At 43.0% G+C, this 144,179-nt stretch overlaps 3 protein-coding genes across 12 annotated transcripts in view; 1 reads left to right on the forward strand and 2 right to left on the reverse strand.

The window, feature by feature from the left end:
• Positions 1-6,729, forward strand: part of LOC144607700 (protein TANC2-like) — a 458,126-nt gene extending 451,397 nt beyond the window's left edge. For all 10 annotated transcript variants that reach the window (XM_078424723.1, XM_078424716.1, XM_078424717.1 and 7 more), the window contains one exon: positions 1-6,729. This exon is cut by the window's left edge and continues 330 nt beyond it. In XM_078424723.1, coding sequence (XP_078280849.1) covers positions 1-1,672 — 1,672 coding nt within the window. In that variant the 3' untranslated portion in view covers positions 1,673-6,729.
• A 10,780-nt stretch (positions 6,730-17,509) lies between these two features.
• On the reverse strand, positions 17,510-28,996 carry LOC144607693 (nuclear factor 7, brain-like). Its single transcript, XM_078424703.1, has 6 exons — positions 28,490-28,996; positions 26,224-26,319; positions 21,781-22,014; positions 21,332-21,354; positions 21,123-21,244; positions 17,510-18,030 (listed from the first exon to the last, which is right to left on the reverse strand). The coding sequence occupies exons 1-6, from the start codon at positions 28,994-28,996 to the stop codon at positions 17,510-17,512; spliced, it is 1,503 nt and encodes a 500-aa protein (XP_078280829.1).
• Positions 28,997-45,108: 16,112 nt separating this feature from the next.
• LOC144607576 (vasoactive intestinal polypeptide receptor-like) lies at positions 45,109-112,823 on the reverse strand. The gene is made up of 13 exons (XM_078424487.1): positions 112,355-112,823; positions 83,659-83,761; positions 82,075-82,182; positions 73,562-73,665; positions 71,896-71,993; positions 58,563-58,692; positions 56,562-56,712; positions 56,243-56,303; positions 55,614-55,680; positions 54,302-54,393; positions 51,295-51,424; positions 49,887-49,928; positions 45,109-46,306 (listed from the first exon to the last, which is right to left on the reverse strand). The coding sequence occupies exons 1-13, from the start codon at positions 112,409-112,411 to the stop codon at positions 46,106-46,108; spliced, it is 1,344 nt and encodes a 447-aa protein (XP_078280613.1). The 5' UTR covers positions 112,412-112,823; the 3' UTR covers positions 45,109-46,105.
• Positions 112,824-144,179: the final 31,356 nt, after the last annotated feature.

The raw sequence follows: 144,179 nt of genomic DNA on the forward strand, positions 1-144,179 counted from the left end.
GAGTCCGCCACCTTCCCCGGCCCACCGTGAGCCCACCTACAGATCCAGCTCGCCTCTCAACTCCCACCAGGTTTTTGACTACAGACCAAACCCTTCCATCTCCTCCCCCACTCGGCAGGGGTACCAATCCACATCACCATCAATTTCTCCTACTCACCAGAATTCTCATTATCGGCCTAGCCCTCCGCCAACCTCCCCTGCTCATCAGGCCTCTTCGTACCGCTTTAGCCCGCCTCCTGTAAGTGGCCCAAACAAAGATTATCAGTCAAGTCCCCCTCCTTCTCCACTGCGTAGGGCCCCGCAGTACAGAGCGAGTCCTCCTGCAGATAGTATGAGTGTATATAGGTCTCAGTCTGGCTCCCCAGTCCGATATCAGCAAGAAACCTCAATAGGCCAGCTTCCTGGTAGGCCAAAGTCTCCTTTGTCCAAAATGGCCCAAAGACCCTATCAATTATCTCAACCTCCATCCGGTCTACCCCAACAAGGGCTTAGGTTACAACCAGCCAAAGCTCAAATTGTTCGCACCAACCAGCCCAGCTCTGCGGTACACTCTAGTGTTGTTATTCTTGGTGGGTCCTATAACCAGGGACCTCACTCCATGAGCACCAAACATCAGTCTTCAATTGATATGGCTCCCACTCAAAGTCGCTTGGTATATCAGCCTGTAATGGGTGGAGTGGTAGCTGACAGCAGACCTGTCCAGCATGTGCAGGCCAGTCTGAGTGCAGGTGCAATCAGCAATGTTTGTCAACATCCTGGATCAGTGATGACCAAAGAGGATCACAGCCAAAGACCTTCTTCAGCCTTTCGAGGAGTGAGGTATGGCCAAACCCCTCAGATTGGTCGCAGTCAGTCTGCGTCATATTATCCTGTATCCCATTCCAAGCATGAATTGGAAAGATCTGTTCCATCTAGCCAGATTTCATCTCCAGATGTATCTCACATGATCAGGAGGGCACTCACTGTGAATCCTCCAGAGATCAAACCTCACCCACCAACTCCTCGACCACTGCTCCATTCACAAAGCACTGGCCTTCGTTTCTCCCCCTCTAACAATAGCCTTTCTTCTAGCTCTAATGTTGTGTCATCATTTCGACCTTTTGCTTCCATCCAACAGATGGAGATTCCAATCAAACCCTCCTATGAAAGCCGATCCAATGAAGAACAGTCTCCCATCTCTCCAACACAGGGTTACCCTGGAGACTCTGGTCGTTCAAGGACCACACCTTTCATGGGGATCATAGATAAAACAGCTCGGACACAGCAATACACCCACATGCACCAGCAGAGCCGAACGTGGGCTGTGTCCTCTGTTGACACTGTCGTCACCAGCCCCACCTCCTCTGGAGGAATGTCCCCTCAATCCGCCTCCTACAGCCCACCCCCAGTTAGTAATATTGCTTTTTTCAATAAGACTAACAATGCCCAAAATGGTCACCTGCCTGAGGAGGACATGTGTATCCCCCATGGGAAGATGACCAATGGATCCCGGGCAGAAATTTTGGAGAGAGTTAGTCAAACTCCCTCGTATCCAGATGTAAAAGTGGCCAGAACGCTGCCTGTTGCACAGGCATATCAGGACAGCATATATCGGCAGCTTTCCAGAGACTCACGACAAGGGCCAACATCACCTTTAAAACCAAAGAGACCATTCGTAGAGTCAAATGTATAAAGGCAATCCTCTAGATTCTAAATCCCATGTTGTGAGCCACTGCAGAAGTATAATAGCAGATCTGCTATTATACCTCTTGCACATGTAGCCACACGGTGCACTGTACAATGAAGCTGCTTCCACTTGCATTTGAAATAAGCCAGAGGAAAAGAAACTGTAGTGGGTTTAGTTTTATTTCGTTACTGAATTCTTTGTAGTTTCTAACTTTTCTAACAAATGTACAGAAGTTTAAATGTTGGGGAAAGAGACATGAAATCAAACTCAAAGTATGAATGGTTAAGTGACGAATGCTAGACTAATCCATTATCAGGTCAGCTCACCTTTTTACTTTACATAGGTATAGTTAAAATGTACAATGAGCAATTTTAATTGGACTTTTTAAGGAAGTCTGACACATAAATTACAATACGGTGCAGATAATGACATTTATTTTCAAAGACAATGCTGTGATTTGTACAACTTGTAATCAATTTATTATAATTTATACATAATGGGCGCATTACACAGAACTGTCGGTATGTTTCCAAAACCTCAAGCACTAATCTGCATAAAAATCAATTCTCAGCACCAGCATGGGATTAGAATTATTCTACCTTCAGAGATAAACAGTGTTTGTTTTAGCTGCAAGGTTATTCTGTTTAATACTGTAAATGTTGTATGAAGTTTGGCTCTCTACAGACCTGTAGTTATTAATATTTAAGAATATTTTAAGTTAAGTCAACTTGTATAGGGTAACATTTTTCTAAACTTTATTTTAAACCAGGTGCAACAATTGCTGAATTGATGTGAATACAAGGGGACATTCCCAAACTGTAGAGCTGATTATCCCTGGCATTCTCCTGCTCCTTCACTATTTCTTGGGCAGAAAGGCTGTGGGAACCCAGAAAACCCAGATAAAGGGAATAGACACCATTTTTCTGGTGTTACCAGGGCTATTCGCTTCTACTGTTAGCAACTACACCTGCTGTGATGCTTTTCATGTTTTATTCGCCAACCTCTCCACCTCTTTCATTGTGCTGTCCCATCTCACCGACAAAGAAATCTGTTAGGTTGCCAGCAATGAACACTTTCAGAACGGACACTTGTTCCCTCTCCACCAACAACTGTAAAAAGTTCCTTCATGTAGAAACAAGGAACTGCAGATGCTGGTTACCAAGGTTCCTTTGTATTCTACACAAAAAATTGCTAAAGTGAATTTAACAATTCTTGACAGTAGAGATTCCCAATAAAAGATAGAATTCTGTTGTAAGTTCGGATGGTGCTAAAATGCACCATCCTCAAAGAAGTAATTCGAAAATGCACAGAAGTCTGAGCAGAATTACTCAGATATCCAACTGTATGGTTTTAATATGCCATTACATATATTCAGCAGTAACCCTCAATTAGATTCAATTGTATGAAAGCTGCCCACTTACACACTACTCGTTTCCTGCTCCATGTTAGTTTCAATTGTGTACTTTAGGTTTTATATTTAGAGTTCTGTTATAAAATCCCACTGCACTGCCGTTTTGGGTTGGAAAAATGTTCTATGCAGAACCAGTCCTGATGTCCATCGCTCTTGTTATTTAAGATGATAAAAGTTTAACATTAGGGGTATCTATAACACATTGTACATATATTTAAGTTGGATTATTTGTCCCAATTAACATTCCTGAATTTTTTTCCCAGCCTTATTCCTATTTTGTTTTCCAATAATGCTCCACCTATTGGTTTTCAAATCATTCGCGATAAACAGAGATTGAGTTGTACATATCCTGAGTTGAAATTAGAACCACAATTGTCATGAAATGAACTGATATCAAGTTCATAACTTGGTTTCCTTGTTTCTCCTAATATTCCCTGTGGGAAGTGTTTGTCTTGTGCAAAGCATTATCTCCTCTCCACCTCCTCAAATCTGGAAGTCACTGCTGTTGTGCTGCTTCATTTCTCTCTATTACCAATAAGAATCTTTTGTTCCTACCTTTATCATTACTTTTAATTAATTTCCAACTGTATGAATTAGCATGTTGCTCAATTTTGTTTACAAGATAGCATGCTTTTGCTTTTGGAGTCATCTCTACTTCACTGCCAATTAATTCTAGTAATATTTGGAAATGTCCCTCAGATGCACTTCAGATAAATTAAGTTATATGAAGATATATGATGTCATTTCGCATTAAAATACAAAAAGATAGGCAAAAAACACATCAATCATAGTGTGCCGCTCCTTAATTACACCATCACATAGTTCAAGAAATTATACTGAAAGTTTGCCATCCATATTTCCTGTATATGAGTGCACTTTATTGTTGATCTTTATATACTGGATAGATAATTGTGATTAGTGTTCTCATTAGGAGATGAACAGTTGTGATCCTTGATGTATTTCACAGGAAAAAAAAACAAAATCCTAAATTTGTAGCACAAAAGGGTTGCTGTAAATAAATGCCACATTTGGCACTAATCCAGCATTCCACAAATGCACTTCCTTGGAAACTCCAACAGCGCATAACTTAACTCTCACTTTCACCGTGTATATAATGAAAATAGAGAAGGTACATATTGCCTGGAAATGCACATAAATCATTTTCTCATGTGCCTATAATATTTTTGTAGTACAGAAATCAGTTGTAGAAACTCACCATTACATTGATGAGAGAGGGCCTGCGATGTATGATGGCTTCACCTCACATTTGCTTATAAATCTAGATTGGAACAGCACAACTAAGAATGAATACATGGATTTTCTGCTTGTCAATTATTTTGGACTGTACACTAGGCAAAAACAATTTATTTGCAAGAGTTAATAAGGAGAAGAGAAACTACCTAAAACTGCTAGGAAAATGGATGCATTGGATGGGTCATTTTCATAAAGTATGTGGGCCATAGCATTAATTGACTAACCAGTTCACAAAAAGAGTTGAAGTAGTATCACCAGTTAGAAAGATCACTATGGAGTTACTGGAAGGCTTAGAGTGGAAAAATACAATTTCTTAATTCTGGCCTAAGTAAAATGCACAATCAGGGCCACTCATTGGGTTATATTCTGAATAAATCTTGAGCATGCCTATTTATATCAATCTGGTCCTCAAAATCTATTTGAAGCCTTTTGTTATTGATAGATCAAGCAGCAGTCATGTAATTTGGAGTTAAGTTGTGTTGGCTGAATGTTTCCTTGAGCCTGCAACTTTTAAGATCACAGGAACTTGCTAACTTTCATTGTCACAGCAACTCTATATTCTTGTTGCCCATATCTCTAACTAGCTTAAAGTTAAGATATCAATGTGATTCCTGTGACTGAAGCACAGATCATCTTGCTGGGTCTTGTGGTTTATGCTGAACAGATAGTTGTTGTTTTTTGCTGGACTACGTTGACTGGGTTTCTATTATTGTCCAATTGCATAACTTGCTGACAGAATGATCAATGCAATGCCACTGCCAACAGAACAATTGAAATAACCTTTCAACAGGAAACTGAAACAGCTTTATAGGACTAAAATTTGATCCAATTATACTCTCTGGCCTATTTGCAGAATGTTCAATACTGTGTGATTTTATCATTTACTTTTCAATCTATGATGTTTGATATTAAAGTTATTGATTGCTCCTGATGTAAACAGTAACACCAACCCTCAACAACCTCATAGTATAAAGAGCATCTTATTCTAGTGATGTTTTGAAGCACTCTTTAAATGTGGCAAATTATGAAATATTAATGCTTTATCATCTTCGATTTCAAAGATGCAAGTATACCCAAATTAAATTAAGCACACATGCTGTATATTTATTGGCCATTCAGTAGCTTGGTGCATGGATAAGCGAGGGTCATAAAATCAACGCTGTGTAAACCAACAAAAGTTGTCTTAAATATGGTGGTGAATCATCATGGAGACACTGGTTAAATCATGTATTGTGTAGCATTAAAGCTGCATAAAACATTCAGGAATCTACTATTTTAAAAGTGCCATGATTTAAAAATGTAATTTAGTGATTACATATCTACATATATCTTACTTACTGTTGCTTCTGTCTCTAGTGATTCCAAAGTACAGTGTCTAAACTGGCTTAGTTTCCCACATGTATCATATTGTTAAGGGAGGAAATTAAAATATTGGGGCAAGGTGCAATATATAATTCTGTAACATCAATTGTCAGGCCTTCACCAGAAATATCACATTGAAAATAGCCCTGAGCATTTTCAAAACATTGTTTATCATAATGTACATTTAAGCTTATATTCTGACTTTAAGTGAACCTGTGTATATTTGCAGTTAAAATGATCGAGCTTAATGGTAATGACGCTCCAGAAGATAAACACACTTATGACTCAGAACTGTCTGATCTTTATATAATTAGCTCAAAACTGCAACGTGTAACAGGAAGTAATGTTCCTTCCAAATGAGGAGTGCAATGTTATTTTTTATTAATGTTGAATAAATAAGATGCAGAATCAGCTGCGGCAGGGATGCATGTAGGTACATTTCTTCTTTCCTTGAAATTTTTTTTGACAAAATACTAACCATTTGAATGTAATTGCAGAAAATTATATTGCACCATGTGTTATTTCTGCGTTAATTCATGGGTTCCTTTATTTTTGCTGTACTTTTAATAATACACTAGGAAGGCATTTTTACACAGTGAGGCACCATCTGAGGAGCTGTGTAAAAAAAAAAAATTGGACTTCTCTCTCATCCCTCCCTCTCTGTCCATGACACCCTCATTTTCTCTCCCTCTCTCTTTCAATGTAAAGAAGTTTTCTCTGTATATTATCAACTGCATGTTTTGTTCCAGTTACTGATTAATAATTACAAAAGGTTGTGATATTGTATCCAGGTCGTCCTGGGCTACGGCCCTTTCCATATTTTGGATGGAGATTTCTCTTTGCTGTGTTGCTTGCTGAGCAGAGTAATATTGTCTGTACATGTGGGCTGTGAGTTAGTGCAAAAACAAAACAAAAAAAAATAAACGAATGCTTCTGTTTTTATTTTTCATTTACAGATTATGATCTGTGCAATTTACTGTATGAAAATACTGTACATATTTATAAATGGTTAACACTTCAAATTAAATTAAACACCACAGCCCAACTTTCACTAATGTTATTTTTGAAATTCCTGTATATGAAATACCTGCTGTTCCGTCAAAGAAGTATTGAAACATAGAGCAACTTTGATAGAATGTGCGTGATGAATATTTAGTCAAGTGATAGCAAACTGCTACAAAGTCATCCTTCTTGCAGGCTCATTATCTACTGATGCATCTTATTAAGAATTTTCTACTTTGGAAAGATCTTCATTCATGGGATCTTAGAGTAGAAACAAAAAACTATAGATGCTGGTTAATACACAAAAGGACACAAATTGCTTAAATAATTCAGCTGATCAGGCAGCGTCTGTTGAGAACGGATAGGTGACATTTCGGATTAAGACCCTTCAGACCAATCAGTCCGAAAAAGGTTCTTTACTGAAACATCACATATCGATGTTCACCAGTGATTCTGCCTGACCTGCTGAGTTACTCAGCAGTTTCTTTCATGAGATCTTACCTTGAACTAAAGTGCTGCTCATACCAATCCTCAGTTCTTTCCTGCAAACTCAAAAGCCAGGGCCCTACACAATGTACCTACCAGACAAAACAAAATAAGCACGGTTAATTCTGAAGTAATAACATTGACACATCACAGAAAGTATTTCCCCCTTACTATCACATAATTCTTGCAATGCCAAAGAAATCCCATTGCACATTGCTCCATTAGGAAAATCTCAGCCTCAAATATTAAGATATTAAATATCAAATGTTGTTGGCAGTATTAAGTCGAGACAAATATTTTTTTGTTGAGCTGTACATGATGGTGGCAAAGACAGTTATATTTTGTAGAGTGGCAAGAGAAACACATGCCAGAGTTTTGAGTACTTGGCCTTCATCAGTCAGAGTATTGAGTATAGAAGTTGGGAAGTCATTTTGCAGTTGTATAAGATGTTGGTGAGACTGCATCTAAAATATTGTGTTCAGTTCTGGGCACCATGTTAGAGGAAAGATATTGCCAAGCTTGAAAGGGTTCATGAAAGATTTACGAAGATGTTGCCAGGACTAGAGGGTGTGAGCTAGAGGGAGAGGTTGAGTAGGCTGGGTCTCTATTCCATGGTGCGTAGGAGGGTGAGGGGTGATCTTATAGAGCTGCACAAAATCATGAGAGGAATAGATCGAGTAGATGCACAGTCTCTTGCCCAAAGTAGGGGAATCGAGGACCAGAGGGCATAGGTTCAAGGTGAGGGGGAAAAGATTTAATAGGAATCCGAGGGGTAACTTTTTCACATAAAGGATGGTGGATGCATGTGACAAGCTGCCAGAGGAGGTAGTTGAGGCTGGGACTATCCCATCGTTTAAGAAACAGGTGCAGGCAAGTGGGACTAGTGTAGCTGGGACATTGTTGGCCGGTGTGGGCGAGTTGGACCGAAGGGCCTGTTTCCACACTGTATCTCCCTATGACTCTACTATCTGGTCAATAGCACGGCCACAGAGATGGCGCAAGAGGAAGGTATTGCTTTGGTGTTGGAGATAGTCACGATGTAGGGAGGGATGATGCCAAGGAAGGATTTTGCACGCGAGACATGTCTGATTCTTATTTAACTTCACTTGAGGCTTTAGGGTTTTAAGAGTTCTGAAATTTGATGAGGAGTGTAACAAAATTGGGCAGAAAACAATGAAATAAAAGCAGAAAAGGCTGGAAACACTAGGACCCGGTGAATGTTTCCAATATTTTGCTTTTAATTTCAGATTTCCAGCATCTGCCGGGTTTTTTTCTGAAGAAAATGTGATAGCTTAAGGATTAGTCAATATGCGGCACAGTGCCATAGCAGTAGAATTGCTGCCTTACAGCGCCAGAGAACCGGGTTCTGTCTGCATGGAGTTTGTATATTCTCCCTTTGACCACGTAGATTTTCCAAGGGTGCTCCGGTTTCCTTCCACATTCCAAAGATGTGCAGGTTTGTTGGCTTCTATAAATTATCCGTAGTGTGTAGGATAAAGCTAGTGTATGCGTGATTGTTGGTCAGCACGGCCACTGGACCGAAGGGTCTGTTTCCACACCATATCTCCAAACTAAAAAAGATAGCAAAACTATAAACACGTGGAGGCCGCTGTACTATTGGCTGCCATCAAAATGACTCTAAACGGCTGAAAATTGTGGCATGGGTGAAACCATTTTTCAGTTGTAGCTCTTTAGAAACTATTAGTGAGAAACTAGCACGTTTATATTTTCCAGATACCGAGGAAATACAATGCCTTTCAACTTTAAGTGCTAGTTAGAAAATTGGCAATGGAGTGTGAAAGTTAATCTGCTCGTCAGGAAGTTCACAGAGGTGTTTCGTGATGACCAAGATGAGGACCAGCGTTAAAACTTGAACTGGGAAGTTTATCTATTGAAAGCTGATAAAATCCAGGAAAATGAAAGTAAATAAAAAAGACTATTGAAGTAAAATAGCACAAAGAGTTTTATACCAAAAACATTCATTCTCTTTTTCAACTCCCCCTTCCCAGTTCTTCCACTGTCTTCCTGTCTCCACCTATATCCTTTCTTTGTCCCGCCCCCCTGACATCAGTCTGAAGAAGGGTCTCGACCCGAAACGTCACCCATTCCCTCTCTCCTAGATGCTTCCTGACCTGCTGAGTTACTCCAGCATTTTGTGATACCTTCTGCTTGACCATTTCCAGCATATTATATTCTTTCAAGTACAGAAGCATAATATTTAACTGTCAGAATGGGTAGTAGATAAATGAACTTTAATTTGATCTCCATGAGTGGTATATTTTTGTGGGAAGAAGAGTCTCAAAATGGTTGAAAAATAGTAAACAACAGAAATCTGGAGCAGTGAACACAAATCATTACAAGTGTCAACACAAATTAAAAGGCTGTGGAATTGTCCGAGGAGAAAATATAGTGGGATGGAGCATGCTGTGAGCCAGAAGTAGTGACTAGTCAATGACCAATGCACAGAATGTAGTCTTCTCAGATTGTGAAGTAGCAAGTCTTAATATACAGATTTAAGCTGTTGACGGAAAGCACGCACTCAGATTATTAACCTGAAACATTAATTATTTTTCTCTTTCCAAAGATGATGCCCAAGCTGCTGAGTATTTCCAATATTTTCAGACTTTTTTATTGCAGATTTCCAGCATCTATGTTTTCTTTTGTTATTTTCATGGCACACAAGTACCAGGCAATGTCCAACTCTACTGACAGTCAAACCACATCCTTAGGTCCTGTATGAGGCACATCAACAAATCAGCATTATCATTAATAATATCTATTATAGTTGAGTGAATGAGAATGAATAAGAACTGATTATTGTGCAAAACATGTGGGAGGTGCACTCATTGACCTTTGCAGTGCAAGATTCTACAAATGAGGCAGCACATGACTGACCTGGGGCTTTCAAACTGGGTCAGAACCAACTCATTCAGTTTAGTGCAGCTCATTTTCCTATTTGTTATAAAATACAGAAAAAGCTGGAAGCTTTAAGCAGGTCAGGCATACGCTCATAAGGTATAGGAGCAGAATTAGATCATTCGGCCCATCAAGTCTACTCCATTCAATCATAGCTGATCTATCTTTCCCTCTCAACCCCATTATCCTGCCTTCTCCCCATAACCCGGCAGTCAATATGTGTGGAAGAGAAAGAGTCAATGTTTCTGGCCTTCCAACTGAGAAAGATATTTATTAACAATAAATAATCTTGGTAAAGTTCCAAGTGGTTTTTTTTTGGTTTGTTTTCATCCTTTTTTTACTCTTATGGAGTTTTACTGCCTAATCTCCTCTAGCCTGCAATGTGAAGCACTGGCCACTGGGTGTCAGCATTAGCTGTGCCTGAGCTGTGGAAGTCAGACTCTGCTGAAGAAAGAGGAAGGATTAAGCTGGTGGTTCGATGGTGGTCTAGAAGTGCACAAGACTGCCAGGAGATATGAATGATGCCCAGCAGGTGGAGAATGGTCACTCCTCTCACCTTAACATTTATACCACAGCGCTCCCACTCATTTTCTCATCCACCTTGTCCCACTGGTTTATTCTTTCCTGGTCTGATCCCTTGCTCTCCCCTCTCTCACACCCTCAATCTGTCTCATTGGCTTTCCTCTCCCCCCACCTATTTCTTATAACATTTACTCTGCAAGGGTAGATCCCAAACAATGAACCTCAGGCATCACAGCTCAATCTATTCCCACCAGCCCACAAACACAGGTCACCGGAAGGCCACAAAATGCAAGAATCCGGTCATTTGGCCCATACAATACAATATACAATATCTCATTGTACAGGGGTACAACGAGATTGGAAATGCGCCTCCCATACGATGCAGTAATTTAATTAGCTAGTCAGTATTAATTTAAACAACAACAGCGGTAGAGTTGCTGCTTTACAGCGAATGCAGCGCCGGAGACTCAGGTTCGATCCTGACTATGGGTGCTGCACTGTAAGGAGTTTGTACGTTCTCCCCGTGACCTGCATGGGTTTTCTCCGAGATCTTCGGTTTCCTCCCACACTCCAAAGACGTACAGGTATGTAGGTTAATTGGCTGGGTAAATGTAAAAATTGTCCCTAGTGTGTGTAGGATAGTGCTAATGTACGGGGATCGCTGGGCGGCACGGACTTGGTGGGCCGAAAAGGCCTGTTTCCGGCTGTATATATATGATATGAAAACGGATTGTAACAGTTTTAAGACAGAATAAAGTGCAAGTAGATCTGTGCCGGATCACTGTGCGTTTTGACGTTCCGGCTCAGCAGGACCGGTTCATAGCAGCTATGGCCCTGGGGATGAAGCTGTTCCTGAGTCTGGAGGTGCGGGCGTAGAAGGCCTTGTATTGTCTGCCCAATGGAAGGAGTTCGAACAGACTGTTGCAGGGGTGTGAAGAGTCTTTGTGGATGCTGGTGGCTTTTCTGAGGCATCGTGTGTTGTAGATGCCCTCCAAGGCTGGTAGCTGTGTTCCGATGGTCCTCTGAGCTCTATGGACTACCCGCTGAAGAGCTTTCCTTTCTGCCTCCGTGCAGCTGAGGTACCACACGGATGCCATGCGTTAGGATGCTCTCTATAGTGCAGCGGTAGAATGTCGTCAGCAGCTGTTGGGGTAGACCAGACTTCTTCAGTGTTCTTAGGTGGAACTGTCGTTGCTGTGCCTTCTTGACCAACGCAGCAGTGTTATTGGACCATGTTAGGTCCTCCGAAATGTGAGTGCCCAGAAACCTGAAGCTGGACACTCTCTCCACACTGTCCCCGTTGATAAAGATCGGGGCGTATTCCCCGTTATGTGACCTACGGAAGTTGATGATCAGCTCCTTGGTCTTGGTGGTATTTAGGGACAGGTTGTTATCAGAGCACCAGTCCGCCAGGTTCTGCACCTCCGCTCTGTAGTTTGTTTCATCACCGTTGGTGATCAGCCCCATCACCGTTATGTCATCTGCAAACTTGACAATGGTGTTGGTGTTGAATGCAGGAACACAGTCGTGTGTGAAGAGGGAGTAGAGCATGGGGCTCAAAACACAGCCCTGTGGTGTGCCGGTACTCAGGGTGATAGTGGAGGACAGGTGCGGGCCCATTCTCACTGCCTGCGGTCGCTCCAGCAGGAAGTCCAGGATCCAGTCGCATAATGACGAGCTGAGGCCTAGCTGGTGGGGTTTGGTGATGAGCTTGGTGGTGATGACCGTGTTGAAGGCAGAGCTATAGTCTATGAATAGCATCCTCACATACCTGTCTCTCCAGGTGAGTCAGGACAGTGTGAAGAGCCAGAGAGATGGCGTCCTCTGTGGATCTATTTGCCCTGTATGCAAATTGATGTGGGTCAAGTGAGTCAGGGATGCTGGATTTGATGTGTGAGAGGACCAGTCTTTCAAAGCACTTCATGACTATAGGAGTTAGGGGAACCGGGCGGTAGTCGTTCAGGTTGGAGATCTTTGCTTTTTTCGGCACTAGCACTATGGTAGCCGACTTCAGGCACTTGGGGACCGTAGCCAGAGATAGTGACAGGTTAAAGATCCTGGTGAATACCTCGGCCAACTGTTCAGCACAGTCCTTAAGTACCTTTCCTTGACCTCCATCCGGGCCTGCAGCCTTGCGTGGGTTGACCCTTTGCGGAGCGCGTTGTACTTCCTGTGTGCTCAGTTGCAAGACCAGTCCCTCCGCCTCGGCTGGGGTTCTTCCACTCAAGGTGGTGTTGCCAGTTTCGAAGCGGGCAAAAAAGGTGTTTAGCTAGTTGGTTAGTGTCATATCGCTGTGGGGGCAGGCAGGGTTGCTCTTGTAGCCAGTGATGTCCCTGACACCCTGCCACATGCTTCTGGTGTCCGTGGTGTTGAAGTGGTCTTCCACCCGTTGCCTGTGGGTGTCTTTGGCCTTTTTAATACCTCTGTTCAGGTTTGATCCATTCTACTCTGCCATTCAATCATGGTTGATCTACACTGATGAGCCAAAACATTATGACCACCTGCCTAATATGCTGTTGCTCCTCGCCAAAACAGCGCCGACCCGCCGAGGCATGGACTCTACAAGACCCCTGAAGGTGGCCTGTGGTATCTGGCACCAAAACATTAGCAGCAGATCCTTCATGTCCTGTAAGTTGCAAGGTGGAGCCTCCGTGGATCAGACTAGTCGATCCAGCACATCCCACAGATGCTCAATCGGATTTGAGATCTGGAGAATTTGGAGGCCAAGGCAACACCGTGAACACTTCATCATGTTCCTCAAGCCATTCCCGAACAATGTGTGCAGTGTGGCAGGGCGCATTATCCTGTTGAAAGAGGCCCCTGCCATCAGGGAATACCATTGCCATGAAGGGGTGCACCTGGTCTGCAACAATGTTTAGATAGGTGACATGTGGCACGGTAGCGCAGCGGTAGAGTTGCTGCTTTACAGCGAATGAAGCGCCGGAGACTCAGGTTCGATCCTGACTACGGGTGCTGCACTGTAAGGAGTTTGTACGTTCTCCCCGTGATCTGCGTGGGTTTTCTCCGAGATCTTCGGTTTCCTCCCACACTCCAAAGACGTACAGGTATGTAGGTTAATTGGCTGGGTAAATGTAAAAATTGTCCCTAGTGGGTGTAGGAAAGTGTTAATGTACGGGGATCGTTGGGCGGCACGGACTTGGTGGGTCGAAAAGGCCTGTTTCCGGCTGTATATATATGATATGATATGATGTGCCAGATTGATGTACACATGAATGGCCGGACCCAGGGTTTCCCAGCAGAGCATTGCCCAGAGCATCACACTCCCTCCACTGGCTTATCTTCTTCCCACAATGCATCCTGGAGCCATCACTTCCCCAGGTAAATGGTGCACACGTACACGGCCATCCATGTGATCTAAAATAAAACGGGATTCATCGGACCAGGCTGCTCCAAGGTCCAGTTCCGATGCTTGCGTGCCCAATGTAGGCGCTTTCGATGGTGGACAGGAGTTTTCATGGGCACTCTGACTGGTCTGTGGCTACACAGCCCCATACGCAGCAGGGTGCGATGCACTATGTATTGTGACACATTCCTCCCGTGACGACCATTAAAATGTTCTGTGACGTGCCACTGTAGACCTCCTGTCTGTTCAGACCAGATGGGATAGCCTTCATTGCCCACGCGCACTGGTTTGTGGTTTGTCCCTCCTCGGGCCGCTGTCGGTAGGTACTCACCACTGCTGACCGGGAGCACCCCACAAGCCTTGCCGTTACAGAGGTGCTCTGACCTAGTAGTCTGGCCTTAACAATTTGGCCCTTGTCAAAATCGCTCAGGTCTTTACTCCTGCCCATTTCTCCTGCATCCAACACATCAACTTCAAGCACTGACTGTTCACTTGCTGCCTAATATATCCCACCTCTTGACAGGTGCCATTGTAACAAGATAATCAATGTTTTTCACTTCACCTGTCAGTGGTCATAATGTTTTCGCTCATCAGTGTATATTTCCCTCTCAACTTCATTCTTTTGCCTTCTTCCCATAACCTTGATGTTAGTGTTGTTGTCTGATAGGTCCAAGGACCAACATTGATCTCAAATGCTATTCTGTGGCATTTGCTCATTCTCCCCATGTCCATGTAATGTTCGTCTGGGTGGTCTGGCTTCATCCCATGACCCTAAATAAGGGGAAATCTCCAAAAATGCTGTTGTAAGCAAAACACACACACACACATCTGTTTATTACCTCTTAATCAGGGGTATAAGACACGAGAGGGGGAATGTGATTAGTCCCCTGAGGGCCAGCATGGAGACAGTGGGCTGAATGGCCTTTTCTATCATTAAAAGAGTGGAAATATTTTAATATGGTTGTTTCATAATGGTTCTTTGCTTTGAAGAATCACTTATTTCAGAATAGAGAGGACAGAAAGTTGTATGAAATGTTCATCACCTGCAGTGTCTCTATAACGAAAATAATGTGCCAGCACTTATTCATTTCCATTTTGTTTTGTTTATACCACCAGGGGGCGCCGCACGATGGCTGCCTCGCCTACAGTCTGTCTGTCCTTTTCAAACTCTTTTGTTATTTTTGGTAAGTTTTAAAAGTTTGTGTAAATGTACTCTGGTTTGTTTTATGTGGGGGGTGGGAGAGGGGGTCGGGGGAAACATTTTTCAATCTCTTACCTTGTTGGAGATGCGATTGTTTTCCGGATCGTATCTCTGGTCGCTCTGCGGCCTAACATCACGGAGCTGGAGGTCTTGCCTGGGACTGACCATGAGTCCCCGCGGGGGCGTGGACTTATCATCTGAGCCTGCGATCCCTTGCCTGGGATCGACGCTCCAATGCAGCCTGCGGACTTTAACATCAGAGCTCAGTCTCGGGTTGAGACCGGTCGGGAGCTCCAAAAGCTGCACGAGGTTCGACTGGTCCCAACCCGGGGTAGATCGCCGGCGCGGGGAGCTGAGACCCCCCCACCCCCGATGAAGGAGCTTGATCACCCCGACGAGGAAGGCTCGCCGCCGGCTACGGGAGTCAAGATCATCCCGTCAACGGAAGGTTAGAGCCCCCGACTGCTGGAGGACAAAGAAGGGAGAGATTGAACTGTTTTTCACCTTCTATCACAGTGAGGAATGTGGAGGAGTCACTCTGGTGGATGTTCATGTTAAAATGTATTTTGTGTGTCATGACTGTATGGCAAATGAAGTTCCTCGTATGTTGTAAAACATACTTGGCTAATAAAGTTTTATTGTGATTGTGTGATTGAAAGCTCTTGATTTAACAAGACACCATGGATCTTGAATGCGTCTGGTTCTGACAGCAGCTGATATTTTGCCTTTGACGGGAGAAACAGAAAGAGATTACTAATCCTGATTTAGTTCTGGATTGCTGGACTGTCCCTTCCTTCTCTGTTGTTTTATAGTATGTGTTAAATGTATGTTTCAGCGTTCTTTAGCTGGGTTTATGTGGGGGGGTTGGGGTAAACTTTTTTTAAATCTCTTACCTCGACGGAGATGCGATGTTTTTCCGTATCGTATCTCCGTCCGCACTGCAGCCTAACATCGTGGAGTTGGCGGCCTCTGCTGGAGACCGACCTCGGGAGCTACAACCGCGGGAGCCTGCGGACTTTAACATTGTGGAGCTCACGGTCTCTGGTTAGAGGCCGACTTCGGGAGCTCCAGGCCGGTTGCGGGAGCTTCGATCGCCCCGACGGCTGGTTCGACTACCCAGAGCGTGGGAGAAAAATGAGGTAAGATTAGACTTTATTGCCTTCCATCAAAGTGAGGAATGTGGGAGAATCCGCAATGGTGGATGTTTATGTAAACTTTTATGTAGTTGTGTGACTCGTTGCTTATTTTTTAGTATGACTGTATGGTAACACGAATATCACTGTACCTTAATTGGTGCACGTGACAATAAAAGATCTTTGAAACCTTTGACATTCAAGAAACAAGGGTACAAGTGCAGAATGAGAGAGCAACAGGTTCAAATGCAGAATAAACGATCAGGCTCAAACATGCAAAACATAGCCACACGCATACTCACACGCACGAGCAAGCACACATGCACACACATAAACAGGCTCAAACATGGAAAACAGCCACACACACACACACACATGCACAGGCACATGCACATTAACAGGTACAAGTATTCAAACAGGCACACACACACACAAGCACAGGTGCACATACACAAACAAAACATGCATATGCATGGTTGGTTTATTGAGTAAAGGCTTATTAAAGTGTTATTTCCTCATCAGTGTCACACTGAGGTACCACAGTTCAATTAACACAATCCCCTGAGTAACAAGCCATCAAAGGTTTGTTTATTACACAATAGCAATGAACTTCTTGTCGATAAGTTCATTGTAATTTGGTCTGCATCATTCTCTGAAAGGCACATCGCGCGCGGCCTTCCTAACAGGAGCTGTGGGAGTCCCTGGGACATTAAGAGAGATGGTGTTGTGAGGAACAATCTGTACAGGTACCGAATAAATGGGAGGTGCTCAGAAATTGTATATGATTCTTTATTCAGTGATTTCTTGAACTCAGTGAAGATGTCAGGAAGGACAACACGAAGGATGGACACCTCCTTATGGTGCGGAAAGAAACCTGGTGGAGCCATTCCAGGTGGCTCTTTCACAGCTCGCAGGGGGGCTAGTCACAGAGAGCCATTGCCAACAGCCTGGAAGTAGAACACCTTCTTGCTGTCTGGGTCAGAGGTATAAATGTCATGTGTGGGACGCAAGGATAGAAAGAGAGAGATAAAACAAAATAATTTCTAACAGATTTACGAGAAATTTGAATGTATTTGCAATTGAGTTGTATGCTGCTATGAGCCAGCTGTTTTTAGGTAGGCACAAGTTATATCTTCAATAGGTTCACAGGCAGCTTCAAATGTTATTACATTTACTTTACAACACTACTCTTTCAAGGATTTACATGGATTATTCTCAGTGGTGAGAAATTAAAACCTGGGCTAAACAAGGGGTACATTGTCTCTGTGAACGTGTCTCTGAAGGTGTATATACGGTTCATGTGGTCAGCATTGTAAAAGGACACATGTCCTCTGTCGTAATCAAGATAAACTCCAATTCGATGCGACCGTAACCCTGAAAAGATGACCACCCGGGGCTCATCGTTTGCCACGTAGTGCTTGCTTCTTCTCTCCAAAGTCCACAAGCCTTCTTGAGGTGTCAGCGAAATTGGTGACTTGCGTTCCACAGACTCTTTAGTCACCCCTAAGATCCAGTCAGTCTTGCATCCCACAAAGACTTCCCAGTAGTGTATTCCCGATGACAAGCCTTGGTGGGCCAGGACAAAGGGATGGATGCTGAATCGCGAGCTGGTGTCCGGGGGTTTCGTCAAACCTTGGCTGAAGATGACATTGGTCATGTTGTTGAAGATGAGAAGGTCCCGGTGTGCAGTTTCAGGATCCAGACTCAGTGACACTGTGGAAGAATGAAGGACAGGGCATTCACAATGAAAAGAGGGAAATCATCTCATTCATTGCATTAAGATTATGGAATTTAACCAAGTGGAGAAGTTAAATTGGATACGATTCAACTGTTGATTATTACAGAGCTCCAAAAAAGCTAGATAAACTGTACCTTTACAATAAATACAATAAAAACAAACTTCTAAAATTCATGCTTATTTCAGATTCTACAGAATATAATTCACCCAGCTTGACCAACGGCACTTTCGGTACATTTGTTCTCCTGTTTCAATTTATGTTTCCTCTCATTTTTATCCCCTTGCCTTTCATTATGTCTTGTAGAATAGCTTTGCCAATAGTGTTACAATCAACAAATGGGAAGTGTGTGAGAGTCACAGAGAGCGATAATTATCACGGATTGTCTTGGGCAGGCAGTCTGTTAGTGGACATTCCTACATTTATGTTATCAGCAAATGTTGAGATTATGCTTCCAGTTCCAAATCCAAATCACTGGCTTCCAATCCTCACATCCAAGCAATCACAATCCATCTTCAGAGTAGAAACAAGGCACTGCAGGTACTGGTTTACTAAAAAAGATACAAAGTGCTGGAGGAACTCAACGGGTCAGGCAGCATCGATAGAGAACATGGATAAGTGAAATTTTGGGTCATGACCCTTCTTCGGAATGATGGTGGTGGAGGGTGGGTGACGGAAGAAAGCATGGATCCAGCAGAGAATAAGATAAAGTTGTGGTCCAGTGGAGGCCAGGTTGAGTGAGGCCAACAGTTGCAAGGAGACAGAGTGAGAGCCTGCTCTTATCTTGTTATATTTGTCCCTGTTAGTCACCTTGCAATCTCTGTTGCTACATCCCTTCTTCTGCTGTGCCTGAGTGCCTCCAGCAGACATTGTATTCAATCTCTCAAGAACTTGCCCCTTCCTCTGTCAGAAACTTCCACCAGTCCCACAGCCTTTCCAAGATGTTGACATCTCTTCCATTCTGGCCCAGATTGCTTTGGCCCCATCACAGCTGCCCTAACACTAAACTCACGAACTCCTCCTCTGCCAACTCTCTCGGAACCCAGGAATAGGGAAATTATATTTCTCCCCTCGTCTGTTCCAAATTCGGTGAGATCCAGAATGATTTGTGGCTTAACTCCATATACAAATCTTTGTCCCAGCATTTATTGCCTTTTTTAGAAAATAATTCCAAACGTTTACTGCTCTTTGTGCGTGAAAGTAAAAGACATTGTCTCCAGATTTCTGTGCCTTTCTGAAACCCTAATAGCTTACAGTTCTGATTTTCCAAGCACTCAATAGTTTTTTCTTTTCCTACACTACCAGTTCCTCTTAATATCTTGTAAATTTCTAATCACCTTTAATCTGCTAACTTTTGGTGCAAACAATCTTGTTTTATAATTTGTTCTAGCAACTTAATCCAAGGAAATTCCAAGCATAAATCGAAGTGCTTTTAAAGCCAATTTACCCTTCCTATGGTGTGCGGCCCTGAAATATATGCAGTGGTCAAATGCAATGAGCCATGACTTTGTAGATAAGTTCTGCCCCTCTGTACACTGTTGCTTTGGATATTAATCCATCATTCCATTGCTTTGTTGTTGATTATTATCTGCATCTGTTCAATGTACTTTAATATTCTCTCTATGTAGATGACAAAATCTCTTTTGACCTCCATTGTTTATTGCCAAAGGTTAAGTGTTCTATTCTTTTTAGATCCAAAGTACATAACATTTAAACTCATTTGCTTGTTATCTCTGTAATTTAGAGCTTTTGTCTGAGTGTTTCCAATGCCTCTCATCATCATTGTGTCATTCGCAAACTTGGATATGTGGTTTCCCGACCTGTCCATCTAAATGTTTAATTCACCACATTCAAATTATCTCTGTCAAAGCTGCTGGTCAAAAATTAACACTGGGATTTACTGGAGGAAAAATGATGAGGAAAAACTTTTTCACTCAGAGAGTTGTGAAGCTGTGGAACTCTCTGCCTCAGGAGGCAGTGGAGGCCAATTCCCTGGATGCTTTCAAGAGAGAGTTACATAGAGCTCTTAATGATAGCGCAGTCAAAGGATATGGGGAGAAGGCAGGAATGGGGTACTGATTGTGGATGATCAGCCATGATCACGGTGAATGGCGGTGCTGGCTCCGAATGGCCTACTCCTGCACCTATTGTCTATTTCTTTGATGGGGTGAATCTGAACTTCATGTGACTATGTTAAATGCAGTGCATTTAAACACCCCTCCTGCCTTTTAGTTATACAGTCATAAAAATATACAGATCACAGAATAATTTCCTTGAACCTACCACGTCCGTGCTGACTATCAAGTACTATCTATGGTAATCATTTACTGGCACTTGGTTTGGAGATCTCTATGCATTGGCAAGTCAAGTGCTCATCTAGTTACTTCATAATGAAGAGAGCACCTGTCTCAGCCGCTCTCTCAGGCAGTGTGTTCCAGATTCCAACCACCTCTGGGTAAAAACTCTCTTCCTCAGATCCCCTCTAAGCTTCTAACTCCTAACCTTCAGCCTATACCCTCTAGTTATAGATACCTCCACTACGGGGAAAAGATCCTACTATCTACACTTACCATGCTCTTCACAAGTTCATCCATTTACGTTTCTGGTCAATGATAACCTGTGTCATGGCATCTAGAAGGAGCAGGTCAGCAGTCTCTTGTTATAAATGTTTCTTGGTGCTTGTGTGATGGATGTGTGTGCCACTTGCAACGTAAGCCCAAGCTGGCACAGGTCTGGCCACAGATTGCTTCACATGCATGGACCTGTGAATGGAGGTGAACAATCCAGTCTGCCTGTAGAAATAAGGAACTGCAGATGCTGGTTTACAAGAAAAGGCACAGAGTGCTGGAGTAACTCAGCGGGATGTGTGTGCTATTTGCCAACTTATGTTACACACATCCATCACCCAAACACCAAGAAACACTTATAACAAGAAACAGCTGAACTGTAGTCCTATAGTTTGTGTGAGGCTGGAGAGGGGTGGGGGGGGGGGGGGGGGGGCGGGGGGTGGGGGGGGCTACTGAGTACCAACAACAACTCGACTGTTTTCTTAAGATATTATTTTCTTACCGGGATTAAAGCCGATTTCATGGGCCATTTTTTTCCAGGAATTGTACATCATTAGGAATTTGTACTTGGCACCGTCCAACTTCACGGACACTTTTGTGGGATTAGAAATTGCCATTTTAACTCTAGAAAAATGGATTTAAATTTAAGTTTCAGTTTGTCAACTGGGATACGTTCATGTTAATGGATAGCCAGTTATAAAATGGAGTTACCTTTCTTGTGTTGATTTCAGCTTCTGGAAAGAGAAAAACACACAGTGTTAAGTTCACCCTGGAGGTTAATGGGTCTCTAAATTGCCACTATTGTGTAGGGAGTGGATGTGAAAGTGGGATAATATGGAACTAGTGTGAACGGGTGATTGATGGTTGCCATGGACTTGGTGGGCCAAAGGGTCTCTTTCCTTGCTGTATCTTTCTTAACTAAACTAAAAATCTCTAAACTAAATTACAGGAGGATATGCATAAGCAGATAAACCTTGCAGACATCTCATGGCCCAACATATTTCCAGCTTTCTTTTGTTTTAATAATTTTATTAAAACCCATCCTCCCCAAAACGTTGACAATTCCTTTCCACCCCACAGACTCTGATCCACCCATTGAGCTCCCCCCTGCAGATTATTTGTTCAACCAGTGTGTGAGTGTGGATTGCAAAATACTTAACCATTAGGAATAGTATAGCATCTTCTTGAATAAGGTCCTCACTGACTACTTGAATGATATCTGATAATGCAGTAGATTCAAACTCCAGCTGCATGATTATTTCTTGCAGCACAGTGAAGTGTTGCCAAGCTTCATTGTGGAGTTCCTGCATAATGCTTTCTTCTTCCATCCTCAGGAACTCGTGAAGATGCACAAACATCTTCCTAATGTGCTGCTCTGTCATTGACACATCATCCTGGAGAAAGGGACAAGACAGTGTTGGAATAAGAGTTGGGAGGAAGAGAAAGCCGGCGTGTGCATGGAGGAAGGAGTGAGGTTAACAGTGAGGCAGCAAGAATAAGAGGAAGACCAAGACCAGGGGATATAAGTTTAAGGTGAGAAGGGAAAGATTTAATAGGAACCTGAGGGGCAACTTTTTCCACACAGAGGACAGTGGGTATATGGGACGAGCTGCCAGGGGAGGTTCTTGAGACAGGTGCTATAACCGACATTGTAAAGTAATTAAGACCAGTAGATGGATCAAAAAGGTTGAGAGGATATGGTGAACATATGGGCATATGGGTTGAGCTGAGATGGGGCATTTTGGTCGGCATGGATATGTTGGGCTGTATAATTGTACAAGAGATAATATACTGTATGATTGTACAAGAGTTTAATATTTAAGTTCTTGCTTTGCCTTAAGTTTAGTCAGGGAGATGGTTACAAATCTTGCTAACATATTTCACGTCCGTTCTGCCGAGATATTGTTGCTTTGAGTGACGTATAGACTGTGGGCTTGTTTCGCTTAGTGGAGTAGACGGTCTACCATAGAAGAGCATTTCGACAGTCCAGAAGCCAGGCAACGAGCAACACTGGCAGAGAATTGAGAGCCGGTTAACTCTTTGCCAGGTCAGTGATGGGTTGGTACTATAACGACATTTAAAAGACATTTTACACAGGTACATGGATAGTAAAGGCTTAGAGAGATATGTGCCAAATGCAGGCAGGTGGGACTAGCGTAGATGGAACATCTTGGTTGACATGGGCAAGTTGAGCCGAAGGGCCTGTTTGACTAAGACATTGCAGCTTCTGATAAAATCTGATTAAGCTGGATAGGGTTCGGAAAAATTAACCCTGGTGTTAATGGAACTCAAGGGCTGGAGTTATTAGGCGTTGGATATGTTGGAGTTTTTTTTTCATGGTGTGGAGGAGGCTGAGGGGCAATCTTACTGAGGTTGATAAAATCATGAGGAGCATAGATAAGATGGACGCTTAGGATAGGGGAGTCAAAAGCTAAAGGAGATAGGTTCAAGGTGAGAGAGGCAAGACTTATGGGACCTGAGGAGCAATTTCTCACAAAGGGTGATACGTATCTGGAAGATGTAGAGTTGGGTACGATGGTAACATTTAAAAGATATGGAACATGTAAAGACCCAGTCACCACAGAATGTGAGCACGACATTTGCAGACCGGGTACAACAGAGTAAAGGATAGTTTAGAGGGATATGGGCCAAACTCAGGCAAATGGAACCAACTCAGTTATTAACCCTGTTGTCATTGACATTTGGGCTGAATGGCCTTTAGGACAAGTCTATGAAATTCTCAGTTGGATTAAGATTGCTGCCTAACCAGTTTGGCTCAGGTCTCCAAATTAACTGCCTTAACAAGGTGAAAGGGTTTTGACAGGGCATCGAGCCAGAGAGGTCTTTGTTTGAGCTTTTAACTTGGCCTTGCTGTTGCTGTTGTACTTCCAGACCAGCCATCAACCAAACAGAAAGTGGATGAAAATGTCATTGCCCATTGGACGATTTTGAACCTAGCAGCATTTTCTCCCCACGTCTGATTTTTAAAAATATAAAACTGATAAAGAGTGATAAGAGATAATATTTCTTGAAGTTTTTAGTAATGTTGAAGTTGGAAAAGGTCACTAAGCCCTCTTGAGCTTACTTCTCTTTTAAATTAGGTTTTGTTTGATCCTGTGACTCATCCACTTTCCCCTAAAGCCCATATCTGTCAATTTCGTCTGTGCCCACAAATCAATTTAGTCTCAGACTTTGAATAAAATTAATGCTCAAGAATCCAGTCTGCTAGTCTAGAAAATTCGAAATGACAGAAAAAAATCAGGTAATTCCTAATGAGTTTACTTGTTATCTTAACACTGTGGCCCCCAGTTCGATTCCCTGAGGAAACAGGCTTTTAACTTCTTCTCCGAGAATATTGGATGCTTCAATGAAATCACCCCTAATTATTCCAGGGCTGCACGGTGGTGCAGCTGGTAGAGTGGTGCCTCACAACCCAAAAGACCCTGGTTCGATCCTGATCTTCCAATGCTGTCTGTGTGGAATTCTCCCCCGTGAGCAGGTGGGTTTCCTCCCAATGCTCCAATTTCCTCTCACATCCCAAAAAGGTGTGGATTTGTCGATTAACTGTCCTCTGTAAATTGCCTTTGATGTGTAGGGAGTGGATGAGAAAGTGGGATAACATAGAGCTAGTGTGAACGGGTGATCAATGATCAGTGCTGACCCGGTCGGCTAAAGGGCCTGTTTCCATGTTGTATCTCTAAACTAAAACTAAACTGAGCTCTTGTGGGCATGGTCCAGTCTTACTCGGTTTTTCTTCGTCCCAGAATCAATCTTGAAGTTCTGTCTCTATGCAAATCTATGCTTCCTTGGGCACGGTGACAAGAACTACTTGATGTCAGTGTCACTTTCAAAATATTTCTGACAGAGAATTCGAGTTCAGGCTTTTTGGTTCGGCTGCTGCTTAGGTTTAGTTTATTATCATCAGGTGTACTGAGGTACAGTGAAAAACTTTCTTTTGCATGCCATTCTGAGTCTGGGTATGATGTAGTTAATTCCCAGACAATGCTTGGATCAACAAGTGAAGGAATGCTTCAAATTCCATTGATACAATTGTGAAACTTAAGCTTCATTAAGAATTAGGGCAGCACATTGGTGCAGCAATAGAGGGGCTGCCTTACAGTGAATGCAGCGCCGGAGTTCGATCCCGACTACGGGCGCTGTCTGTAGGGAGCTTGTACGTTCTCCCCATGACCTGCGTTGGTTTTCTCCGAGATCATCGGTTTCCTCCCACACTCCAAAGACATACAGGTATGTAGGTTAATTGGCTTGGTAAATGTAAAAATTGTCCCTAGTGGGTGTAGGATAGTGTTAATGTGCGGGGATTGCTGGTCGGCGCAGATTAGATGGGCCGAAAGGGCTTGTTTCCACGCTGTATCTCTAAACTAATCTGAAGTTAGATGAATCCATAATGGGTAAAATTCCTCACTGTCCATCTATCTAAACCATGATCATTCTGCCCAACCCTCTCAGGTCCTCCCTCGAACTCCACCACTCCAAGGAAAAGCAACCCAGTCTCTCCTCATAACGGAACCATTGTATCTCGGGTAACCTCTGATAAATCTCCCCTGCACCCTTCTCCATTGCAACCACATTCTTCCTATATTGTGGTGACCAAAAAAGCTCACCGTACACTCCAGCCGTGGCCTAACTGAAAAGGCCTGAAATTGAATTATTCGTCAGATGTATTTTGAAAGTGACACCAAGCTGTAGTTGTCACCTCCATGTTGTGGAAAGAGAAATAGAATAGAGGTTGTAGGTTGCACCATTGGACTAGACACAGTGAATGATAGGGCCACCAGGAGTAGTGAGATCTGAATAATACGTGGGACCTTCTCATTGAAACCTAAGGACTCTTTGGTAGATAAGTGATGAAGAAGACACACTTGTCTTCATGATCTAGGACATAGAATTTAAGAACTGGGAGATATGGTATTTTAAACATATATACAAATTTATGAGGGAGTAAGATGGGGTAGATAATACCTTTCCCCATAGTTGAGATATCTAAAACTAGAGTGCCTAGGTTTAGAGTAAGATGTAAGAGGTTTAGAGGGGTCTGAGGAATAATTTTTCAGCAGATGGTAAATGGAATTTGGAACACTGCTTGTGGCTGATGGAGGCCACTAAATGAGCACTTTAAACACCAACACAGTAGGGAATGAACCAAGTTCTGGTAAATGGGATTGGGGTGGGTGGGTACTTGATTGTTGGGACGTTGGGAGCTGGTGGACGTGTTTCTCTTTGTGTGGCTCTGACTATATTGATAGGTGGATTAGCTCATCAAAGGCAGATCACGAGTCTTTGAGCCGCATCGTGATTCATGTCTGGCTAACATGTCTGGCCACATCATGAATGTGTGGATCCCTGACCAGTCTGAAGAAGGGTCTCGACCCAAAACGTCACCCATTCCTTCTCTCCTGTGATGCTGCCTGTCCATCTGAGTTACTCCAGCTTTTTGTGTCTATCGTGATTCATGTTATCTATTAGATCAGGCATTGGCTCAAACGCCGGCATGGTGGAACATCCTAACAGGTAGTTGACATCATTACTACATAGTCCTCACAGCTCGGACCAGGGTCACATCACGTTAAATACTCACGGACCATCAACAATGTCAGGTTGTCCTCAAAATCGGACTTTATTACTTGATGATGGATGTGCTTCATTTTCAATAATTCCAGAGTTGTAGATAGTTCTTGCTGAAACGAAATGTTGCACATTAGTTCGAAGTAATCACGGCAATATAAATGGCATTTGTAAGAACTCGTATCAGGGTCACGAGATTGGAAAACGCCTATGTTCTGTTGCACAGAGTTGCAAAGGGACTATCGCAGAGGGACCAGGCAACTCCTGCAGGAGGGAAAAATGCCTGCCCTGACTCCATCTCTAAATCACCAAGACTGCAGAGGAAAGTGAAAGAACTTACCTTGTCCTCACAAGATAAAGCCCCAGTCAAGGGCCACTCCAGAATAACTACTCCATTACAGCCTGTCTCCCCTTTGTATGATGCTGGGAACAATTGCTATTTTGAAACATACATGTATTTTAAACTTTAAGAAAAAGACACAAAGTGCTGGAGTAACTGCGTGGGCCAGGCAGCATCACTGGAGAATGTGGTCAGGTGATGTTTTGGGCAGGGACACTTCTTCAGCATTTTAAAGTGCTCTCCACTCCAATTGCTCACTGCTGAGTCTCTGGCAAGGACAAAACAAGCCACTTCATAGGTGGCTGAGTTACATCCATTTTTCACATTTTCTATCATTTTAGCAAAACTGTGTGATCATTTACCTCCTGGGAAAGATGGAGGCATGAATATCATCATCCAAGCTCTTCACTCTGCCTGTATCTTGGTGTTGTTGGCTGAGTGCAGGAGAAGGCTACACATAGACAACAAACAACTAGGCAGATAGTCTACACCAGTAACCTTTAACTCAGCATACAAAGAACCCCTGGGAATCTGATTAATTCTACCATCTTCTCATTGTGCCCAGGGAGATAAGAGATGATGAACATGAGTCTGTATCATTGTAAGATTACCCATGCTACATTGGCTGGATTTGTCTTGCCCATCTTTTGTTCTCGATACCAAGCAACTTCTTTAGCTCAGGAAGATTTGGTCCTAAAAAATTATTTTAGTCCCAGTCTGCCTCATCTGAAATTCCTGGGAGCTTCAGCAAAGTCAAAGCAGATGGAATATTCTTGGATCACGAGACGGGAACCCATTCAGCTGAAACAGTAAGCCTAACCGGGACAAAGGAGTAGACTGATGTTAGTTGCTAATGAATGCAGTCTGAGCACGCAGAACTGGGACTCAGAGCAGAACAGATAGCTAGTTTGTGGCATGATAGATACCAGAAGGTAGGGCGAAGGCAGCTGCTTAGACAGGTGGAAGGTATGAAATGGGCCCAACAGATCAGTACTGGCAGGGGCACCATTGCATGTATATAATAATTTTTTGGCAAAAGGTGTAATGCCAGAGAGGACTAGCAGATAATTAACATTGTACACTTTTCAAAGTAATAACAAAGCATGTCTAGGAAGTTATACTAATGCAATCCAAACTAAAAAAAGAAAATATAAAACATCCCAAAAGAAAAATAAATGTGATAAATGCTTAGCGTGACTTTTAGACAGAAAGTCTTGGCCAATCTCATTGATACTCTCACATCTCTGAGGTAAAACATTGTTCAAGTCCTACTCTTATGCTTTGTGCTCAGAAATCTGAGCTAACACCTGATTGCGATCTCGACCCGAAACGTCGCCCATTCCTTCTCTCCCGAGATGCTGCCTGACCTGCTGAGTTACTCCAGCATTTTGTGGATAAATACCTTCGATGTGTACCAGCATCTGCAGTTATTGTCTTATACCACACTACATATACTCTCGTGGCTTTCCCTGAGGTGATATTCTTTCTCTTTGATGGGTGTCCCATCTGCCCCTTAATGTCCAGTAGCAGATGCACCCTAGATTGTGGTCCTCCTGATCAAAGTATATAATATTATGAGAGTCATAGACAGTGTACAGTCAGATGTACAGTTTAAATTGGAGCCACGGTCATCAAAAGGCCTGTTCTTGTTCTATACTATGTTCTATGTTCTGAGATTGTGAAAGGCATTGTATAAATATAGAAAATAAAATGGAAAATGCTAGGCATGCTCAATAAGGCAGGCACCATCTGTGGAAAGAGAAATGGAGTTGACCTTTCAGCTTAATGACTTCATCAGAATCAGTCAAGCATTCCCAGCATTTAATATTTCTATATCAGATTTCCAGCATCTGCTGTTGTTTTTGTTTATCAATATATAAGGGCAATATTTATAAAATATCAATATTTCCTTTTGAACCCTGGACTCTACCCGACCAAGTTACCTTGTAGTATCGAGCAGCTTCATTGATGGGGAAAACATGATGGTTTACGTGCCTATTTGAATCCCTGCAGATAAGACAAAGTAACTCCTGGTCATCCTCACAGAAGAGCTTTAGCTTCTCTTTGTGCTGAGGACACATGTCGTAATCCTTAGGGTAAAATCCAAGTGAAGAAGCATCTGGGCTCACTGACCACAGAAGCACAATGACAGAAATGAGGATGACAAGAAGCAGGAATCCAAAATTGTTTTCTCCACCTGAATCTGCGTCTTCTGAACTATCTTTCTTTGATTGAAGTATCTCAACAACGCAGGCCAGTGTCCGATTAGTTCTCAAGATGCCTGAGGAATACTGTCGGCAAAGGGGACAGATGGATGTTTCCTCTCTATCCCAATACTCTGTTATACACGGTCTGCAGAAGTCATGCTCACATTCTGTGGTGACTGGGTCTTTAAATGTGTCCAGACATATTGAGCATGAGAATTGGTTTCTGATGTCTTCTACAGACATGGTGGCATTACTTTGCTGCAAGTTTAACAGCTCCTTGCCACCTTAGTCTTCCTGCTGCAGGTCTTTCAGTTCCAACATACAGCAAACTTGTTCTTCCTGTTCACATAAAGATGAGACACACACACTCAGTAAAGGTGCACAATTAAATTGTCTGCCCATGCTAAGCCCACATTCACCTGACTAACCCCCCACTACCTTCTGATTATACAAACCTTTCTGTCCAAGTATCTTTTAAATGTTGTTAATATAATATAATAATAATATTCATTTATTGTCATTACAACGAGTACAACGAAATTAAAAAATAGCCAATCCTGACGGTGCGTAAAAACATATATGCAATAAATGCAAAAACAAATAAATACAATTATATTAAGTACAAAAGATTTTTTAACAGTGTTGCCTAGTGCAGAAGGTAGTGTTCAGTTCTCGTATGGCCCTGGGGTAAAAACTGTTCTTAAGTCTGTTATCGTACCTTCCTCAAATACTTCATCTGGCATCCCATTCCATCCATCCTACCACAATCTTTATGAAATCTGTAGTCCAAGTTGTTTTACCAAGAAAGTGGTAGGTGCCTGGAACATGCTGACTGTGGAGATGGTTGAAGCAGATATAATAGCAACATCTAAGAGGCATTTAGACGGGTGCATGACAGGCAGGGAGTAGAGGGATATAGTTCACCTGCAGGAAGATGGGGTTGGTTTAATTTGGTATCAAGGTCGACAGACATCATGAGCTGCTCTGTGTCATACACTCAGAGAAATACAGCACAGGAAGAGGATTTGGCTCATCATGTCCATGCTAACCATCAACCACTCATTTACACAAATTGGTATTGGTTTATAATTGTGAAGATAGACACAAAAAGCTGGACTAACTCAGCAGGTCAGACAGCATCCCTGGAGAAAAGGAATAGGTGATTTTTTTTGGTCCAGACCCTTCTTCAGACTGAGAGTCAGGGGAAAGGGAAATGAGAGATATAGACAGTGATGTAGCGAGATATAGAACAAATGAATTAAAGATATGCAAAACATTAACAATGGCAAAAGAAACAGCCCATTGTTAGCTGTGTGCCAGCGAGTACAGACAATCAGACTCAACAAGATGAGGGATGAGTTAACCAGGGAGTTGCAGATGGAATGGTCTCCGCGGAATTGTGTCTTTCTTCGGTTGAAACCAGCATCTGCAGTTCCTTCCTACTGCTCTTGGTTTATTATTATCACCTGTACCAAGATACAGTGGAAAAACTTTGTTTTGCGTGCTATGCTGGCAAACCATACCACAATCCTACTTTAATCCCATTTTTTCCTCCTTACATTCCCATCAATCCCTCTCCTCCCTGAATCTACCACTGACCTACACAACTAGGCACGATTTACAGGAGATAATTAATCTACCAAGCTGCAGGTCTTTGGGATGTGGGAAGAAAATTGACAATAGGTGCAGGAGTAGGCCATTCGGCCCTTCGAGCCAGCACCGCCATTCACCGTGATCATGGCTGATCATGCACGATCAGTACCCCGTTCCTGCCTTCTCCCCATATCCCTTGACTCTGCTATCATTAAGAGCTCTATCTAACTCTCTCTTGAAAGCATCCAGAGAATTGGCCTCCACTGCCTTCTGAGGCAGAGAATTCCACAGCTTCACAACTCTGAGTGAAAATGTTTTTCCCCATCTCCGTTCTAAATGGCCTACCCCTTATTCTTAAACTGTGGCCCCTGGTTCGGGACTCCCCCAACATCGGGAACATATTTCCTGCCTCTAGCGTGTCGAATCCCTTAATAATCTTATATGTTATTAATCTCATAAATTGGAGCACCCAGAGGAAATCCATGCAGTAACAGGGAGAACATACAAACTCCACACAGAGAGCACCTGAGGTCAGTATTGAACCTGGGACTTTGAAAGGTGAACATAAGAGTCGCTGTTATGAAAATAAAGTTCCATGTGAGGGATTTTTAGGACAGTGGGAGAGGTTGGAAATGGTTATAATAATTTGCAGCGATCCACCATCAGGGGTCAGCATTATCATCCTTTGGGAGCAGACACCAGGCAGCTAAGAGTGTGGATCAATTTGAGAGATTCATGGCTGCAGTCCCCTGTTGCCTTGTGAATTTCCCTTCTCGAAGTAATTTGGCCCACGTAGCGCACAGGAGTGGATCACCACCTCACACCCTGGATTCTGGACTACCTCACCAACCGACCACAGTATGTGAGGACAAAGGACCTGGTCTCGGACAGGGTGGTCTGCAGCACTGGGGTTACGCAGGGAACAGTGCTAGCTCCATTCTTGTTCACCCTGTACACTGTGGACTTCAGGCATAGCTCTGCAGACTCCTATCTACAGAAGTTCTCTGACGACTCTGCCATCGTCGGCCTCATCACGGGCGACGAGGACAGGGCGTACAGAGAACTGATCAAGGAGTTTGTGGACTGGTGCCAGCGGAACTGCCTCCGGATCAACGCGGGGAAAACCAGGGAGATGGTGGTAGATTTCCGCAGGCGCAGCCAGGTCCCCCTGACACCGGTGAACATCCAGGCAATGGACATCGAGAGGGTGGACTAAGTACCTGGGTGTTTACCTCAACAATATACTGGACTGGACTGAAAACACTGATGCGCTATACAGAAAGGGCCGGAGCAGATTTTATCTGCTAAGGAGACTCAGGTCCTTTGGAGTGCAGGGGGCACTCCTAAGGACCTTCTACAACACGGTGGTGGCATCGGCCATTTTCTATGGAGTGGTCTGCTGGAGCAGCAGCATCTCAGCGGTGGAAGGGAAGAGACTCGACAAGCTGGTCAGGAAGGCCAGCTCTGTCCTGGGTTGCCCCCTCGACCCAGAGCAGGCAGTGGGAGAGAGGAGGATGATGGAAAAGCTAACTTGCTGCTGGACAACGACTCCCACCCCATGCAGGACACTGTCACTGCACTGAGTAGCTCCTTCAGTGACAGACTCCTTCACCCCAAGTGTGTGAAGGAGAGATATAGGAGGTCCTTCCTTCCCGCTGCTGTGAGACTGCACAACCAGCACTGCTCCCAGCAGACGAGTTAACAATAGCAGCTAAGAACAAACAGAAAACTGATGACAATTTATATATCTTTTATTTATAATGAATGATCTCTTGCTCTCTCGTTATCCACTTTGCTGCTGTAACACTGTAAATTTCCCCAGTGTGGGACGAATAAAGGAATATATTATTATTATGACTCTTCAGCTGGAAGCTCCCTGAGGCTCGCTCAATGGGAAATATAATCCATTCATTGAAGTGACTAGGACAACATAAAGATCAGATTGTTGTGAAACTTGATTTAGAAGGAACTTTACTTGAGACGGTCACAAAGTACTGCAGTAACTCAGCGGCTCAGGGAGCATCTTAGGCTGAAGAAGGGTCCCGACCAGAAAGGTCTCTCATCTATTTTTTCCAGAGATGCTGCTTGATCTGCTGAGTTACACCAGCACTTTGTGTCTATCTTTCGTATGAACCAGCTCCTGCAGTGTTTAGTTTCTACATCTTGATTTGAGAGGGGCTTGTTTTGGGAGGTGCTTGCTTAGCCAGTTTGCAAGGAGTCCACCCGACAATAGGCAGAAGTTCCCATGAGGAGGGGCGCAGCAAGTTAGGTGTTTCAGAAGACAGCTGATGCTGCCCATATCCTTGACTATCGTCCACCTGGCTACAATCCCAGACTGCCACTGCATCGAGAAATCATGTCCCAATTGCAAAGCATCAATGCCTTGGGTCCAGGCTGCATCCCTGCTGAAGGTCAAAAGCTTGGCAGAGAGAGATTTTGGTCAGAAATCTAAATACTCATTGACAGACTGACGTCTGACAGCTTGGCAGCTGCCTGGGAACTGGTCTTTAGAAGTCAGCTGTCAGGGGTGGAAACATTAGATAGGAGAGAGATGTCCCATGCTAGTATCATGTTGGACACTGCTTTCCTGGTAAACTATGAATCCCTGCACTCTCCTCACCACTCAAGCCACCCAGTCCTGGCAACATCCTTGTGAGTAGGTTACACAAAGATTACAGCACTATTAATCCAGTTACCGAGATCCTGGCCACTGCATATTAGTAACCAGTCAGTACTTTGGCAAGAGAGAGTTAACTGGAATAGTACTCTGGGTGGGGACTTCAGTTACCTGGAGTGCCTGCAGATGTATAGATTGTTCTCCTCAGGGCAGCGTCTTTTAAAGGGAGGTTTTTAGATGTATTCAGCACTTGCCCCCCCCCCCCTTCCCCATCCCTTGTTTCTCCCCCAGTCCCTGTGTCCCACCTGGATTTGCACCCATTTCTCCTCTTTCCCCCAACGCTCCTGTCCCCTTCCACATCTCTCGTCCCTGTCCTATCATCTGCCAACCAACCCTCCCCCCATCATCTGTATCCACTTATCACCTGCCAGGCTGTATTCCCCCACCCCCCATAGTGCAGTTCAGTAGAACAGCCAGTAGTGTACATGTTTGAGTGTTGTCTGAGGTTTGGAATCAGATCCATTCGATCCACTGATTGAATTGCTCCATGTTTGTGAGTGTAGTTTGGGCCCCTGTCGTGTGAGAGTCAGCACCAACGCTCTAAACCCTGGGAAGAGGTGGGTGAGGAGTGAGGTCCTGAGCTACTGTGTGCCAGAGCATGCGTGTGTTGCCAGCAGTTTGAAGACGCAGGACCTCAAAAGAGATGAAGTCCTGGACAGGAATGATGCACAATCTGTTATCTCCCATTCCACTTCATCCAACCTTAGAGAGACCTTTGGGGACTACATTGAACACTAACTTCATAGCCGCCCAATATGTGGCGACTTTGCATGCTGTGTGTATGGCACGCAAAACAAAGAATGTCACTGTGACACGTCACATGCGATTATCAATCAATCAATGTTGGATGTGTGATCTAAAGCACCACCCTGATATTGCGTATCAGACATGACCCTACATGGGCTGCAAGTATGTGTACCCTGTGAAACCTTGGGTGTCACGCGTAGATTTTACATCTTCATTCCAACTCATTGATGTTCTGTCTTGGCAATAATGCTTCTCAGGGCTGGCACAATGGTGCAGTTGGTCGAGGTGTTACCCCACTGCTCCAGTGACCAGAGTTCAATGCTGACCTCTGGTCTGGGACAGTAACAAGCTGTGTCTGCCTGTTGCCAGGTTTTCATGGTGAAGCAGCAGGCACAGGCTGGATGAACACTGTCAGGAGGATGGGGGGAAATCTGTATGATGCAGTTCAAATCATGACTTCATAACCACTCTGCACAGAGTCAACATGACAGGATTGGACTCTGGGATGTTTGGACAGTGTAGTCAGTCCCACTAATGTACTGGCCAACAGGAACTAAATGTCAGATCCTTCTATTCTGGTTGTCTGAGAGCGGCCATTGAAGCATCAGGTTTAAAATAATCTTTGAGCATGGTTTCACAAATTATTGAAATTATTGAGCCTTTTAGATCAGTTTACAACCTGGCTGACTAACGCAGCAAAGCCTGAACCTTAATCTTGAAATACTGTACCTGCAGAGATTGAGCTCGACCTACCTGAATGTCAGTTAGCCGAATGGATTTCTGCAGACAATGAACTTAAAAAGCCCATGAAATCCAATGTGATTGGTTCTGGTGTTGACTCTGAATTATGTTCTGATCGGAGAGCCAGTGATAGGCAGATGGAAGAGCTCTGGTCATTTGTATGTCACATAATGCTTGACTTCAGTTCAGTGCATTGGATTTCCGGTGAGGATAGCTGAACTAGATCAGAGGCAGGCAGATAATGTTGGTGCAGGACAGATAGTTTCGCCAGCTCAAAGGCACCAGGTGAAGGCAGGCCAGGAGCTTGGATCAAGGACACTCGTGTGATGAGCTGGTGGGATTGTGATGTCACACTGGGTCTGACCGCAGGCTTTCAGTGGGTGCTTGTGGTGGGGGGGGGGGTGGGGGGAGGTGATGGGCTGTGTGGCAGGACAGGTGGTGTGCACTTGAGGTTTTGTGCATTGAGGAAGGTGTGTGTGACAAGGCCGAGCGAGCTCTTGGGGATGTGAGGTGCGGAGTGTACGTGCTGGGAAGGATGTGTGTATGCTTTGAAAAGGTTCTGTCTATTGGATATGTAAGTAATAATGTTTGTAAAGCATAGAGTCACAGTCACAGAGTCTTACAGCGTGGAACAGGCCCTATGGCCCAACTTGCCCACACCGGCCAACTTATCCCATCTACACTAGTCCCACCTGCCTACGTTTGTCCCATATCCCTCTAAACCTGTCCTATCCACATTCCTGTTTAAATGTTTCTTAAGGGCCTGTCCCACTGAGGCTATTTTTTAGGCGACTGCTGGCGACTGTCATAGTCGTAGCAGGTCGCCGAAAAAACGGCGACTGGATCCCTCCTCCGACAATGTCTATGGCAACCTACAATAACCTACCACCTGAGTGTAAACCAGCTGAGTGTAAATTAATTGGCCATAAGAAAAGTCATGGCAGAACACATTACTATATTTTGCAACACTCATCTATAGAGAAAATGAGCAAAACACATTCCTTCTTTCCAGAGATGCTGCCTGCCCCGTTGAGTTACTCCAGCATTTTGTGTCTTTCTCCATTGTAAACCAGCATCTGCAGTTCCTTCCTACACATGAGGAAAATGGCCGTCCCAGCTGTCAAGCAGATAGAGGCCACCCCCCAGATATGGCTCCTCAAAAGGTAGGAACGTTGGAGATAAGCTTGCTGGCAAGAGGCTCCTTCTCCTCTTCCGTGCCATACTGGTTTTTAGCTGTTGTGGCTTTGAGCCCTGGGCTACCACTCATACATGCTTGTTTGCAGAACATTGCTGGCTTCCTCCCTGGGATGTTCCAAATATCTGCACCTTATCTTTGCTGTGTGCCTGACTTGAAACTGTACAGCACAACACGTCTTTCCAACAACTCTGCAAGTGATTGATAACCTTCTCTAAACTCCACCAGAGCATGACATGCCCCCACTGCTAAGACACGTTTTTCTATGAGGGTTCTGTGTTAATTGCAGCCAAGTAATGCAAGGACATAAAAAAGCTAAGGAGTTTGATGTATGGCAGGGGCTTCACACACTCCGTGTGCAAGGTGGGCCTAGCATGACTGAGCAGTAATTTTTAATATATATATATAATACGTGCTATATCAATGTGGTTGCATTTCAGACCAGGAAGACCTTTAAAACTAAAATTCTGTCACCCAACAATTACAAATCAATTTGTTTAATTGGGCACATGTCTGGCAATTACAATGAGCAGATTGTTAATTACGCAGAGGGAAAACAGATTTACTTGTTTACTGCAAGACTATTTATCTGTTATACCATGGAAGCTCTGCAGTAACATTTCTCAAAAACATACCAATTTTCCATAGACATTTATGAGGCTTCCTTTCACATTATGTAACCACGTTATTTATTAAGAGACACAGAATTAAACAAAGGATAATTGCGGTTATTTTCCTCACTGGTTACACAATCAGCATGACTATATAGCCAGACACAGCTGCATCTTTAAATTCCATCTTTAAATTCGCCATCTTTAAATTCGCAGGCATTACTAATGGGGAACGACGAGGGAGCGTACAGGAGAGAGATAGTCTGATTGAATGGTGCCAGAACAACAATTTTGCTCTCAGTGTTAGCGAGACCAAGGAGCTGTTTGTTGACTTCAAGAGGAAAAAAGCCAGGGATGCCCGAAGCTGTCTTCATCAATGGGGCAGCAGTGGAGAGAGTCAGCAGCTTCGGGTTCCTGGGCGCGCATATCTCTGTAGGTCTATCCTGTGCCCAGCACATTGATGCAATCATGGTCATCCTGGGGTAGTTGCCAACTCGAACAGCGAGGAACAAAGGAAGCGGCAGGTAGTAGTATACATTGGCAACCTCGACAACAGCCTATCTCGTCCCTTTCTTCTGTTGTTTGTTTTTAGTCTGTTTTATTTGTATGTTTTAGTGTATCTTTAGGTTTGTATTATATGGGGGATGGGGGGAGAAACTTTTAAAATCTCTTCCCTCGACGGAGTTGTGACTCTTTCTGTATCGTATCTCCGTCCGCACTGCGGCCTAACATCGTGGAGCTGGCGGTCCTTTTGTTAGGGATCGACTTTGGGAGCTCCAACCGCAGGAGTTTCGACCGCACCGATCACGGGAGCCTCGATTGCCCCGATGCGGGGGCTTCGATCACCGACTGCGGGAGCTTCGATCGCCAACTGCGGATGTTTCAATCGCCCCCGACCGCGGGAGAAAAGGAGGAAGAAGGTAAAAGTTATTCACCTTCCATCACAGTGGAGAATGTTAGGTTACCGAAAAACAAGATGGACGTGCTGCCTGCGCTGGTGGGGACTCGGAGGGAATGCCGTGAGTGCAGTGATCTTGGTGTTTGCGGGGACATGGCTCCATGAGAACATCTAGAGTCTGGTGCGAGTGTAGACGACTTTCTGACTGCAGAGGGAGTGACAGTGGTCGGGACAACTCTGGTCACATCACAGTGAAGGAGCGTGTCTGTGGCCCAGACATTGAACCGATGGCTGTGGGTCTCCGCTAATACTGTGTGCCCTGGGGATTCTCACACGCCATTGTGGTGGTGGCTGTTTATGTTTAAATTTGTATGTAGTTTTATATCTTGTTGCTTTTTTGGTCTGACTATGGTAAATCAAATTTCACTGTACTGCGGTACACGTAACAATAAAGGACCATTGAACCATTGAACATTGCCTGGTCCATCACAGGTACTGATCCCCCCAACATCAAGGAGATCTAGAGGAGAAGGTCAAATGTAAGGGAAAGGTGTGTGTTTAATGGCAAGACCCTTAATAGCATTGATGTGTAGAGGGACTTGGGGTCCAAGTATATAGCTCCCTGAAAATGGTGATAGATGTGTAGGAAGGAACTAGAGATGCTGATTTAAACCGATGATAGACACAAAAAGCTGGAGTAACTCAGCGGGACCGGCAGCATCTTTGGAGAGAAGGATTGGGTGACGTTTCGGATCGAGACCCTTCTTCAGTTTAGTTGGGGATAAGGGAAACGAGAGATATAGATGATGACGCAGAGAGATGAAGAACAATGAATGAAAGATATGCAAAAAAGGAACGATGATAAAGGAAACAGGCCATTGTTAGCTGTTTGATGGGTGAAAACAAGAAGCTGGTGCACCTTGGGTGGGAGAGGGGTAGAAGAGAGAGGGAATGCCGGGGTTACTTGAAGTTAGTGAAATCAAGAGTCATATCACTAGGTTGTAAGCTGCCCAAGTGAAATATGAGATGCTGTTTGCGTTTAGCCTCACTCTGACAATGGAGGAGACCTAGGACCGATAGGCTAGTGTGGGAATAGGAAAGAGAATTAAAGTATTTAGCAACCATGTGATCAGGTACGTTCAGGCAGACTGAGCAAAGGTGTTCAGCGAAACGATCGCCCAGTCTACATTTGGCTCACCGATGTTTAAGAGTCCACATCTTGAACATCTGATACAATAGACGAGGTTGGTGGAGGTGCAAGTGAACCTCTACCTAACCTGAAAGGACTGTCAGGTTCCCTGGACAGTGTCGAGTGAGGAGGTATAAGGACAGGTATTGCATCTTCTGCGGTTGCAGGGGAAGGCACTTAGTGAGAGGGTGTTTTGGGTGGGAAGGGATGAGTTAACCAGGGAGTTAACAATGGTCTCTGCGGAAGGTGTAAAGGGGTAAGATGTGGATAGTGTTGGCATCCCGTTGAAGGTGGCAAAAACTTTAGAGGATTATGTGTTGTATGCGACGGCTGATGGGGTAAAAGGTAAGGACTAGGGGGACTCTGTCTCTGTTGCAACTAGGAGGAGGGGGACCAAGGGCGGAGCTGTGGGGTACCGAGGAGACACGAGTGAGGGTCTCATCTGTGATGGGAGAGGGAAACCCTTGTTCCCTAAAGAATGAGGACATCTCGGATGTCCTGGTACAGAACACCTCACCTTGGGCGCAGGTGTGGCTTAGACAGAGGAATTGGGAGTTGGGGATAGAGCCTTTGCAGGAAGCAGGGTGGGAAGAATTGTAGTCAAGATAGTTGTGGGAGTCAGTGGGTTTGTAATAGATGTCAGTCGATAGTTTATTTCCTGTGATGGAGTTTTACAAATAGACAGTGTGATAAAGAAAGCCTATGATTTGCTCACCATTATTGATCAGGGCATGAATACGAAGGTCAGGAAGTCATGTTGCAGCTCTATCAGAACTTGGAGTATGATGTGCAGTCCTGGTTGTCCTATTGGAGGATGTGAAGGCTTTGCAGAGGGTGCAGACGTTTTTACCAGAATGCTGCCTGGAGGAGGTGGTATTAACTACAAGGAGGGGTTGAACAAACTTGGATTGTTTGCTCCAGGACACCAGAGGGTGACGGACACCTGATAGAAAAATATATACAATTACAAGAGGAATAGATGGGGTAGAGAGTCAGAACCTTTTTTCCAGAATGCAAATGTCAAAGAGGAGAGGGCATTGGTTTAAGGTGAGAGGGGCAAAGTTTGAAGGAGATGTGTGGGGCATAGTTTTATATAGAGAGTGTTGGGTGCCTGGAACGGGGTGCCAGGGGTGGTGGTGGAGGCAGATACTATAGTGGCATTTAATAAACTTTTAGATAGGCACATGGTTATGTTAGAAATGGAGGGGTGTAGATAATGTGCTAGCAGTTAGTTTGTCTTGAATGGGCTGAATGACCTGTTCCTCTCCTGTACTCTTTTATATTGGATGTTGACATTGTGAGAAGCTAAAGAAGAAATTGCAGGAGTCCTGGCTGAGATATGTGGAAGGAATGAATGAATGAATGAATAAGTTTATTGGCCAAGTATGTGCATATACAAGGAATGTGCCTTGGTGCTCCGCTCACAAATGACAACACAAACATACAGTTAACAATTAAGAATAAAGCATAAACACATCAAAACAATAAGTGGTTATGCTTTATTCTTAATTGTTAACTGTATGTTTGTGTTGTCATTTGTGAGCGGAGAACCAAGGCACATTCCTTGTATATGCACATACCTGGCCAATAAACTTATTCATTCATTCCACATGTCTCAGCCAGGACTCCTGCAATTTCTTCTTTAGCTTCTCACAATGTCACTCTCCAATATAAAAGAGTACAGGAGAGGAACAGGTCATTCAGCCCATAATGTTATTACGAATATAACCACGTGAATCATTGTCTGTCACGGGTGAGGTGTTAGAAGGCGGCAGGTTTGCTCATTTTGTGCCTCTATCCAGACCAGTATTTCATGGTGACACAAGAAACGACAGATGCTGGAATCTTGAGCAAAGCACAAAGTGCTAGAGGAACTCAATGAGTCAGTGGCATCTGTGAAGGGAATGGGCAGGATAACCCTTGAGGTAGGGACTCATCTTCAGTCCAAAAAGATGCCTGTCCATTCCCTCTACTGCTACCTGACCCACGGGCGTATTTCATTGCCCTTCTGCCTAGCACCTTGTAGAGCGTTGGGGGGCCAGGAGGAAAACCGCAGCATGCTCAGTGTCTGAGCTGCGCTGCACAGTGTTTGTGTGAATGGTCAAGTTGAGTTCCTGGTCCAGGATAGAAATGGTGGGGGCTTTGTGATGATAATGCCTTTTAAAGTCAAGAGGTTAGACTCTTTCTTGTGACAGATGATCATTGCCTGGCAGTCCTGTGGCTTGAATGTTATCTCCTAGTTACCAACCCATGCCTGAATGATATCTAGGTGCATGCTGACATCGAGTCATAGAGCCAAATTAGTTTTCTTTGATTTTTGCTTTTAAATATCAGAGAGAAAATCTATACTTTGTTGAGCAAGACAGTTATTAGTTCACACTCCAATGCTTATTAACCTCTGTGCCCTTACATCACAGGAGTAATTACAGTATATTGTGCCTCTTCTCCCATTTGTATTCAGCTCACATTTTTCTCAGTATCTCCGGATTCCCCAAAAGCAATTTGTAGCCTAGGGGTCAATTAATGGCACGGAGACATGGAGGAATCCGAAGAGCTACATTTCTTATGGGTTGGTATGGGATTGTTTCCAAGCAAAGCTCCATCAAGGATATCCCAACGTTTGCTCTTCCCCACGATTAATTCCGTGGAAAAGGTAAATGTAAGAGTTCTCAGTGGGTTTTTAATCTATCACTACATAAGTCCATTTCAGAGTGTGCATTCTGATGCGCATAAGACAGCAGGAGCTCAAACAGAATTTGTGTACAGGAGTCAATCAAGGGCTCCCCACAGACCGTCTTCTGAACTTTAAACAATGTTATGGACCTGTTTTAACGGTGGGTAAACCGCAGTGGATCATGGCTGTCAGGGAGGCTGGAGTTAATGTGTACCATGACCGGTCTCTCAAAGAACCTCATGATGTATTTATGCAACACATTTAACACAGGAAGACATGGAAATATGCTTCACAGGAATGCATTAAACCAAAAATGATGTGGGATGAGCAAGGTGATGGATACGTTGTAAGGAATATTTTGAGGTAGAGATGGGTGCAAAGGCATCAGCTTCCACAGATTAAATGTCTAAACAGTAGAATGCATGGTCATAGGGGCAAGAGAAATATTTTTCAAAGTGGCAACACTGTTGTATCACAACAGATGTGGTGACCAATTTGGAAATTGTAAGCCCCAACAACGTGAATATAAGACCCTAATAATCTGGGATAAGCGTTTACCAGGTAAAAGTTCTTCAGATGTGTGAAGGCGTTGAATCGTTGATAATCAATGCCAACTACTAATAACTAATATTGGAAATTTTCCGTTGCTTTCCATCACCATGTTCTGAGCGGGCTCTTCCCGGGCTCTTTTCTGCACATCCACATCAGTGACCTACAGTCAGAGCCTATTTCCCAGGGTGCAAATGGTGAAGACCAGAGGGCATAGCTTTAAGGTGAGAGGGGCAAAGTTTAAAGGAGATGTGCGGGGCAAGTTGTTTAAGCAGAGAGTGGTGGGTGCCTGAAAAACGTGTATGTGGCTTTTGGCTGGGCACACAAATGCAGGCAGAGGAGATTAGTTTTAACTTGGCATCATGTTTGCCATGAATATTTTGTGCCAAAGGGCCTGTTCCTGTGCTGTACTTTTCTATGTTCCGTGATCCGAGGGACAAAGCTCAAACTCCACAGCTGGGGACAGTGATTAGAGATCCAGATCACTATTTGCATCCATTATCAAAATATCACAGCCAACTCTGGTTAGAAACCTATTTTGCCATTAAATAACCTCACTGGCCCTAAATTCCCTATTCTATTCTTAACTGTCTTATTTTCTCCCTAAAAGGACACTATTCTAGTCCGTCGGTGAACAATATTAAATGTTCTGTCTTCCCCTCCAAAAATATCTCAAATAATTCTCCATTCTACCCCAAAATGATTATTCCTAAATTACCCCTTTTCTTCCCATAAATCAACCCATTCCATTCCTAAAATGCTTCATTCTACCTTTAAATGGCCCCTATCCTTTGTTTACAGTTTAAACGATCCCTCTCCTGCCTTTAAAGGTCCACCAGCATATGACAAACACCTCCTACTGTGTAACATGACGTCTATTCTTCAGCTTCTAACGTCTAAGGGCTGATACGAGGAAGTGGAGGACCAGGCCCCTGGATATTGGAAGGTCCCTATCAGGTAATATAGAGGAGCAGGATTACTGACCTCATCTGTGCCAGTGCACACCTTGGCCATTGCTGCTAATTAGTTGATCGTTCCTTCTAATGGTATTCTGAATTTTGAAGACTGGCTACAGCCTGCCCTAGTTCCAGTTCTACAGCTGAGAATCTTTAACTGGTTTTAACTGTCCAGGTTAGTAGGTTAATTAGCCACTATAAATTGCCCATTGTTTGTAGGTGCCTGGTAGAATCTGGGGGTGGGTTTAGTTTAGTTTAGTGTAGAGAAGAGACGCAGTGCGGAAACAGGCCCACCAGGTCCGCATTGACCAGCAATCCCTGCACATTCACACTACCCTACGCACACTACAGACAAGTTTACTTTTATACCAAGCTAATTAACCTACAAACCTGTACGTCTTTGGAGTGTGGGAGGAAACTGAAGATCTCGGAGAAAACCTACAGGGAGAATGTACAAACTCCGTAGTCAGGATGAAACTCGGGTCTCTGGCGCTGTAAGGCAGTCGATCTACCGCTCCGCCAACATGCCTGTTAATTGCGAGGAAGGTGGGGAGAATAAAGTAGGGTTAGTATGTTCAGGTGCGGAATAGTCAGTATTGACTTGGTGGGCTGGCCAGGGCCGTCTTAACGCATGGGCCTGATGGGCACTTGCCCGGGGCCCCACGAGCATAGGGGCCCCATGCTGATCTGTGTATGTTAAGTGACTTGCAATAAATAAATACTACTTTAAAAATGTAGGTTCAATAAGTGCTTTTTTCGCAACATTTTCGTTCCCTGAGTGTTTTTTTCGCAACATTTTCCATCCCTAAGTGCTTCTCACAGTGATCTGTTTCGCAACAATTAGCTCCCTAAGTGCTTTGCTTTTCCATCCCTAAGTGCTTCTTCTCACAGCGATCTGTAAGTGCTTTTTGCAACAATGTAGCACCCTAAGTCCATCGCTAAGTGCTTTTCGGTAAGTGCTTTTCGCCGGCACGACAGGGGGGGGCTGGTAAGGATAGGGGGGTGGGGGAGAGTAACGGTGGGGGCGACGGGGAGGGTGGGAGGAGGAGAGAGTGGGGGTGGGAGGAGGCAGAGTGGGACTGGGGAGGGGGACAGCAAGGGTGGGGGTTGGTGGTGGGGGGGAAGAGAGAGTGGGGGAAATGGGGGTGCTGGGGAAAGTGGGGTGGCGGAGAGTAACAGTTGGTCTGGGGGAGAGAGAATGGGGGGGTCTGAGAATGGGCACTGGGGAGGGGGACAACAGGGGTTGTGAAATTGTCCTGCAGTCAATTGTCAAGGTCCTGCAGTCAAAGGATGTGAACATCCTTGTTGCCACAAATCTTCTTGAGTCTATGAAAACCTATCTTCAGGAAACTAGAGATACATTTAGTGAATATGAATTCAAAGCCAGGAGTATGTGCCCAGATACAGATTACAGTGATGAGAAAAAACGGGAACGAAAACGAAGTTTGCGTCTTACTAGATATGATAGATCATCATCAGCAGAGGTACTTCTCAGTAAAAGCGGAAAGTTCAAGGTAGAAACTTTCCTCCCTATTCTGGACACTCTAATCTTTGAACTGACAAAACGTGCAGAAGCTTATTCACAGATTGGAAATCTGTTTTCTTTCTTCAGTGAATTGAAAACTATTGCTTCTGATGCACTAAAGAAAAAGTGTGAACATCTGGCTAATATGTATCACAAAGACCTTAATTATGATGACCTTTTAAATGAATGTGAGCATCTCAAGCACTACATGGCTCTTGATGAAAATTGTGAGACTCTCCCTGCATTGTACAGAAAAATAATTTCCGACAATTTGAAATCTGTATTCCCGAATGTTGAAATTGCACTCAGAGTGTTCATGTTCATGATGGTGACCAACTGTACAGGAGAACGTTCTTTTTCAAGACTGAAACTTATTAAAAATCAGCTTCGTAGCACAATGGGGCAGCATCGTTTGAACTGGCTTTCACTCATGTGCATGGAAAATGACATCCTAAAGACCATTGACTTCAAGCCAATAATAAAGCAATTCTCTGCAAAGAAATGCCGCAAATGCTTGTTATAATAAGAAATTCGTAGTAATTTCATACTGTGACATCTAATTTGTATGGCTTATTGAGTAATATTGTGTTTTTCAAGCCTCGTGTATTGTTCAAATGTTTATCATGTTGATTAGTTGTTGCTGTACAGCATGTTTTTAATGTTTCAACACCGATTTTGTTGGAAGTGCCAATAAAATAAATATATGTTTAATTTTATCGACCATTTACATTTTTATTCCTGTGAGTAGTTGTCGTAGGGGCCCCAGTACACTGCTTTGCCCGGGGCCCATAATGCTGTAAAGACGGCCCTGGGGCTGACGGGTCTTTTTCTGTATTGTATGATTCCATGAATAAATGAATGGTAGAGCTCCAGGGATCTGAGACTCTTGTGGAATGATTTCCATTGGGGGTATTGATTGTTTTGCTTTTGTGTGCGTGTTTTAGTGGAGCCCAGTAACCAGCCAAGAAAGTATATGCATTTTTTTACTGATACATCATCCTGTCACCTCCCAGAAACATTACAGAAACTTCACACACAGTGAATGATTGTGAGGTTGAGCCGTTTGAAGCCGGTCTACTTGGCAAGGGGCAGAAGCACTGCAAACATCTAAACAACAGGTCCTCGGTGAGGCTTGATGGACAGACGAGAGGTTGGGTATTAAGATTATTTTTTAAAAGCGAGAGCCTATTGTAAACCCCTATGCAGCTCAGGTTTGTTCTCTGCTGCCCACACCATGGTGAGGCAGCTCTTCAAGTTTGTACTCCACCTCTGCAATTCAACTCCGTCGAAATCCAGGTAGCAGAACACAGAAGTATTGATGTTTGTGCTTCACACATACAACACCCAACCCAGCATGAAATTCTGTTTCTGCAGCATTCCTGCGACTAATATTTTGGTCTCGAAATGCTCAGAGACACCTCGTGTGATTCTTTACGAACTTGACAGGTATTTCTTGTCAGGAGTGAATCGATATTATCCTCTTTAGTTTGAATGGCAATGTATATTGATTCATTAAAATGCTGAATGATCTAAATAACCTTTACCATGGCCTTCTGAGGGTGGTTTCCTGATGGCTTGTGTCATACAAATATGCCTATGACTCTGCCTAAGGACGGACCATCAGAAAGGAGATGAGAGGATAATTTCTTTAGCCGGAGAGGTGGTGAAGCTGTGGAATTCATTGCCACATACGGCTGCGGAGGCAAAGTCAGTGGATATTTTGAATGCGGAGATTGACAGATTCTTGATTAGTAAGGGTGCCAGGAGTTATAGGGCGAAGGCAGGAGAATGGGGTTGAGAAGGAAAGATAGATCAGCCTTGATTGAATGGTGGAGTAGACTTGATGGGCCGAATGGCCCTATTCTGCTCCTGGGACTTATGACTGCATGTCTGATTTTATAGTTTCCGTGGCCGATGCTAAAGTTTCAGAAAATCACTCCTAGAATTGCCAAAGTTTGGTTACTACCCTCCATGCCTGACTCATTTCAACTTGCACTTCACTGCACAGAAGCAAGGTGCAGGTCAGCATGGTCATTGCTTGCAGCTTGGATCTGAGAGGTGTAGCAGGACACCATTGATATCTGAGTGCCCTCTTTTGTGGTGTGACTCTCCAGGGAAGGGGAGCAGTATCTTGAGTTGGCTGTGAGGTACCATTGTGTGCACCAACGCCGCCACTTCCGGCCTAGCTCCAGCTGCACCTGCAGAAACAAACACAGAATCCTCTTCAGATGGGGGCTCGAAAAGGCAATTGCTCATTCACCTGTACAATCAATTGTCTATAAAATCATTGCTTGCAGCAATGGCGGCACAGCGGTCAAGTTGCTGCCTTACAGTGCCAGAGACCCGGGTTCGTTACTGACCACAGGTGCTGTCTGCATGGAGTTTGTATGTTCTCCCCGGGACCACGTGGGTTTTCTCTGAGTGCACCGGTTTCCTGCCACACTCCAAAGACGTACACTTTGTAGGTTAACTGGCTTCTGTAAATTGTTAAATTGTCCCTCGTGTGCGAAAGATATAGTGTGTGGGGATTGTTGGTCGGCGTGGACTCGATGGGCCGAAGGTCCTGTTTTCGCGCTGTATCTCTACACCAAAGTAAACAGTCTCGTAAAGGGAAAAGGGAAGCTAGTTGATTGCCAGTGTATCTGCTTGTCTAACTTTTAGCGTCCGAGTTAGGGGAGGTTGGTGGAACAATTCGTCGACGCTAATGTGCGGTATGTAGTGGGCCAAAACATGCTTTATACGAGAGCAGGCCATTGGCAAATTCTGCTGATGAGGTCCAAGGCCCAGATCTTAGGGTGGGTGTGGTGGCCACTGGGTGCAGGGTGTTTGAGTTTGATTAGTGGTGGTGGTGAGGTAGGTGGGTGGGATTGATTATGGTGTTGGTGGGCGTGCTTGGGGGGACCTGGAGGAGATCAGCAGCAAATGGGTGGTAGGTAAGGGCAGCCCACCCACAGCGAATTCACACGGAGCCTTGACTTGACGTAGCTCCTCTTTCAGTAAAGCACAACCTGCTGGAGACGTTCAGCAGGACAGGCAGCATCTGTGGAGGGACTGGATAGGTGATGTTTCAGGTTAGAACCCTCCTTCAGATGATTGCAGTAAGGGAGGGAAATGGATGGGGGCTTTCTCCCCCACTGCTCCAGCACTTTGTGTTATGCTCAAGATCCCAGCATCTGCAGTTCCTTGTATCATCCTCCTTAGGTATGGTGAAGTAGGTTTTGTGGATCGTGTTAATGAGAACCATGTTTGTGGAAGTGTACTCAAACAAAGCTGCAAGACACCACGGCACGTGTCTATATGTCTCAGTGCATATAGGCATGGAGGATTCCAGAACGATATCATAAACTTCAAAAACTTCATAGTAAAACCCAAACCATGCTCAATGTTTAACTTGTATAAGGCCCATGTATTTAACGTCAGCAGAACAAGTGCCTGTTTCAAGATGTCCCAGTGGGGTTAAGCCCGAGTTTAACATGTAGTTTTAAGTGGCACTGGGATGAGAATGTCGCAGCCCTAGTGCTCTGGCCTTTCTTTGTGCTCTGAGGTTTAAATTAGGTTCAAACATGGTTCTAATATGGATTCAAAGAACACCTTGAATCAGGATATAATCTTTATGTACATTTCAATAGGCTGAGGGTAAGTGCTGTTAATCAAACAAACGAGTACTTTGGGTCTACTAACAGAAACACTCAGTGGAGCTGAATGCAGCCAATCCAGATGAGTTTGTACAATTAAAACACACTGAGAGGAGTAGAGAAGCAATACCATGTGGGGTAAATCTCTCCGTTCAATTTGTGTTTACAATGTATCTAGAAATACCGATAAGAGATGATCCTGTTTATGATCTTATTTAACAATGCACCGGTAGTTTGGAAAAGGGTGGAGGGAATAGGAAAAGAAATAGGGAAATAGGAAAATTCCCAGCCAAGATGTCCTTGTGCATGGGAATTCGTGGACCAGATGTCGAAAGGTAATGAACGCGAGTGGAAGCTTCGCCACACACGTTGAGATGGTTGCTGAGCCTGATTAACATGAGTTCAATAAACATTTACACTAAATCCTCCATAATGTATTCTCAAATTTCAAGGTTTAGCATGTTCATGTTGGGTTAAAAGTACATGACTGATTGCTTTTTATTGTACTCTACCAATTTCATTGTTAAGTTTTTTTCTTTGATAAACTTGTGGATAGTACCTTTGCAGATTCTGGGTGGTCTGCCAAAGCCCACCACTGCACAATGCAGTGATATAAACCCAGTCCCTGAATTCTGGAACACCACCATTGACCTTTAACAATCGGGACAACCAAAGTATAGCCATAAGTCTTGCAAAACATGCTTACCAGGGTAAATCCACTGATAAGTTATTTCCAGTGGGAAATTGGCTTCAAGGGAATATAACCAAGAGTTGGTGGAGGAGGGTGATCGCATGAAGTCCACCCCATACTTTCTTGGGATTACTGAATAAGAGTTCCTTAATCTTCCTGCTCAAGGTGTTGTTTGAATATTGGTGCTGCAGAGAAAGATGCTGAATGAGGATTCCTAGATTTGCTAATGTCTGCAATGGAAAGTTTTGACAAGGGGGAGTTAGATTTAATACACCCTCCAGGGAATGCATCATCTCTGGTGCAAAGGTCCAGAAAAAAAATCAAAAGGGTTACTATTGCAGCTAGGTACCACTGAGGCTGCTGGCCCAACACTGCAGATGTAGTTAACGATGCTTACAAGTCTCTGCATAGTTCTGCTCACCTGGGCAGAGTAATCTGATGAACAAGGTAAGAGATTACAAATTGGGCTTCACATTGGTTTAGCCAAATAGAGCTACTGCCTCACAGCTCCAGCAGCCTGGGTTCGATCCTGTCCATGGAGGTTCGATGTGTGAAGTTTGCACTTTTCCCTATGACAACATGAGTTTCCTTTGGGTTTTACGGGTCCCCCCACATCTTAAAAGACTCGTGCATTTGCTGGTTAGTTGTCCACTGTAAATTGGTCCAGTAGAATCTGGGGGAGTTGATGAGAATGAGGCTCCCACACTCCAATGAGAATAATCCTAGCCTATCTATGCTCCCCTCATAACCACCACCCTCCCCTCATAATCTACCCTCCCCTCATAATCCTAGCCTATCTACCCTCCCCTCATAACCACCACCCTCCCCTCATAATCCTAGCCTATCTACCCTCCCCTCATAACCACTACCCCCCCCTCATAATCTACCCTCCCCTCATAATCTACCTTCCCCTCATAATCTCCCCTCCCCTCATAATCCTAGCCTATCTACCCTCCCCTCATAACCACTACCCTCCCCTCATAATCTACCCTCGCCTCATAACCACAGCCCTTCAATCCTGGCAACACTGCCAAGAATCTCTTCTGTGCCCTTTCTGTAGGGTGGTGACCAAAACTGCACACAATATTCCAAAGCGTGGCTTAACCAATGTTTTCTACAGCTGCAACATGAATTCCCAGCTCTTGGGAGTTGACAAAACTAACTCAGATGAGTTCCCCCAATGCAGAACAGTTTGTATTGCAGGTGAGTTTCACAAGGCCACTTCTGGTCTATCGATTGCTACCTGGTCCTAAAAACTCACATGATGATTTTGCATTTGCAACCAACCAAAACTCCCCGTGTCCTTGAGACTGGGTCCATACAGTGCGGGTCATGTGGCACCATATCGAAAGGTAGGTTGGTTCCTGCAAGGTTACTACTTGAACCTGCATGTGGAGTCTATATTAATAGAACATTTGACTGCAATACCCAGTGTGGCATGATTGCTCTTACCTCTCCATTCAAGAAACAGTACAGGATTGCAACGATGAAACCCTGGAAAGAGAGAACAAGGAGAATAAGTTTACACAATGCACTATTGGGTACATTCAGACACTAACCTTTGCTTGAATGAATGCATTTTGAATGGAGTTGCTGGCGGACCGCTAGAGGCTAAATTACTTGAGTGATTTGGAAGCCATCTGCACACAGATTGGAAATTCAGACTGCTCTTCTGTTACTTTTGTACACTGTCCCAACTGACTAATATGTGCAACAGAACTTTGTACTGACTGTGCTAAAGGTGGTTGTTTAATGTATGGTAATGTGGTTCAAATGATCTTGTATTAGTTAGCAAGTTCAACCATTGGCAAAAATAAGGATGAGATCTTTTCTTTCTCTGCTCTCTGTGCACCCTGTGTCATTATGTTCTCCCTGCTCCTCCTGCCAAACAGAACTCCAGATATCTCTTCAGTTCACATACTATTTCCACAATACTCTACTGTGCCCACTGGAGCAGTCCCATTTAAGCTGGAGCCCGATCTGCATATTTAAAGAAAGACTCTGTTGGCTCCGGGCATGTTCCTATTGACTGTCCCGAAGAGCAGATCAGATAGCTGGCAGTGAAAATGGGCTGATTCGTCAGGTAAACTTAACATCCTTCCCGAAGATAGACACAAAATGCTGGAGTAACTCAGCGGGACAGGCAGCATCTCTGGAGAGAAGGAATGAGTGATGATTTGGGTCGAGATCCTTTTTTTCAGACTAGTGGCATCATCTCTGGAGAGAAGGAATGGGTAACATTTTGGGTCGAGACCCTTCTTCAGACTAGTCTTCAGACTAGGGACTTGTCCAGCTGAGTTACTCCAGCATTTTGTGTCTATCTTCGGTTTAAACCAGTATCTGCGTTACTTCCTACACACTTAACATCTCGCTCAATTGGTTCCTGTTGTAAATGATTGTTAATGCTACCCTTTGTGTATCAGTCACAACTTTAGAAGATTCTTGCTCAATATTTAGCCTTGTCCATTTCCCACCACAATCCTGTGTAAAATTAGGGACAACTTCTATTCTGCAGACTCAAGCTGTGGTGTCAGTTGATTTAGATTACCAAACTAATTTCTTGAACGTGTTGATATCAACACCAGTTTCTGAAGGCATGTTACCTTCTCAAAACAATAATGTTTCTTAAATTCATTTGGAGGGTTTAAGTTTAACACTTTAGTTTCAAAGAGTATCGAGGATATGGAGCAGTGGTGGCTAATACAGCTCGGTAGACATTAGCCATAATTGAATTCTCTAGTGGAATAGGGTCAAGGGCAGAATGGACCACTTGTGTTCCTGTGTTCCTTTGGCTAAAGTTGCATCCATTAATAGCTTCTCTTTACAGATATCTTTCATTCATGAAAGCCAGATTACCCACCTGGAAAGATCCCAGGGCAACATCAAATGCCAGCCGGAAGTAGACGTTCAGATGATCAGGGACAAAGACAAAGACTATGTAGTTGACTCCAAATAGTGGTATGAGAAGCAGAGTAGATTTTGCAAGCCTCCTTTATAAAAAAGAAAAGGAAGACCATTTTTAGAAAATTCTTAATTTGCTTAAGAAACTAATTACCATGAATAAAGAAACTCTTCCATGTTCTGCTCTTGATTAATTGGAATGCAAACTTTCAGAAATGAATGCTTAGTATTTTTCTAACACCAATGTTGGCTTTATATGTTGAATTTAAACTAGAAGATCGCAGCTTAAACCCACCAATTTGGATCTCCTTGCTAAGGGTATTAGTACTGGAGTCATAGATTGACACAGTGTGGAAACAGGCTCTTCTGCCCAACTCACCCACACCGGTCAACAATGTCCCAGCTACGCTAGTCCCACTTGACTGCGCTGGGTCCATATCCCTCCAAACCTGTCCTAATGATAGAGGAGGCCAGGGTCTTGGTCAGCTTTGGCTAGTGGAAGAGTACATTCCTGACACTGTGTGTGGACCTGTGGGGCCTCCCACCCCACCTTCAGGTCCCCGACGCTGCACAGGAGCCTCCGCGCTCTTCCCCTGCCTCACACCACAACTCTCCTCTGATCTCATACCCTACCTCAACCCAAACAATACCCACAACCATACTCCCTCTGCTCATCCTCTGAGCTCTACTCATTCCATTACATCATCCCTATTGCCTTCCTGAACCCATGTTTTGTGTCAGTTTCAACCACTTTATCATCCCCCCTGATCGGTCCAAGTATAGAGGGAGAATGAAAATCTGACTGAATGTTACCAGACCTACAATCTTGCTCTTAATGATAGCAAGACCAAGGAGTTGATTGTTGACTTCAGAAAGGGCAAGCCACAGATCCACAAACTTGCCTTCAGTGATATGATGATGGTGGAGAGAGTTAACAACTTCAAGTTCCTGGCTGTGGATATCTCTGAAGATCTGTCTTGGGTCTAACACTTTGATGCAACCACAAAGAAAACCTATCAACACCTCTATTTCCTTTGAAGATTGAGGAGACGAGAGGCTGTTGGTGAGGCTCCCTTGTACAGCACCACCCGATGACCAAAGACATATTCATCATGTTGATGAATAGCCTATTGAACTTCTGCAGGTGCAGGGTGGACAGCATGCCGACTGATTACATAACAACCTGGTTTGGTAATTCACATGCCCAGGAATGAAAAAAACTACAGAGTCATAGACTCTGCTCAGTCAGTCATGGGTACTGACCTCCCCACTATTGAAGGCATCTATAGGAGTCGCTGCGCTAAAAAATACAGCCAATATCATCAAAGATCCACACAGGACAAGCTCTCATTTTGTCACGTTGTCACAGGGAGGTGTAGAAGCCTGAACAACTTCTTGCCTGCAACCATCAGGCTCTTGAGCACTAACTTGAGCAACTAAGATGTTCAATGGACTATGTCTTTGGTTGATGTCTTTGGTCATCGTGTGGTGCCGTACACAGCAGCCTCGCCATCAGCCAGTCTCGTCTTTTTCTTCTTTTGCTGTTTTGGTCTGTGTTTATTTGTATGTTTTTAGTGTACTTTTAGGTTTTGTATTATGTGAGGGTGGGGAGGAAACCTTCTTTATCTCTTTCCTCGACGAAGATGCGACTTTTTCATCGTATCTCCGTCTGCACTGCGGCTTTAACATCGTGGAGCTGGTGGTCCCTTTGTTAGGGATCGACTGCGGGAGCTCCAACCGCAGGAGCTTCGACTGCCCCGATCGCAGGAGCTTCGATCACCCCGATGCGAGGGCTTTGATCACCGACTGCGGGAGCTTCGATCGCCCCGACTGCGGAAGTTTTGATTGCCCCGACCGCGGGAGAAAGGGAGGAAAGAAGGTATATATTATTTGTTTTCCATCACAGTGGGGAATGTGAGGTCACCGAAAAACAAGATGGACGTGCTGCCTGCACCGGTGAGGACTCGGAGGGAGTGCCGTGAGTGCAGTGATCTCTGTATTTTGCGGGGATGTGGCTCTATGAGGACCTCCCAGAGTCTAGTGCAAGTGTGGACACTTTTCTAACTGTTCGGGCGGACAGGGACTGCAGAGAGAATGACAGCAGTCGGTACAACTCTGGTCACATCACGGTGAAGAGCGTGTGTGTGGCCCAGACATTGAACTGATGGCTGTGGGTCTTCGCTTATGCTGTGTGCCCTAGGGATTCTCACATGCCACTGTGGTGACTATTTAAGCCTATGGTTAATTTTTTTGTGGTTATGTCTCTTGTTGCTTTTTTGTATGACTGTTGGCAAATCAAATTCCTTGTATGTTTACTTCTCTCTCTTCTTGAGGAGCATCCAGTCAGACAGTGCTTTTTCTTGGACTAAGGGCGTTACGATTGCTCCTAATGGTTTCAAAAAGGATTAATTTAAATGGAAGGAGAAATATGCAGCAGGATGGTAATGTCCAAATATGACCCCCCTTTAGATTGCTTCATGCTGGAATCTTGAGAGCATTTACTTCTTGTTCTCTGGCTTAGTAAGATCAGTGTTTTGAAAAAGCCTTTGAGATCTGGAAGTATGGATTCACAGAATGCTGTTTGGGGATCACTGATGGAGAAAAGGAAGGCAGGGCAATTTGGGGACAATGGGATTTCTTGGTGTGTTCTAGGATAGGTTTAGTTTAGAGATACAGCGTGGAAACAGGCCCTTCAGCCCATCATCCACGTCGGCCATCGATCACTTCTATGTTATCCCACTTCCACATCCTGCACAGGGGCAATTTACAAAAGCCAATTAATCTACAAATCTGCACGTCTTTAGAATGTGAGACGAAACCAGAGCACCAAGAGAAAATCCACATGGTCACAGGGAGAATGCACAAACTCTGTTCAGACAGCACCCATGAACACGATGGAACCCAGTGCTGTAAGGTAGTAGCTCTACTGTTGCACCACTGTGCCACCACACATATTCTGTACTTACATGTACTGCCTGTACTCGCTTCCTCTGCTGTCTGATGAATATACTTTCTGGATCAGGATTTGTATGATGGACATGAACAGAATAAAGTTCACCTAAACAAAAGGAACACATCACAGCTGAGTGATTTTCACTGTATCCTATAAATTGAAAAAAATAAACAAGTGACTGGAATTTGTCCAAGAGTTGGTTAGTTTGAGAAAGTAATTGAAATGTACCTGTAGCTAAAAATTCAAGTACATTCATTGGGGATCAGGACCCTGTGATGGATGGTCTGGGAAGGGATGTAGACTCTCTGATAGATGAGCAGGGGAACGGATTAATTGAGAAATATGGAATGGTAGTGATGGATGGCTGAACGGAGAGGCATCGATTACCTGTGCCAATGACTCCTCAGTTGGGAATGGCGAAGGGGTAAGGGTGGGGAGAGGGGGCATGCCGTTAGTGCATGCGATTGGGTTTTAGACTTTAGAGACACAGCATGGAAACAGGCCGTTCGGCCCACCAAGTCCACGCTGACCACCCTTGGCTTCTGTAAATTGTTCCAGATGTCAACTTCTCTACATCGGCGAGACCAAACGGAGGCTCGGCGATCGTTTCGCTCAACATCTTCGTTCAGTCCGCCTTAACCAACCTGATCTCCTGGTGGCTCAGCACTTCAACTCCCCCTCCCACTCCCAGTCTGATCTTTCTGTCATGGGCCTCCTCCAGTGTCATAGTGAGGCCCACCGCAGATTGGAGGAACAGCACCTCATATTTCGCTTGGGCAGCTTACAGCTCAGCGGTATGAACATTGACTTCTCTAACTTTAGATAGCTCCTCTGTCCCTCTCTTCCCCTCCCCCTTCCCAGTTCTCCCACTGTCTTCCTGCCTCCAACTATATCCTTTCTTTGTCCCGTCCCCCCTGACATCAGTCTGAAGAAGGGTCTCGACCTGAAACGTCACCCATTCCTTCTCTCCAGAGATGCTGCGTGACCCGTTGAGTTACTCCAGCATTTTGTGATACTCTCTGATTCAAACATATCTTGGGTGACACATGCCCAGCGGTGCCCATTTGAGTGTTTGGAGTGAAACAGTCCAGAAATAAATTCTGGTTCATCTCACTAAAGAGCGGCAAAAAACAGTATAGTACAATTGACTCTCCGAGACACTGTGGTCTGCTGGGATGAGAAATCACAAAAATGTCCTGCCTTCCTAGTCAGCCAAAGGCAGTGTGAAGTCTGGGGTGTGTGACTAAACCGATACTGAAATGGATATATTACCCTGACTCATGACAATGACTGTTTCACCTCAGAAACAAAGAAAAAATACTCACTAATATAATCAGTGAAATCGGAGCCTTGATGATCCAAAAGTATGGAGAATCAATGGAATCCCAGCACCTAATGGAAATGAACAATATATTTCTTGAAGTGGCTGAGAGAATCAATCTCAGAGAACAGTGTTTTAATTGACTTCACATGGTCTATGAGTGAAAATAGATAACCGGGGTCCTGATGCTTTTCTCCATCCAGAAAATCGTGTGTGTGATTGTGTGTTTGTGTGTGATTGTGTGTGATTGTGTGTTATTGTGCGTCTGAGTGTGAGTGTGTGTGTGTATATGAGTGTGTGTGAGATTGTGTGTGTGTGAGATTGTGTGTGTGTGTGTGATTGTGTGTGTGTTTATGTGATTGTGTGTGTGTTTGTGTGATTGTGTGTGTGATTGTGTGTGTGATTGCATGTGTGATTGTGTGTGTGTGTGATTGTGTGTGTGTTTGTGTGATTGTGTGTGTGTGTGTGTGTGTGTGTGTGTGTGTGTGTGTGTGTGTGTGTGTGTGTGTGTGTGTGTGTGTGTGTGTGTGTGTGTGTGTGTGTTCATGCATTTATACCCAAAATTAGTGAGAATCAATCAGGAATAAGCCATTCATACTGCTCTATTTAACAAACAAACATATTTGTTCTTACCCAAAGTCATGGTTATACAGCATAGCAAGAGTCCAGCTAACCGTGATCATTAGTGGGACACCTGTAGAGGCATAAATAGAATTACCAATTGCATTGGGAAAAACTTTTGAATGTCAGGCTGTGATTTTCCTAATAGAATGCAAAATCTTTCTTCATAGTGAAAGGGTATAAGGTACTGCTAGGAATCTTTATGATAGGGAAATGGATGATCCTTTATTATCTAGGTTACAGTGATTGACCATTTATCAGGAGGTCTTACAAAAGGTGGAAATTTGAAAGCTTGCAGGGAATTGTAAAGTATGAATGAAAAATGCCTCACCCCAGGCTGTCACAATGTACCACCAAAAATACTTCCTCTCGGTGAAGAAGACCACGATGAGCGTGTATAGGTAGATGCCTTCTGCCAATAGCCAGAAGTAGTTTGCGGTGATACTGAACTCGAAGAAGGCAATGGCAGCCTTGCACGATGGCTGGAAATGAAGAATCTGGTATTAGTTTCTGCCTTAGCTCTTGCCCACTCTCCATTCCATGTCCCCAAAAACTCTCACCAACTTATACAGCTGCGTCGTAAAAAGCATCACAGCATGGTTTGGGAACAGCTCCATCCAAGACCGCGAAAAATTGCAGAGAGTTGTGGACGTAGCCCAGACCATCACACAAACCAACAACCCTGCCATTGACTCCATCTACACTTCACGCTGCCTTGGCAAGGCCACCAGCATAATCAAGGATGAGTGTCACCCTGGTCACTCCCTCTTCTCCCCTATCCCAGCAGGCAAGAGGTACAGAAGTGTGAAAGCACACACCTCCAGATTCAGGAAACATACAGTATCAGGCAACCAAACCATCCTATCACCAACTAGAGTGCGGTCCTGGCCTACCATATACCTCTTTGGAGACCCTCGGACTATCTTTAATCAGCTATACTGGACTTTCTCTTGCACTAAACGTTATTCCCTTTATCCTGTATCTGTACACGTGGACAGTTTGATTGTATTGTCTTTTCGCTGACTAGATAGCATGCAACAAAACAGCTTTTCACTCTCCCTCGCTACACGTGACAATAATAATAAACGAAACTATTTCCATGTCTTTGATATACTTGGCACTCAGGTCATTTATAAGATATGGTCTCTTTGGCTCTGCAATTTAAGACATTGCTTATGTTTTTACAGGGCGGTCCAGTTGAATTTCTCCTGGAGTTGATGAACTTAAGCCTTGGAAAACTCTAACTTCTTCCAGAAATGCGTGAATACCTTACCGAAACTCTCCAATAGGGAGCCTACTGACTTGTTGCATCATGGCCTGGTTGCATGAAAAGCTTGTGGTATAATGTAAAGATAGTTCAGTTAAATTAAAGGGTACATTATGGTAGAAAGATGCAGCGGAGGCAAAATAAGTCATATTCACAAGAAAATATGTGAAGATCAAAAATCAACAGGACCACATACCATAAGCACTGATATTGTAAGAAGTCAACAACATGATAAATGTAACAAAGGAACAGCTTTGGACCGAGTTTGAAAATATTATTGGAAATGAAGGGTTGACACCAGGCAGGGCCTTCCATTAAGTGAATGGAAGGACATAGATGATATTGATGACCAACACTGAATAATAAATGGCTTGAATAAATGACTTGTACTGAAGCAAGTGAATATGGATGGTGTATTCAATAAACTATTACCTCCTTTACCCATGGAAAAAGATCAGAGGTATATGACAACTAAGGCTCCAGAAACTGAAACACCACTCATTTGCAGGATCATCAAATTGACATTGGGAATCAAAGCCCCTTGGGTCAACAGATACCAGCAGAAAAAGCAAAAACCTCAGAACCAGAGGAAAGAAACAGGGCTGTATTGAGACCAACAAAGGGCCCGAGAAGAACACAAGCGTGTCCAGAGGGTTGGCATAATCGCACGGAGAAATAAAGGGGGTGGAAAGGGCAGTGTGGAATACTAGGACTTGCATACTGTATCAAATAGTAAATAAATAACTAACATTAGAAGGATGACACAGACCTACAATGGAACACCACTGTCAATGACACAGACTGGGTTTTGAGGAGCTAGACTTTGTGCCAATGTTATCTTTATCATCGTTGTAAAACGCAGAGCACTGCAAAAATAGCTGATAGCTTTCGGTGATTAAGGAAAAGCATTTTAACAGAAGCAGCACAGGTAAATTGTGGTCATTGTTGGAATGCCATGAAATAACCAATTAGATGTCAGGAAGACAGGGAAAGATTGAAGGATGGGGAGGTCTCCGTTCATGGTGACGGTGGCTGTGCCAGGGACCGCGGTCAGTGTCCGATTACCGTGGAAAGCGTGCACTGGTCGGAGCCGCTGTCAAACAGCACCACGTCCTTTATTAACACAGCAATGGCTTTCAGAATGAAGGACACAAACAGGTTCATGTGGATGTAGTTTCTGGTACAGTGTAGTTTCCTGTGTCAAAACAAAAGTTAAACAACAGAAGATGTCATAGAATCAGAACAAAATACTTCAGGCCACCTAAACCAAGCATCCTTTTGATAAACTGGGATCACCTTCCCAGTAGTTTTCATCACATGGTCTACCAACCAGCTTACCACAACTCTCATCCGTGTGTATGAATGAATGAATGAATGAATGAATGAATGAATGAATGAATGAATGAATGAATACTTTATTGTCACATGTGACGAGTCACAGTGAAATTCTTTGCTTGAATTTCATCCCTCATACCCAAGGTATTCAAGGTAAGCAATTCCTCACTGAGTTTAAAATGAGCAGAAGTCCCTGATGGTGCCTGTGTGTGTGGGGAAGTCCCTGATGGTGCCTGTGTGTATGGGAAAGGGAGTTCTAGTGATGGGGCGGCGAGCACAAGGCAGATTGGCTTTTAGACAGTCACATGAACGGGCAAAGAAAGGAGGGATAGAGACCATAAGTAGGTGGATGCTCAGTTTGAATCGGCATAAGGATCGGCACAGACATTGTGGGCCACAGGGTCAGTTCCTGTGCTGAACTGTTCTATCTTCTATGGAATAATGTTGGTAGCATGGGAGAGGATTGCAGGAGGCTAAGTGGGTGAGCGTGGATATGTGGTGAATGTGGAGAGGTGTCCAGTAGGGAGAAGGTGGATTTGAGAACAATCATCAGGGTTGGCGGGATGAGGTGCCCAGAGCTGGGGTCAGGTCTCAGACAGAGGGGTAATGCTGGGCTGAGAGAGAGGTATTTCTGAGAGTAGACTGAAGAAATAAAATCTTTGGGAGTTGGGGAGAGAGAGAGAGAGAGATGGCATGATGGGTGGGGGAGGGAATGGTGGCTGAGGAAGAAGAGCGATCAGCTGGAAGGGGAGTAGTCGGTGAGACAGATGATGAAACAGATTGTTTGGAATTGGCAATGTGATGGTGGGAGGAAAGGAATCGCAAGGGGGCAGTGCTGAGGAGAGGGGGAGGGCATCTCAGCCAGGAGTGGTGTGTGTTGGAGAGGGTAGCAATAATGCTCTCTGGTAGAAGAGCTGTGAAGAGAAGAGCAGTAGGTCGGAGAAGGGGAGGCACAAATTGCTGAGAGGTGTTAGTTTTGGGGTGGGGTGGGCGGGGGGGGGTAGAGAGGTTCCTGGGGTTAGTGGGTGAAAGGTTCATTGCGGAGGCAGGAGGATTACAGGGAGAGTTGGAGAAGGGTCACCAGCAATCCAGGCGACAGTTTGCAATAGGATCACAAAGGGACAAGTGGTCCTCTCATTGCCCATTGGCTCCACAAACAATATTGGACAAGACCTTCATCCAACAAGGTGTAGCCTTTGTGTCCCTTAAATGTAAACACTCCCCAGCTCTGGGAAGCCCAGCTCACTATGGCCACACTTAAATAGCTGCCAAAATCTCAGGAACAGGACATGATTAGCATGCATATAACAATGGATAACTCTCTCCAAAATGGGTTATTTGCCCCATCCAAACCTACCACAGTGAAACCAGATACAACATGTTTTTGTCAGTTTTTTCTGTTGGGATTGAAATGTTACAAATTTGCCTCCCAGGCCCATCCCATCCTGACGAGGTTAAGATTGTCCTCTCCAATATTTAAAAATGTCAACACCTTTCAGAAAATTGGAATTAAATCATAGTATGTGGACAGGAAACATGCAAAATACCACCTGGCCCCAGGATCTTGTCTGTGCAGGAGCCAGTGAGGTTCAGACTAAATGGCACAGTGGCGAAGCAGTAGACCTACTGCTTTACAGAGTCAGAGACCCGGGTTTAATCCTAACTATGGGTGTTTGTCTGTATGGAGTTTGAACGTTCTCCCCATGACCTGCGTGGGTTTTCTCCAAGATCTTCGGTTTCCTCCCACACTCCAAAGACGTACAGGTTTTGTGGGTTAATAGGTTTGGTATGAATATAAAATTGACCCTAGTGTGTGTAGGGTAGTGTTAATGTGCAAGGATTGCTGGTCAGAGTGGACTCGGTGGGCCAAAGGGCCTGTTTCCGTGCAGTAACTAATCTAAACTGAGGAAAGATCGGAAGATCGACTTAAAATTCACTGAATTAAAATGTAATCAAGACACTTTTCATGGAGGCAAATTGTAATTATTTTGATTTTAACTTATCCCTTCTAATAAAATGAACAAAGCATCTAGATCCTTGAGTAAAGTTTCGCTTTCTGCCACTCCAGTGATACCTCTGACTGATAAGTTTCTTGTGTATGCAAAGTGGCTACACTACAGTAGCAAGTTAATGCTTTGGTTTAGATTTGGAACTATTCAAGAGCTGCTTAGGCCAAGAAAGCCATTTATTAGAAAAAATCTTCTCCGCTAGCCCGAGACTTAGCCTTTCTTTAAATATATTAAAATTGCCAGTCAAAAGAAGTGTTGAATTAATCTGCTGGAATCAAATCAACCAACCTTAATGTGATGATGAGCATCAGGCACTGATAATCCACTTAGTTTCATATATTAAAGACAGCAGTGAATAAAACTAATACTCACTCAGACTGATGAATGAATTTCCAGACACCAATTCAGTCACTCTTGAGATGGAGATGAAGGATATATTTGAGATTATGGTTAAAATATGCACAAAACACTAGAAGCATGCACTAATGCTGAGAACTGTTTAACAAAGAAAACATGACTATTTAACAGAGCATAATGAAAAGTATTATCACTGGGAGTTGCTATGGCTCACTTAACCTGTCCAGATTTATACCATTCTCATGTTTTAAAATGACATTTAGAGAAGAGGTAAACATAGAGACATAGAAAAATAGGTGCAGGAATAGGCCATTCGGCCCTTCGAGCCAGCACCACCATTCAATATGATCATGGCTGATCATTTAAAATCAGTACCCCGTTCCTGCTTTTTTTCCCATATCGCTTGATTCCTTTAGCCCTAAGAGATAAATCTAACTCTCTCTTGAAAACAGTGATGAAGCTGCGGAAGCCTCGGTGTTAATGCTGTGTCGTTGATCGGCAGGGATGAGCGATTGATGATCTGAAAAGCTCAGAATCACATAGCACAGAGCAAGCCCCACTGACCAAGATGCCCCTCGAAGCTAGTCCCATTTGGCTGCGTTTGGGCTGTATCCCTCTAAACCTTTCCTATCCATGTACCTCTCCAAGTGTCTTTTAAAAGTTGTTATTGTACATGCCATAACTACTTCCTCTGCCAGCTTTTCTATGTACCCACCACCTTCTATGAAAATGTTGCCCCTCAGGTTCATAATAAATCTTTCCCCTCTTATCTTGTACCTAGAGCCCCTAGTTCTTGATTCTCCTGCCCTGGGAAAAAGATTCTGTGTATTCACTCGATCTATTCCCCTCATGATTTTATACAACTCTACGTGATCACCACTCAGCCTTCTGCACTTCCTAACCTGCCCAATCTCCCCTTGGAGTTCAGCTCCTTGAGTTCTAGTGTCATACTGGCAAATCTCCTCTGGACTCTTTCCAGCTTAATGTTACTTTTCCATTTCTTCTGAGGGCCACGGATGAATGAATGAGGAAGGTCTGAAAATCTGAATGGATGTTCCTGCAGTCATTCACAGCATGCTGGACACCAGAGTCCAATAGTGGAGCAGTTATGCTGGGAGATTTGGGTACTGAACATCTGCCAAGACACATTGGATCCAGCGACTTAATTCACTTCAAGGAAGATCAGTTCTAATGGGAATAGGTAAGTTTCAGGTAATTTCCAAACTTTGAGTTAAACTGTTAACAAATATAGTTCTAATTGTTATCCATTACATTTTAAGTATTTTATTTTAATTCTTTTCTTTTAAATTTTAAATATTTTAAAACAATTTTAAAACAATATCATGAATTCCCAATGGTTATTAAAACGATGTCAATGTCCACAACTGTCAGAAGCATTTACAAACATTCAAGACCTCTGACAGTTTCGGCAGCGTGTACATTCGGGTTTGTCAGCTGCTAAATTACTTTGGAGGTTGGACAAGAGGCCTTGCATTGTACAGGGTCTCTCTGATTTGGAGAAAGCTTCCAGGACCAAGTTGCCATTGCAGGTAAGTGTAGATGTAAGAGCATTGAGACCAGGCATATGGCCATTCATAGAGACAACGCCAATCATGTTATGGGCTGTATGTTGTGAACTATGTACTGTTGTTGCCTCAGTGGTCGACATGTGTTCACTAGCCTCCTTTGGTCTCTGTAGATTAACATTTCTAGCCAATAGTTCCATGGGTAGTAATCACATTTTGTGTTTGTGTGTGACAGCAGCATAGAGGAAATGTGGAATTACTAAAACATTGTTCCAACCTCTCTTGAATATACTAAATGACTCAGCCTGCACATCCCCCTTAGGGTTGAGAATTCCAAGGACGTCTGCCAGACGAAGAAGTTTCTTCTGACCACCATCATTATTTTGATTCTGCTGGAGATTATTGGAGAAACCTGTCAGGGGAAACATCGACTGCATTTACCCTGCTCGGCCTCAGTAGAATTTGGTGCATTTCTATGAGATTAGATATTCTTGCTCATTGCCACTATTTTCTGAGGAGAACATTGTGTTCCGAGCCGATAAACAGTACAAATTCGCAGTTAACGCTGTCTTGCATTGTTTAGAAGGTCTTGCAGGTACTTTTGGCAAGCAAGATATGGCCCCCATATTAACTGTGGCTCAATGTTGCTCAAGAATCTAAATCAGAGCTTTGCTCTCCAGGACACCCTGAATGTATGAAAGGCTGACATTCTGCCTAGGTGCCAAGGGCACGCTGCACGGTTCGACTAACCTTCCAGATGATTTGGTTATCAATATATTGCTCAAAAATCATCTTGCAGCACGTACCTTGGCAGCTGTGTTTCCAATTATTAAACTTCAAATAGTATTTAATTAGATGCAAAATGCTTTATGGCATCCTGATTTCATAATACGTACAAATCGTTCTCAAAATGGATTTATAAGTAACCTAGCAGCAGAAATAATGCAGGCCGTCAGTCAAATTATCAGGTGTTGATGTGCATAAGGATTAGCAATCATCAGCTTTTGTTAGCTGTATCTTGCGGCTTCCATTATTTGACCTGATTGAGCATTGTCACCAATCTTCCCGAGTTTCCTTGTGCTGTAATTGTTGTACCTTGAGCAGATTACGGTTAGGTTAATGCCTATGAAACTTCACAGACGTGACACACTCTGCCATTCCTTCAATGTTTATTTTGTTATTTTTGTACAGGGTTATTGGCTGTGGAATAAAATGTACAAATGCAGCCAGGGCATTACAATTCCATAACTCTTTTACTGGACAAAACATTAGGAGAATGTGAGTTCAAGTTCTTCCATAGCTACTCGGGAATTGAAGTTCAGTTTAAGTAAAATGTAAAAGTAAAACTCAGTACATGAAACTGTCCGATTATGGTTGGAATAATGCCCTTTAGGTAAAACAGTCAGCCATTGAACGTTTTGTCGAACACTTGCGCTCGGTCCGCCAAGGCCTGCTTGCTCACCATTTTAACTCCTCTTCTCATTTCCATACTGATCTTTCTGTGCTATGCCTCCTCAATTGTCAATGTCCGGCCACACACAAACTGGAGGAACAGCACCACATATTCCTCTTGGGTAGCTTGCAACCCAACGGTATGAACATTGAATTCTTCAATTTTGGTAACTAACTTACAAACACCCCCCCCCCCCTTTATCCCCTCTCTTCCCTGTGCCCCACCTGGATGCACAACATTTCTCCTATCCTTCTATTTGGCCTTTCACCCATGTTCCTCTGGCTTCACAATTTGCACCTATTCTATCCTTATTTCCTCATCTCACACTTTTTGTCCTTTCATCTCTGGCCTTTGTACAACCATCTCTGCCTATCATAAACTGTCCACACTGTATCCACCTATCACTTAAGATAGATACAAAATGCTGGAGTAACTCAGGGGGCCGGCAGCGTATCTGGAGAAAAGGAATGGGTGATGTTTAAGGTTGAGGCCTTTCTTCAAAAGGGCCCCGACCCAAAACGTCACCCATTCCTTCTCTCTAGAGATGCTGCCTGTCCCGTTGAGTTACTCCAGCATTTTGTGTATCTTGCAGTTCCTTCCTCCACCTATCACTTTCCAGACTTTGTCCGGTCCCCACATTTCTTCCAGCTTTCTCCCCTTCACCCGTGCCATAATCAGTCTGCAGAATGGACCTGACCAAAAACATAGTCTATCCATGTTGTTCAGAGATGCTGCTTGACCCACAGAGCTACTCTAGCACTGTGTTTCTTATTTTTATAAACCATCATCTGCAGTTCCATGTGTCTAGTTTATAGATGTATTCATGTGAGGAACTGGTAACTTTATTATTTGAGGGCTATTGGGAGCTGGCACTGGAGGAGCTAAGACTTGGGATGGTTCAGCCATGATCATAATGAATGGCAGATCATGTTTGAGTGGCCAAGTGGCTTATGCCTGCTCTTATTTTGTAAGGCTCGTATGTAGTTAACTGTTTTTGGGCCATTTGTTCCTTTGAGCTCGTTCGATCATTCAGTCAGATTGTGGTGGGTTTACACTTTAGCTCCCACCTTGTTTCACTATCTTATAAAACCCCAGCACAACAAAAATAAATCATCCATCAATGCACGTTTCAAAGTGTTCAGTTTATCGGTGTGAAGGAAACAGTAGGAGGTCTCCACTCACACGGGCACGAAGTATTGGCTTTGCCGCTGTGTCATAAATCTTTAACTAAATTAAAACAAATAAGCAAGGTCCCATTGGAAACAATGATCAATAAGAGAAACCAGTGACATTCTCACCAGAGCCCTAGGGCTTTCTTCAATGATCAAGTTCAAATCTGTGATGTACTTGCCCTCATTAAAACTCCATCTACTCTATTGCATCAATAAAGCACTTGCCAACAGAACAAAATTTAACTCTTTCCGTGCGTGAGTGATAGTTAAAGCAGGTGTGCCTAAAGAATGAGCCACAACATAATCCACGGCATTTGTAAAGTTTACATTAAAACGCATTTTATAAAGTTAACTCAATTGTCGAGTATTTCATGCTTCAGAAAATGATTTTTAATGATTCATCGTATTATTTTAAAACTATTGTAAAGATTGACTCCAATATATTTAATTTGATTATGTTTCCCGGTTATTTGGCAAAAGCACTTTGTTGCATTGACAATATGAAGATCCAAAATACAAAGAGCTGAAGGAACTCAATGGGTCTGACAACATCTGCGGAGGGAGTGGGCAAATGGTGATTCAGATCAGGAACCTTCTATAGACTAGTGTCAGGTCAGGAGCCTCGAGTCTGAACATCCCGACCTGTAACACCATCTGTCCAATCCCTTTACAGATGCTGTGTGACCCACTGAGTTCCTCTCGCACTTTGCTTTTTGCTCAAGATTCCAGCATCTGCAGTCACTTGTGGCTGCAATATGAAGATCCACCTTGCTATTTCCATCGCGTCTTTTGTCCAGAATTCTTTCACAGCCAACCGACAAATCGCTGACCAGTGGATTTTCCCTTTCAGCGAGTTGGGGGACTGGGGTCTGAGCATCCTGGAGTGAATCCTCCCAACGCTGCTGGGCTGTCACATCACATGTTAAGGCGACCAAGGTGTTGCAGTGCTGCTCTGTCCAATTTTTAACCATCATCTACAATTACTAAGTTATTCATTGGGTGCCTTGCTTGTACAGCCATAGACAGATACAGCACAGTAACAGGTCCTTCACCCCACAGAGTTGGCATTAATGCTCGACCACACATTTACACTAATCCTAGATTACAACAGTAGAGCACAGGAACTGGCCCTTCGGTGCCCAATGCCTGCGATGATCATGATGTTGTTCTAAAGTAATCCCATCTGCAAGCACGTTCATATGCCTTCATTCTCTGCCTGTTCGTGCATCTGTCAAATGCTTCTAAATGCTGCTATCGTATTTACTTCCATTGGCAGTGCCATCCAAGCGCTTTTACCCTCTGTGTGAAATAGTAATTGGGATCGCTGGTATGTCATAATAAAGATATTCTACTTCCAAGAGCATGCACTCTTGGGCCAGGGTCTTGTGCAAGTGTTGTGGTTCTGTTTTGGGGTTTAATGATCATCAGTGTCGAGCCATTTTACTTCACCACTTCCCGTTAACACCGATTGCTGTTGTTAAACTCATCCCTACTATTCTACATTGAGATTCTTCCAGTGTATGTTATGGTTGGTTTCTTGCTGTGATGTGGAATTAATTGACTTTTGAATTATTTTCTTTAATGCTTAATTAACACCATTCTGATTTTTGAGTAGTGTCATATTTCTTGCTTCATTAGCCCTGTTTTCTAATATCTGCCTTGAAATGATGCTGACCATTTACTGGTTTGTGTGTGCGCAAAATTAATGTTTATTCCAATGCTTGATACTGTAGGAAAAGTAACATAAAGTCATTTCATGAGACACGTGCAAGCCACAAAATTAATTCACAAACTGCTTACTATTTTCAGTGATATGCTACTGAATTATTATTTTTTTGTACCAGACATAACATGTATCTATCCACTTGCAAACAATTTCACACCCAAAGACTCTGAATGCACACTTCGGGCATGGGGTTACTCCTGCAACATATTTCTATATTTAGATGGAATGGATTTCGATGTTTCCCATGCAACTCTCCCTCTTGTATGATAGGTTATTTTGACCATTGGTGGGCACTTCCAAGACAACAATGTCCTTCCAATAACATGATGGCCTGGGACTTGTGTGTTGAGGAGAATCTTTACCTTTAATCACTCTGCTCTCTCCATGTCTCACAATACCTCCAACATCCAAACCCACTACATTGCTATTGACTCTGATGTCACACCAAACTACCCAACACTCTGAGCTTGACACCACAACCCTACCCTAGCCCAAAATGAACTGGGCGATATCCTGATCTCTCAACCTCTACCCCAGGGTCCCAACCATCAAGTCTCCAGAACCTGTAATCTCCATAACCCAGGCCTCAACCCCATTACTATCCTTCCTTTCCATTGACCTTCTCCCAATTACAGAATTAGACTCATCCTACACTTCCACCCTAATACAAGGCACAGGCTGATTAAGTGATCCTGATCCTGTGGGTTCAACTTCAGAACAAACCAGAGGAGGTTTGGTATGTTTCCACCACCCAAACCGTGCACTGAAGATGGCAGTGTGGAGGATTCATGACCAACCGGAACATTGGCATCTCATCATAATGCCCATCAATATGGCCAACATAAACAAGGAAATTCACACCACACTCATTCCTTCTTCTTCTTCTCCCCTCTTCCATCGGGCAGAAGATACAAAAGTCTGAAAACCCAAACCACCAGATTCAAGGATAGTTTCTTAAGACTCATAAGCTAGAGATGTATTCTGATTCCCCGCTCTATCTTGTGTGGCCCTTGCACTTTTTCTTTTATCTGCATTCTCTCTGTAGCTGTGATGTTGCATTCTGCAATGTTTAATTGTAATCATGTATGGGTGATTTGCCTGGACAGCATGCAAAAAAGAGTTTTTCACTATACCTCAATACATGTGACAATAATAAATCAAAACCAGCACCATCCCATGCTCCCAATGGGGGCCTGGACTTTCTAGTCATCATGACTCTCTATGCACAGTGATGGTGCTCACGTGGTTGATACAGGTGAGGGAAGCTAATCCCAAACCCATTGACTCCTCAGCATCATATCTAGCAGCTTCACAAAGGGCGGCATAGTGGCACAGTGGTAGAGTTGCTACCTTACAGCGCCAGCGACCCGGGTTCAATCCTGACTACGGGTGTTGCCTGCACGGAGTTTGTACGTTCTTCCCACGACAGTGTGGATTTTCTCCGGTTTGTTGGTTTTTGTAAATTGTTCCTAGTCCGTAGGATGGAACTAGTGTACGGAAATCACTAATCAGCACAGACCTGGTGGGCTGAAGGGCATGTTTGCACGCTGTATCTCTAAATGAAACAAAATAATTTGAATGTCTTCACCATCACTACCCTCGTTCATCCCAGAAATTCCTCCACTGGGATGAACGTGGTTTGTTCTCAATTAATCCTGTTCTAATAACTTCCTTACAGTGAGATGATGCCAGCCTTGATTCCAGCCCTTAATATTTTGGACGAGATAAAGAATTGGGAATCAGAATTCAATGTCAGTATAAGTGACATTGGCAGGTACTTTTACGTAATACAAGTAATAATGATATTTTGAATTGCAGATGATTGAACAAGGAGCAGCAGCAGGACTTTTGATTCGGGTTCATAAGACATAAAGTGCGACATTTCAAATGATTCTCTGTTCTGTTCCATCTAACCACAATGTTCCACAATGCACCAACCATAGATTCTTCGCTCCATGATCCTGCCATCACCAAGGCCCATGCACTCAGCCATTCAAAATTGTTCCCTGTTCCAGTACTGGCACCTTTGTACCAGCCTTTCAGACACTAAGAAGCATAACCTTCAATTACGTTCTTCAGATCTTTTGTAACCTTTCCTTTGGCAACCCCCAACAACTCCACCTAGTCCTTCTTCCTGTCCTACCCTTTGTAACACACAAGGCAGGAACAGGTCCTTCAACCCACAATATTTGTGTCGAACGTGATGCCAAATTTAATTGATTTGCACATGATCCATATCTCTCGATACACCCCTTGCAATATATTTACTCCTTGCGCTGACTGTCCTATTTTTCTCTCTGACTTTAAAAAAAATCAGCAAAAGAATTGTAGTGATGGGGGGGGGGGGGGGAGATAGGAGGGAGATAGGAGAGAGAAGGGTGGATTAATTATGATTTTACCTGTTAAAATTAAATTGAAATAGAAAAGTAATAAAAATTAGTTACTTTCTTGGAACTGGGAATTATGATGATTTGGTTAAGAATAATTACATTTCTGAAGGGATTAGACAGAAAAGATAGAAACAGACATGCCTGCAGTGGTTGAGGATTACAGGATTTAAGGAACATGGAAATCAAACCAAACACAGGAGAATTGAGATAGAGGAAAGGTCTTTTTGGGGATAACAGAGATTATGATTAATCAGAGCTAATAACGGAAGCACGGAGCAAGCCAGCATCAGAGATTAGATTGATAGAGTAAAGCAGAATGGAAGGCATGTTATATAGGTGTTTCTCAAGTTGTTAGGTTAATTGGCCACTGTTCACCGTACCATCACATCTCCTAATTCTGACTGAACTTCTGAAATGTTCATCATAGGACAGTTCCTGTTATGTTGATTCATGTTGACCATAGGACAGTTCTGTCCAATCCTTTCCGAAATGTAATCATTCCTAATAAAATCATAATTCTCAGTTTCAAGAGAGCAGCACTAATTTTTATTACTTTTCTATTTCAATTTATTTTTTAACGGTAATGCAATTTTCTTTTGTCATGGTGCATTAGAGCTGATGACAGTCCAGTCTGAATTACTGAACCTAAGCTGAAGTCCCGTGTTGTGGAGGTCACCTGGACTATCATTACCTGGTGAGGGTGGACAACTATTCTTGTCACTCCTGTCTTTGTCCTTGTGTTCTTTTCGCAATGACATCTTCCAAACAGTTCCCATAAGCAATGGATAAGTCAGGTGGTTTGTAAGCAGCCTTTCTGGAAAGCCACCCAGTAGTGCAGCAGGTAGAACTACTGCCAACCAACAACCTGGCTCAGATCCTGCTGCCTGTGTGGAGTTTGCATGTTATCCTGTCACAGGCTGGCTTTCATCCAGGAGATCATACGATCATAAACCATAGGAGCAGAATTAAGCCATTCGGCCCATCAAGTGTGCTCCATCATTCGATCATGGCTGTTCTATTTCCCTCTCAACCCCATTCGGGGCTTGATTCCCCATTGCGGAATCATGGGGCTTGGGTCGGCCCGCTGCGGACCTTTCACCGTCCGGCGCGGCCTGGAACGTGGCAACTTCAACAGCCTGACCGCGGGAGAAGACGGCAGGGGAAGAGAAGAGACATTCTGGCCTTCCATCACAGTGAGGAGGTGACTGGAGGAGACTCACTGTGACGGATGTTTCTTTTTGTGTGTGTGTGTTGGTTTGTGATTGTGTGTGTTATTGCTTATTTTTATTTCTCTTATTGTTGGACTGTGGGTAACGGAATTTCGGCCAAAAGACTTGTTTTTTTGGATGACAATAAAGGTTATTCTGATTCTGATTCTCCTGCCTGCTCCCCGTTAATCTTTGACACCCTTACAAATCAAGAAACTATCAATCTCTGCATTAGATCTTGTTTCCTCCTACATCACCATAAAAGCGTGGGTTGGCAGGTGCATTGGTTGCTCTAAATTGCCCCTTGTGCAGATGAGTGGTAGAGTCATTGAGGCATTGATGAGAAAGTGGAGAGAATAAAATAGGATTAGTATAATTGGGTGCTTGATGTTCATGTGGACCTGGTGGGCTGCAGGGTGTGTATCTGTGTGTGTTAACTCTGACTCTACTGTCTCTGAGTCAACACTGCACACTGCCTGGGGGTTGTTTTTGTTAACTGTGAATAAGCAGTCAGTTGTCTTACATAAAGCTGCTTTGTCTCGTTCTACATCCAACCACCTTTGTTGTGGATCAGTGGCAGCTTTCGTGCTTCTGAGAGTTGGAGTTTTGGGTTCACACCTCATTCCAAAAAGATACAAGGTAAAATCTCAATGGGATTCCATGTTTCTATGTTTCTAGAGTAATGGGAGTTAGCGAAACAGTCTGATTAGTCTAAGTGGGGTATCAAAGAGTAAATGAAATGTGAGTTTGGGTGGGAAACAGGAAGAAAATGAGAGTGTCGAGTGACTATGAATGGGCGGCACGGTAGCGCAGCGGTAGAGTTGCTGCTTTACAGCGAATGCAGCGCCGGAGACTCAGGTTCGATCCTGACTACGGGTGCTGCACTGTAAGGAGTTTGTACGTTCTCCCCGTGACCTGCGTGGGTTTACTCCGAGATCTTCGGTTTCCTCCCACACTCCAAAGACGTACAGGTATGTAGGTTAATTGGCTGGGTAAATGTAAAAATTGTCCCTAGTGGGTGTAGGATAGTGATAATGTACGGGGATCGCTGGGCGGCACGGACTTGGAGGGCCGAAAAGGCCTGTTTCCGGCTGTATGTTGATGATATGATATGACTGGATGGGGTGATAGTTTATTTCCTGACATGAACCATAAAATTAAGACAAACTATTTCTATGGTTCTGCAAATACAATGCCTTGTAATATTAGTAGTAGCACTTACCTGAAGAGACACAGAATGACTACGGCAGCACTCAGGGACAGCAGAGATAGGCTGTGTCCAACAGTGTAACTGATCTTCACAGCTTGCAGAAATATTCCCTGAATGATAAAATAATGACTTTAAGGCCGTAACTGCATTCAGATTCAGGTAACTTTATAGTCAAATCGACACAAAGTGCTGGAGTGACTCAGTAGGTCGGGCAGCAACCCTAGAGAACATGGATAGGCGACATTTTGGGTAGAGATCCTTTTTCTGAAGAAGGCTCTGAATCCAAATCGTCACCTATCCATGTTCTTCACAAATGCATCCTGACCTGTTGAGTTACTCCAGCACTTTGTGTCTATTTGTGTGTTGACCAGCATCTGTAGTTCTCTGTTTGCACTAGTTTATGGTCATGTACACCAAGGTACAATGACGTGCCTTGTATGTATGAATCTCGTGGAGAAAACAGTAAACAGTAATGATAAATACAACAATAAATACAGCAATGAATGTAAAACTGTGAAGATTGTGGTGCAAATCAGAATACTGACGTGCAATAACCCTGTGAGGTGGAGTACAGTCTGTGGCAGCACCTCTGGTAAGGTATGAAAGAAGTGTTAGGTTCTTGAGTCTGATAGGGCTCTTTAGATAATTTCCCCAAGATTGCGCAAAAAATAAATAAATCATTTAATCAATCTCCATCAATAGGTTTACAACTGATCCAGATATCCTGTGGTGTAGTGTTTTGGGAACCATTGATCCACTGTCATCTGTTGAGCCCTTGGTGACTTTTACAACGTTTTAAAGTACTCAAACACTCTATCCTGAACATTTCTAAAAGAACACTTTAGAATTTGTGTTTGAGTCACTCAACACTAACAGCTCCCACTGCATCCTGCCCACTGGTTAGTTCGGGTTTGAAATGCCTCTTCCCCAATCTCATTAACACCTCAAATGCCTTGCACCCCTTTCATCCAACAGGGTCCCTCTAGGATACAGAAAAGACAAAAACCACTCAGAAACTAATTTGTAAAAAATACCCTGGGCAGTAGCTTTCCTGATGGCAACATAAATCCCAGCAGGGGAGGCCAGCTGAAAACTGCCCCCAAATGGAGTTCCTCTCCCACGGATAAAGATTTAAATAGTGATTCATTTTACAAAGGAAAAACAAAAATAAAAATGGTGACAGTGAACAAGTCTTTCCACGGATGCTGCCTGACCCGCTGAGTTACTGCAACACTTTGTGATTTAAGTAGTTTTCATTGGTTGCAAAGCATCTTGAGATACCGGGCGGCACGGTAGCGCAGCGGTAGAGTTGCCGCTTTACAGCGAATGCAGCGCCGGAGACGCGGGTTCGATCCTGACTACGGGTGCTGCACTGTAAGGAGTTTGTACGTTCTCCCCGTGACCTGCGTGGGTTTACTCCGAGATCTTCGGTTTCCTCCCACACTCCAAAGACGTACAGGTATGTAGGTTAATTGGCTGGGTAAATGTAAAAATTGTCCCTAGTGGGTGTAGGATAGTGTTAATGTACGGGGATCGCTGGGCGGCACGGACTTGGAGGGCCGAAAAGGCCTGTTTCCGGCTGTATGTATATGATATGATATGATACCATGGTGAAAAGTGGCGTGTCAGAACACGATAGGGAAGGAGTGAGTACGATTCTGGAAGGAAAAGCACCGACCTTGATGTCGTCTTCCATGTTGCTTATGTTGATGCCACATGCAATAGAGTAAGAATACAACATGTCAGTCCAACCTTCATCGGTGCACTGTCTGCTCACGTTCCCTAGGGCAAGAGTAATACCATTAGAACGGTCATTCACAATGACTGACTGGTGAAGACAAAGCCCTAGAATTCACCGCAACCAGGATGAATAGTTTTGTTAGTGAGGGCTATCCTCGATGACGTCCAAAACCATAATGTTTTCATATTTAACGTTAGTATTGTAGGAGAAGAGGAGAGAAACACTGCTTGAGAGTGATCCTCAAGGGGATGTCAATGACATATTCAAGGCAAAATCCATTGAGAATCTTTGATGGGGTTACTTGCCACCTTGGCCGAACTGTAGAAATAAATAAGTTCATCCATTCCAGCCAGGAGGTGACTACTGAAACATTCATAGATACACAATACACAATCAAGGTACAACACCCAGACTAATGATGGGGGATTCCTTCAACACATATCAATTATAGGCTGAGGAACTGCTCACACCTACAGTAAGACAAGACACGATACAAAGTAACATTTTCAATATTGAAATCTGAAACAAAATAGAAAATCCAGGAGACATATTCCTTATCATCATTGTTTTATGGGATCTTGCTTTGCTATGTTCCCCTACGTTACAACTGTGACATTATTGAGCAGTATTCATTCCTTCCACAGATGATGCCTGTCCCGCTGAGTTCCTCCTCTTTGTGATTTATTGGGTGCAAAGCATCTTGAGATATTATGGCGACAGGTGACACACCAGAGCAAATCATTCCTTCTCCACTGTGAATTCCAACAAACCAGAAGCATAGACCGATCACTCTACTGTTCTATTCATTTAAAAAAAAATCTTGTGCCTCTTTGTGATCTAGAAAAGCTTTATGTCTAAATATATACCTGGAGTCAGGCAGCCAGACAATCCCAAACTGAACCTTGGAACGCCAGGTCTGAAGGTAGGTCAGACAGAACTGTCTCCCCTCTCAATGGTTGCCTTGTCAAGTCGATTTCATTGGGCTGTGGCCCATTTCATAAATTGCATATATTAGCCAAGACTTCACTCTTAATGCAGATAAATTGGAAACATTATCTGGAAATGGAAACTTTTGGACAAGGGCGACTCTTTTAAGGAAAAGTATAATGAGCAGATCTTGCCATAGGAGTCTACAGTTCTTGGGTCTGATGATGGTGAGCCAAAGTACAAAGAATAATCCATTCCCTAGAATGTGCCAGTTTAATAAGCAGAAACATTCCACAATGAGAATTGATTTTACTGGATACATTTTCCTAGTCATTTTGACACATTGTTTGCCGTAAGCCTCTTTGTAAGGACAGTTAAATCCACATAGGACATCATAAATCTTTTCTAATCTTTAAACTATAATATTAGGCCAGCAATAATAAGCTTTTACCTTTTGTTCAGAATTTCTATGCTCCTAACCGCTGAGGAGTATTTGTTATTTCAAATGCAATGATTAGTTTTTTCCTGAAATTGGGTTGTGTTTGCCAAGAATGTTTACCTGGAAGTCAGTTCAACTGATTTATGAGCTGTGGGATTTTTTGTGCAAGATTGGGGATTAAGGGAACATTTTTTGAATGTGAGATGGTGTTCACAATTCTATCCTATTTAGTAATGACTGTGATAAAGGCATAGAGAGTTATGTATCAACGTTTGTCACTGGTTTAGGGAGGCCTGTTACATAGGCTGTTCAAAAGGACATGGACTGACGAAATGAATGAAGAAAAAAAAACATAGCACAGAGGTTAATTTGTGAAGTTTGAAGACTTATTTTAGGATTTAAGCAAGAACTTCTGGAATTTTCCACAAATCAGAAACCGTAGAAAAGAAAATTACTAACTTCCCAATGCAAAGAGGTTGAATATCCAAGTGCACAAAGCTGGCAGGAAGATTGAAAAGGCTGATGAGATTCAGTAAGAGGCCTTAGTCATGAGATGGGTGTCTCACCCCAATTTTGTACATTTCCTCAAGGTGCAGTCTTATCCTTATCTTAAAATTTATGTCGCCAAATGCTCTTCCACTGAAACCCAAGCCTTCCCCTGGCCAGACTCGTTTCCCAGAAAATGCAACATCTCCTGGGAAACTCCGATTTATGATGAGTTAAAATGGAGGAGGTGCATTCACAATGGTATTGAGAAGAAAGGTTGGAGCAAAGGAGCAAAAAACAGGAGGGCATCACCTCACAAACTACTGCCCCCATGACTATCTTTTATCGTACCTTACTGGACTTTATCTTACACGAAACGTTATTCCCTTTATCCTGAATCTGTACACTGTGGATGGCTTGATTGTAATCATGTACAATCTTTCAGCTGACTGGATAGCAAGCAACAAAAAAGCATTTCACTGTATCTTGGTGCACATGACAATAAACTAGGCTGAACTGCACCTGTACATTGTGGATGGTTTGATTGCAATCATGTATTGTCTTTTTGCTGACTGGATAGCATGCAACAAAAAAGCTCTGTCCCTCAGTATATCTGATGATAAACTCCATGCCCAGCTCCTTCTGCTCCTCCGTCTGTGGTGGAGCCTAAGGTTCCCAAATTGCCCTCTGCAGAAGCCACAAAATTGGAGAGAGTGCAAGTTATTCTCGATCCTCAGGGAGTGCCGAGGGAGAAGCAACAGCAGCCCTGAGGTTATGACAGAAACCATAACATGGCACTTACTTCCTCTCTATCGTTCATTTTGTAATCTGAACCAGCAGGCCCCAAAAGTAAAAACAGGAATAAACCAATAAACATAAACCTAATGGTTGCAGACTGACTACCAGGTGATGGCTTAAATACCAAATTTGGAGCCATTTGTGACCAGTTTGGACATTACAGATCTATATCAGTACAAGAAAGTGCAAGAGTTCCTTACTGAGGTTAGGTCCTTAAGATCCCAAGGTTAGTGTTTGGGTATTCATTTTACTGTTAAGTTTCTGTAGGGCCGGACAGGCCTGTTTCCATGCTGTAGTTGTCATTTCTCCAGCTCTGTGCCAAAGAAACTCACAGACGAAGATGAGTAATGTAAATTGCCTGCTTGTGAAATGAATGTTGAATTTTTCCTCTGCTCTGGTTGCTGTGTTTGCTATCTGTGATGAATTAATACTTTTACAAGTATTGGCTGTTGCATTAAAGAGTGATTGAAAATATTATCAATTCCTCCACTGTGAATAGAGCTTCCAGGAAATCATTCAGGTGACAACAAGAGGCATGAATGAAATGACTTGAGCACAGACCATCAGGGAAGGTGTAGTTCTAGCAATATTAACATTATCAGGGTGGATCTGTTTGAACCTGTCAAAAATATTGAGTTCCTTTACCCTATTGCTCACACTTTCTAATATACAGTGAAAAGGGTACATTTCTGGCAGAGCCTTTAAGGTGTATTTAATGCTAGTGTCAGATCATTCCCCAAGTGGAGAACACAGATCTCCATTTCAAATTTATGGATTTAAGAGAGTTAGATAGAGCTCTAGGGGCTAGTGGAATCAAAGGCAGGCACGGGTTATTGATTGGGGACGATCAGCCATGATTACAATAAATGGCGGTGCTGGCTCGAAGGGCCGAATGGCCTCCTTCTGCACCTATTTTCTATGTTTCTATGTTTCTATGTTTCTAAATCAAATTCTAATTAAATACTTGGGTATTCTGCAGGGATTAGTGTTGGGACCTATGTTGTTGATATGTAAAAGTGACCTGGACGAAAATGTAGATGGGCTAAGTAGTAAGTTTGCAGATGGCACAAGAATAAGTGGGGTTGTGAATAGTGAAGGAGGTTGTTGAAGTATACAGCAGGATATGGAACAGTTGGAGTTACAGGGAAATAAATGCCAGATGCAGTTGCATCTGAACAAGTGTTGCATTTTGACCGGTTAAATCGAAGTGGAAACTATGTGGTAGATGGAAGGATCCTTTGCCACTTTGATGTTCTTGGGCTACAAGTCCATAGCTCCCTGAAAGTGGCAACGCAAGTAGATACAATAGTGAGGAAGTCATAGGGCATGGGGCAGTGAGTATAAATGTCAGCAAGTCATGTTGCACCTTCATAACATTTTCATTCAGCTACGTTTTGAGTATTGTATGCAGTTCTGGTCACCCCAGAAGAGATTCACCAGGATGGTCCTGATTAGAGGGCATTAGTTACAAGGAGAGGTTTGACAAATGTAGATTGTTTTCTCTCAAACCTCAGAGGTCAATAGAAGTTTATGAAATTATTAGAGGCGTAGACAGGGTAGACAGTCCGGACATTTTACCCAGCGTGGAAATATCAAATACTAGAGGGCATAGCTTTTAGATGAGGAGGGGGGGGTGAAGTTTAAAGGAAATGGGTTTTTTACACCGAAAGTGGTGGGTGCCTGGAATGTACTGCCACAGGAAGTGATGGAAGTGTTGTCGCTGATCAACTGGACTCTGACAACTTGCATTCCTTTTCCAGACACACTTTATTTACTTGTGTACAAGGTCAGCAGCTCAGGCCCAATTGCCCACTGATTGAGAATGATCAGCCATGATCACATTGAATGGCGGTGCAGGCTCGAAGGGCCGAATGGCCTCCTCCTGCACCTATTGTCTATTGCCGTACTATGAGATTCCAATCAGAACGATCAACTTTTTATACAGATTTTGACCCTAATTTCTTGTCATCCATAAGAATACATTAATATACAAACACAATAACACTAATACAAGTAAACCTACATGCTATTTAATCCTTTATTTAATTTTCAATATCATGAACCTGGTAGTGTGCGTCAAGGAATACCCATCCCAAAACATCGGGATACGTCAATGAATACCTATAATGAACATTGATGTGCGTCAATGAATGCTTATCAGGAATATTGATGCGCGTCAACAAATGCCTAAAGGTTGTTGTGCTGTGCAGCTAGCCTAACCTCTGTCATACTGCAGTTTCCACATTGTGCTGTACAGTTATCTTAAGCTGCACAGCTAATCTTCAGCTTTCACAGAAGGAGATATGATAGTAACATTTGTTATTTATATAGGCACATGAATATGCAGGGAATGGAGTCTTATGGAGCATCTGCAGGCTGATGGGGTTAATTTAATTTTGTATCATGGTCGGCACAGACATTGTGGGCCAATGAGCCTGTTCCAGTGCTGTACTCTCTATGTTCTTAACAGACCTGGACTCCCTCTGCACTGCACTAAAGTGGCATCCAATATCTTATACAGGGTTTCATCTGGTAAGCTGGCGACTCTCAGCTATTGCTGTTGAGAAGGAAGATGGTGTTTGTGGGCAAAAATCCTGGAGCACCCAGTAAATAAAGCTCATTGTTGGGAATTTGTAATGACGTCGTGTTCATTGCAAATTCCCCATGAGTTTGAGGTTTTAGGTATGTGCGGTGTTTCGTTTATTTAATGTTTAACTCTGCGCGAATCGTAGCAGCAACACCTTTGAAAGGAAGAGTTTATAAATACAAACTTTGTCAAGGGACAAAACAAAATGTCAACCAGAAATTAAAGCCATAGCGAGCAGTCAGAATCAACTCATTTACAAATACCCATGGCAAGGTTATGCCTTTGCATACCGATGTTCCACTGAAAGCACTGTAACCACAGGCGCTCTAGTGCACTGAGGATGCAATGACCACCCTTTTGTGGCTCCTTCTGAGAAATACATCCACTTGTCACTAATAAATAGATTGTCCCGTGGGCAAGCCTAAAGTATTGAGAGACAAACATTCCATTTTGTTTCATTTTCTCCTAATTTTTTATACCAGATTGTTATAAAACTGGAGGGCTCCCAAGTCTCTTCAGAAACGTGAGCGTTCCTTTGTCAGTCACTGAGCAGCATGTGAGCATCCTGAGGCAGGAGATTGCAGGGCTGTCCCCACAGCTTTGTTTTAGCCTGAGAAGCATTGGTGAACAGTGTCAGCATGGCTGGTAGTGATCCCTCTCACAGCTGTCTCAGATGGGCTCAAATCCTTACCCCAAATATCTGAGCGCTAAAGAAGAGGCTGAGAGGCAGGCGTAGAGAGGGACATGGGATCGCGAGGTGACCGAAATGGAGGTGACGGATGCAACTGACCTTTGTGACCGGCTGCGGTGACCAAATGGTGCCAAAATGGCACATCTTGCATATTGACTCAATGGGCTGTTTTGTGCACACTGTACTGATTGTGCTTATGCACGGGGATAGTTTTGCTGAGCTGTATGCAGAAAATGTATTTCACTGTACCTGGTACACATGACAATAAAGAAACCATTGAGCCAACCATTGAACATTTCCAGTGCGGTAATGGGGGAGTGCAGTACAGTTGGTTGTGTCTACTTCCATGTGAGGTGTTAAAATGAGGGTCAGGTGAACCTTTACCACTGCTCTGGGCAAGAGGAGGGGAATTCCATCAGGTGTCATGATAATTTTGTTTTAAGCAATGGGAACTACAATTATCTGATTATTTCAGTCTGTGGAAGCTACCACTGTGTAAATATCTTGCAGAATTTTTTTAAATGAATGGCTGGGATGATAGTTTTTTTCAATACAACTCCTCCCCACTTCCGTCTCCACCCTGGAAATGATTGTTTGAACCGTGTTATGATGGTGAAATAACACCTGGACCTTTATTGCTGTTTTAAAAAAAAATAATATCTTCCTTTTCAAAATTATGTGGACTTGGAGTTTCAGTTTTGATGGGACTGTTCTGCGAGGCATATATTTCTGAACATTCTCCCAATAGTCAGGGCCCATACATTGGAATTATTCCTTGAATGAGGTGCCAGAGTGTAACAAAGATTCTGTGGACCTACACCCTATGTCCCAGGGAGAGAGCAAGAGATTGTGAAAGTGAGAGAGTGAGTGGGAGTGAACAAGAGAGAGAGAGAGAGAGAGAGGGAGAGAGAGAGAGGGAGGGGGAGAGATAAAGAGACCGAGCATGAGAGGGAGATAGATAAAGAGACAGAGAGCAAGCGAGGGCAAACGAAAGAGAACCGAAAATGGGGAGATAATCCAAAGGTCATCCCAACACCTGAGAGCTCTGGTCACTGTTCAATGATGCAATAGAACTGGTCAGGTTATGAAATCACAACTCAATAATTCATATTTTCCATCACACAGTATAACAGTAAAATATCCCCAAACTTCATTGGCACATAGAAGACAGAACTGGTATTAAGCCAAATAAGGAGATAGTATTCTAAGCTTTGTCAAAGTGATAGGTTTGAGGAATAATATTAATGGAAGAGGAGAAATATTTAGTGGAGGCTTGTCAGTCTCCAGACAAATGATAGGGTTGGCTCGAAACAAAAATGTAGGACTTCAGTGAGATTATCTGGTTGTGGTGCTGAGGGACATGAGAGAAAGGGAGAGTTGAAGGGAAATTTTAAACCTTTGGCTTCATCCGAGTCTATGTGCCTGTGATGCTGCTGCATGCAATATTTTCATTGCATCTGCACCTCCCCGTACTTGTGCATGTGACAATAAACTCGACTTGATTTGACGATGTTCATTCCAAAAGTCTACTCCATCAGCCTGGGGAAATTGGATGTGTCTTGGCTGGAGGGCCCAGCCCATTGCACCTTGCCTCATTCTTAACGCAACTTGAGTGAAATTATTTTTTATACATGAATCTGATCTACAAAAGAGACCCAGCAAAGCAGAGGTTTTCCTCTAGAGGGCCCCCAACCCATTCACCCAAATATTTAGAGTTTCAACATTTAAGACCCAATCTGGAGTAACATGCTCATTCCAAATTCAGCTAACTATTTGCACACCATAATCAATAGTGTCTGCAATTCACATAATGTACAACTACTGTCCTGAACTACTGTCTACCTCATGGGAGACTCTTGGACTATCTTTGATCGGATTTTACTGGCTTTATCTTGCACCAAATGTTATTCACGCTATTCCCTGCATCATGTATCTGTGTGCTGTGGATGGCTTGATTGTAACCGTGTATTTCCACTGGAGAGCACGCAACAAAAGAAGAAAGACTGGATAGACTCGGCTTGTACTCGCTGGAATTTAGAAGATTGAGGGGGGATCTTATAGAAACTTACAAAATTCTTAAGGGGTTGGAGAGGCTAGATGCAGGAAGATTGTTCCCGATGTTGGGGAAGTCCAGAACAAGGGGTCACAGTTTAAGGATAAGGGGGAAGTCTTTTAGGACCGAGATGAGAAAGTTTTTTTTCACACAGAGAGTGGTGAATCTGTGGAATTCTCTGCCACAGAAGGTAGTTGAGGCCAGTTCATTGGCTATATTTAAGAGGGAGTTAGATGTGGCCCTTGTGGCTAAAGGGATCAGGGGGTATGGAGAGAAGGCAGGTACGGGATACTGAGTTGGATGATCAGCCATGATCATATTGAATGGTGGTGCAGGCTTGAAGGGCCGAATGGCCTACTCCTGCACCTACTTTCTATGTTTCTATGTTTCACTGTACCTCAGTAACTGTGCCAATAAACTAAACTCAACAACAAAGGACTATCACTTGCTCTCCAAACAGGTGGCTCACCTGCTCGGTCTGCATACTGCAGCAGAACCTTGGGACAAGGGAGGACCACGGTTGCGTCAGTCGCTGCCGCCGGCCAACAGGATAGGTTGTCCCACATGGAGTGACACCCTGTGGAAGGGGAGAGAAGGAATGAGAGTCAGCATACCAAGCAAGAGTAGGGCAAAAGGTTGGGAAACAATAGAAGGTAAAGGTGGGCTCGGGTAAAACATGGGAATAAGAGACGGAAATTTATAACAATCTGAAATAAAGGGAGAAAAAAGAAAAGAGACAGGTATAGAAGTAGTCTGATGGATCTTTCCAGCCTGCTCCATCATTCACTGCCATGGCTGATCCAATGGCATTTCCACCACTTTTCTGTGTCCTTCCCCCTCCTCTTTACTACTGTGTGCTTTAAATGTCTGTCAGTCTCAGTAGAGGATGCATTTGATGACTTCACCTCCACAGCTCCCTGGGGAAAATAATCTCAAAGGTTTACAACCCCCTCAAAGAAGAAATACACCCTCATCTCCATTTTAAGTGGGTAATTTTCATTACTCCAAAACGATGCTCTCTGATGCTGGATACTTACTGCTGCTGGGAAAATATCTTCTCAGCACCCACCGTAATCTCTTGCAGAATCTTATATTTCAATAGGATCACCTCTCATTCTTTGAAGCACTGAACATGTTCAGGTTGAAGCTGCTTGACCTTTCTTTATAGACAGACCCTTCAACTCAAGAATCTACCCCGTGAACTTCATCTCTTCTGCCTCTAATAGAAGTATATCACTGCTTAAATATGCAGCCAAAATTGTATGCAATACTACTGATGTGGTCTTTCCAGCATCCAGTGAAGTTGCTTCAAGACTTCTTTACCTTTATACTCTATACTCCATGCAATAAGAGCCAATATTACTTTAGCCATCCTAATTACTTACTGTACCTACACACTAACTTACTGTGGAGGCCCCGATCTCTTTGCATCACAATATTATGGAATTTCACTCTGGTTAAATAATAATTTGCTTTTTTATTCTGCTTCCCAAAGTGGATAATCTTACATATTCCCCCAGTATCCTTCCTCTCCCAACTTCTTGCCAACCTTCTTTGATGACTTTGTGTCTTGCTCCCAACTTGAGGAAGGACAATTATGATTTATTTTAAATGGGTGGCAACTCACTTCCCTCACTCCTGAACTTCATGCACGGTGAAAATATAATTGACAAGGGATGTAAAGACCAGCTCATTGTATGCTGTCCCCTAATCCATGGGGCAGATCCATTCATGGCATGAACCTTATGGTCAGTACCTCACTTTTTGCAGAGGTCATGCTGTAATTTCCACATCCATGTCAATAAACAGGCGCTGAGCAGCCCAGGGTAACTCACTTCTCTGTTGATGCGACTATTGAAAGTGGTGAAATATTCAGAACAAATCAATAGACAATAAACAATAGACAATAGGTGCAGGAGGAGGCCATTCGGCCCTTCGAGCCAGCACCGCCATTCAATGTGATCATGGCTGATCAATCCCACCCTGCTGTACGGAAAAGCCCCAAGGAGCCCACAGTTACAAGTTATTTCTGTTGCTTTGATATTTCACTCACCGGACTCCTCCTCCAGAAGGAAGGTTGAAACATCGGAAAGACAAGACTCCTCTGCCAGCTGGATCGCCAATAAAAGCTCACAGTCGGGATGGATCATCACTGCCTGAAGAACAAATTCAGGGTGTTTGCTGACGTATCCTTAAGTTGTGTGATTTATGCAAGGTTGAAACACTAACTTTACTGCTGCTGTCGTTAAACAAAGTTGATCTCTCAATGACAAACACAATTGAATATATTTCTGAGGTAGCACCGTTGGAATGTTTCAGAGATTGTCTCGTTGGAACAAACTAACAGAATAGCCACTCTCTGATACACACTTACAGTCACAAAGTTTGTGCAGCAAATCCAGTTGAACATCTTCTAAGTATTGGTCGCCGTGGTGTACATTGTGTGGAATTTGTGATGGTGCAAGTTTGCTGCAGCAAAGTTTGAAAGGGACCAGCCTGAGAGGACAATGCCTTTGGAGGGAGAGGAGGGAGACTGAAGCAATGTTGTTAAAGTGATGCACATCGTCCAGGTCATCTGAGATGCAGGGTTCATCTAGGCTCCAGCAACCCATCTTTCACACCAACACCCAGGATGCTAACCTGCCCATCTGCCAATAACTTGGTGTCAATTCATGCCTCACTGGGCTGCACAACTGAAATACCATTGAGGTTAGACACAAAATGCTGGACTAACTCGGTGGGACAGGCAGCATCTCTGGAGAGAAGGAATGGGTGACGTTTTGGGTCGAGACCCTTCTTCGGTCTGAAACATCACCCATTCCTTCTCTCCAGAGAAGCTGCCTGTCCCGCTGAGTTACTCCAGCATTCTTCAGACTGAAGGGTCTCGACCCGGAACATCACCCATTCCTTCTCTCCAGAGATGTTGCCTGTCCCGCTGAGTTACTCCAGCATTTTGTGTCTATCTTTGATTTAAACCAGCATCTGCAGTTCTTTCCTCCCATTTTGAGGTGTTACTTAAGAATCTTCCAGAGCAGCAAGAACTCTCAACAAATAATTTCTATGTGGGTTTGAAGAACTAAAGCTTAACTCTCTATTGGAATCACAAGAGACTGTAGATGCTGGAATCTGGAGCACAAACAAACTGCTGGAGGAACTCAGTGGGTTAATGAGCATGTGCGGTGACAAAGGAATAGTCTATGATTTGGGTCAAAACCCCACATCAGGATGGATGTAGGTTCTCGACCCAAAACATCAACTATCTTTTGCCTCCACAAATGCAGCTTGACCTGCAAGGATTCTCCACTAGATATTTCGGTTCTTAACTCTGTAATGTTGTGTACAACGTCCTGTGCCTTAACAGACATTAACCCCAGAGGTCTATGCGGCACAAGTTGCGACTTCAGTGAAGTAGAGGCAGCTTCTCAGCTCCTGCTCTCCAGTGGAAATAGTCCCGGCTCCTCCTTATAACATGGCCAAACCTTTTCTCAGGCTTCTTCTATTATGCTGACCAGAACTGCACACAATACTTCAAGTGCAGTCTCATCAATGTTTTATGCAGCTGCAACATAACGTCCCAACTCTTGCACTCAATGCCCCAACCGATGAAGCCAAGCTTGAAACATGCTTTCTTCACCATTCTGTCCACAACTTTTAAGGAACTATGTACTTGTACCTCTTGGTTTCTCTATTCAACAACATTTCCCAGGGTCCTGCTATTCACTGCATATGCCCTGCCCAGTTTACCAACCCATCAAATATAACTTTGCACTTGTTCGAGGTAAATTCCATCTGCCATTTATTTACTCACTTTCCCAGATGATTTGGATCCTGTTATAACCTTAGACAACCTTCTTCACTATCCACCAATTTTTGTGTCATCCATAAACTTATTTTTCATGCCACCTATATTCTCATTCAAATCATTAATATAAATGACAAACAGAGGGCCCAGCATCAATCCCAGTGGCACACCACTGGTCATGGGCTTCCAACCTGAAAACAATGCTCCATTACAACCCTTTAACCCCAACCAGGTCCTTGTCAAAGGCCCTGCTGAAGTCCACGTAGACAATGTCTACCAATGCTCTCATCAATTCTCTTGGCTATCTCTTCAGAAGAAACTCAAAGAAACTCATACAACACAATTTCCTGAGTACAAGGCTATGTTGATTATCCCTATAGATAGACACAAAAAGCTGGGGTAACTCAGTGGGACAAGCAGCATCTCTGGATAGAAGGAATAGGTGACCTTTCGGGTCGAGATCCTTCTTCAGACCTATGCCAAGTTCCTGGATATAAATATCACTGACATTTTGTCCTGGTCTAACCACATTGACGCCATGGCCAAGAATGCACATCAACTCCTCTACTTCGCCAGAAGGTTAAGGTAACTTGGCTTGACTCCAATGGCTATTTCTACAGATGCATAATAGAAAGCATCCTATCTGGATACGTCAAAGCTTGGTTTGGCAACTGCCCAAGACAGCAAGAAATTGAATAAAGTAGCTCAGTCCATCACACAAACCAAACTCCCCCATAATTGACTCGATCTATATTTCATGTTGCCTTGAGAAAGCAGCTGGTATAATCAAGGACCACTCACACCACAATCAATCGCTCATCTGCCCTCTCCCGTCGAGAAGATATGAAAGCTTGAAAACAAGCGACACCAGCTTCGTACAGCTTATTTTCTGCTGTTAATAGACTCTTGAACAGATCTCTCACATGCTAGGGATGTATTCCTGACCTTCCCCATTTACCTCGTTGCAACTCTTGCACTTTTAAAAATCTGCTTTTTATCTGTAGTTGGAACACTATATTCTGCACTTTGTGTATTTTCCATTTTGCACTACCTGATGTACTTATGTATGGTATATCTTGCCTGGATAGCGTGCAGGTGAGGTTAGAAAAAGTTTTAAATGTATCAAATATTTAAGGTAGGAAGATAACTGACAAACTAGCTGAATTTAGGGAAAGCAAAATTGTTGCATGGTTAAAAAAAAATCAAGGGATGGGTTAGCAGAAGGACTATTAGGTATTCATAAGGCATGGCATAGCTTTTATACTAACTGATGTGAGTTTTAATTTGTTTAAAGACGTGAGAAAGTCCAGGGAACAATAGACTCATTTGCTCCACATAAGTGGGAGGAAAGATAATGGAAACCACAATCAAAGATAGAACAGAGAAATTCTCCAGAAACTGAAGTGATAAAGAATCTAGCAAAGGAAGAAGAAACATCAAAACTTCCATAAACGTATTGAATTCTTTGAAGGAATGACAATAAAGGATAGAAAAGGTCAACATGCAAAATGTAATGAATCTGGATTTTCCAAAGGCCTTTGTTAAAGTATTGTACAGGCAGGTGATGAAAAGAGGAACTTAATGGAGCTGGACACGAGTGCAAGGATTGAATTTATCAATCATAAAACAGGAAGAGGTGTTTAAAATTATTTATTTGGGCTGGTATTCAATAGGGATTTGGAATCACACAAACAATTCAACCACAAAACAGAGAAAGATTGTAACAAAATATACTACGGATGTTAATAAACCTGCAAAACGGAAATGGCAGAGGTAGTGTGGCCTAACACGCTTTCTAAATGATCTAATTGGAGCAAAGAGTTGATGGATAAAGGTTTACAAATAACAAGGCTATAACAATGCAAATGGAGTTCATCTCTGTGGAATTAGAAACAAGTAGACTTCTGTTAAACCTCTGTTGTACTTGGGTTAGACACTATTTAGAACACTGAACATGGTTCTAATCTTCCACATCTGTAATAAAGGTAGACAGTGCAGAAGTGAAACCTGTTAAAGATGATGAAAGGTTATAATCACCAGGGAGGACTGGTGACAATTTCCACCAGAAAAGAGGCAGCTAAGTGAAGATCTAACAAAATTCATTAAATCATGGGTTGGATTGGATTTGCAGGACAAAGGAAAATTATTTTCCTACGCGAGAATCTAAAACTAGGGCCAAAAGTATAATAAGATAGCAATACATTCAACAAGGAATTTTGGAGTGAATTCTTCATGCAAAAAGAGGTATGGTTATTAAAAGGGAGCTGCTTGCCGTGGGAAGCACAAATACACAAAGGGATCGATGGAGAAGACAATGAGGTATGTGGGAAGCTCACGGAATATGACCACCACTAAACCAATCCACGTTCCACTGAGCCACAGGTACACCTCACTCCAAATTACCACCACTGAAGCCTGTGCTGAACTCTATCTACCCTTCCCTTCCATGGCCTGATCCCTCCATCACACCGAGGTATTTTGTGAAACCAGGCGCATTTATGTCTACTTATTGGAAAAATCACGATTGCCTCTTGCCTTGCAATTCACAACTCACTCCTGGATCATTGAGCAGACTCTGTTCCCCGTGTTAAATTTATTTTACATAGTAAATTTAAGTCACACTATTTTATTGGAAGCAAATTCCATGTGTGGATTTGTAATTTCAGTAACAGGTACCTGCTTGCAGAATATGTGGAGGTAAGGTTGGCACTCTCTGTTCACACGTACAGGGGCACTATGTTTCCATGGTGTCTGCAATAATGCAGGTTTTGTTATTCGAGTAGGATACTGACTGAGCAGAATAGGCAATCAGCAGGCAATGCGCTACATATTTTTATGAACTATGAAGTTGGAGTTTGCACTGAAGCACTGTGTCCATCCTGGTTCTAGTGCCCTGACTTTGTAGATTACCAGACCTGCAATTTATAAGAGCAGGGTCCAAAGTCCTGACGCAGGGTCTTGACCTGAGAAGTCTATCATTTCTTTTCCTCCTCGCAGTTAACAATCAAACACCACAATATCAGGGAGAACAAGGCAAGAACAAGCTTTGGGGATGAGAGAATGGAACCTTGTTATGATGTGAGTTTTTCACCACTCTAGAAAAACAGGGTTTGGCACATTCGTTCAGTAGTCTTTTTTTTAATTAAATATTATTTTTATTGCTTTTTCAAATAGCATACAAAAACATTTGACATAACATAAAATAACATAACATAACAAGGCACATCAACAACAAGATCACTTTTAGGCACCTAAAGGCACTTTAAATATAAAGGAAGTAAGGCACGTTTCTGCTATTGTACATGTTTTTATATATATATATATATATAAATATATATATATTTACTGCTCCCATCTTTAATAACCTAACCAGACAATAATCAAAATTAAAATAAAGACAGTCAGCAGTTCACTATAAGGCCTCAGTAAAATCTTTCCCCTCCAGAAATTTCATAAACGAGCCCCAAATCTTTTCAAAAGTGTCGTATTTCCCCTTAACTATATATGTAAGTTTCTCCAAAGCAAAACACTGCAGTAACCCAACAACCCAACTTTGCTTGTTTGGTCTATAAACCGATTTCCATGACAAAGCAATTTTATATTTAGCTTCAAGCAGACAAAATATAACCATCTTCTTATCTGTATTGTTAAGTTTACAGCTTGCTGGAAAACACCCGAAAATACAAAGTTTACGACAGAGTGGAAGCTTCTCTTTTGTGGCAATAGAAAAAGTTGTTATTATCTTCTTCCAGTACTCTTGGATGATGGGGCATTCCCAAAGCCCATGAAACAAGCTACCCTCATGTACACCACATTTGATACACAGATCAGGTGTATTAGGGTTAATGCGATGCAGTAAAACAGGAGTAATATATAGTCTCATTATCCATTTGTACTGGAGTAATTTGAACTGCGTATTTATTGTTTGGACTTAAGATTGTAAACATATATCCTGCCATTCTTCTACAGTAATTTCTTCATCAAGATCTGAACACCACGCAAGCCTTTTATCTTCTGAAGATTCCTTTGCTGTAGCTATAATAATTTGGTAAAACCGTGAGATTTGGCCACCTGCCTCATGATGGTTTAAAGCCGCCTTTTCTAAAGAGTTTTGAGTTGGCAGACCTAGTGAACTTTGCGTCTTTGTTATGAAGTTTCTAATCTGGAGATACTTAAAAAAATGTTTTGAGTCAAGTCCGAATTTTTGTTTTACTTCATTGAAACTTAAAAGAATATCATTATTATATAAATCTGAGATTTTACTAATACACTTGTCTGCCCATATCTTAAAACCCAAGTCATTAGTGCCTGGCGTAAAGTTTCTATTTCGCCAGATTGGTGAAAATTGGGATAGAGGAGGATTTTCCCCCAGATAATTTAACACTTCATGCCACATTATCAGTGTGTTTTTTACAAAGGGATTTAAAGTGTATTTTTTCAGTGTGGATATATTTGCTGAATATAGATAAAGATTTGAAGGAATTTTAGAAGTTGTGGCCTCCTCCATCCTTATCCAATGTAGGGGTGACTCAAGCTCAAACCAAAAAGAGGCTGCCCTCAGCTGGGCCGCCCAATAGTATCCCTGGAGGTTAGGGGGTTTTAACCCACCTCTGTCATACAGTAAGTGCAACAGGGTTAAGCGAAGCCTTGAACGTCTACTGTTCCAAATATAGTTACGAAAAAGCTTTTTCATTCTAGTAAAAAAATTAAAAAGGGGAGCCAGCAGGATGGTCTGAAAGAGGTAAAGGAACTTAGGAAGGATGTACATTTTGAGAACATTAATACGTCCAATCATGGATAATGGTAAGGATTTCCATCTGTTAATAGATTCTATCACTGAGTCAACCACCGGATTATAGTTAGTGGGCTCAATGAATTCTATTGTTGGAGTGATTTTTACTCCAAGATATGTAAAACGTTCCAAAACATTTCTGAAAGGAGTATGTAGCGGAGGGGTTAGTCTTTCAGAACTTTTAAGAAATAGGATCGTAGATTTAGATGCATTAACTTTATAACCTGAAAAACTTCCATATGTTTCAATTAAATCTAGTAAATTAGGTATAGATTGTTTCAGATCCGTTAAAAAAAGTACAATGTCATCCGCGTACATTCCTATTTTATTCTCAATATCATTAATTTTAATACCAGCTATCCCGCTGTTGCTTCTAATTCCAATAGCTAAAGGCTCAATGGCCAGAACAAAAAGTAGAGGTGACAGGGGGTACCCTTGCCGTGTGCCTCTGAAGAGAGTAAACTGTTCTGATACCATATAATTGGTCATTACTGAAGCCCTTGAATCATAATATAAGATTTTGATCCAATTGAGGAAGTAACTGCCAATTCCAAAACAATTAAGCACTTCAAATAGGTATTCATGTTTGACCCTGTCAAAGGCTTTTTCAGCATCAAGTCCCACCAGCATCAAGGTCTGGGGCCTCTTTCTTTGCGTGTATAATATTCACCACTCTACGTATATTATGGAAGCCCTGTCTTCCTTAAATAAAACCGTTTTGATCTAGAGCAACAATAGATGGCAGGTGTTTCTCAAGCGTCCGTGCAAGAACCTTTGCTATTATTTTCACATTGGAGTTAATTAAAGAGATAGGGCGAAAGGATTCACACTTTGTGGAGGGCTTTCCTGGCTTTAATATTAAAGTTATAAGTGCACTCCGTAGTGAAGGTGTCAGCTCACCCTTTCCAACCGATTCTTCGAACATGTCTAATAATGGGATGAGTAGCTTGTCCTTAAACTTTTTATAATTATCAATAGGTATACCGTCTGGCCCTGATGCCTTTCCACCTTTCATACTGACAATGGCCTCTGACAGTTCTGATAGTACAACTGGAGAATTAAGCTCTTCTTTAGCTCCTTCTTCTAGAACAGGTATCTCTAACTGGTCTAGGAAGTAGTGGAGGGTCTGTGAGATGGCTGGACCATCTGATGTATAGAGTTTTGAATAGTATGATTGAAAAATATTGTTCATTTCTTGTGGATTTATTATTGGTGTCCCTTCCTCAGATTCAATTTCCAAAATTGATCTTTCATTTTGCAATGATCTTATACGCCAGGCCAATAGCTTCCCTGCCTTCTCTCCTTGATCATAAAATGTCTGTTTCAGTTTCATTAGGCTGGATGCTGCTTTATTTGTGAACAATTCGTTGTACTGTGCTCAGAGAATTGCCAATTTCTGTCTGGTCTCTTTTATATCGTAAAGATTAATTTCTATCTCAAGTTCTTTAATATCTTTTTCTAACTCTGTCAATTTCAGATGTTGTTTATTTGAACTGCTACTTGTATAACTGATCATTTGCCACTTGAATATAGGCTTTAAATGCCTCCCATCTAGTTGATTCTGAAGTTTGAGTTGTATTCAGTTGGAAATAAGTATCAATATTTTTTCCAACAAATTCGAGGAATTTTTAATCATGTAACCATCGTGGGCTTAATCGCCACACAGCAAGGCCTCTACTAGCTGTCCTAACTGTATAATTAACTAGTAGTAAAGCATGATCTGAAATGACAATACTTTTATACACTGAATCGTTATCATTGGTTTAGAAATGAGAAAATAATCTATGCGTGAATAGGGATTATGAGTAGCAGAGTGACATGAATATTCCCGCCTTGAAGGATTTTTATATCTCCAAATATCACAAAGGTTCAACTCACACATAAACTGTTGTATTATTTTCCGACACTGCAGATGAGAAGTATCCACGCCTGAGGATTTATCCAATTTTGGATTAAGAGTACACTTAAAGTCTCCTGCTATACAGATGAAACCATGTAATGTTGATAAAGTAAGAAACAGATTATTATAAATAATTGTATCGTCGCTATTAGGGCCATATACACTTACTAAATTTATTTCTTGATTTAGTAATGAGCCCTGGATGATTACAAATCTGCCTGCTGGATCCTGTATGGTTTTATAAATCCGTAGTGGAAGAGATTTGTGCACTTATTGCAACTCCTCTTGCTTAAGAGGAATATGAAGCGGATATGACTTGACCCGGCCATCTCCTTCTTAAAGGGATGAATTCACCAGAAAGTAAATGAGTTTCTTGAATGAAAGCTAGCTTTGTTTGTAGCTGATTCAGCCTAGACATTACTTGCTTTAATTTCACTATCTTCCTAAGACCTCTAACATTCCATGAAATCATATTTATTTTAATATCACCACTCATGATATAATCAGTAAACTACTTTATTTGCAGCCGTCCTTTTAACCGTGCCTTGTGGTAATATAAGGAGTGTGCCTTTAAAACAAAAGAACAAACACAACAAGTAATAACAAAACAAAAACATCTCCCCAAATGAGACATTGAAAAATCCCTGTGCAGCTGAATGTGCACATTCTTCCCTCCCACCCATTCTGCAGGACCTCGATTAGACTGTGGTGTGATCCTCCAAGAGGAGCAGTTTAACAACTGACACTCTGAAAACAAAAAGACTTGTTCCGACGAATTGTGTATTAATATGGAAGAAAAAATGAATGTAACAAAGACCTTAATACACTCGTCTTGCACTGAACGTTGTTCGCAGAATGCTCACCTTCCACCAGAAAACAAACATTGGGTGAGTTACGTAATGGAGTCAAAGTGCTCATTCAATGGAGTCAATTAAATATATAAACATCAGAAAGTTGATGGTTCTCTCCTGGTTTGGAAGTCTGATGCCACTTCCAAGGCAGGAAAATGGGGTTGAGAGGGAAAGATAGATCAGCCATAAATGAATGGTGGATTGGACTTGGTGGGCCTAATGGCCTAATTCTGCTCCTGTAACTTATGAACAAGGGAACGGACAATGGAGGACTCGGTGTAGGGGGCCGCCGTGAGGGAGGGGGAAGAACAATCGGCAATGGGGACCCGGTATAGGGGTGGTGGGGGGTGGGGAGAACAAAGGGAGACCTGGCATGAATACTGTGTATACTTTGTAACTTTGTCAGTGCCCTTATGAGGTGACTATTTGCATACCTTGGGTATGCAAGCAAAGAATTTCACAGAGACTTCTCACACGTGACAATAAAGTATTCATTCATTCGATAAATCAATCCGATTGTACACAGACTAGGTCTCGGTTCCCAACATCAATCCAAATGAATCATGTTGAGATGGCCATGTCGGTTGGAAATGGGAACAATTTTCACCAACTCTTCACAGCTTTGTTCTCAGTCATTTCCTACCTACCTGCCACAGAAGGCTGCAGATGCCAGATCAATGTATATTTTTAAAGTTGATAAATTCTTGATTATTAGGGGTGTCAGAGGTTTATGGGGAGAAGGCAGGAAAATGGGGTTGAGAGGGAAAGATAGATCAGCCATAAATGAATGGCAGAGTGGACTTGATGAGCCAAATGGCCTCATTCTGCTTCTACAACTCATGAACAAATAAACACAAGGCTGGCAAGACATGGCTGGAATAAGGGAACACCCATGGCCTTGCACTTTGTTTGATGGGAGCTTCTCCAGTTGGATACTCCCCAATGTCAACACCCGGGGTTCTTCAATCAACTTGAGCCCAGGTGAATGGAATGCACAGACTCCAACATACAAGCAGCCCTGGCTGCAATAATGTTCTCCTGTGTAGGACGGGTGTGTGCCTTTATGCCGCACGGAAATTGGAGGTTAAAATGTTATTAACACTCAGGCCAGTCAGCACATGTGGAGAGAGATGTACAGGGTAGCTATCTTAACCAACAGTCGCACATTACTCTGTACCCTTCTCTTCCACTGAGCACCTCAATGTGGCCCAACCCTTTTGCCCATCAGTTGAAACCCTTGTTTTATGACATCCACCCAAGATCTAGTTACACTAGTTACACTAACCACACAGCCACTTCAACAGATCTAGTTACACTAACCCTACATCAATCCCAATTTTTATTTTCTCCACATTCTCATCCTCATCTTTTAGAATCTGCACATCAGGGGCAATTCACAATGGCCAATGAACCTACCTACCTACACATGACTGGGATATGGGAGGACACCTCACATGGTCACTAGGAGAATGTGCAAAAGCCACACAGTGCATCAGGGATCAGGATTGAACCCGGGTCATTGGAGCTCTGAAGCTCTACTGGCTGTGCAACCGGTAGTGGGATCATTCATTATACTGCTCTGGCCTCACATCCCATTTCACCACACCCCGACGGTCTTCTTTCTTATCCTAAAAATAACTCTTCTAACTTACTTTTAATTACATTTTCAAAATGTCAACTGTCCTGCCAATTGTACTCCAATTACTTCACATTCTAGCTGTCAGAAGCAACAAATGGCGAGGTTGGAATCTATTAAGCTACTAATAGGTCCTATTAAATCCATGACTCTTTCACCCTGGGGTTCATTATGGTGTGGCTCTCGTGTTAAGAACAGAAAAATAGAAAAATATAAAGCAATTGAGGATCAGAGGACTTAGGTTTAAGGTGAAGAGGAAAAGATTTAATAGGTATCAGAGGGATAACATTTTCACACAAAGGGTGGTGGGTGTATGGAACAGGCTGCCAGAGGTGGTAGTCTATTGAGTCAGGGACTATCCCAACATTTAAGAAACAGTTAGACAGGTACATGGATTGGAGGGATATGGGCCAAACACAGGCAGATGGGGACTAGTGTATCTGGGACATGCTAGCCGGTGTGGACAAGTTGGGTCGAAGGGCCTGTTTCCACATTCTATCAATCTATGATTCCATGGCAATGCTAAAACTACCAGCAGGCAGTCCGTGTGGAGAAAGAAACAAATTAGTTAACTTTACATCTTGGTTTCTCCCGATATCCCCATCATCACAGAAACCAATCCCCAACTAGCTTGGTTCACTTCATATAATATCAACATTTTGTCAGACAGCTCTGGAACAAGCAAAGGTTTAAGGGACTAGCAACATTAGCACTGAAGATCTCTGCTCTAGATGTAGCTATGCCTCGAGCTAGGCTGTTTAAGTAAGTTACAATGACATTTAATCAGCAGTGTGGAAAATTCCTATTCATCAAAAAGCTGGATAAATTCAATTTGCTAACTATCATACAATCTGTCTCCACTCACTCATCAGTAAAGTGATGGGTGATGTTGTTGCTAATCACTTATTCATCAATAATCTACTCGGCAATACTCAGTTTAGGTCTCATCAGGGCCACCTAGCATCATGAAAATGTGAAACCAAGAGCTGAATTGCAGAACTGAGGGGGGGAATGAATGTCAAGGCAGCATTTGTCCTTGTGTGCCACGAAAGGCATCTGATAAAATTGATGCCAAGGGCCATGGAGTGGAAAGCATCCAATTGTTTTGCATCATAACTTTCCTAAAGAAAGAGGGCTATTAGAGATCAGTTATTTCCAGTCCCAGGACAAGATGCTGGGATTTCCTTGTGGGGGGTGGGGGGGGGGGGGGGGGGGGGTGGGGGGGCAATGTCCTCTGTCCAACTATCATCACTGTGGAATTCATTGCCACAGAAAGGTATGGGGGGGCAAGTCAATGGATATTCTTCAGGCATAGATAGATAGATTCTTGATTAGTACATGTCAGGGGTTATAGGGAGAAGGCAGGAGAATGGGGTTGAGAGGGAAAAGATAGAACAGTCATGATTGAATGGAGTAGACTTGATGGGCTGAATGGCCTAATTCTGCTCCTATCAATTATCTGCCGCTTCATCAACGTCCTATCTTGCACAAGCTCAGAAGTGGGGAAGCTTGCTGATAGTTGTACATTGTTGAATTACATTCACCACCCCCGAGTAAATGAGGCAACAGGAGCTTGCCAACACTCAGGCATGGGCTAGCATGTGATAAAAGTGCCAGGCAATGGCCATCTCTGACAAGAGTTGAAGCATCTACAATTAACGTACAATAGCAGCACCTTCTGCCTCCTCCCACTTGGTTGGCACGCTATCTCTTACTCTGCACATTCGTCCCTCCAGCTCCAGCAAATGGTGTCTCCACTCTGTACCATTCTCAAAATGCACCACTCTTACTTACAGAGGCCACTTTGACAGCACCTCCCCAAAATGCAGCAAGGGGCATCAAGATAGTTAGGGGCAACAGGTGCATGCAAACACTGCAACTTGTGTGTCGCCTTTCGAATCACACACCATGCCGACTTGGATATTATATTGTCATAAGGATCAAAATCCTGAAGCTCCCAACCCAACTGCATTGTAGGAGCACACCAGAAGGACTGCAGCGATTCATGAAAGTGGTTCACCCTGATTTTCACAAAGGTCATTATGGGGGGGGGGGGTTTAATAAATGTTGGCCTCACCAGAGCCTATAAATGAATACTGTTATTATCTTATCAGTAATATCCTTCTTATCAACTCCCTTGTTACTACATTACAGGCTATGCAATGGTGTTAAACTTTCCTCATTTACTTCCATAAGGGTTAATTTTCTTTTTCTGTCAAAGTGATGTTCGCAAACTTGAATGTCATATGTTTTCAATCATTAACATAGAGCAAAAACAACTGAATTTCTATGGTACATACAGTTCCCCCTCATTTACTGATCACCCTTCCATTTTCGACTACGAGTGGTTTCTCTTTGCTACTTGGGTCCCAAGACTGCAAGAATCTATGTTGAGGGATGAAGAAGACTTAGCACTTGCTATTGCAAAACACAAAATGCTGGAGTGCTAAGTGGGTCAGGCTGCGTCTGTGGAGGCAATGGACAGATGATGCTTCAGTTTAGGGTCCTTCTTCAGAGTGATAGGTGTAAGGGGAAGAAAACTGGAAGCGAGGTGTGGGTGAGATGAAGCCGAGCAAGTGATAGGTGGATACAGGCGTGGGGGAGCGATTGGCAGATGGGTGGAGATAGTGACAAAGCTGGGCCTGAAAAGGAGAATAAAGGGTGTCAAATAAGGGGAGAAGACAAGTGAAATGTAAAGGCAGACAGGAATAGAGTGCAAGGGGAACAGAGGGAGGGGAAGAGGGGGAGAAGGAGAAATGTGGAAATTGGGGATGGGAGATGAGCATACACAGGAGAGGGTTGAAGCAGTGTTACTATGGGGTGGGAGATGGTGAGCACTGAATGTGCATGAGGGGAGGGTGGGGTGGGTGGGTGGGGGAGAGGGTATTTTGGGGAGTTTTACTTCATAATTGTAAATTCATTGTTGATACCATTCTACCCAAGTGTATAAAGGCTACCCAAATGAATGAAGACTCTCAGAATTTTCCCATCATAGTTAAGCATTTAACACAGACTACTCTTCATTATACGCTGAGCTCCCAGATTCACAATTACACATAAATGACACCTTTTATTATAGAGCCATCTCAAAAGGCAAATTGACTGCTGCAATCAGAAAAATCAATTATTTTTATTGAATGCCTCATATGCTGATCCCATTCACTTTGGCAATTTAGATTAGCAAAGTTTTTTATGCCGAAAATCGTGCATAATTTGAGGCTATTAGACTGTTTGGCAAAATAGACACAGTCAACTGTAACAATATGTTCTTCTGAGAGGCCAGACTACTGCAAGTTATATATTTCTGGCTTTTGAAAAATGCTCTGTAAATATCTTCCTTTATCTGTTTGTGTGATTTTGGAGGCAACAAGCTAAGTGCAATTTCCTTCATAAAAAAACTGTTAACTTTTACTGGAAATGGAAGTGAATAATGAGAAACTCAGCTTCTATTTTTAATTTTTACTTTATCTCTCGTCATTTCCAATTTGTTCAAATATAATCCATTTAATAATTCCCTGCATCAATATAGCCAACTGGTTTGTACTTGACGTTTGTGACGTTTCTTAGCGTGTTTTGTCATTTTTAGAATGAATGTGCAGTTATCTAGTTTTTATTTGCAGAGAGGTGTTTTGTTTAAAATTTGATTTCATTTTCACCTACATTTTTTTCAGGAAATTGCACAAAAGTCAAACACGTTTGGCGTGTTTTGAAGTGACTGCTTTTTCCCAATTCACCCAGGCATGCAAATCATTCCCTTGTCTTACTTTGTGGATGCAATAATGACTTCAACATCAATTACCAACGGACAGAAATTGGCATCAAAAGATTGCGACCTCCAAGTTCCAATAAAGCAAATACGTCACACTGGAAGTGGATAATCCTGAATGATTTATAGTGTTCGCCTGGGGACCTTCGTTATATATCCCACCAGTCCTTCTCATGTATTAAAAATCTTCCTCCATCACACTATTATTAGTTCACAGATGCCCCAGTCTGAGGTCCTGATGTTCCTGCTGCATGTAACAGCTTGGGACACCAAAGGCACAAGGTGCTAAAAGTGGGACGAGGAGGAGGAGGTTTCCACCCCAGACCTGCCTTAGCAGAAAATGTTGGAAAAGCTCTCTCTGATCAATGAACATCAATGGTGACTCAAATGGCAAGATGGATGATGTTGCCCCTACCTGTAGCTGTTGTGCTAATTATATGTAAAACCACAGCAAGTGCCATTAAGTTTAGGGTTCCTTTTGATACCAAAACCTGGACCAAATTTTATGACCAATTAATGACTTAAGGAGGTAGAAAAGGAGGCCGACTTCAGGCATGAGATGCCACCAAGGCAGTACATTTGACAGTGGAGGACTGATTTTCAAAGCCACATTTGTGAAGTAGGGATGCATTTATCCATAATTACATGGAAATGAAAGAGTCTTTTGGGAGGAAGAAAGCACATTGACTGAGAACGGATAAATTATTTGTACTTTTAATTAATTTTCCCAATGGGAAGTTATTATACTCTGAAGAGGAACTTGGATTTAAAGTCTAAGAGACCTCAGGGATTGTCGAGCTGTTTTTAAGGCTAGCAAACAAAATTATTTTCTGATGTAGAAGGCAGAGACTCATCTAGCATGTTTTCTGCTCAATGTTAAATCGTTAACGTTAACTGTTGGAAGCCCGGTTATAGGAGTGTGATCTATCTTATTGCTGTCTCTACAATATAAAGTCAGAAACTGTAGCATGTTGTATAGGTGGCTGCACCTCCTCTTGCAAGCTTCAGTAGAACCCAAATGATTGGGTAGGAAGGAACTGCAGATGCTGGTTTAAACTGAAGAATGGTCTGAAGAATGGTCTCGACCCGAAACGTCACCCATTCCTTCTCTCCAGAGTTGCTGCCTGTCCCGCTGAATTACTCCAGCTTTTTGTGTCTATCCAAAGTACTGGGGACCATTGAACCTGTAGAACACATACTGTGGACTGTGCAAAGGAAAGTACACCACCCAAGATTGAGGCCAGGTTAAGAGGTTGAGGTGAAGACAGGACTAGCATCCGAAGGTGTGCATAGGATTAGGATGGTAGCGGCGTTTCATTCAACTATGGGACAAGCAGACTCTTGTGGAAGGGAGAGCATGAAACCCAGTCACAACGCCAGATCATACAGCCTAATTTAACTGCTCCATTCCAACACCGCCCTGTTTAATGTGTTCCTGGACCAATACCACCAATACCACCCCCCCCCCCTCCTATTCAGTTTCAGCCCCCACCATTGACTCTCCATCTCCTCTCAACGTTAACTGTGTAAGGGAGGGAATTAATGTTGCAGGTCCATCACTTTCATTAGAACTGGAAAAGTGAGGCAACAAATGTGGTCTAAGTTGCACAGAGAGCAAGGTATGTCATGCAAGAGGTGTCCGGGTGCCGTGTAAAAATGTGATAAATGCTTGCCCCTCACAGCTGGTTTGTCTGGAGAAGGAGTCAGAGGAAGATGAACGAGAGCGGCAGAGAGAAAAGAAAACTGCTGGACTGACAAGATGCAGAACACAGCAGTGGCTGGAAATCTGATGTTAAACAGAAAGCTGGAAATGCATATCAGAACAGGTTACATCTCCAGAGATTATAAACAAACTGGGCTAATGATAGGGATGGATGATCTTGCTGTGGAACAAGCCAGTTCAGATTCAAATGAAAAAAGGCTAGTTATTGGACACTGATGAATTCAGTATTGAGGCCGAAACGCTATAATGGGCCAAGATGGAAGACGTGATGTTTATTGTGCCTATGTTGTAACAGGATTATAGATAGACTGGGCAAAATAGGGATAAGATGAGGAATAAAAATGTCAGGCCGTGCAAACTTCAAGGCCAGAGCCACATACTGAAGCAGGTATTCTGCACAGAGCTTGCACATTCTGTGTTTGCCTTCTCTAATGCAGATGAAGCCATGTTGAGCATTTAACGCAGTGTGCAAAATTGGAAGAAGGGCAACTTCACCTGGATGGCTGTCGTGAAAGAATGAAGCAAAAAGGCAGGTTTTGCAACTCCTGTGGTTGCATGGGATGGTGCTGTGAGACAGGGAATGGTTGGTGGAGATGGAGCAGGGGACCAGGGAGTTGCAAAGGGAACGATCTCTTCAAATCCTGAACAGAGGGGAGGGGGAGCCTGTGACTGCTGCTGTGATCTTTTTGAAGATGGCAGAGACTGCAGAGAAAGTACTCATTGAATGTACAGGCCGGTGAGTGGAAGGTGTGGACGAGGGGAACCTTAACCTGGGAGAAGTGCAAAAACAGAGTAGAAATAGCTACCATCTCCCAACACTCAGGACAGGTACTAAAAGTTTTCAATGTGAGAAGAAAGTCGGTTGGGATTTCTAAAAGTGAGAATATGGCAACTTTGTGGTTTCTCAGCAGATCTTTGACTTGGTGTTGGAGCAGAGTGTGGTACCTACTTAGTGCACCGAAAATGGGCAAAATCCAATTTCCACACTGCAGGGCCCTGACGAAGAAAGAAGTAGACAACAGAGAGGGGTATTGAATGGAACTCACAATATTCTTGGGCTGGTCCAAAAACCATCTCCCAAAGATGCAACTTGGTCTTGACCACCTGTGTATTCCCAGCACTTTCTGTTTTATATTAAAGCCAATTTTGCATGCACAGATGAGAGTAAATTATCCAGGGTGGCCAAACACTGGCAAATGGTGCTGATTTTGTAGAAATATTCATGTCAGATATTCAACCGAGCAGGAAAATGAAAAATTAGATTTGCAATTCTGCATATTTGCCAGAAGTAATGAAGTGCAAAATTTGCAAGATATAAAAAGTAATAAAATGCAGAGGAAATAAATGACTGTGGGAACAATAGTCCTACCAATAATATTAGTACAAAATATATTTAACTACATTTAATATATGTTAATCAATTTAAATTGAGTTCATAGAATTATTAAAATGGTTCATAGATTAATATTATTTGATTAGGTTAACAATTCCATTGGAAAGACTGCTCAGAATAATTTTGACTCACAAAAATGTGTCAAGAAAATCAAATGGATTTATCACTTTAATTGTCTGGGCAATGCAGAATATGAAGAATCCATTAGCAAGGCAAAAAAATTGTATATGCACATGTGCATATAAAGTCCAGTCTGTGTCAGTGGTTATATTTATTCAGTTTAGATCCGAGGGTCTCCGGTACCTCAACTCAGGCGGTATTTTGGCAAGTCTGAATTTTGATGTTCAGCCGAAAATACACAGCAATGAGTTCAGCACTTGTCTGAAGGGTCTCAACCGAAACGTCACCTATTCCCTTTCTCCAGAGATGCTGCCTGACCCGCTGAGTTACTCCAGCTTTTTTTGCCTACTTGCAAATAATCAGCAGTCCCAACCTTTCTATTCTACATTTCCTGTTTTTTCCTTCTTTTCTATTTTCATATTCCCCTCTTTACAACTCCTCCAGACTTGACCTCTTCTTATTCGCCAATAGACCCACCACCTTATTTTTCCTCTCCATCAGTCTTTATGTGATTGGCCCGCTGTGACCCTCCATCCCATCACAAACCTTCTCTTTCATTCTCTCCTCCCATGAATTGCTTTTAAAGCTTGTTCATCTTCAATCATTCAACCATTCCTAATTCAGATGAAAGCTTACAGACCTGACACATTACGTTTGTTTCCTCTATCCGCAGATGCTGTTCAACCTGCTGAGTTGCTCCAGCATTTTCTGTTGTATTTCAGATATTCAGTATCTGCAGCATTTTGCTTTTGGATTATATTCCATTTGAATTGTCCCAACATCTCAGTGATGCTGGCAAAAATAGCCAGCAATTCAATACATAACCAGGACACTTCATTAAACAAAAAGAAAGCTGACAATGATCAATAGTATCTTTGATAAGGCTTGCACTCACACAGAGCAGCTGGCATTGCATCAGATACAGAAAGCAGTTTGTAACTCACAACTTTTCTTTAAGGGATCACATACACAATCTATATTTTTTTACATCCTTCCTTTAATGATAAGAAAGGATAAATCAAAACCCATCCTTTGACCTACCACATCAAAGCTTTGCTTTGGCAAAAAGTCTTTCAGATGATTGGGTTAATTGACTGCCCTTCCAGATCTGGTCTTCTCCAACTGACAGAAGATGGATTTCACTGCCTTCTCCCACTCTGGTGTTGGTTTGGCAAATTTCACCCCCCTTGTGATTTTAATCCTTGCTAACAGCAGGTCTTTGGCACATCTACGGAAGCAGTGTTTTCCACCTTATTTTGGCCCCCTCCATTTGCTTTCCTGCACCTTTCTGGTTTCCCTGCACTGCGGGAAACACCTGTACACTTGGCTTGAGCTATGCCGTTGAAGTGATCACTTGGGTTGAAGCATACATTGTGTTCACTGTTGATGTAGCTTCACCTGTCCCACCTACTGGACTGTACGAATTCCAAATATAGGCGAGACAGTTTCCAGATCTACCACATCACAGCTCTCCATTCTTTCCATACACCATTTTAGTACAGCATCACCCAGCCAGCATCAGTGTAGTCTTGCTGTACATTAACAACATGGGACATGTTGCTTTAAACCTCCAGGTTGAAGTTTGCTCCGTGTGGACATTAAATGTTGCTCCTGCGTCGACTTGAAATGTCACTTGCTTTCTTCGCTACAACATCTTGGCAAAAATGCATTCCAAGTGCTTTCCTTCCACAGAACACACCTCCTGCGGCTTTCAATACATTGTGTTCAATTGATATGCTGAATCTGACAATGTCTCTGTCCCTACTTTACTCATCACAACATAGAAAAATATAGCACATAGGAACTTGTACTCAAAACCTCTTGCAAAAATGGTCCACATAACATTCAGCTCTTCAATCCTGCTCCACCATTCAAAACAACTATGGCTGATTACTTTAGAGAAACAGAGCATAACAGGCCAGCTCACTGAATCCAAGCCGACTATTATTCACCCAGTACACTAGCACAATCCTACACACTAGAGATAATTTAGCATTTACCAAAGCCAATTAACCTAAAACCATGTACGTCTTTGGAATGTGGGAGGAAACCAGAGCACCCAGAGTAAACCCACGTGATTACAGGGAGAACAAACCCATAAAGATGGCACCCATAACCAGGATCAAACCCGGTTCTCTGGCGTTGAAAGGCAGCAACTCTACCACTGCGCCACCCTTTGTATCATATATTCTTCTTCCCACTCTCTCTGTATATATCCCGATTCATTTTGTGTTGAGAAATCTACCTACATCTCAAAAGATATTCAATAACTTGGCCTCCCCAGTGTTCTATGAGAGTGAATTCCACAGGTTCACCTCTCTCTGAGTGAAGATGTTTCTCCAAGATCTCAGCCCAACATGTTATACCCTGTATTCCATGTCCATGAACCCTCATCATCAGTTGCCCCCCTCACCCTTACCACGCATCCAGTCTTTATAAATCTATCCGAAAACCATTCAATGAGATCCTCCATCTTTCTTCTGCACTGTTGAATACAGATCCAGCCGACTTGATCTCTACTTGTATGTCAGAACTGTCCTGCCAGCAGTCAGCCTGTGAATCTTCACTGCAGTTCTCGGTTGTAAGTATATCCTTATTTAGATAGGGACACCAAAGCAACACATAATATTCCAGATATGTTCTCACTAAAGCCCTGTATAATTGCAGCTAGACGTCCTTGCTCCTGTGCACAAATGCACCTGCAGTAAATGCCTAGGTACCGATTGCCTTTTTAGTTTTTTCTGCATCAGTGAATGAAATTCTAATGTTCCCTTCATAGCACATTGTTTGGATTTTTTAAATCCACATTTTATGCTCTTTTCCCCACATGAGGTATTTCTTTTGCAGCCTTTCGGATTGCCACCCACAATGGGTGCAGCATTGAAACCATTTTGGCTGAACTTTCTCTGCTCTGCCTCTTGCCTTGTGTTCACATGTACTACCCGCTGCTGACCACCCAAAATTTCTGGCCTGACTTTAGATAGCTCTGTAGTGTTGTGTACCTGCATGCACTTTCATCAAGTTAAACTTGTCCCACCTTTTCAATGTTCCCTCAGGCTGGATTCCCGCTCTCCACAAATAATCCTGTGGTGTATAACTACTAACTAACTACATAAGATGGTGAGTTACTGTTACCTTATGAAGCCAACTTCAATAATAATCATCATACCTACCTTGTTTGTGGCTCAGTGTAAGACCGACCGCCTCAATAAAAAAATTGTGTCCTTGTGTAGTTCCATATCAAAGTCAACTTTGGACACAGTATGCTACACGTCCACCTACCAATTAACACGACCTTCAAAACTCTGGTTTTCTGCTAATTGTCATGATTCTGTTAAAAACTATCAAAGGATTCTTCTAGCTCCTGGTGTGCAAACTCTTTCATTTTAAGATGTATGTAACAACTTTAATGACTCTCAAATGAGGGACAACTCTCTGCCCTCATCAAATGCAGCAACACCCTAACTTCTACCCAAGCCATTACAGCTCAGTAATACATAAACCTTTCTCTTCGTTATCTACTGTACATTCTTCAGACAAGTTGCTGCAATCCAAGTGTTTTATTTATTCCAATTTGCTCTCAAGTGTGTCTCAGTGCACTTCCAAATATTACCCAAGTTGGGATGATTCGCACCTGCTGTTGGCATTCAGATTTAGAGAGACTAATTTGTAGAATTTATCAACAAGCACACCTAACATTTAAGGGCAGCACAGTGGCACAGCTGGTAGAGCTCCTTGTCCTTCTTGATGTTCGAGGCTGTGCTGTTGGGAGGTACTTTTGCACATAGCTCCCATCCGCAGCAGCAATCCTCTTGTGTAGGAAGGAACTGCAGATGCTGGTTTAAACCGAAGATAGACAAAAAGCTGGAGTAACTCAGCAGGACAGGCAGCGTCTCTGGAGAGAACGGATGGGTGACGTTTCAGGTCTAGACCCTTCTTCAGGTCTCTTCTTTTCTGGAATCCTCTTTTCCGACAGAATAGCACATCACAAGAAACGTCAATTGGTTTCTCTGGGTGTTGGGGTCTGTGGGATGATGAGGTGGAAGTATATAAAATTATGAAAAGACAGATAGATAGGCAGAGTCTTCGCAAGTTTATTTTACACAGAGAGTGGTAGATTCCTGAAACTCACTGCCAAGAAACAGATACAATGGTGATGTTTAGGAGAGGTTTATGTAGACACAGAATGAAAGAATTTCGATTCTTTCAGGCAGGAAGAGTGCAGTTTAAATTGGCATTAGGGTTGGCACAGATATCATGGGCTGAAGAGCCTGTCCTATACTGTACTGTTCTATGTTGTATGTTCAAGATCATAATTGACAAACATTTAAAATATAATGTTTAAATATAAACATTTAAACATAATTGACAAACATATGCAGAGCATATCAAGAATAACAATGACACGTCATTAAAAATAAATAAATCAGTAGTTGTTCACCTCAATGTCTTTAGTTCTTGACTGTGCATTTGAATAAAAGCAATGGTTTTGAAACAATAGTTTGTTAAAATTTTGCACTGTGTGATAATGAATTACTATACATATCTATTGAGTGTTTGAATCATAAAACTTTGCACAGGTATGTTCCAGAGACAACCACCACTCGAGTTTGTACTTTCATCCAGTCACATCAAAGAACTGTGTCACCTTGAGTAAGCAGTTGCCAGAGTCAGCTCTGTGATGACATTTCTAATCTTAAAACAATCAGATTTCATCTGGGTTATTTTTTATTACATACATACTTCTTAAAATAAAGTTATAATATACAATATACATAATTAAGATATCTCCCTAGGAATTCAGCCAGTAATGGAATAGCTAAAAAAAAGCATGGGACCTAGTGCAAAAGACTGCTGCTGTGGAACTATCCCAAATAAAATACAATTTACCCATTTGTCCTTCGCTGTTCATTCTCACGAGGACAATGGACTCATATACTCCAACACTTTATAAAATGGCAACCACTCAATTGAGACTTGATGTAAAAACAACATGGGTCTCTCTCTCTCCAGCCTCATTGAACGTTTTTGGTTGCATGACATGAACACGACAACTGTGCACAAATGCTAAATTCACCTCAACTGCCAACCAATTGAGTCCTTCCCTCATAGCTGCCCCATTAAATCAAACCTGTTATACCCTCCCTTGGCAGTCTCAGGCAATCACCATTCTCCATTAAAATGCTCCCACCTTTGCTCTTTAAGAATGTTTTCCATTTTCTCTAAGCCTCACTATCAGGTCTCCCTACCATCCTCAACTTAACAACTTATACAGCGACAGACATCTATCGTTCTTTAAGACCACCTCTGGTCTGACATCTGTCTAGAAAAGCAACAGTGACTCAAAGCTGCAGTTGCCGTTGTTGTTGACCTTCTGTAAAGTCAGTGAGAAAAGAGCATTTAAAGTGCTGTGAAAGCTGGACCTCCGGTAGTTCTTCTTCTACCCTCTCTGAGCCATATCTACACTCATGTAACCTGCCACCTATAACAACACTCAAATGCAGCTTTATCTTGGCAGAATGATATGCTGCAGTTTATACAAACTACTAATCTTGTCCTATGTACAAGATGGAAATGATGTACATACCCAAGTGAATAAGAACATGATGAATGAATTTTATGATTCCATACAGCAGCACAGTCAATGTCATAAAGAAAGACAACGTGCTGGAGTAACTCAGCAGACTGGGCTGCAATTCTGGAGAAAATTGAAGTTTTGTATCGGGGCTCTTCTTTAGACATAAAGAATATTCAGTCTGGCTCCTATATGACCCCAACTAAACATTGTGGTTGCCTCATGCTTGTTCCTCTAAACTGGCCGAGAGAGAGCAGACAAGGGAACTTGAGGAACGGACAGCAAATGCTGGCTTTTTCAGTGACGTTTACTCTCTGTGAATGATTGAACGAGTGTAAGAATTAAAAAAGAAAAATGATCCTGTACTTAGAAACCTACGGGTACACATTTTTTGTATCTTGAAGTAAGAGGTTTCTAAGGTTTAACAGATGGCACTGATGAGCTATGAAAAGACTACACAGCTCATCCTTTGAGGCAAAAAATGCTCAGGTAAGAAAATGAGCAACAGTTACAACACGAGTCATGCTGATCAAAATCCAACATTAGCAAGGAGCAAAAAAATGTTGCAATAGGATCCATTACACATTGTTTAGGAAGATAATGGTTGATAAAGTCTGTTCTTCAAAGAGGTCAGTAACTGAAAGCTATGTCCCTGTTTGAGGGACAGCTTTCAGTGAACAACCGCCAGCTATTTACATGAATAGGCCATCTTCAAAGAATTAGATTCTTTAGAAGGTGATTTCCACCAACTGTACCTTTGATGTTGGCAAAATATGTTGCGTCACCAGGAAGAAAATTTAAAGGACTTGAAACATAGAACTGAAAACTGCTCAGAGCAGTAATGATCCCTTGAATTTGATCAATAAAGTCCATTCCATAACCTACAATACAAGACGTTGCTTCTTATTCAGTGTGGTTGCGATCGTAATAGGACAAAGATTATTAACATTGTCTAGCCATTCCCAAACAGTACTCTTGGCAGTCCATGCAGTCTTCAACCAGTACTTCTGTAATCTCATGCAGTGCACGGGCTAATCCCGTGCATACTTCTATCCAGCAAAAGGAATGAAGGAGCAAAGGAATTCAGTGGGTCAGACAGCATCTGTGGAGGGAAATCTACAGTAGACATTTTGGATGGGAACCTTCACCTGCATACGAGGTATCCCGGATGTAGGTGGGAAGGGATCACATTAGTACCTGTAGTGCTGTATGGTACATTAAATAAACTGTATAATACAGGCAATAACACCCGAGGAACATTTTACATATCCCATACACAGACTCATCCCATTGTATTTAAATTACTTACAATCCAGGTCAACTGACATACAATGCTCATATGGTTTTAATCCCAAAGTGTACTCCAGCTACCAACATTCTATAAACTGGCCAAATTTACTGTGTTTACCTCTGTACAGCTCACCAACTAATCCAAACAGAGCACTGGCTAATCCAGAGTCCCTCCACTAATTCCAGAAGGCTCAGTGGCTCATTTTCTATTGTACTTCAAATTGCCCTAAATAGTTTACACTCCTGCTGATCCCAATAACTCACATTGATTTTATACAAAAGTCCATCAGTGAATGTCACAGACTAACAGTGGGCCATGGGCATCACGTCCACCTATTAGAATGCAAGTACTGGAGCATCTAGTGCATTTGTTTGGCATGACCTGTCATCATTTCATTCTCAGTGATCAGTAATTTTACATAAATTCCTCATGCCTCAGATATTATACAGTTACAATGATCATCATTAGCTTAATGACCCCCATGGTGGATTATCCTGTAGCCAGCGATAGACTCACCTACAGTAACACAGCGTGTAAGAAAATAACTGCAGATGCTGGTACAAATCGAAGGTATTTATTTCACAAAATGCTGGAGTAACTCAGCAGGTCAGGCAGCATTTCAGGAGAGAAGGAATGGGTGACGTTTCGGGTCGAGACTGAAGAAGGGTCTCGACCCGAAACGTCACCCATTCCTTCTCTCCTGAGATGCTGCCTGACCTGCTGAGTTACTCCAGCATTTTGCACAGTAACACAACAGCTGCTGAAGGATTGTATTGGAGCATGTTATAGAATTTTTATAAACTTAGCAGATTTATTATTTCATTGAGCACAATAAAACATTCTAATCTGACTAATTAATATCTAGACACAAAATGCTGGAGTTTGCTGGATCTTGATGCTGCCTGTCCCGCTGAGTAACTCCAGCATGTTGTGTATCTTTGGTTCAAACCAGCATCTGCAGTTCCTGACTACATAATTAATATTTAGTTTAACTATCCACCTATCTGTATGTTTCCCTGCTAATCATTGCATACATCCTTCTATTGTCCTTCTCACCGCCCGTCTGCCCGTCTCTCTTCCCACCAGTCCCACTGTCAGCCCAGGTTTGTAGAGATGAAGGCAAGACATCGACAGGTGGGACTAGCTCAGCTAGATAGCTTGGGCAGCATAGACGAGTTGGGCCATCTTTCTGTTTCTGTACTAAGACTAAGACTTTAAGATTCTCCAAGACTCTCTGACCATTACCTGCTCCGTCTTCTCCTACCCATCCAAGGCAAAGCCCAAGCAAACACGATGGGAGTCGTTGGTGTGGAGGTGCTATCGCTTGGGTGCGATGGTGCACTTGTGGGGAGAAAGCAGGAACGGGGTACTGATTTTGGATGCCATGATCATATTCAATGGCGGTGTTGGCTCGAAGGGCTGAATGGCCTAGTCCTGCACTTATTTTCTATGTTTCTATGTCAAACTGAAGTCCTGGTTGTAAAAATGATTTTGATGAAGAGCAGAGGATTTTCGCAGTGTCACCACTCACATTTCTCAGACAGTGGTTCATGGGGCCTTTGTAGAGGGCTAATTTTCTTTTGCATTCCCCGAATCGATGGCTGCCAATTCAAAGTCCATCGCTGGCCCCAAAGCAACCCCGAAACAAGCTGCGGTTTCAAAAGGTTTTGCAAACACGCACCCTATTAGATTTAGAGATACAGCGCGGAAACAGGCCCTTCGGCCCACCGGGTCCACGCCGCCCAGCGACCCCCGCACATTAACACTATCCTACATGCACTAGAGACAAATTTTTACATTTGCCCAGCCAATTAACCCGCATACCTGTACGTCTTTGGAATGTGGGAGGAAACCGAAGATCTCGGAGAAAACCCACGCAGGTCACGGGGAGAACGTACAAACTCCGTACAGACGGTGCCCATAGTCAGGATCGAACCCGAGTCTCCGGCGCTGCATTCGCTGTAAGGCAGCAACTCTACCACTCCGCCACCGTGCCGCCCTTCTCGGCGACTCCCTCGCACCCTGCTTCCTTTCAGACCGTCAGTGACATCAACACCAGCAACCAAACAGTGATTGGAACACAGTGAGAGGGGAATCAAGTCAAGCCAAGTCAACTTTATTTGTCACATACATGTGCAGTGAAATGAAAGTGGCAACGCCTGCGGATTGTGCTAAAACTACAAAACAGAATAGAAAAAAAAAATGTTAACACAAAAAATAAATGAATACAGTAAATTAAATTAGTCCCTGGTGATATGAGAGTTAACAGTCCTGATGGCCTGTGGGAAGAAACTCCGTCTCATCCTCTCTGTTTTCACAGCGCGTCAGCGGAGGCGTTTGGCTGACCGTAGCAGCTGGAACAGTCTGTTGCTGGGGTGGTAGGGGTCCCCCATAATGTTGCTGGCTCTGGATCTGCACCTCCTGATGTATAGGTCCTGCAGGGGGGCGAGTGTAGTTCCCATAGTGCATTCAGCCGAATGCACTACTCTCCGCAGAGCCTTCCTGTCCTGGGCAGAGCTGTTCCCAAACCAGACTGTGATGTTTCCGGACAAGATGCTTTCTGCAGCCCCAGAGTAGAAGCACTGAAGGATCCTCAGAGAGACTCTGAATTTCCTCAACTGTCTGAGGTGGTAAAGGCACTGCCTTGCCTTACTCACCAGTGCGGCAATGTGTGTTGTTCATGTCAGATCCTCTGTGATGTGGACTCGCAGGTATTTAAAGCTGCTCACCCTATCCACAGTAATCCCATTTATCTCATCAGCAGTAATCAGATTTAAATCAGCAAGTTTACAGTGTACTCTGTATATATTGTTTACAGTGTACTCTGTATATATTGGTTACAGTGTACTCTGTATATATCGTTTAGTGTACTCTGTATATATTGGTCACAGTGTACTCTGTATATATTGGTTACAGTGTACTCTGTATATATTGGTTACAGTTCACTCTGTATATATTGGTTACAGTGTACTCTGTATATATTGGTTACAGTGTACTCTGTATATATTGTTTACAGTTTACTCTGTATATATCGTTTACAGTTTACTCTGTATATATTGGTTACAGTGTACTCTGTATATATTGGTTACAGTGTACTCTGTATATATTGTTTACAGTTTACTGTGTTTACATATTCTGTAGTGCTGCTGCAGGTCAGAATTTCATTGTTCTATCTGGGACATACGACAATAAAACACACTGGACGCTTGAAGTTCGCAGAGATTGTGGAACTCGCTGTGATCCCAGTCCCACACGGGCAGGACCTCTCCCTAGCTTCAGTAGACAATAGACAATAGATACAGGAGGAGGCCATTCGAGCCAGCACCGCCATCCAATGTGATCATGGCTGATCATTCTCAATCAGTACCCCGTTCCTGCCTTCTCCCCATACCCCCTGACTCCGCTATCCTTAAGAGCTCTATCCAGCTCTCTCTTGAATGCATTCAGAGAATTGGCCTCCACTGCCTTCTGAGGCAGAGAATTCCACAGATTCACAACTCTCTGACTGAAAAAGTTTTTCCTCATCTCAGTTCTAAATGGCCTACCCCTTATTCTTAAACTGTGGCCCCTTGTTCTGGACTCCCCCCAACATTGGGAACATGTTTCCTGCCTCTAACGTGTCCAACCCCTTAATAATCTTATACGTTTCGATAAGATCCCCTCTCATCCTTCTAAATTCCAGTGTGTACAAGCCTAGTCGCTCCAGTCTTTCAACACATGATTAAAGGACCGAATGAGTTTAAAAATAATACTGATCTTAAAATAAAAGGTTTTGACTGCTCTGAACGAATTTTTGCGTGGACTTGTGTCAGGTCGGCGAATGTAAACTGAATGAAGTGCAGAAAGTGTAAGTGCACCACAGGACAGCAGCGAGGCGCGGTGGGGGGAGAGTGTACTCACCCAGACTGTACAGAGGAGGTAGCTGAGCAGCAGCAGCACGCCGGCTACAGGGCGCATTGCCGGGGTGTGGAGGCGGCTCGGGTCCCGGCACAGAGCGGTGGTGCAGGGGAGCGGGGTGAGGAGGACGGACCCACGCCCTGACTCGGGGAGGGGCAGCACCTCAGCTCCGACACTTCAAACCCAGCCTCGCTCATCGGGCTCAGGCTCAGGCTCGGGGGGGGGGGGGTTCCCTCCGGTGTGCAGAACAAACAGGCAGCAATCTACAACAACTGCAAAGATGCACCTGGCATTGCGCTCCACTGTGGGTGGGATGGGATGGGATGGGATGGGATGGGATGGGATGGGATGGGAGTGGAGCTCCTCCGGCCGCTCACCAGCCAGCCAGCCAGCCCCTGGATGGTCCGACCACCCCGGCTACCTGCAGCCACAACACTTGCTCTCACGGTCCGGACCCCTCGTCTAATTCCCGTCCGCAGTAACCGGGGGGGGGGGAGGACTGCAAATAAAAGGAAGGGGGAGATCGATCAGCCTGTTGGGGAACTAAAGGTGGGCGAGTGAGTGAGTGAGTACAGACTCGCCCTAATCCAGTGACTTGTGGAACAGACAGCGACAAACACTCCCTCACCAGTGACGCTACACAGCACCTGCAACCCCCTCCAAGGACGGCTGTTAGAATCATCACGGGTTAATCGTCCTTTTAATCAGACTACCATTGAATCATCTCCCTCCTACCTCAATGTCCTCCTCCTATCACCCTTTCCACCCCTCCCCTTTCTCTCTCTCCTCCTCCCCCCTTTAAAACCCCTTTTCTCCTCCTCCACTCTCATCATCTGCCCCACTCTCAACCTGGTCCCCTCTTCACTTGCGCTCTTCTCTCTCCATCCCCACTCTTTCCATGTCCTTTTGTTCATCCCTGCCCATTTTATCAACCCCCTCCTTTCTTTCCCTCTTCTCACCCCCTCCCCTCTTCATTGCTCTTTCTCTCTCCCGACACCCCTTCCCTCCAACTTCGCATTGCACTTTCTTCATATCACCCTCTCTCCTCCACCTGCCTTTCTCCCTGTCTCCCCCTTCTTGCACACCCTCATCTTTCTCTCCTTTCCTCTCCTCATCCCCTCTTTTCCCCCCTCCCTCCTCACCCCATTCTCCCTCAGGCCTCTTCCTTCACCTCACTCTGAGAAGCTCCTGCTCGCAGACGGCAAAGCACAACTTTCAGAGTTGACCTGTTGATCGGACCACTCATTCCATCAAGCCTGCTCTTCATTCAACATGGCCAATCTGCTCCAGGTTTTCACTCCTGTGCTGAGCCAGTAAACACCTCCAGTGCTGTGGCCTCTTTTATTCTTCTCCCTTCTCTCATCGAGCAGAAGATACACAAACTTAAAAGCGGGCAGCACCAGACTTGAGAGCATCTCCTTCCCATCTATTATCAGGTTTCTGAATCGTCCTTCCACAAACTAGAGTACTGTCTGATTCATCCCCACCCCCATTGTGGACATTGGACTGTGTCTCTAGAGCTGTCGCATTATAATGCTGAGAACTATATTCTGCATTCTATATATTTTCCTTTGCTCGATCATACTTGTGTTTGGCTTGAGTGTGCTTATTATGTGTAGTGTGTGATTTAATTGAATAGACTGCAAAACAAAGGTTTCCACTGTACCATTGTACACATGACAATAATAAATCTCCACCAAGACAATCTTCCAGGGTAGAAAATTCCAGATATTCAACATCTTCTGCAAGAAGAAATTCCAAAGCACCTCATAGAACATAGAACAGTGGAGCACCCGAACATCCCTTCAGCCCATGAACTCTATGCTGAACAAGATGGCAAATTGATCTGGTCTCTTCTGCCCACACTTGACCCATATCCTTCCATTCCTTGCCTATCCATGTTCCTTTCCAAAAGCCTCTTAATACCACTGTTGCATCTACCTCCACCACCACCCCTGGCAGCCTGTTGCAGGCTCTGACCACTCTCTGTGAAAAATGTGCCCCCCACACCGTACTAGGTGGCACAGTGGTGCAGCGGCAGAGTTGTTCCACTGCAACCCCCAGAGTCCCGGGTTTCACCCTGACTATGGGTGCTGGTTGTATGGAGTTTGTATGTTCTCCCTGTGATTGTGAGTTTTCTCTAGGTTTCTCCCTCATTCCAAAGATGTGCAAGTTTATAGGTTTACTGGCTCCTGTAAATTGTCCCTTGCGTGTTGGATAGAACTAGTATATGGGGATCGCTGGTTGGCATGGACTCAGGTGGGCCTCTAAATTGCTGTATCTAAACAAACAAAAATATCTCCTGTAAACTTTTCCTCTAATCTTAAAACTAAGCCCTCCTGTCTCGATCATTTCCACCCTGGGAAAAACGTTCGGTCTGTCTAGCTTACCTATGCCTCTCATAGCTTTATACATTTCTATCAGGACTCTCCTCAGCCTCTGATATCCCAGAAGAAATAATCCAAGTTTGTCCAACCTTTGCTTATAGCCAATACCTTCTAAAGCAGGCTGGATCCTAGTAATCATATCATATCATCATATCATATCATATATCATATATATACAGCCGGAAACAGGCCTTTTCGGCCCTCCAAGTCCGTGCCGCCCAGCGATCCCCGCACACCAACACTATCCCACACCCACTAGGGACAACTTTTACATTTACCCAGCCAATCAACCTACACACCTGTACGTCCCTGGAGTGTGGGAGGAAACCGAAGATCTCGGAGAAAACCCACGCAGGTCACGGGGAGAACGTACAAACTCCCCACAGTGTAGCACCCGTAGTCAGGATCGAACCTGAGTCTCCGGCGCTGCACTCGCTGTAAAGCAGCAACTCCACCACTGCGCTACCGTGCCGCCCTGAAGGCACGGTAGCGCAGTGCTACACTGCTACACTTCTACCGTGCTACACTTCTACCGTGCTACACTGAAGGCAGACACAAAATGCTGGAGTAACTCAGCGGGACAGGCAGCATCTCGTGGTTTTGTTTTGTTTTTTGTTTTTGTACATCTTCTGCACCATCTCCAAAGCCTCCTCATCCCTTCTGTAATGAGGCGTCCAGCACTGCACACATACTCCAAATGCAGCCTAATCAAGTTTTATAAAACTCTAATATAACTTCCTGACTCTTATACTCAATGCCCCACCTGATGAAGATGAGCATAACATACTGAGAAACAAGGAACTGCAGATGCCAGTGAAACTCAGCAAGTCAGGCAGCATCTGTGGAGGGAATATACAGATGACTGATGTTTGAAGTCCGGAGAAGTGTCCGAAGTCGAAACCTCATTTGTCCATTCCCTTCACGGATGCTGCCTGACTCGCTGAGTTTCACTAGACTTTTATTGAGCTCCTCCAGCCTTTTGTTTTTATCCGTGCACCTTCTTTACCTCAGGCCACTATGGACTTGGACCCCAAGAACTCCATCTACATCAATATTGTTAAAGGTTCTGGCATTGACTGTATACTTTCCCCTTACATTTGACCTCCCAATGTACAATACTTATACTTTCCTCATTTTTAAATGACTGTCCCCTTGAAACTTTGTCCACTTGTCTGACGAGTGGAAGTATCTCAATATTCTCCTTATCAAGCTCCCTTGTGACTTTTCATGTTTCAATAAGACCAACCCTTATGTATTCTTCTAAACCTCATACAGATCTAATATTTAGGGGATAACATTCTTCTTAGTAGCTAGCCTAATGAGTTTATTTTGATGTTAGCAACACATTACACTGATAAGGAGTTCACCTGCACATCAATGGCCACACTATTTCATCCTTGGGGTGAGAGGCCCAGGTTCCGGGTTCGATCCTGACTACTTGTCTGTATGGAGTTTGTACATTCTCCCCGTGACTTGCGTGGGTTTTCTCTGAGATCTTCAGTTTCTTCCCACACGCCAAAGACATACAGGTTTGTAGGTTAATTGGCTTGGTATAAAGGTAAAATTGTTCTTAGTGTGTAAATTGTGTTAATGTGCAGGGATCGTTGGGCGGTGCGGACTGTGGACCGAAGGGCCTGTTTATCTGCTGTATCTCTAAACTAAGAAACTAAACTATCACATAAATTCCTTTGTTCAACTCATTATCCTCCCCTACCTTCACTGCTACCTAGACCATTGCCTTTCTGTCTTTCTCAGCACTGAATAAGTGTCTCCGATCTGAAATGTTAATTGTTATTCTTTTCATCGATATCACACTGCTGAGATTCACCAGGATTTTCTGGTTTTATTTAGGATTTCTACATCTGCAGTTTAAAAAAAATTCCTCTGGACAGCTTCCAGTACAAGTTCAAGTGATTCTATGGTCATCTTGCTTCCTAATCCATATTCAGACCTCAATTACTGATGGGGAAGAGAGTTCCTATGGGAAATGCAGCCAGAACTAAGGTCGGAGGATCCTGAACTGTTCAACTGCGCAATGTTCAAGAGACCAATATTTATCGGGGATTAAGTTAGGGGAATAAACAAGTGTTTCTATTGTTGCAGAAGTGATTAAGTGGGAATGCCAGGGTCAAAAATAATTCTGAGCAGCCGTAAAAAAAACCTTGACCGCGTGGGGTTCCCCAGGTGCTCCAGTTCCCCCCCACACTCCAAAGATGTACAGGTTTGTAGGTTAATTGGCTTCAGTAAAAATTGTAAATTGTCCTAGTGTGTAGGATAGTGCTGGTCAGTGTGGACTCATTGGGCCAAAGGGCCTGTTTCCACACCGTATCTCTAAAATAGGCTGAACTAAGATGCTGTAAATTACCTCAAGCGCATAGGTGGTAGTTGAATCTGCAGGGCGATGGAGGTGATGGGTATGTTGGGGAGAATAAAATGGGTTAAGTTAGGAATCATGTAAAATGGATGCTTAATAATCAGTGTGGACTTGGTGGCCTAAAGTGTTTGTTTCCGCTATTCCACTAAGGGCTAGCAGTCCCTTTACGACTCTGTGACCAGAAGAGTAACCCAGATGAATGCATGATGGGAGAGATGGTGCAGGAGACAGGGTTTCAGCTTCCTGGGGCATCGGGACTGACTCTGGGCGGTGGGACCTAAGGGGTGCACCTCACCAGGCAAACTGCACTTTTGTTGGTCAATGTTTCTGGCTTTGCGAGTGTAGTTGGGCTTGGGCCAGCAGGAGTTGGAAAACAGAGTAGAGATTTAGAAATGGAGAAGAAGAGAACTGGAAATGGATGCAGAGCAAACTAAGGCAAGGAAACAGACAAAAAAGGGGAAGTCCAGAGGTGTTTGATGTTTTATATATGTTTGATGTTTGAGTATGTAAGGAGTTTATTAAACAGGACAGAGGTGCTGAAGCCACTGGTAGACTTGTTGAAGTATGATACTGCAGCTACTACTGGCTACCACTAGGGTCAAAGAGGAACAGAACAGGTAGGTTATTGTTAGTATAAGAAAATAACTGCAGATGCTGGTACAAATCGATTTATTCACAAAATGCTGGAGTAACTCAGCAGGTCAGGCAGCATCACGGGAGAGAAGGAATGGGTGACGTTTCGGGTCGAGACCCTTCTTCAGGTAGGTTATTGTTTCTGGTTACAGGAGTTAGCAGACGAAGTATGGTGAGGGCAGGAAGGGGTTCACGGAGGTATCAGGAGGGAGGGATAGGAAGGACAATATTAGTTAAGCAAACAAGCACAATATGAAAGGGCTGCAACATTGCAAGGATCTTCCATTGGGGCCGGATCGATTCAAGTAAATAAGATAATAAAGACAAAAAGGAAAAATGACATTGCTAGGAATTTGCTGAAGGCTTCGAAGAGAGGAAGGGATTTGTTTGCAGAGTTCTGATAAGTACAGAAGCACTCACTGACAGTGGGGAATTGAGGTTATTCTGATAGTAATTGGGAAACTGTCCTGGTGAAAATGTTTGATTTAGAAGTTTCCTAGGCATGATAAAGCAAGCCAGAAAAGAAGTTTGGGAATAATTCTGGATTTAGATTTATACTGTGAAATGGAGCTGGCTAGATGGAAGCTGCATCAGGAGAGTTTTAAAGTTATCACAATTCTGTTAGATTTAGCCAAGATGTGTTAGTTATGGCGAGAGAGGAGGATGTATTACCTGAGCAAATGACGGGAAGTCATTTAACAAATGTGAAAAGAGCTACTTGAAGAAAAATCAGTCCTGGAGCAATGGGAGGCACATGTTCAAGAAGGAAGAGTGTTCCTACCAAATCTACAGCCCCCTGATTTTCAGGGTGAGGATAGGATAAGTGAAGGCTGCTGTTTCAACTTTCTACCCCACACCCACTCTATCTGTGTTCTCCTGCACTAGTCCACTGGCAGTCTTTGTGATGTTGGAGATGGCCAATATTCATTCCTTGCAACAAATATGCCCCTATTCACTAGTGTGGGTTCCACACTGTAGTTAGCTCATCATTAGTAAGTATAAATACTACTTGCTGCCAGAACCAACACAAATAGCCCCACTCTCCACCCAGTAGTCATATCATATCATATCATATATATACAGCCGGAAACAGGCCTTTTCGGCCCTCCAAGTCCGTGCCGCCCAGTGATCCCCGTACATTAACACTATCCTACACCCACTAGGGACAATTTTTACATTTACCCAGCCAATTAACCTACATACCTGTACGTCTTTGGAGTGTGGGAGGAAACCGAAGATCTCGGAGAAAACCCACGCAGGTCACGGGGAGAACGTACAAACTCCTTACAGTGCAGCACCCGTAGTCAGGATCGAACCTGAGTCTCCGGCGCTGCATTCGCTGTAAAGCAGCAACTCTACCACTGCGCTACTGTGCCGCCCATGCCCCATCAGCCCCATTCACCTGCTGTGGGCATGAGTGACTGTGTGAGCCTTTGTTTTGCACTCTGCATCTCTTTCACTCTTCAACAAATATTTCAGAGCAGTGCTGGGCCACTTCATTCATTTGGAAAGTGTGGTTATAGTGACAGAAATGTTTGTAGTGGAAATGCACTTAATTAAGTTGATTTTATTTTTGTGAGGAAAGAACTGCAGATGCTGGTTTAAATTGAAGATAGACACAAAGTGCTGGAGTAACTCAGCAGGCCAGGCAGCATCTCTGGAGCAAAGGAACGGGTGATGTTTCAGGTCAAGACTATTTTATTTTTGGTATGGAAAGCAAATGATGGTAAGATAGATCTTTTCTTTAGGAAGGCTCTAAAGGTCTCCTTCCTCTCGGATGTCATAGAATCATAGAGCTACAGAGCATGTCATATTTACATTAAATCTAGCTCTCCAACTCTAATTGCTCCCCCCTCCGCACACACACACACACACACACACACACACACAAACCAGAACCACTCATGCTGCCCACTTACACACCTTGTGAACCAGGGCCAACTTTAATAAGCAGAACAAGCAACAAACAAATATTACAATTGCTGAAGCAAACTTGATTTATTTCTGGAAAAGCAACAGGTTATGACCAATTATGTTTATTCATTTAGTTATGGGTTGTGGGCAAGGCCGCCATTTAGTGCCCATCCCAAAGTGGCTTGAAAGGTTGCTGGCTTCTTGAACTGCTGTAGTCCTGGGATGAAAATACGGTTTCTGCTCGTGGAAAGGTTCAGGAACTTTACCTAATGATGACAACAGAGAGTGGGAGATATATGTCTCAGCCAGGGTAGTGTGGACTTGAAGTGGAACTCCATGTTCATCTCCATTGTCCTTCAAGGGGATTGGAAGCCTTTGGTTTAGGAGACGCCGTGAAGAACCCATGGAAGTTGCTGCAATGCATTTTATAGATGGCACCAACTGCGGAGGGGAGAGTGAAGGTACAGGATGATAGAAGGATTGCCAATTCATCAGCCTTGTTTGGGACTCATGAAGGCAAGTGGAGACAAAAACGTAAAGTGAACCAAATTGAAACAGAGGTAGATAACATTGATGGAGAGAGATAAAAGTCTGGCTACCTAAATAATGGAGTTAAATATTAAATTCAAATTTTCCAGCGTTTCTCTCCAATCATTAGAGCCAGGATGTTTAGGCGCTAAAAACCTCTGAAATTAGCAGGCAAATAGGCATAATAAAATTACAAAAAAGACACGAAAAAGGCATTTATTGACAAAAAAAGGCATAAAAAGGCATGTATTTCCACCACCAAAATATGGTTAAAAATGTGTTTAGCTGTCTGTACATGTTTGGAGATGAAATATTTATTCTCATGATTCACTGCTTTCTCACATGCTTTGCAAAACAGCACACATTTGTCTGTAGAGAATATATCACTCCTGTACACTCTCACAAAATCGTTCAGTTTTTTACATGACGATGACTTGACTTTAGGCATTTTGATGCTTGCAGGGGTAGATCCTACAGGAGTGGAGATGCAGACCTCTACAGGCAGGCCAAGTACATGCTGAGAGGGGAATAGAGGAAAGGTACTCTGAGATGTTGAGGAGCAAGTTCTCAGCTAATGACGCTTCTTCAGTTTGGAAGGGCTTGCAAAACATCACAAGCTACAAGAGGAAAACCCCCCGCTCCTTGGACAATCGTCAGCTGTCCAATGACCTGAACGAGTTCTACTGCAGGTTCGAGAAACAGAAACTTAACCCTGGTAGTTCCTCTCCTCCTCCCCAACCAACACTTCACACCTACTCACAGCCTGACTCCAGTTTGAAAAGACTGAACCCTTCCCCACCCACCCCTCTCCAATCACTACACCCACTTACAGCCCGACTGCAAAAGACTGGGGCCTCGTCCACTACCCAGGAATGAACGACTGACGGTGGTACCCCCAGTTTCGCCCCGGTGGTGGAAATTTTCTTGTAAGTCATGTTAACACGGCAAAAAAAGGCTGATCTAGGCACTCGATCGTGAAAAAGGCATTATCTTGCTGAAATCATCAAACAAGGCATGAAAGGGCACTTATGGCACTTATGGCAAAATCCTGGCTCTACTAATCATTGCTTTTGACACGTTCTGAGATCCATGCTCAGTGAAGTGACAACACATTCATGCTCTTGACCTCTCTCTGCAGAAGCACCAACTCAAACTATCCTGACCCTCAGTCCACTTTATCCTTTACACATTCAGTGTTACAACAAAAACTATTTTTCTTTCGCTCTGGCATCAAAGATTACAACATTCAATAGCCCTTGTATTCCTCCGGATTCTCTCCTCCTTGATTTTTCTCCCACTTTATCTGTGACCCCAGTTGCACCCTCTGCCATGTTTTGTGTATCTTTTCTTATCATCGGATCTATGACCCCCAGTAGGTCATCCACAGCAGAGGCCTTTGTGGTGGAGGGCAGGTAGATTTTAGATTTTTTTAGATTTAGAGATACAGCGCAGAAATAGGCCCTTTGGCCCACTGGGCCCGTGCCGCCCAGCGATCCCCGCACATTAACACTATCCTACACCCACTAGGGACAATTTTTACATTTGCCCAGCCAATTAACCTACAAACCTGTACGTCTTTGGAGTGTGGGAGGAAACCGAAGATCTCAGAGAAAACCCACACAGGTCATGGGGAGAACGTACAAACTCCGTACAGTACAGCACCTGTAGTCAGGATCGAACCTGAGTCTCCGGCGCTGCATTCGCTGTAAAGCAGCAACTCTACCGCTGCGCCACTGTGCCGGCCATAGGTGTGAGCAGCAGGGTCTCTTGAAAAATGGATTCATAGTTGTAGATTAGAGTGATTAATCTCTTGTGGCTCCTTTTTACTACTCCATTGCAAAGTCTCTGCAAGACTTGGAAAACATTTTCCTCTTCTCTTCAATGTGAGTTCTGTAGACCCTCTCTCACTTCTCCTCTTCTGTAGTCACTACTGTTCTTCTGCTTTTTGACCAGATTTTTTTTGTACTACTACATCTATGTATCCTTCCTCAGTACTTGTCTTCATTACCTTATACCTTCCAGTTTGGCCCCAGCCAGTGTCTCAAGTCTGTACAATCAGTTCATCACTTCTCCCTACAGTTTTCCCTCCATGTCCTAAGATCCACCATCTCTGCCATCAGTGGTACATTGTGAGCCTTTCTCTCCCACTGCTCCAGTCCTTGCTGAACATTTTACAGAACATGTGCGTTCTGTCCCAAAAGTCATCCCAATCTCCCTGTTTCATGCTATTTCAACTCCCCTTCCCATTCTGATTGTCCATCCTCAGCCACCTCCATTGCCAGGGTGAGGAGGTGTGCAAATTCGAGGAACAACACCTCATATTCCACCCAGATAGTCCACAATCTAATGGTATTAATACTGAATTTGCAACATTTCAGATAATCTTTACCCACTGCATTTCACTCTCTCCCTTTCCCGTTCACCCCTGGTCTTTCCATTTTATTCCTTTTTGCATACCCTGCTCTAGCCCCTCCATGGCCTATTTTCAGCCATTCCTTCCTCCTGATTCTATTTCCTACCACGCACGTATTTCAACCACTGGATTCTCCCTCCCCAACCACCAATCACCCACTGGACCCTGTCCTACATCTTCCTTCTTCTCTATACTGGCTATCTTTCCTCTCCACATTCAATCCTGATGCAAGGTTTCAACCTGAAATGCTGACTGTTCAAATCCCCCCTCACAGACGATGCTAGACCCATTGAGTTCCTCCAGCACTTTGTTGCTCCAGATTCCAGCATCTGCAGTCTCTTGCGACCCTAGATTTATAGCAATTGACTGCAGTCAAGAAAAATTAGAATGAGGAATGTGTGACAAAATTGGTTTCTTCAGCATGTTGTTGGATTCTGTGATCATTGTCAACAAATCATTTAGTTCCTCAACAGGTCACGCAACACCTGTGGAATGAAAAACAGAGTTAAAGTTCGATGAAGGATCTTTGACCTGAAGGATTAACTCCGTTTCTCTTTTTCCAAATGCTGTCCAACATTTTCCCTTTTGAGTTCAGATTTCCAGCATCTGCAGTTGTTTATTTTCATATCACCTTAGTGCATTGAAATAAGGGAAGTCAGCCCATCACACTTTGACCATTTCAGCATCAGGTGATCCACAGCGAGACCAGATGATGTATGGAACCTTGAGGAATGAGGAGGAATGAGAAGGAAGGCAGGGCACCTTGACCAAAATAAAGGCTTTCTGGAATGGTCTCTGCAGATGTGCAGAGGGGCAGGGCTGAATCAGTCTTCTTCAATGGGCATAAAATATTCTATAGTAACCATAATGAAAATAAAGTAGGGAAGGTTCCTGCCAATATTCTGGGCAATATTAGGGAGAACTCCATTTTGTGAGATTTCCTGCTATATTCAATATTATTGACCTGAGGACAGGCAAGAAATCTGATGGAAGAGAAAAGACATTCTGGCCTTCCATCACAGTGAGGAGGAGACTCACTGTGATGGATGTTTATTTTTTTTTCTTTCTTTTTTGTTGTTGTTTGTGTTGGTTGTGATTGTGTGTGAAATTGTTTATTTTTTATTGCTCTATTGCTGGACTGTGGGTGACCTTTCATTTCACTGCACATCTTGTATGTGTATGTGACAAATAAACTTGACTTGACTTGAATGGAATGAATGCATTCCACTTCTTTCTACTGCTACCTGTATGTTGCTCGTTGACAGGAAGGGGGCAATGTTGTTCCCAGTAGAATCACTGCTGGGGATTACTGGCAAGGCAGTGAAGTGGTGATGGCTGACGTTTGCTAACAGTGGAATATATCCAAGGTGTTGGTTTACTGCATCAGTAAGACAATCAACTTGCATTTTTGTACCACCTTTATTAGCTCAGGTTGCCATAAAGCACTTTAAAGTCTGTTTAAATGTGGTTGTTGGTGTAAGCAAAAAAATGTGCAATCAACTTGCACACCACATACTACAAGTAATGATGAGGTCATGGCCAGATAATGTATCTCAGTGATGGTACTAGAAGGATAACTATTTTCTAGAATATTGGGAAGAACTCCCCTAATCTCCTTCAGCATATCAGAACATCTCCTTCTATCTGAGGAAACAGACTCAGTTTAACATCTCTATCCAAAGATGGCTATCCCAGCAGTACTTCACTGCAGCAGCATTCTGGATTTTGTACATGATTCCTCTTGAGCTCACACCCTTATGACTAGGAGGGAACAATGAAAGATGGATGACTCCTGGAAGCAGAATCCAGAAGTTAGGAGAATTTGAGTTCAAATCCTACCACCATAGATGAGAATGTGAATTTAGATTAAATAAGTAGATCTGGAAGCAGAGAGCTGGCATTAATAAAGGTTGATGAGTTGTTGTGAGTTCACTCATTGTAGGTTACAAATCCAAATCCTGCTGCCTTTCAGCTGATCTGACCTTTGTGTAGCTCCAGTCCCACACGAACCTGAAAAGCCCTTGGAAGCAGCCTCACTTGCCACCCACCTCTATTCAATTACTTACACTGGTTGAGAAATGTCATCCACCACCATTGAGTCATCAGAGCAATAGGGAATGGCTGGTCATGTCTGTGTCCCGAGAGGAAATAGGAAAAAAACACTTTGATATCAGCTTTCAACTTCTCGAAGGGCAACATCATTACCATCAAAATGGACAATGTGAAGAAAGGAGTTTGTATGTTCTCCCTGTGACCACGTGGGATTACTCTGGGTGTTCCCGTTTCCTTCCACACTTCAAAGACGTGCAGGATTGTAGGTTAATTGGCTACTGTAAATTGCCCTGAATGTGTAGGATAGAACTAGTGTATGGGTGATTGATGGTCAGTGTGGACTCGGTGGGCCGAAGGGCCTGTTTCCATGCTGTATCTCTAACATCAAATATTTTTTAAGTGATAAAGCAACAACAGTAATTTTGATAGTCGTTTGTAGGGATGTCTTCATCATAAAGTCACATATTTAAAGACAAAACTGAGGTAGTTGTTTTTGGAGCCAAAGAGGAACGATTAAAAGTCAGCGCTCAGCTTTGATCGGCAATGTTAAAAACCCACGGACAAAGCCACAAATCTTGGTGAAGTCATGGACTCTGACCTGAATTTCAACAGTCACATTAAGACAATTACAAAGTCAGCCTACTATCACCTTAAGAATATATCAAGGGTTAAAGAGTTCAGTCAGAGAGTTGTGAATCTGTGGAATTCTCTGCCTCAGAAGGCAGTGGAGGCCAATTCTCTGAATGCATTGAAGAGAGAGCTGGATAGAGCTCTTAAGGATAGTGGAGTCAGGGGGTATGGGGAGAAGGCAGGAATAGGGTACTGATTGAGAATGATCAGCCATGATCACATTGGCGGTGATGGCTCGAAGGGCCGAATGGCCTCCTCCTGCACCTATTGTCTATAAAGGACTTATAGCTCCGCAGGATTTGGAAAAACCTGTCCATGCATTCATCTTCAGTAGACTTGACTACTGTAATGCTGTCTTTACAGGTCTCCCTAAAAAATCGATTAGACTGCTGCAGCTGATTCAGAATGCTGCTGCTCGAGTCCTTACTAAGACCAAGAAAGTGGATCACATCACTCCAGTTCTGAGATCTTTACACTGGCTTCCAGTCTGTCAAATCATTGATTTCAAAATACTACTGTTGGTTTATTAAGCACTGAATGGTTTAGGGCCAAAATACATTTCTGACCTTCTGCTACATTATGAACCATCCAGACCTCTCAGGTCGTCTGGGACAGGTCTGCTTTTTGTCCCCAGAGTCAGAACTAAACATGGAGAAGCAGCGTTTAGTTTTTGCGCACCACGTATATGGAACAAACTCCCAGAAAACTGCAGGTCTGTGCAACTCTCAGTTCTTTTAAATCAAATCTGTTTGATGCTGCCTTTTATTAAATCAAATAATTATTCATGTCTTACACTGCACTGTAACTTTTATTCTTGTATTTTACCCCTATATTATTTTATTTTAGCTTGTTTTTATTTTCTATTCTCTTGAATGACTATTTTTAATTGCTTTTAACTGCTCTTTAATGTTTTATGTAAAGCAATTTGAATTGTCTTGTTGCTGAAATATGCTATATAAATAAACTTGCCTTGCCTTGCCTATTGTCTTGAGTTTGACCTTGTCACTTCTAGAATGCCAGAATCCTTTTTACTTTACCATTGGGACATTCTATGTTTCTCATATTCATTTCCTACAACATCATAGGAGGCCATTTGTTGTCTCTACAATGTTTTAGAATAATCCCACCAAACGTATTCAGTTTAGTTTAGTTAGAGATGCAGCATGAAAACAGGCCCTTTGGCCCACAGAGTTCACACTGATCACCCATTCACACTTATTTTGTACGTCAACTATAACAATCAAAAGTGGTCATTGGTGCTTCAGAGTACCGTAGTTGACGCTTTGCTGCAAATATTGCCAGTTCCGTAGAACTACCCAGGGTGGATGACGAGTACATAAAGCAGCTCCCACCCCATCCATTCACATTAGTCCTACTATCCCATTTTCTCATCCACTCCCTACACACAAGGGGTAATTTACAGAGGCCGGTTATCCTACAAAAGGAAGGAAAACTGAAAGATAATTTGAAAATGGCATGCTGGACCAAAGAAAAGTGATCTATTGTGTATGTAATTGCTGCATCAATGATGATTGCGGCCAATTTGTGCATGGCAAGGTTCCACGTATAATGAAATAGTGACCAGATAGTTTGTTCAATAGAGTTGTTTGGGAGATAACTAATTGTAAGGGCAATGGGGAGAGAGTTGCACATGGATTTAATGTGCAGCTGAGAGAGGTTAGGACTTAGCTTTGTCTAGAGTACAGCAGTGAAGTGTAGATTATGTGCTCATATCCGGAATGGACTGGAATCTCCAAAGAGCAGGCTCAATGAAGGTGCAAATGAATCACAGCAGGGACACTGAGGAGCGATTCATTAGCTTATTATTGATTGTTGTCCTGGGACTCCAACAGTATGACAATATTGTCATTCCCGACAAGTTCTGATGTTGAATAATTGTGGTTTTGGTTGATTTGTTTGGAGACTGAACATGTTTACCCTGGTTTTGAAATATTACGTTTTTGCGGGATTCACAACTAATTTTGCTAAGTTATTTACTTCAGCAAATGCAGAGCATTATAAATTGATAGTTTATAATACATCACTGGATGTGCAGAACGAAAATGTCGTTTGCATCTGGATTTTATCATTTGCTGCATTATGGCGATGTTGTCACTTGCTGAGATGAAAATTGGATCCGTTTGTACGTGAAATAAAAACATGCATTAGTTCCTTGTACCTGCCTTGATATCTCATTGGACCACAAGATTGAGCTGTGAAAACAATACTTTGATTGAAAGAACTGCATCAAACCGACTCCACCACCTGAAGAGAATTCATGCTGGTTCTTTCAGCATATTGTGGGATATCTGTTTTCCTCTCTGCTTCAACACTTTGTCAAGTCCACTTGTGTTTTAAGATGTTACTGAACACACCGAGGGCGTGTTTGCTGAATACTAATATCATTGTTTTCAATCTTGCTAAATTTTTAATGAAATGCATCAGTTTCATTTGCAGAAAGTTAGCACTCAGGGATTTCCAATTTAGGGAATCAGCAGCCAATTATCATGGAGAATGAGTGCCCAAATGCAATTCAGACTCAGCAGGAAGAAGAGGGAAATAGGTTAGTGCAGGAACGAGATTATGTTAGTGATTGAAGGTGCTGCAGTGGGGATCAGAATGACAAAGTTGAGTGAAAACAATTTCCCACTAGTGAATTTTACGTTCTGATTTTACAAGATAGTTCCATTTTCTGCCTACCTCCAGTTGGAAATGACACTGCATCAATAAAAAGAAAAGATATTTTGTAGAATCAAGAAGCTCAGCGGAACCAGGCAATTTAAACCTCCCTTATTACTAAGTCCTGGCAACAAATTCATTGCATTCTATGAGTTAAACCTCGCGAGGAATAAAAACAAAAGACAACCATACAGAAGAGAGTGTTATTAGCCAATGGCACACCCAAGCTGATCAACAAATAGCCATTTTTGGAGAAATAAATAAAAGAAAAAGAATCATGCAAATATGAAAAGCCAAGAAGGTGGGAAATTAAAATGCAGATAACCATAAACTGTAGATGACAGAAAAGACAAAAGAGCCAATTGAAATGGGGGTGGTAGATTGAGCTGAGCCCTAACTGATGGAGCCTCGAACATGAAAATAAAACACACAAACTGTGAACATCCAGTGCACTGGGCACGGGTCCAACCAGCTGTGGCTCATTGGATAATGCCCTTGCCCTAGTCAGAATTTCCTGGGTCTGAGCACTACTCCAGAGACTTTAGCACATTACCAGAACCTGCTCCAGGTCATCACAACAATGCCTACTCTTCAAAAGAACTTCTTATCGTTAAAAGGTTTTTGCAGCGACTCGAGGTTGTGAAAAGTCCAAGTTGTACTTCTAAGCAACCAAGTAATAACAGAAATGAGAAAGGATAAGAAGAAACAAAATGTCTGGATTTTATTTGGTTCTTTGGTGGTCTGCTGGTGGTTGGATGAAGGGGAAAGTGAAGAACTCCTGTCTCACCTGTTCAAAGGCTGGGCTTGTATCAAGATGCATTTTCATCCAGCGGCATTGATGCAGCTGAAATGGGAGAATGAATTCACTTTTACATTCATTGGGCATTATTTGGCAACAGACACAAAAGCCACTTATCAAACAGTGATTCGAGAATGTAAGTCAGAAATTAGTTTGCAAAAGAACACACGTGCAAGTGTATTCAGGCCACTTTTTAAGTATGTATTTTTTCTCAGTGCTTAATTCTAACATTTAGTTGCACTGAAGCAGCTCTGCATACATTTATTCTAAGGATCAGAAATGACCGCAAAGGGACTTCCAATAAAAAACTATCCTCTCTAATGTACCTGGAGGAAGAGGGCATAGGCAGAATGCATTATTGGTTCATTTACAACAACAAAAAATTCAGCTTATGTGATTTACTGAATCTGCACAAAATCTGGGGTGGGGGGGCAGGGGGGGGGGGGGGGCGGGCAGGGCGGGGGGGCAGGAGTGGGGTGAGTGGGGCGGGGGGGCGGGATGTGTTCTGGAAAAGTCATTAGCATTAGAATGGTCACACTGGAGAAAATAGGATAACTGCTCCTGTGAAAGATATAAATACCCGTTGGACATCTTGTTGGAGGTTTCCCCACAAAGCACTCCAATTAATATGGCACATTAAGGCAATCAGCTCCCAGCATTCCCTTTTGACTGCACACATTTTGCTGTATTTGGTGTACCAATCTATTTCTGCAATATCAGACCATCCACCAGTCAATTAATCATCAAGAAACCAGCCAACCAATTAACCAATATAACAATTAACTAATTATCTGTAGTGTTACCTAACAATCAACAAAAGTTATGCTATGTAAAATCATTGTTAAATTGTGCAAAATTACATGCATTCAATTCTATGTGTGTGTCTATATAAAACATGAGACAATGACTAAGTTGCAAGATTTATATTTGTTCTAGTTTGGTGTAGTCTAAATATATTGTTAATATTTTGTACAGATTTTGGAGCTAATGGCTGGGACACATAAATGTTGATTAAAGGCTAGAATTTATAATATGAATTTCTTAAATGCACAAAGATTGTATTCATTTGTGGAAGGGGGAATGTAGGAGGATAATCTCATTTCGCAGACTAGTGATAGAATCGTGAATTAGATCCATTTCAATAATGTTTTCCCCGTGAACATTGAGACCAGCTCTTCTGAATTAATTATTGTTTGGTGAAGACTGTATTAAACTTTCAAATTTACTGTGGCCACAATCTTCAAGCACATCTTTACTTCAATCAATATGTCTTCACACTGAAATTTGGATTTGTAATGGAATGACATCACAGAAAGAGACTCCATTTAATATTTTGGAATTAAAACCTGTCCAACTGTTAAATTGTTATGAAACTATCCAGACTTTATCGTGTTATGTTTCCACTGAGGATGGAAATGTAATCACATTACATTGTAATTATTTTAAGAATATAATTCTTGCTCATTTAATTTATTCTCACTTCCATTCCATCCCCAATGACCCACTGCAGACTTTGGTTTCTTCCTAATAAAGGGCCTGTCCCACTTACGCGATTTTAAGGCAACTGCCGGCGACTAGGCTGTCGCTGAACATTCGTTGGGGTGTCGCGGGCATGATCGTGAGGAGTCTTCAATGAATCGTAGCGGATCTCAGAGCGTCGTGGAAAAAATTTCCAGATAGAAATTTCTCGGCGACAGCTGGCTTGTCGCCAGGTATCGTTGCTTATTGCGGGCGCTGTCGCATGCTGTCCCCAGGTTTGCTAGGTTGTCGCAGATGCATTTAGAAGCACGTAATATTAAATTAGGAAAAGGCATTTGAAGATACCAGAAGATAGTTTTGTTTAACCAATTTATTTACCGTCAGGACATTTGACAGGTAGATTGGAGGCGACAGTTTGACGGTCAGGTAAGCGTGGGAATTTCACGATGTTTCCGAAGACGGCGTAATCTCTTAGCCAGTTGCTAATTGCACAAAAAAAGTAACTTGTATCGACCTGACTCAGCATTGTCGTGGTCATTGTCGTAGGGTAAAATAAAATTTTGGCGATCTGCTACGACTTTGACAGTCGCCGGCAGTCGCCTTAAAAATCGCTTAACTGGGAGAGGCCCTTAAACCATCCTTTATGGAGACGGAAGTTTTCTGTGCAATTAAATTCATTTCCATTTTCACATACTCCCACTTGTGTTCCCTTTTGAAAACCTCTGCGGTTTTTTAAATCTGTAGTACCTTTAGCAGTTTGTTTTTACATCTGTGGCATCTTGTTTCTCCCAATCACCCATTGAAAAATTCTTTCATTATCTTAATTTGCAATACACTGATTCCGTTTAGGGGGATATGCTTTTGATTTTGTTGCTGTACATTTAACAAGGTAGCCAGCCTTTGTGAGTTAAAGTCTTTCAGGCAGAAACATGTCCATCGGCGCATTGTGTCTATGCTGGCCATCAATCGCCCACTTACAAAAAAAAGTGCTGGAGTAACTCAGTGGGTTGGGCTGCATCTCTGGAAGACAAGGACAGGCATTGTTTTGGATCGGGACTTTTCTTCAGACTGATTGTAGTTGGGGAGAGAAAGCTGGAAAAGAGATGGGGGCAGGGCAGAGCCTGGCAAATATAAATGGAAACAGGTGAGGCGTTGGAGGGTGATTTGACGAAGAAAGGCTAGAGTTAAAAATGAGACAAAAGGTTGTCAGACAAGGAGAGAAGAGGAGTAAAATGTAAAGCCAGATTGAGGGATATAGTAGGTTGAAAGGGAGGGGGATGAAGGGGAAGGGGGAGGCAGATAGTGGGAGAAATGGGTGTGCACTAGGGTGGGGCATAGGAAAGGCAGGAGGGAAAACATGGGGGTAGGTGGGGTGAAGGTTTCACCTAAAATTGGAGAATTAATATCTCTGAGTTGTAAGCTACCCAAGCAGAATATGAGCATCCACTTATGTTGATTTTATTGACATTGTATTTTATTCTTTCCACATTCGCATCAACAGTCCTTAGATTCAACATTCATATACGCACAAGGCAATTTACAATGGCCAATGAACCTACCAACCTGCATATGTTTGAAATGTAGGAGGAAGACCATGAGATGACCTACAACACCGGACGTCAGGATTGAACCCAGGTCACTGGAGCTGTGAAACAGCAGCTGTTCTGCCCAGAAGTAGATTTGATTTATGTCTTTGAAGGTATTCTCTGTGCCCTGTATCATGGTGAAATAAAATTATTTCCCTTGCAGTCTACTTTAAATACTCTCACCAACCTTATAAAATGTTTTAGCTAAGCCTTACATGTTTCACCAATCTCAATTAGCATAATTTCCTTCTCAAGTATTTCAGATCTTCATTCACAGATGTAGGAATGGAAGAGGTCATTCGATCTTTAAATTTGTTCCACATTTAAATCAGTTTGTGACTGATTTTTACATTTTTGATTTGATTTACCCAGCGTGGTCTCTTAATCCTTAATTGGCTTGCTGAACAAAGGCATTATTTTTGTTTCAGGTCCGAGATACGATTTTCAAAGACTTCAATCGACCAAAGTGCTGTGCTCAGCAGGCAGATTAAAGTAGGCACAAAATGCTGGAGTAACTCAGTGGCATGGTTACAGCCTTACAGTAGCACAGTTACAGCCTTACAGCGCCAGAGACCCAGGTTCGATCCTGACTACAGGTAGTCTGTACGAAGTTTGTACGTTCTCTGCATGGATTTTCTCCAGGAGCTCCAGTTTCCTCCCACACTCCGAAGACGTACAGGTTGGTAGACTAATTTTCTTGGTAAAATTGTAAATTGTCCCAATAGACAATAGACAATAGACAATAGGTGCAGGAGTAGGCCATTCAGCCCTTCGAGCCAGCACCGCCATTCAATGCGATCATGGCTGATCACTATCAATCAGTACCCCGTTCCTGCCTTCTCCCCATACCCCCTCACTCCGCTATCCTTAAGAGCTCTATCCAGCTCTCTCTTGAAAGCATCCAACGAACTGGCCTCCACTGCCTTCTGAGGCAGAGAATTCCACACCTTCACCACCCTCTGACTGAAAAAGTTCTTCCTCATCTCCGTTCTAAATGGCCTACCCCTTATTCTCAAACTGTGGCCCCTTGTTCTGGACTCCCCCAACATTGGGAACATGTTATCTGCCTCTAATGTGTCCAATCCCCTAATTATCTTATATGTTTCAATAAGATCCCCCCTCATCCTCATCCCGAGTGTGTGTAGGATAGTGTTAGTGTGCGGGGATCGCAGGTCGGCGCAGACTCATTGGGCAGAAGGGAGCGTTTCCGAGCTGTATTAGTAAACTAAACTAAACTAAACTAAACTGAATGAAACTCAGCGGGCAGGCAGCATCTCTGGAGAAAAAGGATGGGTGACATTTTGGGTCTTGAAGTAGGCGGTGAAGTTCATCCTCAATGTCTGCCTTCAACAAGAGGTGACTCAAACACGGGGGAATATTGCATACTTTCTAGTGTCTTGCCAACACCCTGCTGTTAACTTCTAGCTATCCCTAAGTAATTTACCATTCACTGGGCAGGCTGAGCCATTTCCCCACTGTTGCCATTATGAGGTTGAGCTGGTTTTTGATGAAGTTGAACTGTAAGACTGAGACCATTGAGCTGAATAATGTGTGTGGAGCTATGTCTGGAGTGGATGTTGGAACAAAGAATCACCTGCAGAGAAGGTGAACATATATCATTTTGTTTTCTCAGACGTCGTACCATTGAACACAATGTCGAGCTTAAAGTCCCTGCAAACAAAGAAGAAGTCGTTGCCCTCTTGAGAACAGTTAAGAACCATGGGACAGGGGTGACAGACCAAGCCAATTATGTTCTTTTCAACTTTATGGAGTCAGTTGCAGATGATGGTTTGCAAAAAGATTTTTTACTCAAAAGTTTTTGCGCTATTTATTGTCTTTATTAAAGTCAGTTTACATCATCTGCCTATTTCTGGGTTGAAAATTTAAGCTGACCCTTACCTGGAGAATCAAGTTCCAGATTCTCAACACTCTTTTGGTAACAATTTGTTTCCTGGTTTCTCAAACAGCCCAAGTCTAGTTTTAAATTTGTCTCTCCCTGTTCTGGATTCCCTCACCAAAGGAAATACAGTAGCTTCCCCAAATAGCACCTCAAACTCCAGACTGTCCAAGCCAAGTGTATACAATCTTTATTTAACCATTGTCCCCACTGGGTAAAAATCAACATGCATAATGAAGCGAACACGGGCTGAAACTGCCAGTGTGATCGATAAGGCAAAGCAAGCCATTGCTTTTGCTCGAAAAAACCTTATTTCAACAATCCAGGAGTATAACATAATACCACCTTCGATCTTATGTGGTGCATTTAACAGCTGCTGCAGGTCTTGAATTTTAACTGGGCTCCCCGAGGAGGCTTAATCCTAGTGAGGAATCTGATATTAAATCTTATCCCAGAAGATCTCTGTAGGCCAAGGCCTAGGTGCTGGTAAATGAGATTGGCATAGGTAGATAGCATAGACATGGTGGGTCAAATGGCCTATTTCTGGTTTATTTGACACTGTGACTCTAAGGACTGGAGTGCTTAACCCAACGACGCTTGTGTGGGGATAAGGTGCATCCCACGTGGTTGTTCCACTCGTGTTGCACAAATTGGGAGCTCTGATCCAATATGTGTGTTCAGCTGGAGCAACTATTCTTGAGAAGAACCAGCAGCGGCACGGTAGCGCAGCGGTAGAGTTGCTGCTTTACAGCGAATGCAGCGCCGGAGACTCAGGTTCGATCCTGACTACGGGTGCTGCACTGTAAGGAGTTTGTACGTTCTCCCCGTGACCTGCGTGGGTTTTCTCCGAGATCTTCAGTTTCCTCCCACACTCCAAAGACGTACAGGTATGTAGGTTAATTGGCTGGGTAAATGTAAAAATTGTCCCTAGTGGGTATAGGATAGTGTTAATGTACGGGGATCGCTGGGCGGCACGGACTTGGAGGGCCGAAAAGGCCTGTTTCCGGCTGTATATATATGATATGATATGATATGATATGATATGATGTGCTCTCTTATTCCGACTTAATTATCAGCAGGTTGAATAGCACCTCGCAAAGGGGCAGCTTCAACGAGTCAGCACTCCTGGCTAGAGCCTCCGCCAGTGGAATGAGGAGTGAAGAAACACAAACACCAAGGAGCTGATTCTCTGACAAATGTGCTCACTGCCGTGAAAATGAGTTTAAAAATAATCTCTTGCACAGAGAGCCATTGTGGTGAAAGCCACACATCGCCTCCTAACCCGTCAATAAATGTCCAGCAATTAATTGGTGCCTTTCCGCATGGTTTAGCATGTAAACAATGTGCAGGTGAGCCCTTTGAATCTCATTTCACTATTTTCAGTAGCCTTTTCTAGCCATTCCTGATGGCATCTGTCAATTTCTGTTGAAGTGAACTTCAGTTAATTAAGGCCAGTTATTCTTTTGAAATTTTAAAAGCCTGCGAGATTTCTGAGATATTAGGTGTTGAATGCTCGGCATAGTTCTGTAAAGGCCCTCTACCTTATCCAACTACTCTATTAAGGACTTTAAATTGCTTTCCTCTAATGGGTGGTAAAATCTTATAGCTTCAAGCTACAGAGGAAATTGAGGAGGAAGCAAATCCAGAGAAATGAATGCAATCTGCCATCAAAGAATCTTGAAGATAGACACAAAATGCTGGAGTAACTCAACGGATCAGGCAGCATCTCCGGAGAGAAGGAATAGGTGACATTTCTGGTCGAGGCCCTTCATCAGACTCAGACTCCATCAGACCTTGAGTCTGATGAAGGGTCTCGACCAAAAACGTCAGCTATTCCTTCTCTCCAGAGATGCTGCCTGACCAGCTGAGTTACTCCAGCATTTTGCGTCTATCTTCGGTGTAAACCAGCATCTGCAGTTCCTTCTTGCACATCAAAGTAGCTTGTTTCATTTCTGCTTCACCACTGCACTCAACCTCCACCCGTCTGTAATAACTTGTTCCTGGTCGGCACAATACCAAGTCTGCCATCCAGGGGCAGGGGCAGTACTTCTGAGATCTGACAAAGTCAGTGTATCTTTCCACAGGCGCGGCCTGACCAACTGAGTATTTCATGAGTTTCCTATTTTTGTTTCAGATTTGTGTCATCTGCAGTGTATGGTGACTTCAATCTAAATACTCCCATGATAGTTGGATCTGGGACCTTTGGTGGGTGGCCAAATGGAATCTGTTTCTTTTTCTCTACCCGTGGGAATGAATGGGTAGAAAGTAATACAGGCACATCACCGATTTTCTGGAAACTGATGGTTCAGTACCTCCTTTAATCCGTACAAAATTATGAGAGCATAATTGAAATCTACCCCAGAAGTCTCCCCGAAAATGTGGCACCTTGGCCCGGGTGAGGCAGCCAATCTCGACCTCATCGGGACTTCGGTGGCTGAACAGTGCAAGTGGCCAATGGTGTTGCCAACTCGGTAGTGTATGTGTTCGGAAGTCGCCCTGAAAACGTGCCTTGGCCAGGCGAGGCCACCGATCTCTACCTGGGCACGTGTTTCCACGGCTCGCGCGACTGTCCTTCAGGAATTGTGTGCCTGCCGGGAAAGAGGCGACTCCGACCCACGGGTGGGGCGCCGATCTGACCCTCATCAGGACTTCCGAGGGCAACTCATTAACCGGAGCCTAGGCTAGCCGTGCATGAAATGCAAGTTTAGCTGTAAATTTAATTTACATTTAATATTTGTTTTCTTTAAGTTTCTAGCAGTCCGTGGTGTTGTGGAGACATGGGAGGACCAAAGTCTGGACCAAATAAAAGCAATGGCTCCCTGACCTCCGAAGATTCACCTTATCTTATACAGTCACAACCAATTACCAAGAGGACTTAGTTTTATCACAAGGGGCTTGGTCATTTAAAATTGAGGTACGTAGAAATGATGTGTCAAAGAGGGTGGTGAATCCCTGGAATTCTTTCCCCCCCAGAGAATTGTAAAGGCTCGATCATTAGATATATTTAAAGAAAATGTACATAAAGATATGAAAATGAGGGGGTTGAGGGCTATGGGGAACTGGTGCAGAGATTAAGGGGGATCATATTCAATGGTCTGTATCAGAATGAATCAGAATGGTTCTGATACTCTCACCACGGTTATCACTCATTCACTCACTAGATTGCCATTAATTGCTTCAATTACATGGGCAATTATTGGAAACATTAGCTGTTTTCAGGACTGTAGTGGTTGATAATTCTGTTTAGAGTGAAAACCTGCAGATATTGTGGGTTGACAAATAAAGTTGACAAAAATACGTTTCTTTTTTTATAATGTACTCTTTTATTGGCATTTCACAGCAAACACATTTCCATAAAACGGGTTTCAGGTATAATGCTATATGTATACATCATCCACTTACATTTGTCTTGAATTGCCTCTTTTTGTAATTTGTACAAAACAAATATAGAAACAGAAACACAATAAAAACTACAAACACTTAGGGAGTGATCCTTTCTTTACCCGATAATCAAAAATTTGTAAACTTAAAGTCTGGCCTATGAGGCGTTACATAGTTAACCCAATTTCCCCAGCAATGTCACAAATAAATACAATTTAACGTTAACATATGCTGTTATTTTCTCCATTTTATAAATATCCATTGTGATGTCCATCCATGCATTCAGAGTTGGGCTCTCCTGTGATAACCATTTTCTTTGTGAGAGCTTTTATACCAGCCACCATCAATATATTCAGTAAGTATTTGTCTTTTTTCCGCCAGTCTTCAGGTATGAGTCCAAAAAACATAGTCTTACTCTCCAGGGGCACATGACATCTAAAAAAGTCTTGTAAGGCATCATGTAACTCTCTCCAAAAATCTTTAATAACAGGGCAATCCCAGAGAACATGGTAATGATCTGTCTTTAAATGTCCACATTTTCTCCAGCAAACTGGAGAGTTCCCACCATAATGGGCTTTCTGAGAAGGCGTAATAAAATACCCTATCAGACTTTTCCAACTAAACTCCCTCCAATTTTGTGAGCTGGTACACTTCCATTGCTACCTCTATATTGCTGTCCATTCTTCCTCAGATATGATTATCCCTCCTTCCTTCTCCCATTTCATTTTAATATATAAGGTTGAGTGTGATTTAAGATTTCGATTTAGAGATACAGCGCGGAAACAGGCCCTTCGGCCCACCGAGTCCGCGCCACCCAGCGATCCCCGCACATTAACACTATCCTACACACACTAGGGACAATTTTTACATTTGCCCAGTCAATTAACCTACATACCTGTACGTCTTTGGAGTGTGGGAGGAAACCGAAGATCTCGGAGAAAACCCACGCAGGTCACGGGGAGAACGTACAAACTCTGTACAGACGGCGCCCATAGTCAGGATCGAACCTGAGTCTCCGGCGCTGCATTTGCTGTAAGGCAGTAACTCTACCGCTGCGCCACCATGCAGTAACCCTTTATACATACATGAAATAATTTTACTACCACTATTTGAATTATACGCTTTCCTAAATAATCCCATCAAACCTATACTCGACTTCATTTGGTTTTAACATTTTTTATTAACGTAGTTCCGCATCTGTAAGTATCGATAGAAGTCTTCTAACATGAATTTTTCTTTAAGCATTTCAAAACATAGCAGTGTTCCTTCTTTCATTATGTTACAAAGAGCAGTTATGCCTTTAACTGTCCACTCTTTAAACCTACTATCTAATTTATTAGGAGTAAAATCTGTGTCATATGCGCACCATTTAAGGATTGTAATGTCTTCCTCTAAATTATACTCTGTTATAAATGTTTTCCATATTTTAAGAGTCAATTTTACCCAAGGATTTTCAATAGCATTTATATAGTCTTGTAGGTTGCTGTCAGCGATAATCGCTTGTACAGGGATGGGGAGTGTTGTCTCTTCAATATTTTTCCATTGAGCATCATATGATGGGTTGCACCAGCGTATCATAGGTCTTAACTGTGCTGCCTGATAATAGTCATTGAAAGAGGGTAGACCCCATCCCCCCTTTTCTTTTGTTAACTGTAAGGTTTTGAGACGAATCCTAGGCCTTTTACCTTGCCATATATATCTTGACAATATTTTGTCCCATTCTTTAAATTGTTTTTGGTTAATCTCTATTGGTAGGGTCTGAAATAAATATAACAGTCTTGGGAATATGTTCGTTTTATTGGATTCAATTCTCGAGCTGAGACTTAAGAAAGGAGTTAGGTTCCATCTAGCTATATCCTCCTTCATTTTTTGGTGTATAGGTGAATAATTGCATTGTAATAGTTCTGTAAGATCCCTTGGTATAATGATGCCCAAATATTTGAGATTTTCTGCTTGCCATGCCAGAGGGTACCTACTTCTGACTTCTCCTGATGGGCTGTGATTGTGTGTAAGCAGTTGTGTTTTACCTATATTGATCTTGTATCCTGATAGTTGACCATATTGTTCGAGTGATTGCATCAATTTAGGTAGAGAGTTTGTTGGTTGTGCCAAATAAATCAAAATGTCACCCGCATAACAGGCCAATTTATGTTCAGTCCCTTGAATAATAATACCTTTTATTTCTTTATTTTGTCTTATGTATTGAGCTAGTGGTTCCAGATATAATGCAAAGAGTAATGGTCACCACGCACATCCCTGTCTTGAACCCCTTTCTAGAGCAAAAATCCTTGATAAATATCCGTTAACTTTAATTCTAGCAGTGGGCTTACTATATAGTGCCTGTATGGTTTTGATAATAGTGTCATGCAGGCCAAATCTATGTAGAACTCGATAGAGAAAATTCCAGTTCACAGAATCGAATGCCTTTTCAGCATCCACACTTATCACTATTGCTTCAATTTTATTTTTTTGAATGTAGTCCACAATATGTAGTATCCGTCGTATATTGTCCTGTGTTTGACTTTGCCAAATAAAACCTGTCTGATCATTGTGTATTAATTTAGGCAAGAACTGTTCTCACCGTTTGGCCATGATAGAGGTAAATAATTTATAATCTACATTAAGAACAGATATTGGTCTAAATGACCCACACTCTGTTTTATCTTTACCTTCTTTTGGTATAGCAGAGATAATTGCCTCCCTCCAGCTCAGTGGAATCCCACACACTCCCACTCCCTCAACCGCACCCCCATTTCCCCCAGCAGTGTGGAACTATCCACAAAGTCCATCATAGACAACCCCTCAGCTCCTTTGGGAACATTATATATCCGTATATTCTCCCGTCTGGATCGCCCTTCTTGGGCATGTAGCTTATTTTCTTGCTGGTTTATCGCTTTTATCATCTTAACCAGCACCTGCTCCACGTTTAACACACGGTCTTCCACCCTTTCGAGCCTTGTCTCCGCCACCGCTATTTTTTGATTAACATTGGTAAGTTCGTCTTTAATATCAATCAACTGTTCTTTTGTGTCTCTGTGAAAGTCCCGTATCTCCTCCAAAACAGTGGCTAAACTTAGCTCTACGTCTTGCTGGTGCGGTTTGCCTTCCTGTGTCTTTGTAGATGTTTACCAGGTGAGCCGTCCGTGTTTTCTTTGTTTTCGAATTGTTCAGCGGCACTTTTCTTGTTTACATCTCGTCTTCCCATTCTTGCCCCTTTCATCAAGTCAGCTATTCTCAATAAATATTATATATGGCAAACTAACCGGGCTAGTTAAATATTTTCAGAGGAGCTATTATCTTATGCTGCCATTCAAGAAGATAACGTCACCGCAACCGACAAAAATACATTTCAGACTGAGAAACCTCTGCTCGGAGAGCAGCAGTGGAGGTGGTACCGGACTGGAATCCCACACACTCCCACTCCCTCCACTGCACACCCATTTCTCCCAGCAGACACACTCCCCTCCTTTCCACATGCATATCGACTTCCTCCGCAGCCACATAAATCCTCCTACATTCGCCCTTCCAGAGCCCTTCCTCCTTCCCAGAAGAATTGGAGAGGAGGAGAGAACAGAACTCTCCTCTATCCCCCAGTTCTTCACCTCCCTTTGCATACCTTCTGTCTCTCCACCATCTCCATGCCTCACCCAGATCTCCCACTGTCCATCTCATGCTAATCAGTGCATCACAAGTAGATGCTGGATAGAGAGCAGATCCTATATTAAAAACACAATTGCCCATAACATCACCCATTACAGAGAAGTTTAGTTATACCAAAACTGCTTTCCAGGTGTGGAGTTAAGTTTGCAGCACTGGAGGTAGGAATGAAATGTGGACAGACCTGCTTGATAAGCCTGTGCCAATAATGGAAGTGGTGTGGGGAAAAAGGGGAATACTTCCACAGGCTGTGAGATTCATGATGACCGATTGCTTTCCTTCTGAGGCAATTCCCCATGATGGAAGGAGATTAGATTCCAGCTTTATAGGACTTTGTTTAGGCCACATTTGGAGTATTGCAGATAGACGCAAAATGCTGGAGTAACTCAGCGGGACAGGCAGCATCTCAGGAGAGAAGGAATGGGTGACGTTTCGGGTCGAGATCCTTCTTCAGACTAGTCTCCAGCATCTTGTGTCTATCTTCGGTTTAAACCAGCATTTGCAGTTCCATCCTGCACATTTGGTGTATTGCATGCAGTTCTGGGTCATGAGGTTACAGGAAGAATGTGAAGGCTATGGAAAAAGTGCAGATGTTTACCGGAATGATATCTGGATTAGGAGCTATTAGTTATAGCGGGAGATTGGACAGACTTGGATTGTTTTCTCTGGAACACCAAAATGGGGTGGGGAGGGGGGGGGGGGGGGGGGGGGGGGGTGGAGGGAAATCAAATACTAGAGGGCATAGCTTTAAGGTGAGAGGGACAAAGTTTAAAAGAGATATGCAGGGCATTTGTCTTTTAACACAAAGAGGATAGCTAGTGTTTGGAACACTGCCAGGGTTGGTGGTTGAGGCAGATACCATAGTGCCATTTAAGATACTTTTAGAAATGCATATGGATATGCAGGGACTGAAGGGATATGGATAATATGCATATAGCTAGGAGATGGTCTTGGCATCATGTTCGACACAGACATTGTGGGCCAAAGGACCTGTTCTTGTGCTGCCCCGTTCCATATTCTAACCAGCACAGTTGGAGAGGTCCATCTTTTCTCTTAAAGGAGAAGAATGTGGGAGTACCTCCCCAATGCATCCTCATGAAGAAATCTGTGACCCACAAATCAACCAGCATTTCCAGTTGTTAAAGAATATGCAATATTAATGAAATCACGTTAAACATCCGGGTGCATATTTTCCAGGAAGTTGCCCAAAAAGGCGACAGTGAGGAATAATACATTATCCAGTGGCCAATCATTCAAGGTCAATTCGGTACGGATTAAAATCCAAGCCTTCAGAAGGCCAATAAGCAGAGGGGTAGAATCACCTCAAGTTCCTGGAATAACATTGCTGATAATCAGACAGCTGTGGAAACACTTTGCATGAGGAACTGAAGTACATCCGTGGCCTGATCCCAATGCACTGAGGGGATCTAGCATGCCTGTCGATGCAAGCGGCAGCTAACCAGGATGTAATTATTCTCGAGTAATTGCTAATGAATTCTCCAAATATGTTTTTCACTCTCCCTTCTAGTCTGAATACATTGGGATGGAATCTCCTGGATTGACAAGGAGTCTCCTGAGTGCATAGCCATATTTTGCAATATTCAATTCAGACTAGTGTCGAGACTAATACTCTGCAGTGTGAGCGTTGAATGTTTCCACTAGCTAACAAAATGTTCATATCCATTGTCTGCAAGACAATCATTTGACTTTGCAACGCAAAACAACAATGGCAGCTCCAACAACTCCACAGTGGGCTGGGGCTTTCAGCTCACCTATTGTGCAATCTACTCAATTAGTACTGTCAGTCAGATCTATCAAATCCAAACGCCTCACAGTCAGATGAGTGAAATGTTTATAACCTACTGTGAATTCTTAATCAGCCAGAGTTCAGGCACACCTTTGGAATGTGATTAAATGGAAGACGAAAAGACAAATAAAATAAATGCCCAGAATTCTAAACTGAAACGGTTCAGCGGAAAACCTGCATTAATTGAATCAGATGTAAATGCTTCATTGCAGATACGCCAAAGTGATATCCAAGTAAAGAGATTATGATGTCAGATTGTATAAATATTGAATTTCCTTGATTTTAGATTAAAGGTGACCCATTTTAAAAATTATTATTTCTTTAATTTGCAGATGTGAGTGTCACCGACAAGGTCAGCCCGTCTTCATTGCTAATCTCCGATTAATCTCAAGGTTATGGAGACATGCCTTCATGCATTAAACATTTTCGAGGATTAAGTGTTTTTGAATGATTGAAGCATGTGACAGGATAGACAATGACCATGTGGGTTTTCCATAGGTGCTCCGGTTTCCTTCTACACTCCAAAGACATACAGGTTTGTAAATTAATTGACTTCAGACTAGGTTGTAAATTGTCCCTAGTGTGTAGCATAGTGTTGGTGTACGGGGATCGATGATCGGCACAAATGCAGTGGGCCAAAGAGCTGTATCTCTAAACTAAACTCAACTGTAAACATATGAAGTCTTGTTTTTGATTCCCTACCCCAATCAACTTCAACAGGTTTCCGTCTAATACTATCAAAATGGGCCTTGCCCCAATGCAGGAATTTAACTTGTGGGCTCCTCCTGTCCTTATCCATAACTATTTTAACGCAAATATAACTGTGGCTGATGGTCCTAAAGGCTAGCCCACTGACACTTCAGTCACCGACCCTTCCCAATTTCCCAAACAGTAAGTCAAGCTTTGGTCCCTCCCTTGTGGGCCCCTCTACATCTTACCCTAGGAAACATTCCCAAGCACATTTGACAAATTCCATCCCATCCAAGCCCTTGACACTATGGCAGTTCCAGTCTATATTGGGAAAGTTAAAATCCCTAATATGACAACCTTATTTCCTTCTAATTCCCTTTGACTATTCGGGGGCCATTAAAAGCCTCACACTTACCCTTCACTAAAGCCTCACACTTACCCTTCACTAAAGCCTCACACCCCTCACTTAAGCCTCCACACAGCCACTCCTAACAGGCCACCTCACTAGACTCTGCTTTCCTTTTTATACACCCACTTGGAGCAGCCTTTCTCGACAGTCAACTGCTTTCAGCTGCAAAACTGGATGAGTCTTGTTAACTGGCTGACTTTCAAAAGTCCCACTCTTCCATTCCTGATGGTAGCTGCTCACTGAATATACAGAGAGACTGACTTTCTGACAACGATCTCTGAGTTATATGTAGAGGATGTGTACAAACACAAATCTTCATGAGTAAGAAGGGTAGATATTGTAGGATGAATGCCTTCAAGGACCCTTCCCCTTCTCGGCCATTGTCAAAGGTCGGGAGTGAGGACTGAGGGGATGGCAGGGAATGGGTTCAGGGAGAAAGAGTATGTGATAGGGATGGTCTGAAGAACTGGTTGTGGGGAGGAGAGGCCTCGGATCTTGAATGCATACCAGTGA

Source organism: Rhinoraja longicauda, chromosome 29 (genome assembly GCF_053455715.1).
Source record: "Rhinoraja longicauda isolate Sanriku21f chromosome 29, sRhiLon1.1, whole genome shotgun sequence".
Lineage (NCBI taxonomy): Eukaryota > Metazoa > Chordata > Chondrichthyes > Rajiformes > Arhynchobatidae > Rhinoraja > Rhinoraja longicauda.

What these genes read in the sequence shown, in the direction of transcription:
- LOC144607576 (XM_078424487.1), bottom strand. Translation starts at nt 112,411, where the DNA reads ATGCGCCCTGTAGCCGGCGTGCTGCTGCTGCTCAGCTACCTCCTCTGT. An exon ending in CCTTCTGGAGGAGGAGTCCG is followed by an intron (nt 82,183 to 83,658) that starts GTGAGTGAAATA and finishes CCCCTTCCACAG; the next exon opens with GGTGTCACTCCATGTGGGAC. An exon ending in ACTGTTTCTTGAATGGAGAG is followed by an intron (nt 46,307 to 49,886) that starts GTAAGAGCAATC and finishes TTGTTTCTGCAG; the next exon opens with GTGCAGCTGGAGCTAGGCCG.
- LOC144607693 (XM_078424703.1), bottom strand. Translation starts at nt 28,996, where the DNA reads ATGTCTGTAGAAGACATCAGAAACCAATTCTCATGCTCAATATGTCTG. An exon ending in ATGCTATACTATTCCTAATG is followed by an intron (nt 21,355 to 21,780) that starts GTTAAGTATTTT and finishes TTCTCTTTCCAG; the next exon opens with AAGCTGAAATCAACACAAGA. An exon ending in CTGAAATCAACACAAGAAAG is followed by an intron (nt 21,245 to 21,331) that starts GTAACTCCATTT and finishes CCATTTTTCTAG; the next exon opens with AGTTAAAATGGCAATTTCTA.